Genomic DNA, 132,885 nt, shown 5'->3' on the forward strand with positions numbered 1-132,885 from the left:
GGCAAAACTACATATATGGACGTAAGATGAAGGTTGACCCAGAAGGCTACAGAGCTGATGGGTTCCTGACTTACTTATTGGAATTCATGTTGATACAGTCTCACCTAATAAAAACAAACCTATTGAAATACTCTAATAGTTGTGACAATAATATTCGTACTGTTAGAAATTACTTCCTTCGAGAAAAACATAGAAATGACATTATTGTTATATATAGTGTTGATTATATTTGTTGAATATATAATGGATGATAAAAACACATTATATTTAAATATATATGCAGCAGGTCAGAAAGTAATTTCGTTTCCTTTTTTAACACGCTGCTAACGTTTGAAGACGCTAAGTGCCCTTAATCAAGATTCTTCTTTTCCACAGTCTTCCTCCTCTATTCACACAGCAGAGAGACTCTATCGTGACGTCTATGAAGGCAATCTATTTACAGATCCATTTTTGTTGCTGTTGAAAGTTTGTCCTCCAGGCCCTATACGTCATACTATAAAAAAAAAAAAAAAAAAAAGTAAAAAAAAGTCATAATAATAGAAGCTAAAAGCAACACTAATTAGCAAATAATGATGCTGCAAAGCAATTAGGTTATCTAAGACTCAAACGCTGAAGCGTTGCTTCAAGCGAGAAGCAGTAACATATGGCCTTGCTTTGTGGGAAGGTCCAGAGAGACGTATTAATCACAATCGATCAACCTTAAAGAAATGATCATAATACTTTGTTAGCATATCCATTTAGTTTGATCCGTAGAAGTCGTCACGGGGTGCGGCAAAACTACATATATGGACGTAAGATGAAGGTTGACCCAGAAGGCTACAGAGCTGATGGGTTCCTGACTTACTTATTGGAATTCATGTTGATACAGTCTCACCTAATAAAAACAAACCTATTGAAATACTCTAATAGTTGTGACAATAATATTCGTACTGTTAGAAATTACTTCCTTCGAGAAAAACATAGAAATGACATTATTGTTATATATAGTGTTGATTATATTTGTTGAATATATAATGGATGATAAAAACACATTATATTTAAATATATATGCAGCAGGTCAGAAAGTAATTTCGTTTCCTTTTTTAACACGCTGCTAACGTTTGAAGACGCTAAGTGCCCTTAATCAAGATTCTTCTTTTCCACAGTCTTCCTCCTCTATTCACACAGCAGAGAGACTCTATCGTGACGTCTATGAAGGCAATCTATTTACAGATCCATTTTTGTTGCTGTTGAAAGTTTGTCCTCCAGGCCCTGCTACATAGATCTAGACATCTGTAATCCGACAGAATAAGGTCTAGGGCTATAGTATATGATGAAAGAAATGCTCATGATGAAAGGTCTGTGAGAACTTTCGTGGTGGTCAGGCCCACTGTGAGTGAAATGCCTACAGCTTGGGCGATCTTTTGCCATTTCAAAGCCGCCGTATTGTCACTTTCTCGGCTCAGTTTGATATGTTGAATTAAATCCCAGTCTGTGTTTAGAGTTCCACTTCAGTTCATAAGCTTATAATGAAGCATCTGCTTCAAATTTCATAAAGTCCTCTGAGATGCCCATAAGGAGTGTTCTCTGAAACTTAAATGTAAGTTCCTGTACTAAAAGTTGTGGCAAAGTAAAGATTTTTGTCTGCTTGTGTAGAAATGATTTGGTCTTCTACTTCGAAAGCGATTATACGTACACGGCCAGGTTACTGGTAATAACGCTCCGACAAATCCATATAAAACACATTTTTCTAGATCTTGGAGCTCATCCGGTATCTGAAGATAATCCAGGGCAATGTGAAAACTAAATTTTAACTGTACGCAAAACTTCTGAGATGTCTGGGCCAAATGAAGACGTAACAATATCTGCAGTTCATCATCGTGCGGCCCGTTCCGAAGCATTGTCTCTATCCTAATCCTGATCTCTCATCCGTCTCAGCAAATACTGTCATCCTTTTAAGCCTCTATCCTCTTTCTTGCAGGCAGATGAAGCGGACAGCAGCACTGGATGCGCAGGTTCCCGGTAGCACAATCTAACTGCACAGAAAACTACTCTTAACAAATCTAGATAAGGGTCAAGCAGTGAAGCAAATATCGAATAGTTTATAGATAAAAACTGCACGTGTCTAGGTAACATTACCGATATGAGATTACAAATTCTCAAACAGGGCAGAACACGGTATAGTGATAATTCAGAGTAACTGGCAGCAGGTCGCCCGCTCTTATTTTCCTACACTTCAAAAGGTAAGGATGCATCGCCTTTGTCATCCTTTATAGGTAGCGAATCATCTGATTTGCAAGGACACTTTAGAATTGGCTTGAAACAATGACACGACACTGCAATGGGAACAACGCCAAATAGCTTTTATCTTCACTATTAGTAACTATGTTTTTTTTCTTCAATATACCATCGTAAAAACGATTGACTATTGTCTAAAGCATTTACTTAAGTCGTTAATGTTATTGCAATCTGGTACCAATATTGTTCCCAATTGAATGTCAATGGTTATCTTTTTATTATCAACTGTTTGTCGAAAGCTGTATCTATTCTTAATCTGTTCAGTCTGTACACCCTCCAATAAGAAACTAATTGATATAATATTGCCACTGGAGTAACGTTTCCGAGAATATTTCTAAGCGGCGTAACCAACGTCGTTCGCAAATCGAAATAGTTGTACTGTTCTTGGTGTTATCACGTGCTTTCAGGTAGACTAAAGAAGATCTAACACGGTTCATTTGAGCGTCAAGAGGTGTTTCCATCGGTTTGCCAGGCACACACTATAGGACGCGGCGGGATGCCGTATGCTGTCCAGGCTGGTGCTGGGGAACTAGACGAAGGGAAAGCTAGTAACACGCTAGGGGCACGTATCTAGATCTGAAGGTATGAAGCAGAACGATCTACAACATTCAAACAAGCGAGTTACTGTTACACCATAGAGGATGCATGCGGGCAAAACCCTTCTTTCCAACTTCTCATCCGCTCATTTCATTCACATAATTTGTGTACAGGGTTCAAGAGCCCAAGCCCGAGCGAGTGCAAGAACGTCCGTTGGTAGACATGCATATTCTTTATCTGCTTTTGTCCGCCACGAGTAACGAGTAACTGCCCCGCTTAATGTTTGCTGTTCGTTCATCTTCACGGCACCCGCGCTAAAAGCGTATAGAAGAAAACACATAACGTAGGCTTCTTTCTAACGTGGCATATTCAAATAGACATACAGATGTTCACTGACAAAGAGAGCGAAAATGCTGCTTTCCGATATCTTTCCTTCGTTTACTCGATCAACAGATAGCTTCAGAGTCACCTTCAAATTTCCACAGTGCTGTGACTCTTGGTGCACATGTAATTCCAGGTTTTCTCATTTTTCGTTTCACCCACTACTGCCCTGTTTGTCCAAAGGCCGCGTCTTAGCCAGGGCGCGAAGGCAGGAGGAGCATAGGCCGGAACAGTTGATGGTGCTCGAGTTCCATGGCACAACTAACATTCGATGTGGTCGACATGCTCTGGAAGTTTGTATCTTTGAAACTTCGATTTTTATCTTTTAGAATGAGAACTTACGGAATGCACAGTTAAACTGAATTTTCATTTGGGATAGTATCTTGAGGTAGAGATTGCACCTCACGCCTTTTGAAGACATTATATACATAAAGCAACATGTAGAAATTGTTCTAAACGATCAAACTTTCATTTTTGAAACAAACAAACCTTATTTAAGCGGATCAATGCCCAACAAAAAATATTGGATCTTATATTGTACTAGTATTATACCATTCAGTATACTATAAAGTTGTATTCTAATTAAAAATGATCCACGGCCACTAAGTCTAAGCAATATTATAGCTGGTACAGTGCAATCCAATACCTGTCGAAAATTTGGTGAACTTTTATTTAAAAAAATTATATATACATATATATATATATTCAGAACTTACATAAAACAGAATCCAGGTATATAAAATGGTCTGCACTAAATGTTATATTTGCTCTTGTCACCCTCTTCGTATAATTGTAAGTAAAAACTTTATTTGGAGGTAATAGTAGTTTTTATACAAATATATATGAACGTATACAACTATGGAACTATACTAGCTATGTATTCAGCCTTATTGTTCTTGTGACGAGAAGCGATCAACACTGGTCGCAACGACTGGATGAGACGGAAAATCTCAATTTAACATAGTAGACGATAGAGTGAAAATAATTAGCTTTACCGCTATCCTTTTCAGAAGTAAGGCTATGTTATTTTATGGTACAACTAGCTTAAAAAGTTTTAGTGAAACACATCCAAAAGTGTGTTTGTGTGTAGCTGGGGGGGGGGGGTCGTCTCTGAAACTGGCCGTTTGTACAAGATATCTATATATTGAGTAGGCTACGAGTTGTGCGAATTCCCGATTCTGATTGCCGACTAGTGATACGTACATATAGCGTCCGTCCGACGAAGCAACGCTGCTTGTAGGTACTCACACCCAGCCTCGCAGAGCAGCTTGCACAAAGTATAGGAAAAAGGCTATAGTAAAAATGGTGGTTGTCACTTAGACAGTCGGCCAAACCCGTACCTCGTCGCCTAGGTTTAGAGGGCAGAATTGAGCTCAGGGACTATGAACCCAGTCGAGAGCAAAGACCGACGGCCGTCCAGGGGTCACGAGCTACCCCTTATTTTTCTCATTCTCCTACGCGAACCCTATTTCCCGGTACCTACGTCTCTGCTGCTGTTTCGTCCTTGTGACACTCTATACCTCGTTTTTTCGTGCTCTTGATCCTGCGACGACACGGTCGCACTCATGGTGTAGTGGTTACACTAAAGTTAATGGCTGGCAAATAATTAGAATACAGCCACAAAAGCACAGCGGGGTAGTTATCCTGCGCGGCAAGGCAGCCTTGTTTTCTCGCCTTCGCCGAAGTCTTGTTACAAGAGGCATGTAGAGGCAAAAAAGCAGAAAGAGAGAGCAAACTGAGGGAAAAAAGAGCATTGGAATTGATGGGCGCCGACAGTCGACAATGGGGCCATGACGGCTGGAACAGAAGATCAACAGCCTTCACTATACATGGGAACTGCAAGGCTTTGTGCGGGACCGGAGAGAATGCGAGAAGGTGGGAAACTTCCGCTCGTTGAATGAACAGTCGTCCCAATGGGCTAAACAAAGCCCATCACAGCTTCCAGCTGTTCGTTCCGCCAGCTTCCGCAATTTGAACTGAGGCAGGGAAAAAGTGGGACGAAAGATAGGTGAAAACTGGATGGGAATGAGCGACCATGGCCGATTGGTGAGAAACGGAAAAGTCCTCAAAAGGAAAGAACAGGGGGCTCGCTTCAATAAATAGCACGATCGACCAAAAATAATTCCAGTGACAATGGCGCACGAATGTTGCTTTAATTACATTTACATTTACGCAATATCCATTAGTGATTAATATCGGTTTTCATATAGGCACACCAGCATATTACCAAGATAAGAATGGGCATTTTCACTTCGAAACGAGAAAGCAAACACTGCTGCTTGTTAGTATGGTCACAACCGGAGACGGTCGACCGCTTAATTTTTGGGACCGGGACTCCGACCACAAAATCGCCGCGTTGTAGCCGTTGTCGTCACCGTTGGGGTTTCCAATGAACAAAGTAACCGCTGAAAGCCTAATACTCAAACCGGGCCAACATTTCTTTTACCTTTATCCCGACTTCTTTTTCTTTGCAAGAATTAGACCACCCTTCAGCAAGGCTGTCTCTGCGCTTTCGATACTGTATTACTTGCGATCGATTGTTCTTGTCATAGCGACAACAGTCCTAAAAAAGAAACGTGCAGCTTAGTTACGACCTCTACACTTATAATACGAACTTACTGCTAAAGACATTAGAAATTATTACTAGTTCTGTACCTTTTTTTGCTTTTACTGTGCTTATTTTTCACGGATTCAGAGTAAACCTGCAAAGCTGAGAAGCAGTTATGCTCTATTTGCACAATCTCCAAGGAACGACATTTTGAAAAGCGGTTTTAGGGCATTTTCGCTTGAAGTCCACGTAAAAATAATTAGATTGAGAGCAGATTACACAGGTAATTTTAAGATAAGACAATAATACTTTTTTGTGAACTTGGACTCGAAAAATAAAAGCGCGGCTTGAGACTGTTTTGAGTTTGACGCTTATAATACCGTTTGGCATTGCTTTAGAAGGTTGGCGTGCGGCACGAAAAGGAACTTGTTTTTACCCAATCTCGAACTTAGATAACTTTAAGTATTGCCAAATCTATTAGGCAAACATGCCACCAGTGTACCAATACGAGGGCAGCTTACTACTTAACCAAGCTTGTCTCCTAGCAAGTACAAACTGTCGAACGTTAGCGTGGGCTGGGTGGCTAAGTTCATCTCAACATGCGGCTATCCCTGGTTAAAATACAATATTGGCAAATAGTTGTCATGGCTTACTGTTACCATACTGCTTAATAGGTCTGTTGGAGTTAAGCCCAGCTTAGCTGGGCAAGGTCCATCCCGGCTAGACGTTTTACTGGCAGCAAGTCCTTTATGCTCTATCGAAGAGGTGATTTCGAGGGCTTGTTCGCATAGCAGAAATAACCAAAAACGTTAAAATAAATAATTCAATAATTCTCTCATGAATGTATCAATAATAATATTTATTGCTGCCTTATAAAAAATATTTTCTATATTACTAATGTATTTAAGAAGCACAGGAAAGATAAACTTATATATTTAACCAAAACCAATATAAGGAAAATCGGACGCTTTTTCTAATGATATATACACTCAAGATACAGTTTAATTATTGACTCCTATGCGGAAAGCTAAGGAAATTCACATTATTAATCTTGTCTTCGGTATAAACTTTAAAAGTATAAGGTTTGTGATCAGGAAAGATTTGTGTATAGATTACGTTGAGTTATTTATGTTGGCGTCATTTGGAAGTTGCTCCTAAACAAATGGGCGTATTACCTATATATATATATATATATATATATATATAGGGGGAGAGTGTGAGAGAAGAGAGAGAGAGAGAGCGAGAGCGAGAGCGAGAGACGGAGACAACATTAAACCAAATCTGCCGTATTGAAATCGAGTATTACTTAGCGGACACCGCACGTTTTTCTTAATTATTTCGCGACTAGCATCAGGGAAGAACCCGTCAGGTGTGGGTGTAGAAGCGGATGATGCAGTTCTGTTATCGACCGCTATATGGCAGATGATGAGGGAAAATCGATACCTGCATTCTGTGAGCCTTTGGAAAAGAAACTGATTTTGCAAATACCTTAGTTGCAACACCATATATAAGGTATTTATGCATACTTTCACAGATATGCACAATGTAGCAGTTTACTAATCTAAAGGAACAGATGATTCGAGTTTTTTTGTCTGGTATTGCCGTTAAGGACTACTTCAAACGGCTGGGCTCCAGCATGAAATGTAGTACGTCTACACCTGGTTGTAAAGCGGACCTTCGTCAGAGTTCTGTAAATTTAGTACGCAAATGTGTTGCTAGACTATCATCAGGAGGAATGGAAAGGGACGAGGCAAGTTCACGTATTTTAGGACGTACTAAAGGACTGTTACAGCCGGTAATTTGTATACACCATAATGTAATACTTTGAGTGCTCCGTTTTTGCTTTTTATTACAGTACGTCTAATGAAACCGTACCACCTGTTAGAGTGCGCTACATACCACTAAAAGATAGTGCCTACGTGTTGCTCTAAAAGCTAAGCATGCTAAGGAAGTGTATGCATGTAGGTTTAATTTGTTTTCTGGAGGGTGACACCTTACTTCAAAGGGCTTCATTTTGCCCACATTCTATGAACAAACGTAAGAGTAACTCAACGTTGCCTACCTATTACAGCATATGGCATTGGTAAAGAACTTACAATACACAGGATGGAACGTCTAAATTGAGAATTTTCTAGATTTCTAGATGATACTTGAACAAAAAAATGTTTCAACAGAGTGTCCGCATAAACTAGAAGAGTCATTCCCGGTGGCCATTTCATATAATATAATTACCGCATACCACAATTACAGATTCAGTTTGGGATCTGAACGATTAACTAGCCATTTCCAAGAGGTTCGTTCTTTAATCTGTAAATAACTTCTGAATAGTAGCCATATTTCAAGCAACATGGGTAGGTGTGAACTCGTTAGAGTGTAGCTCAAGTATGCTATATATGAAGAAGCATAAGCGTAGTTAAATTCTAGGCTGATAGTAGGCCAAAAGCAACGAAAATGCGAGGGCTCAGAACGGCGAAAAAAAACTGAAGCGCACACAAAAACCACACAAGACTAACTAAAAGTTGGTAACACATAATTGGTGCTTACCAAAACAGTCGTTAATCTTTGAATCAAAGATCCTGCTGTGTTAAATTTGACTTTTTGAGCCATTTTGAAAAATTTTCAATCTGTTTTAATTTAAACTAGCCCATTGCGAATGTTTCGTTTTGTCTTACGGAAGTTTTATTCGGATTTTTCTTAGCAGCTGATCATTGGTTTCAAGAAGTTTTTAATCTTGACGAAAGTTCACCCACTGGGAAAAGACCAGATAGTTGCTGATCTTGGGTAAGATTCTGAAAATGACATACTACTGTTTATCGTGACAAGTATATCATAAAGTTCTAAAATCACTAGCTCTCGTCTGATGCCAGAACTAGCGGATAAACGTACGTTGTTGACACGACAAACAACGTAGCAAAGTTTCGACAAGTTGAAAGCATCACTTTGTATACCATATAAAAAATCTAGCTTTTGCCAAAGCCCGTGTGACTTAAAGTCAACACAATTTTATTTGATAACGTTACCTGAAAATTTCTTTATGAGATATTTAGATTTAGAAAAAGCATGCATACATTTAAGTGTTCGTCTAAAAGACGAGAGAGTATAAAATAGTGCAGCTATAGCAGCTTCCTTTTAGATGTACGCAGCTATCATTACAAACGTTTCAGATGCTCGCCTTGTTACACGGCGGAAATAGGAAAAATTGTCGCAAATTTTACTTTACTTAAATAAACATTCGCCTGCTAAATAAACATGTTTTTTGTTTATTCATTTGTTATAAGCATTTACTAAATAGATTCTACTAATTTTTAGAAATGTAGCCATGAGCAACTTGGTTTGGTCATACAAATAGGCACACATTTGCAGGTCAATCGATCTCTGCAATCATCGCTCCCTCACGTGTTAGGCCCAGTTAATCAACGAGCCAATCTCGTAGTGTCTGATACTTGTAGTGTTACTACGTTACTTAATTTTTACATTTCTGTTACGAGTGGTCTGTTACTCTAGTTTCATTCAGCTATACCCCGAGGTAACGCATGAAATTTCTTTTGCAGGCAGTTAGCTCATAAATCTTGGCGAAAATTATGTTTCGGCCTATACGTATTGGCAAGGTTATTCCTAAAAGCCCTTATGGGACCTTTGTGAAAGCTGCTTTCCAAAAAACTAGTGTACCAGTGGTCAGACATAGAGATTCCCGCGACACTCGAGTCTTTCTAGAAACATGTGATGTTCTCCTGTACAGCTAGTGAAAGAAAAGTAAGCCAACAGCCGACTGTGTACATAGGTCTACAATCTAAAAGTTTGGCTTTTAGCATGTACCGCTACGATATATGGTCAGATATGCTGTGAATCAATGTGAGTATATTACGCCTAAGTAAGAAAGGGTAGTATTTGGCATGGTAGATATAAAGCGATTAGTGACACAGTTTCAGTCGGAAAACTTCAAACCAGTTCGAAGGTGGATAAGTGCCTCTCGTTTTTCTGGGTATATATATATATATATATATATATATATATATACATGTACATGTATATACATCGTGCGCCAACTAAACTAAGATAGCTTTCGACTGGTTCCTGCATTTCTAAGAAATCAATGCCTTTGATGAAAGCTCGTGCCAGTGGTCATCTGGGGGAAACGCTGCTTCGCTATGGTAAACTTAAGGGAAGCTTAGGCATCGTCGGAGGCCCGCTGGGACAACCTGCTTCTTCGATTACTTCAAATCAACAGCAGGCGGAACAGCAAGCATGTGACTGGCGAAAAACGTACTCCAGCACAGCTCAACGCAAAACGATCTTTATGTAATTATATAATAGCAGTAGTTGTTTATGTTGTTATTTCGCTATGTACCTTCTTGCTTCGTATGCCTCGTCAAGGTTCTGACCAATATCGATGTACTCCGCACATAAGAATTTGTATAAAACACGGGGTAGCTATTCCTACACTTCGGAGAAGCGTATGTTTCTTGTTAAAAACCGATTTTGTTGTTTAGAGTAGATAGACACAATTATATCAAGTATTAGAACGGCAAAGTAAAGCAGTCCACGATAGATCGTTTGTTACAAAGACGAGCACTCTACTCTATCGAGTTCAACGATTTTCACTGATCAATAAAATAAAAATACGTCATAAAAATCATACGTCACTTATTTTTCTGACCCATCACTGACAGATTACATCTGAAAAGTCGTTTATCGGACGTTATCGGCCAGCTAGCGTATTAATATCAATTACGAGCGAGGAACTGTCATAAATCTGGGAACCTGTCTGATTATATTTAGAAGCTCTCCCACATCAGATCCATATAAGAGATGCTAGCAATAGGCAAAATAAGCCCGCAAATGACGGCGGTCTCATGCGATCATATACAATCCGATTCTGCGCAATAAGGCTAAATGAAGTGAGATTCTTTATGCTGATGAAGTACGTTCTATTATATGATGACTAAATTAGCGTTGGTAATAAAATAGGGCACAGGATCGTGCTGGGTTGGGAGTTTGCGTGGAAACATAAATATATTTCACTCGTTATGGCTCTGCTTCTTAAATCTGCGCCGCTGTGAATTGGTGTCCTTATTGAACCGCAATAGACTTCAACATAGATTTGTATATAGGATCAGGTGCGTTCTATACAATACGAACTCATCTTCAATATTAATCTAAGCGAACGTTCGAATCGTGTCACTTCAACGTATATTGTCGAGCTATTCTTCAAATAGAAATTACTATTATTGCATAAAGCTATAAATTGAGTTGACTGGCTTATTTCAGTTTGACCGCGCTTATAACAATTAATTTATGACTCAACGTCGTGTGCGAGCCGTTTCGAAATACTGCTAAGTGCTTCAATGTACTTCTTTGGACAATGAGGACGCTATATTTTCATAGATATAGGCCATTAGAAAGCTCGATGAAGGAGTCGGTTTCTTCGGTACAATGCCTCATTATATCAATAGTTAAACTTGAACAATATCCAAATAACTAAGGAGAACTAATAGAAACGTTAACATCCTAGTTAAACTGGGTTAGCAGGGTACTATTAAAAGTACAAAGCGAATCAATATCATCACAATAAACAATATGCGTTTTGGTATCAGCGTTATTTCACAACCGGATGCAGATTATAGGAGTTCCGTTGTATTACGTCCCAAGTTCCGAACGATTTAAAATCATCACAATATAGTTTGTGACTGATACTCGCAGGGAACACATATTTGGAATCAAGTATAAATACGTCATATAAGTAGTAGGAACCTGTGTCCTAAGGTCTAATTTGTCAGCGAAGTGATCTCTCAGCTGTGAAGTTATGACCTGTCTTCTTAATAGAGTTAAAAATCGTTGAAATGAATCCTCGGCGGGTTTTCAGCAAAATCTAAGTGTACATTAAGTGAGCATTGCCCGGTTCGGTATTACTAGCATTAAAGTGAATGTGTTTTTAGTGGAGCCATCTATGTGCATCACATAACAGCCAAACCGACTAGCAGGCTTCTGCGCATGATTAACTTTTGAATCACAGACTTCTATGTAACAGCACCCGGCCTCGAGTTCTTTCTGTGTACAGGCATCAAAGAAGAAACAACACAGGTTTATAGCTGCTACGAACAAAACATGAAGGAATCCTGGACGAGGCAAGTTTTCAATAACTGATCGGGCAACCCCATCAAGGGTAAGGTTATACGTGAACAGAAAACGGTTTAATTCGTTGTCCTTGAACTAATTGTTTTGAAAAGCCATGGTCTTGATCGAATAATCAGTTACTCTATACGTCAGTATATTTAGAGTCAGCAGCGACCAAGGATTTTCGCAACAAAGATCCATGAAAACATTTAAAGGCTATTTCACACTTATGGCTCTCACTGACAAGTAAGCATTAACGATAGTGCTGTATTTCTACTATTTCAAGTTCCAAACTTCACACGCCGCCTATCTAGACTGGTCTACTGTTGTTGTACTATTTTTCATCAGTGGCAATTCTGTGCGCGATTACATAGGATATGTTAAAAGTTGCTTATCTAAAATTGTCCTCACCTGTGCTACCCGGCTAAGTGTGCCGACTGGAACATGGGGGGTCGTGTGTGAAGGTAAAAGGAGATCAGAAATGCTTGAGAGTATCTGCCAAAACTAACTTACTTTAGTTCCTTAGAATCGATTATCTCGATTTTAACTACGAACCATGCTCCGGACGGCGCTGTGAAGTGAATCACAACACTTGCAAAAAAAACTAACCATCTTAGGTTCTGAGCAGCTGCGAATTGACACTATCCTGAGTTGCTTGCAGGCAAAGTGGAATGTCTAAAAGACAGAAAGGTAAGCGAACCCGGTGGAAGTGCTGTTGCCGACAACTTCATTACCATGTGCATATTGTTATTGACAGGCTCGAGGCGACATAATTTCGTCGGGAAGTGAAGAGACATTTTTACGGCAACTTCCTATAGATACAAAAATTGTTATAGTCCGAGCCACCCTGCACGTAGACAGCTCAGAGAACCTGAAGCTTCTGAAACATAAAAAGTATGAATGGCGACTGTGGTTCGAATCAACGTGCAACGGAAAAAAAAGTTTTGAAAAAGCAAAGAAATAATTTTTTAAAAGTCGAAGGTAGTTTTAGCCGCAAACTCATAGCATTTCAATCCCGCGGAAAAGCTAACCCACTTATTGGATAGCCTAATATTTCATTCAGTTAAAACAAATACAAATTGCAGGCCTTGCGCAGCCGAAATACAGCTCCTGTAGTATCATTCACAAAAATACCAATGAATAGTCCACATAATTATGTCGTATATACAGTGTGATTAAGCCATATTTTCGGTGAATGACAATACTGAGTAAACCTTTACATCTTTCAAGCAATCACTCTATTTATTTTGACTCTTTATTCTGTCCCATTTAATAAGTACACTATGAACGTGCTTGCGGTTTGGGTCTGATGAATCGAGGCGTTATTTAGCCTATGTTGTCTCCATGTCGTTCAAATCGGAATATCGTTGACAGCTTTAAAAAACATACGCAGCCACCTCAATTGTACGTGAAATAAAAGTGAACTCATTAAGCAAACATGGTAGGGCAGATTGCCTTGCTCAGTTCAGCTGCTGACTCTGTTCCACTGTCCTGATGAGGCCTTTGGGTAAAGGGGCATCTGTTGGCCCCGTGATATATGGCAAACGCCAATGACTACGGTGCAAAGACCTTCGATTTGTTTTTTTCTATTAGCTGCATTTGAACCCTATGTATTTGGTAAAAATCTAATTCTACCTCTGCGCGGTGCTTCTTTAAATCAGACCCGACTGTAGCTACACACAATTCCCCCGCTTTGTCTTGCTTGTTATTACTGTTTTGCTTTTGCGCCTGGACTCGTGCCGCACACAATGTGGTGCTGCAGAAGCAGAAGAGGCCTCTAGATAGGAACGTACAGAGCGTCCTACATAGCTCTGTGTGCATAAAACGTAACATTGATTGACAGATCGGTGCTTAGAAGAGGAACATGGCCAGAAATATTTGATCACATTTTCATCACATAAAAAACAAATAGTAAGCTTTAAAAAATAGGGACAAGTCTGAAAAGCGAGCCCAGAGTCTTTCACTATTCGAAGAGCCGTTTAATTAAGTTACATTTTCAGAAATTAAAAATCGGAAGAAAAACCTATTGTTACACTGGTTGTAAAAGAAGAAAACAGCTGAAAACTAAACGGTGATTCGTCACAATGAACAATCCGAAGAAGCTGGAGGAACTTCTATAATTTAGTAGCCGAATGGTCAGCAGAATCCAAGTAAGAAACACTATATTCGATTTCTAGGCTGCTCTTCTGCACTTTTCCGAAACTAACTCAACGTATGGTCAATTATCTCTATACTTACCTTCAAATGCCAGAATATGAAATCGTGTATTATTGTGAAGCGAATAGGTGCCCACGTTGATCTTTAGCATATGCACGGTGAATATAATATTTTTTTTTTGATGAAAATGAGAGCTCTTAGCGGTTCGAAAAAGATCATTATAATATTCACAACAAAATATCCGGGAATCATAATTGCATTACATAAAAAGCACAGTGCTTTACAAGTTCTTAAAACTTGAAGAAACAGTGACTCGTGATCGTGGCTGAGCCTAACTTCTTCTAACTGTTCTTGCAGTCCAGTTGAACATCAGATCCGTAATTAGGGGGTATGGGACTATGAAATACTACTGTCCACTAAGAGAAACCAGCGCAATTGTAGCAGTTAAATCATTTGAAACTAAAGTTCCCCCTCCACGGCAACGTACAGTTTATGAATGGCGCCAGCAGATTCAAGTTCATCAAGGGGACACTTGAGATTTATAGTAAGTACTTCGGCTAAATAACCCAAGTACTATAAATTTGAGTTAACACATTTTCATTCTATCAGTGCTGCACTTGATAATGAAACTTACAGCAGTTGCATCAAATTTGAGGATAATTTCGTAACATTTACGAAAACAACCACGCGTCTCAGGTCGCTTAGTGTGGTATAGTGTATTTCCATATACCTATTAAACAAAAGAGCAGAAAATGCAGATTAAAAATTGGAAGAATATCAATATCCCAACAATAAAAGTATTTGATGAATGTGAAAAAGAATCCCACGATAGAAGTGTTTACTTTACTTACTAAAGAACTTACTTACTTACTAAATGTCTCTATGTTAGTATCCAAACCACCAAGAGAAAAAACATTCTTGCCTATCTTTATGACTTCGCAGAGCTCGACTAAGGATTCGGTTGGGTACCGGGGTACTCTAGAGGTTCGGCTAGAATCAGTCATGTACCGTTCCAATCAATGGAGCACGCTATGGCTGATAGACAGTTTCAAATCCAGCAAATTTCGGAGAAATCAAAATCTCGACTTTGGAGCTGACTGCTACAGACACAAATAGATCACTTACATGCTCATTCATGTTAAATTCATAACAGGATACGAGGAGAGTTTTAGGGAAGGAATAACATTGATAGCATGCTTCCTTAATGATGACTTTCTTAATGACAGTGTTTTGTTTTTAAGTAACACACTCACAGACCATAAAAAAAAAACAATGAAAATGGTTACGAATCTACAGATGACGATAGTGCGATTGGTCACTTAAAATTCGATGCTTTTTGACTAAATGGCTGTTTTTGGCGATGTTTTGTCAATTAACGTTCATATTAATACCCGAAATTATTGGGTCCTCTGGTAAATGAATTGGAATTATTCGTCTCTTAGTCAGATAGTTACGGCGTGTCTGGCGGATAAACAAAGCATTAAACAAAATGTCTGGCTTTCACCTTATACAAATCGAGTGGTTCTTACGCAAAGTAGTTTGCGTGCCACACTTTCAAACACTTGTCCATCTAGAAGAAAAACAAAAAACTAGAGTCCTTTTACTCATCGTTAGTCAGCCCCAAATTAATCAGCGGCTAGAGCTAGCATTGAGAGTATGCAAAAGCCGGTCTCTAAAAAGTGATATATAATTCATCATTAAATGGAAAAAAAACTCACCATTTCAGCTCGTTTACACTAACTATAAAAGCAGCGACAGACATCAAAACAAATGGAATGATCCGCTGCGCAAATTCGATTTGAGCGTCGTTGAAGAATACTACTTTGCCACTATTATCTCTGCTCGTCTTGTTGGAGTCAGTTAGATGCGCCCAAGCTAGTTTAATAACTATACCTCTCTAATAACAACGTATGTGGAGCGGTACGCAGTTTACGAAAAAAAAAAAAGTAAAAAAACGTTTGACTATAGGAAGCGTTTCACTAGACACTTTTACTTTTATTTCTGCCATATTTTGTAGCTAAAGTCGCAATGGCTCGTCCTGTTCGCACTGTCAAATACGCCCTATAGTTCCTATCGTGTTCGCTGCTATCTTTTGCCTAAGAAGAACCGAGTGGAGTATCAGCCGATTGTACAGACCAATGTAAGTATGATGCTTTTACGAAGTCCAGAACGAAAAAGAGAGATAAAAAAGAAAAAAGAGAGGATGACGCGGGAATTGCAATTGCGAGACACGCCACAGCAGCGGTAAGGGACCACAGCCAACAACAGGCTTTGACAGCTCGTTCCATTCAAGGACAAGCTGCGTGCCTGGCCGTTCGTTTTTCGGTCCACGCCCGAAATATGATGTGGTTGAGCGCCGCGTGACATGAATAACATTCCATTGTTCGAAGCGCGCGTGACGGACAATGAGCGCTGGAACAGAAGACAGACCCTGGAGCAGACACTATGAACGTGCTCCCTCCCGGCTGACGGGACGCAGCCTGTCGCGATGCTGATATTTAACTAGTGGCAACAGAGAGCCACCAGTGTCATATGAGGACGATATGTGATGCGAAGGCAGACTTTTATCTACCTTACCCCTTTTCCCCAGGCAGATCGGGCTGCAAGCTAGGTCGATTTTGTCTTGCTAGTCGCAGATCGTTTTTCTAGCTCTTCATCGAAGCTATTGAATTATCCAGTATCGTCAGTATCCTCCAGCTGGGACAGGCTGTGAATTAAACGAACCGCTGATTCGAGCACTGTGGACAACGGGGGTTCGAACTCGCAGATTTGGGATCCTGGTACGTAAAGCAAGAAGCAAATGATAGTGGTTAGTGTTTGTTAGACTTCACGGCTCCGTTGCATTCTCCTACTCTCCTCTGAGAGACGCGCTTCTTATTTTATTTGAATCAGCACTTTGATTCCATTATAAAAGAAAAAGACGCCGAACCTTTAAAGATTTGCGCCGGCTCCTTGGATTCAAGATGTACGTGCGATGGTCTTGTATAAAACTTATGGTTTATATGTCCCAGCTTTTATTGAGTAGACAGAACGGAAACACAATTGGCTCTCATTCAGAGTAATTGTTCTAAATATGTTTATGTTCGTCTTAAAAGTAAACGGTCAGGGACCCCAAGGGCATTGTATGTCGAGTGCTTGTCCGATATCAACATATATTACACATTACGATTTTTATGTACGACGAGCCCCAAGAGTTTAGTTTTGTACTCGAACACTGGCCTGAGGGTAACTCATTCACGTTTAAACCCCAACCCGTTTCCATTCTTCTGGCAGTTCAGCCACGCATTCACAGGTCTCACAAGCGCTGGCAGTCGGTAGTATAAGTACATTTTTAGGACAAATGGACAAGAGTAATTGACGTAGTCTTTCAATACCGCTTGTCTAGCTAGTCCCAGGCAGAATCTTTCTTCCGTCGCCAACCTGCACGTAATCAATAAGCAAAGCCTTAAGGTTGTATCGCGGAAACCTTGCTGTAGGATGGTAAATTTCCCCAGGTAGAATTTCAAAAACCTTGCTAACAGGCCAATATTTCTAAAATCAATTTCATAAGCCATCGATTCTCATTCCGTGCTCGGAAGGTAACCTTCTCAAATTCTGTGGCGAATGTCCTAATTGGAACAGGCTGCGCCAAGGGCATGCAAAAGGTTATTCAGTAGAGGAATACGAGTACCTGCGTTTCGCAAATACTTATGTGCTTACGTTCTCTAAAAGGTTTTTATAGCACATCGGTGTGTTTTTATATAGATGCATACACCAAAAGAGTGCGAAAAACAAACCTACAGCCTTTTCGGATAACCTGTCGACACAGAAGAACTGCTGCGATATGATTAGACCCATTTTTTGTGCACTCAGGTACGACCGTGTAGAATATTCATTGCAGCAATTTGGTAAAAAACGTCGTGAAAGCACACACATGCCTAAAGTTATGGGCCCCAGCTTGAAAAAGCAAGCCCTTTCGTTCGATATACTGGAAGAACATGTGCTTAGGTACTGGTAACTAAATTCTGTACATTTATTCAAGTCAACTAACAGTAGCTCAGTTAGAGCTTGTTAAGTTCGTGTTGAAAAATATCAGCGTGATTAAATTTTTTTCTAAGAGGCGATTTACTATCAATCACACAAGGACTATGTATATAGAAACAGAAACTGATTTACCCAACTCAGTCAGGTGAGCCGGAAACGATCCGAAGGTGGCACAACTTAGGGCACACGCATACAGTGACCTCTGTTGGGGATGGTCATTCACTATTATCCCTATGTTTCGGGTCTTACGTCCGGTATCGCCGTTGGGCATTCAGGCAGACGGTTGGTTGGGTCACAGCATTAAACGAAATAAGTCTATCTCCGGATTAGCACCTAGATCACAACATCGTACTTCTAAAGTTTGGCATGCAAATACGTTACTCACTAAATTACCATAGCAACGTTATTTAGAGTTACCCTCTGAGCGCCTAATAGCAGTTAATTGTTCGGCCTAACAATTTTTAACATCGAAATTGATTATCTACGTGTTCGGAGCCTGTTGGTACACTCGCAGTGGGCCTAAAGTCCACGACACGCCGTGAAGTAATTTGCCTTTAGAAAGTGTGATGACGTTTATATCGGTGACAAATAATTCCATTGTCAGTCAGTACTTAGGACAAAATTACGATCACTCAATTCTTTGTATAGATGGGGCGTAAACTCGAAATAAAATGCCTTCGAGTTCGGCAGTGTCCCAAGCTCGCTACCGTAAACATCAACTGTAAGAAGAACAAAATATCGAAAGTTCAATTGAATAGTCGAAATAAATAAAGATTTCAACAGGACTAGCTTAGTAGAGCAAGGCTGACGGTTTAGCATGTCTAATATGCTTCTACCATTCCTTTGTAAAGCATTTGCGTGCTCTGTAAGGAAAGTAGTTGATCAACTCTGAAAACGCTGGGGCAGTCTATGAAGAATTGCCATATATCTGTTCACATAAAAGCCATGACGAAGCAATATCCTTCCAGCAAATGATTATGTTCTAGAAGCTAAATTCATTAAGCATGTCCTGTAATAGATAATAGGCGCTAATAATACGAGGAAAAAGCGGCTGGCAAACCATTTGACCTTTCCCCCGACAAACAATTCCGTCATTAGATGGGTCGTCATGGTCTGTGAATGGAAAATTTAATATAAATACAAGTCAATTTGCACGATGCAGAATGAAAGGATCACGTAGATGATAACAGCAACTCAAAAACGTCAGGTATTTATCGAAGTGTTTATCTGTATAATTGAATAGCAACCAAGGAAAAATTGGACTATGCACAGATAACGCCCCACTACTTAGCACCAGTCCATCTAGTGAATTTAGGGCTTAAAGCCTCTTCAGAAACAACAAATATTTGCCCCTAGACCCTCTGCTCGCATCTATTGTAATTTGTTCAAGCTTACTGAAAGGGGGATGGACTTGTTTTTCTAACTTTTCATTCAGTGAATCAAGGTGCTCTCATGGGATTTTTTTATATAATGTATATACATTTGCATATAGTATGCGCTCCCTTGCACTCGTTAACGATTTTACTATGAAAACGGAGCGAATATCCGTTCTTATTATTAGGCGTATTTATACGCTTGGCGTACATATATTAAAAAAAGGATATATATCGTCATGGGAGCCCCCGTTGAATCTAAGGAGCCGATTCGATTATCTATCGGTGTAAAAATAGACCTCTACTTCTTGTGAGCATCAGCGCTATAGTAATCTTAGTTTATGGTCGATATACAACAAATATCATCAAAAATATTTTTCGAAGGCTATAAGATCCATTTGTGGATTGGTTTTTGCGCCACATGATGTACCATAAAAATAGTCGAGCGTGTTTGTTACAAACACTAGATTCTGAAAAAATCATACAACCATTATTCATGCATGTAGACATAGTATATTTCTATATATCTACATCTAGATATAGTATATATAGGTACAACTCTTTACATTGAGCCCAGTGTGAAGAGGTCTAGGTTAGCTAAGACCACTGAAGTGAAAAGGTAAATGATCTTTATGTGCGGATGAATCAGTTACTGCGGTATCTATTTACTAAGCAAAAACTACTCGACAATGGAATATTTCCTCATATCATAATATGACTATAGCTAATCATTTGCTATTGGAAATTATATTAAGTACAATTACATAGCAGCCAGTGACCCTCTTCTTGGATTATTTGAGCTGCATCAACTCCTGACCTGTTCAAGATGTTGTAGTATCGAATTGTATATAATCTTACTGGAATCTTTATATACATACGTACAAATGTTTTAGTTATCATGATCTTAATACCTATACTATAGACCTACAGTTTGCAAACTATCTTCTCTCCCTCATTAACCGATCCCAGAAATCAGCCATTAACAACTCTTCGAATGACTGTGATATATCGCAGTCATCTTCGCACTGAGTTTCGTACTGCCGTGCCGCTTCGTTAGGTATACAGAAACTTAAAGTATACCAGGTTCCGTTACAAAGGATTTCACAAGCAAACAGACGATAAGCGATCGACAGAGAAATCAGAGACACATTTCAATCGAGTAATATACGTCGTTGGTAAAATAAATAAAAACTAATACAAATATAACGAATAATAAATTAGAAAATACGTTTTTAACAAAAGGCATTTACAGAAATCGTATAAACCTATTGTAAACCTGTTGAACTCAGAGCTCGATAAGCCGCTCTATTTGTGTAACTATTTCACCATCAGCGAATCCGAAGACTAGCGCTGTTTTCTCGTCGCTTAACCACAACACTCCCCTTCCAAAAGAACTACCCCAATGTATACGTTGTTCACTGCTTGCCTATACCGCCACGATAACTAGGCTCCGTACGTGAATGTCACCTAGCTCTAAAGACAACGTCAGGTAGGATTGCGGACGCCTTCAGTCCGTAAGGGCTGTCTCAGGTCGTCGTAGGTCCACCTCTCTACTCGCGTGCAAACGTGCCTGAGCGACTAGCTTGCCTACGTGTACTTCTTCACGGGGCAAAGGAAGGATAATAAATAGCAACCCTCTGTATCACTGAGAAAACAAAGAAAATTACATCTCTACTAAAAGTGTGGCAATAAACAACAACAACGGGTCTATCTACACATTTTATGGCTGTAAAATATGGATCTATTGTTTAGACAGCTTTGTTGTCAGGGGAAAATATCACATGGATGTAGTGCACACCATTATAGAGGGCGCACATTAATGATGAACGCAACATAGACCAAGCATCATGTCTAGCTAGTAAGGCAAAATAATATTGCTTGTTCCAATTTCCTGCAGCTTATTCCTGTCAGCGAGCTAAAAAAAATTAAGTCCTGAAAAACATCGGGATATAGGGCCTCGCAGGCCATAACAGTCCTGAACGCTCTTGTTAGACGGATCTAACATTGCTAATAGACTTTAATAAGCAGTTGACAACGACCGTGAAACAAAAGTATAAAATCTGTCCTATTGGGATGCTATTGCTAGAATTCGTATAGCTGCCGCTGTAGGGATGATCTCAATGTTAAATGTTTCAAATATGGACAAACTTCTAGGCTATCCTTGATTTTTCTATTTACATATCTGGTACATATTAAACGATTAATTTAATTACTGACTGAGATTAGCTCTGGTGAGTAGGATAGTTAGACTGAGTGGCAGATCGTAGAAAACTATTTTAAAAACTTGATCTAATATATAATTGAAGCGTATGACAATACGTGTAGATGTACACAGTTTACTCTACTTCCCTATAGAAACTAAGTATTCTATGTTGTTAAACACGAACAACTAGCTAAGAGATGTTTGTTTAAGAAGCACTTCATCGAAGATTGATGGCCACACACTTTTCTAGCGTGATAACACCTAATATATCATGCGTAAATATAATAATCTAGCTAAAATTAAGTTGGTACAGTTTAAAGTACCATTTTCCACAACTTAGCGTTAGGTGAATCAGTCAAGATAGTCGGCATACTTTGAAATTTTACAGATCACAAATATGACTGCGTTATTCATCAGAGGGTTAATCATTATCAGTGTGTAAATCATTTAATTAGAATGCAGTCTTACACAGTATATTTTGTCATTGACTTATTGCTTTCGATCGCTTTAACAACTCCACTCGTGGCAAAGTCTTCCTTTGTTGCAACGCCTCGAACAATACAGCCGGAAAATTATGTAATAACTAAAGTTCACTCTTATTATCTCTATTAATCTGTAAGAATAGTTAGAAGACAACAGAAGACTTATTAATATATAAGCTCGACATAGAAATAGAAGACTATTATTATAGTGCCAACCACGGTGGGTCATATTCAGCCAACCTGGTCCATACAAAATGGACTTAGGTCAATCGTACATGAATAATTTCACTGAAATCATCTAAAAATTAAATTATATATATTGATTTTCCATATAGCCATACTATCCTGTCGCTGTTTGAGTCTTTACTTAGTTACTGGAAACTTACCATTGACTATTGATTGTTTCCAATACTTTTACGCGACTGCAATGATCTAACTGATTATTTCTAACGTTTTTTCAACGTCACCGACGTTGAACACATTTGCGTCGTGTATATACTTTGATGAAACTATGATATAATCAATCCAACCTTGACCCTTAGTCGCCCTTTATAAGGCCGTCGATTCGGAGTAATGTGCATCTCTGGGAGTAAAGCTGCTAGCTTTATGTATTATTTATTATTACGATATTGACTAGAAAACCAGCTGGTAACGTTGATAAGGAAATACCGAGTGGAGTAACATTGATACGGTGCTCCAGCTGTTTGAAAATTAAGTCGGTACGAAGCAAGGTTTATTATATCTATGGGAAGAGTCTGGAAGGTGGACTCTCATTGTTGAGCCTATCTACCCTAACATTTGCCTATTACGTACAAGCACATTAAATGGTAATTTGTATACTGTAACCTACATAAATATTTTCAAGCTAGTGACTTTTACATTGGCTTTGTGTATCACACACACAAAGAAATATATTGTATAGCATAGATTCGATACGTTTGCGTTATATTACACCATTTACCTATAGTTGTACGCCAGTCTTCCTAGTCAGACCATGTGATACAGCAGAGATTTGTTGTTACAATGGCGCGGAGACATACTCATGCATTCGAGCAATTGACATAATCATAATTAGGTAGGAGACGTTAAACAATACGTACTGACACATTCTTTGAGATCTGAACGGCTCAACGTTTTCTGCTTGCCACCGGATGATTCAATACAGCTGAGCCCGATACGAACCCTACGGATGCACTGGCTGCTTACGTTGTATTATATATAGTTTTATATATATCCCAGGTATTGCTACAAGGCCGCTATAATACTAGTGTCGTTAGGGGATCGCTTACTGTATTCATAAGGCCGCCGTCCTTCTACAGTTTCTTCTTATCCCCATATCCTCCACGCCACAAGGGCTGCTGATCTACATTAAATTCATATTAGGCTTTGTTGCCTCATCGTTTATACGATACTGCAAAGTCGTCCCGTTTTTTCCTCTTGAAAACCCTATTCGAAACGATACTATGTGATGGCGTTGTTTATCCTGCATACTTTATGTAGAACTTGGGTGGCTAGACTCATTGGCTTGACAGGATATGTTTCTGAAAGTGTATTTCGTAGTAAGGCTCGCGTCCATGAGAACGAAGGACACCATCAAGAAGAGGGGTGCAAGGCTACAGCGGCAGCAGCAGTAGTTGCAATTCTTTATTCGTCGTCAGCTTCCGCTGTAAAAGACGCGAAGGTTCGCGATCTATTAGTGATTTGTTCGCTGAATAAAGTGGCGTTAACACGTATAGATAGTATCAGAAGCAACTAGCCTTAATAATTCATAGTGAAGCAAGACCAGAAGCAGGCAGGAGCGCAGGAGGTTCATAGATAAAAACAAAGAGGTATTGTTTCTGATCGATTTATTTAGCTGCAAACGCATTGTTTATATACCTAACGCACAAATGGCGGAAACCTTGAAATATGGTGAAGAAAATGGCCTTTCTAGCATCACATAACTGTTTCTGTATATCAGCGGACGAGGACGACTTTACCGAGTGAATTGTAGGATGTTGCACTCGAAGGACGCTTGCCGAAATGAGATCAGCAATTTTATAAAACAGATTTGTAGAAAATATGTAAAATCGATTTGGTGATAAAGGAAATAGATTTTATACCTCTATTAGCTTTAACCGTAAACGATGCAAGGTTGTCATTTAGTAAGAGTATAAGACAAAAATCTTGTTGTGAAAAATTGAACGCGCGTCAGTATTTGGCCATGACATCGGTGGCGTTTTCCAACTTTTTACTTTAGAAATAATTTGTTTCTCGGCGGAACGATGCCTTGTTACTTTTGTTAAGCTACTGAACAATCTTTTTCATCAAAATGCAACTATCTTCATTACAAGTCTCAGTTGCAACTATGATAACATTGGCAGGATGCGGGACCGACAATTACGAGATCTCGCGTTCTATCCCTAATTACTCCAAAGTAAATTTATTGAGCAAGTGAATTAATCTAACGCAAAACAGGCAATATTGTTTAACGTTCTGGTGCTGAGAGGTATCAGCCTTTATAAAATGCCGTTTAATGACTTCTACGATGTATTATTCATAGCTTATTATTTAATTTTGTTATTTATTATATATTATTTAATTTTAATTGATAGTTAATTAGAAGGAATAGATAACCGTTGGGACCGGATACGGTGAACTAACTGACTGGCAGCAAAAAAAAATTCGAGCCTACTCTTCATACTAGTTTTTATGGGCGGCTGTATGAATAGACATTGGCCGAAAATAAAAATGCGTAAAGATATTTTTTTTTTAGGAAATCGATGTTATAACGTTTGTAGCTTTTAGTGTTTATAAAGATGGCCCCCTTTAATGAGGTATCGAAGCTCAAGTACGATGTCCTCTGATACTGCTAACAGCATTTTTGCCATAGAGTAGATCCGCTGTGAAAAATCGTAATCGTTGGGTTCTAGTCATCAGGAATATTCTAAATGTACTAATGGCAACTTTATATGTATGAGACACTATAAAGGGCATAAAAATCCGATTCGAGTCGGCCACCGCATGACGCTAATGACTCGAAAGCGTAGGCTTATCGAAGGCGTGCCCTGTACCAAACTCTCTGAGATTATATGCGTAAATACCTTTAGTGTAGTTTAAAGTTTTTATTATTAAAGATATTGCACTTTATGTATAGTACAATAAAAATGAGCTATTTCTATTCGCAGATTTGCCCTACCTCTGGGTAAAAACTAACCTCAGCGCCTCAGGCTAACTGACTGCCCTTGAAATCAACTTCAATAAACATAAAAAAATCCGACATTCTTTAGTGGATACGCCAGTTCAGCGTACAGCATAACTTCAGCTTATTTTTCGAGGATTTTTACGATATCGGTACCAGTGTCTCCTACCCCCTTGTCAAAGTTATCATGTTCATTAGGATTTCTAATAATCTTATTTTGTCAGCTAACAGTGGCTTTATTGATAGCATTTTTATACGTTTATGGAAAAGGCAGAATCGATATCTCACAATTGAATAACGTAATCTGATATCAGAACCAGGCGGGTATTCGGTCTTCATGTATTTCACTTATCAACATCACACCTCAAAACTTGGCGTTCCACGAAGCTCTACGAAAAAACGAGGCTATGTTCGGCATAATCTAAGTGGTTTCGCTGCTTTTAAACAAAACTATATACTACAATGTCTCAAAATCTCAGCAATCATCTAAGAAAGAGAACATTTCTCATTGATTCTTTGACAGATACGTGTTCGGGATAACAATAATTTATTTACACTAATTATAAAATATTGCCTGAAGTCGCTCTATAACTGAACAATGTCATAAACGTACGTATAACAAACACGTTTTTGGATGGAAAAAAATTGATAAATTAAATTCAGTTAATATGTAGTAACTATATTGTCCACGTACTGGTGCTAATGATCGGGAACATATTATTAGAACCATACAATGACTGTTTGAAGTGTGTCTGTGTTACGTATCAAACCAGAAATGTAAATTTCATTTAAAGACTATTTTGCCCTGACAATCTATAACCTGACAATCGACTGATATAGGTGGGTAGAGAACTGTTTTTTTCTATGCCGCAACTGGAAAAGATGAGCAGGGCAAAACAACAGTGTTCGCTATTGTACAGATATCACGGAACTGTGAACAATGACCGCTCCTAATCCATGGCCTATTGGCTGCTGCCATGCCGATTTTCAGCTTCGTCCTCTCGAGCCGCTATCGAAAGCCGGCTATATTGATATACCAAGCATATTTATGCTATGACAGTCACTACTAATAATTTTAATGTCGAAAATACTTCGACCCGCTAAGCTCAGTCTGTGACATTGAAAAAATCATCCCAAAAAAAAAACTTGTGAACTTGCTCCCATTGCGCGTACAATTGAGCAACCGATAAGTTTACTCCTACGACAACGAAAGCCAATGCAAAAATTCACTCTCGACGATCTTCGGTGGAATGAAGTAGGTTTATAGAATTCTACCAGATATGGTACGTTACCGTTATGGTAAAGCGCGTTAACATTGAGGTATCGCCTTGTGCTTGCAAACTCGTTTCAATGGCAGATCATTGTTATTACCGAATTAAGGCAGAAAGTTCATGTGATAAAGCCATATATGAACAAAAATGATTAAGGATATTGAATGAAGCTCCAATCCATCAGTCATTTAGAAGAGGAAATTATCTATTCCTGAACAGGTAGAGGACAGCAGATACAAAATGTGTGTAAGAATAAAGCCATCTGCCGACTGGGACAAATAGCGATTCTCGCGAGCTCCATTATTGCACAATGTTCCATTTCTCCTTTACAGACAAGCACAAATAGAGAACAAAATATTTCTGTTAGTGCATCTAACATTCATTAGCAATTCGTCTTTTGCCAATGGCCGAATGTTTTATATCGTTTAGAAGTCCTTGCCCTACTTTCTGTGCCTAACATTGTTTTCATTGAAGTACAAACTTGCACAAGGGTGAAATTTGAACTGAACAAAATAATACTAATATAGACGTCTCACAAAATCAAAATGATGTCTGAGCATGGAAGAAGCTTGAAAAACCCGCAATAAGCCGAATATTTTTAAAAAACTTCTTCGAAAAACACAGAGCCTAAAATTAAGCCCAAAAGATAAAAAGTATGGCTTCGATGAGTCAAATTAAAAGATGATAACTGAATAATATTCGATCCCTCGTGATTGAACTTTAGCACGCTGAGCGGGCTTTTTTCCTACAATTTTTTTTTTTCTCGAAAACAGCTTTTTATCGGTTCTTCCGCTGTTGTTAAATATTACGATCAGTTTTTATTTGATATCTATCTTATTTACTGAAAATTTTTCTCATCCTCAATGTGATTATTATTGTACGAAGTTAGTAAGCCATGGCTTTTTAGAAAAATTATACATCTTTTGTGTACTTCAAGTATTTGATGGACTTCACAAGCGTCTGAACGTTAGTTCAGCTGTTCGGATGATGTCAGCGATGCTAAGTAGCTGTCTGTTTAAACTCTGTAAATGAGTACACAGCTCTCCTCAGTGCGTCAAATCAAAACCGCACTCCGAGAGGATGGGGTCCATCACTATTTACATAACCCTAGCGTCAACCCAGAATTATGCAGGTTTGTGCTGGAATACTCATTCAAACATAGTTTATGATAAGCACTGGAAGTACCCTCTTGTTCCATCGCGTGTCGAAAAGAATCGACGCTTAGCAGTTATTTTCAGTATCGAGATTCGTAAATTTGAGTTTCGTAATCAGAATGTCTTTGCAAGATAAACGTTTGCTATAATAGATATTGGGTGAGAGCCACCTGAGCAAAGATCCAGCAAGAAAAAGCAAAGATCTGCCTAAACACTTACTAATTTAGATGGGGAAATCTATTAGAACGTAGCAGCTAGTAACAGGAAAGGGATCTGATGAATCCATTGTAGACAATCTGAGATCTAATTATTATAAGATTCAGTTGCCGCTTGGCACTTGGCCAGGTGGGGCAACGAACCATAAGTAGATGTACAAGTTTAGGCACAAAAGTATATGGGGTCATTGCATGTTTGAATTAACTGCACGTGTTATAACCGACGATCATCATTTTGGGCTCCTTTAGTGGTAGCGCATACGTTTAGAGATAACTGTGTATATCCTGAATTTTGGCTGGACACTAAATTTTTCATGGTAGAAAATGGCGATGCAATTACTTACGGTTAAAGTTTTTTTAAACGTTTAGCTAGCCCAACTGGCATTCAGGTACGCTAAAAAAGGCACGAGGGCTTAGCTTGATACGCGTGTTGTTAGAAAGTATTTAACAATTTCCCATTATAGCTGAGCCATAATGAAAAGTTACTAAACACTCTCATTTTAAAGCCGAAAAAAAGAAATACAAAGTGTTCGTTTTTTAGCTAATTTCTACTAGTTATTTTTAAAATTAGTTATCTCTAAATATGTATCAAAAGAAACAATCTCTTTTCCTCAACTTCTCAATTCGAAGCAGCGGCTGTCGCGCGATCAGAAGACGTATCGAGATATAACAGTAAAGCAGCGTTGCGGCGCAGCATCCTACGGTGTTATCGTGAAGGATGTTTCTCTTGTCGAGCTTTATCGCGTCCCAAAGCATTGACCAGTATTTAAAAACAGAACACCCATATCACATAGTATCGCTATATGCAGAATCTGGCCGATTAACTAAAGCAAGTAACAAAAGATGCAATATTACCAGAATATATGCAAAAAGAGATCATGGACAAATCATACTAGTAGTATGAGCCATTTTGCGAAGGGAGTTATTCTTTCTTTGTACGGATGACTATATCGTATTTAAAACGGTATAATCTTTTCGCTGGGGCGACATCGGTTGGAGAAAATTTACTAAATATAAAATAGGTTGGGCTTGCGCAGTGGAGTAATTTCAAGTTACTTTTAAACAGCCTTTATCATGTATCAAGGTAAACAAGACAACTGCTTTTCGGTACGGATAAGCGGATGTAGCGAGCCTCTATTTTTATGGATAAAAGTTAAGCAGGTCGGATTTACCTATTTAATATGAAGTCATCTGTACGTGCCATAGTTTTTATCCTAAGGAAACGGTATCGTATGAGTTTTTCAAAAGACTGCGCAAGCTTCACTTGAAAGATTTATCCCTAGCAATCCAGGTATCGAAAAAGGGTAAAGAAACAATCTTCGTCTGACACTTCTAGATTGTCACTTCCGAGGACGAGCCGCACTGCCATAAGCTTACCATTATTGATTAAGACGTCCTGAAATGCAAGGGTGGCTATATACTTGATGAGGTACTCGAATACGATGTTTCAAAGTTAATGTTCAAACGTAGATTTCAGTAATAGCTTTTGATACCGATGGCACGGTTTGTTTAGTTGCTCTATGACGGTCACACAACTAATGGTTAGATTACCCGTGCATAATATGAAACGATGCCTATGATAATTTTCCAGCGAACACTAACTCTAGCTGTGTAATTTCCATTGCAGCCGATATATGTCCTAGACGGGTAGTGTGTTTTTTATGATTGCACCCGTTACAAGTTTCAATTTTTTTATTTCTCAAATAACTCATGGACCTGATTACGGACATTTTCATTTGAAGTTTGGTGTTGTTAAAACGCAACCCCATCCTACATGTTTGTTCTAGCAAGGCATGTAGATTCTGATGATGGTCTTCAACCGCTTGAACTAATGTTTTGCGTTCTCCCCCACATTCACACAAGCCACATTTATGAGTCTTTAGTAAGCCTGTACCTTTCTTCTCCGGAAACTTTCGGACGCTAATGCTATTCTTTGTGACTTCCTACAGCACTGGAACTTCACAAGACGGTTTTTGACTTACGTATAGTCCGTCGGTCTTAGTCTAGATTCGATACTCTTTCCGTGGGGTAGCCCGCTTTTTGGATGACTTTCGCCTGTCCAGCTCTTGGGCTTGATTAACGACAGCGTTTACAAAAAGGCAACATGTGGTGTATGTCCATGGTATTTTCATGTCAACATACATTCTGTGGCTGCTGGATTGCATTGGCTTCTTTCTGGGCCTGCATTTTGCAAGACTGTGCCAATTGGTCTAGATTTCGAAAGGTGTCCTTTCAATGAGGATTTCCAGGCCATGCTTGCTTTATTGTTGTATTATCAATTTTAGAGTTTCCATTTCTTGCGACACCTGTTCAGCTCAATTCCAATTTGAAGCATGCATTTGCCGATCACACCGTTTCTATATTTTTCTTGTCGAAACTTAGCCGCCTTTTTATTTTGCTTGCTCTGGCCGATACTCTTATAAGTACCATCGTGATTACTCTGAGTAGTCCTACATTTTCAGCACTAACCGATCTCTTTCATTCGACTGAAGGGTTTTTGTTAACGCTACGAAAACTTTACAAAACTCGTAGCTCTATGAAGTTGCATATGTCCTCCGTAAGGAATAGTGCCCGACTTCTAGCCTCCTGTTCATTTCCAGTTAGCGGCATAAAGTGGAGCATCCGGTTTGCCTTTCTACCTGTAGCTTCATCTTGGAAGCTTTCATCGGATTCGAACCCATTTTCTTCTAAATCCTTGTTTTGTCCTTACCTGACCCATGACTGGCATCTTTGTAGAGGGGTTACACGTCTATAATTGCGACGCAGCTTTTTCCTGCGGTTTGATTTCTACTTGCCGGTCTTTCATGCAGTATTGTCCTTCGTCCTGACGTATTACAGCAACGACATCCGCTTGCTCCTTGGCATGGTTTGTTCCTTGTCGGTCGCATTCGATTACCAATAATGAACGTTGTCTTCGTATGCTCTCAGTATGCGCCGAAATCTAATCTATGGCTAGTTTCCCATCGTCCTTTTCTTGAAAGTATATTTTTCTGTCAATCGCTAATAATATTTTAAGGACAAGTTTACCCCCTAAGCATTACTTTCTCGGAGTCCCTTATTGATATCTCTGTGCTCGCTGACCCATACGTTCTATGAACTCTTCGGCCGTTTCTGCATTTCGTGGGCTTGCTTCGTGAAATAAATATCTTTGGCATACGGCGTTTCTATCGCATTTGTATCTGGTTGGAGAATGCTTCTATTAGTAAATTCAAAGGGGCGCGAAGTTCTTCGCCCGCTGGGAGCGTATTGTTATCAGGAACCGCACGACCCCTAAAACTGATGAAAAACATGCGATTAGTTTCAACGAAGGCAGAGCTGAATTGCGCTCGTCGTTTTCTGAGACCATTGTTTGGGTGCGTTACTGATTAGAAACTGATCTGTCTATACATCGAGGATAATCGTCAAATTCTCGTCGCAATCCCCCTCATGGCCCCGCGGAATATTGGTTCCCTGGCTCCTCTTTATTTGCTTTATGGTGTGCAGCCTCTTATGACTGCGCGATGTTAACAAGCTAAAGCCTGTGAGCACAACAGCCGTATCGTGACTGACTCATTTGACAGCTAGACATGTAATAGGGGCCGCGAGGTGGCGCCCCGCGTGTAGTGCGACGATCTGAAGCAGTCACTTTTTATAATAAGCGCCTCTAGGAAGGAACCCAGGGGAGCTGTGCTAATTATTATATTATGAGAAACTCCAGGACACGGGAAAAGATCTGCTAACCTCTTCAGACTAAGGGGATTTATTTTGAGAATTTGAATTTGGCCTGAGCTTACCTTGAAGCTTTGAGAAATTCTCAATTAACAAATTGTTATATTGTAGATTAGAAAGTATTAAGATTTACTGGAGAGTCACCGGTGGTTAATTTTAGAAGTGGGCCGGCTGATAGTGGCTAGCTTTGAGTAAAACTTCAGTGAGTCGGTTTTATAAGCCAAAGCAAGGAGAGGTTGTCGAGACGCCTTCCAGGGCATCAGGCAAACTGATTGATGAGGCGAAGGTTGAGCAAGGATGTATCAGTTCAACTTACATAAAAGACTGGCTTGTATTACATTTAAACAGTTGGTAAATAAAAATAATAAAATTATAATTTTAAATATGTACGTTTTCCTAGGTTCACGGGTTGTGCGCAATCTTCGCCACAGGCTTTTAATTATAGTTAAGCGAGCCTCAATCAGGCGTTTGGATTTTAATTCTTCTTTTGTGATTTACATTGTGAAACGGTATACCGCAAGCAATCTACCGAAATGCATAATATATACAATGCTATATAATGACTTTCATTTTAAAAAAGCAGTATAGTTTTAACAATATTAGTAATAGAGATAATAATAATAGCATACGGAGCATGTATTCATTTCATTAGTACTGATCTTGTGAGTGTCGCATTGATAACGGACCCTTCTTCTCCGTGATATGATTCAGTGGTTCACACCGTTAGAGGGGTAACTGCGTATTAGGGACGGTGAGTCGCAAACCACCGAGATGGATATTTCGGCATAAAGCGGGTATGGTCATGACGTTTCCCAGCTACCTATCAAACAGTTCTGAATGCGTTAGGGAACAAGCTGAACGGTCTGCCCGCTTCTCGCCTACCCACTGGTTGGTTATAACACCTTACGGGTTATATGCGTAATATACAGATTTCAATGCATATGTTTCAAAATCACAACTTATCCTTGAAAGATTGGATGATGTTAAATGGTAGAGTGTTTTACCCCGCATGCGCGTACACGATGTCTTCTATACAGCCTGTATCATGTTGTTGCAAAACGGATAAAAGGAGTACATTGTGGATCCAGAATACTCAAACCCATTATGCAATTGATTGATTTAGTAAGACGTTATTATGCCTGTAGCACTTGTAGAAAATGTTTAGCGTATAGCTAACTAACCAAAAATAATATTAAGCCTGTGGCGTATGGGTAGAACGGGGCCTTCCAACCGAATCCATACGTAGCTATAAGAAAATATATAAAACAATAGCTATAAGAATCTTAGGTCAAAAAAATGCAATACAAATAACCTTGTTCGTTGCATTTCCTATGTAGCAACACCAATCTGTGTAGGGTATGTGAATTCTGCGCGATGAAGGTGAAATCAACATATATATATATATATCTATCTAAAACAGCAAATACACACATGTATATGTGTGTGTGTTTGCTGTTTTTATTGGTTTTTATGCATGGTGCTGCATTACCAGCGTCCAATTTCATACTCACTTCTCTTTAGGTTCTTTTGTCTTTGTTTGTAAAAGTAGTAGGCACAATTTTAATGCGTCCTCTGTAAGGATACGAATTTTTTCTGCTTGAAAGCTAAGTGGTTAATCGTACGGGAGGTGGAAAGTTCGCCTAGTTGAAGAAACTGTGCTTTTCTGTATACTTTTGTTTATGTATTCCAAATGAGCGCTCTTTTTTAACTGGCATAGATGTTCTTATGCTGCTCCATATGGTGAAGGGCGCGCACCAATTACTTAATGGTCAAAAGGACCAAACGTGTACGCGGTCTGTTTATGTATAGTCTTTACTCATTAGTATCGACCGCGACGAACCGACAAAATTAGGATTTAAGATGATCCGTCGAGCATGGCGTGTGTATGAAAATATTCTATCGTGGCTATATCAATAACACATCCATAAAACAATCCCATTATCTTTCGCTGAAGAGCAAAGCTTTATTGCCTACTATTTACTTGACCTTTTAAAATAGATCTTTATTTGCGAATGCACGGGCTAGGTCAGTCCGTCGACGATTGCTCCGCTCCTATGTATTCATACAGTGCCATAAGCATCTCTTTGATACGCATCGTTTCTCGCTCTTCTAGCTGCTATATATATATATATATATATATATATATATATATATATATATATATGTACAACGTACTCGCGCACCTTTGGCCGCGCCGCTAAACCCCACCGCAATAAGGGGCAAATATACATATTAATGTGTGTAGGTGCACTTGCATTTGTAGATTCTCATAGAGCTGACCGTCACAAGGATCACTGCTACCGGTTGTTCTAAGTTAGGACGGCAAGGAATAGCTAGTGTACGAGAGGCTATTACGCGTTGCCATGCGGTACCATTTCTGCCGGTCGCGTTGGCTGTGACGAACATAGTGCACCTGCTTGCCTCGGACGTATGAGGTCGCATACGTGTATATCGGCTAATAGCCAGCACTAGCTAACGCCATAAGCCGGTAAACGGGTTAGCAGCTAGCGTTTCACCGATTACTGCTCGACATGTAAGGAAGCACCAGGTCGTGGTTTCTACGGTCCGACGTTATTGTCCTTGGCGGCTTCGTTGTCTTACATGGAAGAGTGGGATGAACGATCGTAGTCAGTGAGGGCACTAAAATGAAGGACACAACGATGCGGCCAAATCGCATTGCACCACCTGTCACCTCGCTGGGCATTTCCGTCACACTCGATCCAGTGACCGGCCGCCTGTTCTAACAGCGCCGGCAAAAATGGCCGTGGCACTACCCATGCTGGCAATCTAAACACAAACCACAAGTCAGGCCTGGTGTATTCATCTAGCGCATCTCGCTATTCTGTTCTTCCACTATTCCTAAAATGATCATAACAACAATATCAGCAGCAGTAGCGGAACAACCCGCAGACGGCATTTGACGACAAAACGAAGGAGAGTGGTTGAGTCGACGGGACAAGGCTAAGTCATGCTGGGACTAGCAGGGGTGACGGTGGAACAATGGACGATCAGACGGGCAGAAGAAGTATACGACGACAGCAGCGACGGAGGGGAAAACGGAAAGAGCGCCATCAATATAGATTGCAGGAAAGATGCAACATGGCAGAAGTGATACCGTAAACGAAAAAATGCAGAAGGATAAGGTAACAGAGAAAATAATGGTCGGTCGATGAGGGCCAAACCTTCAGGGAAACAGCTGTTTCCATTCAGACAGCCGCGAACCATTTCACCAATGAAAAAATTGCCTCGTTAACACCCGTTCATCGGGTAAAAAAGCGTCAGATGGCTAAAGGAGGGCAAGGCATAGCAGTACAACCCACCCGATTCACCTTTTACCATTTACAGCCGAGTCATTAGTAGCTAACTGCCCACCTATTGGAAGCAAAAGGTAGGGAACGGAGTATCCTTTTACCGTAACAGGCAAAATAAGGTCGACGTAGGTACGGTTAACGTGGCTTTCCCCAGACGTCCCTAGTTTCTATTTAATGTTGCTATATAGTTTTCGTATACGACATTTCGTTTACTTGGTAATTTTACAACTGCTAACTGACGTGTAACGTGAGCAAAGTTAGTGATAGTTTTCAAGCATCATTTAGTTCTTTATCTCGACTTTTACCGAGCTAAGAAAAGCTGAGGTACTGTACATTCAATAGGTTGACATTTTCTGAGGCACCAATTATATTAACAGATCTGAATCAACACGGAATTGCATATATTTATAGAATGGGACAGAAGTACATACTGCGAAGATATACTACGACAAAGAATATCCTATAATTTTCAAGATGTTTATTAAGTGGAGAGTTATTATTACACAACAAATAGCTATCCATGCTGCTAGTTTACTCTCGTCAAGAAAAACCGACAGAAACGGGAACTTGCGTCAGCACCTGACTAATACGAATTTTTCGATACACTTCTTTGAACTTATCATTGCAAGAAGTGCAACCTTTAATCACATAACATATAAGATAAATCTCAAGCTAAGTTTTCCATAGAATATCGTGCCGTCTTGCAACGCCTGACCTGAACAAGGCAAATGATTATACGTTGGAATTGACTTGGCGGTGGCAGAAAAGCCGGTCAATTAAGGCTATTGTCCAGAGCCGAGCTAATTTAATTGAGAACCCCCTGGCCAAGGCAGCAACCATGGCCTAGACAAAATGGCTATCGCGTTTGCACTGTCCTTCAGCACCGCTGTAGCAGTGCACCATTATCTTTGGAATGCAGCAAGATGCCTGGGCCTACCTCGAATTAGGTACGCATAATGGAGGATAAAAAACATATGAAATTTTAGCACCGTGTGCAATTTCAGAATCCACGATCAAGTTTTCACATCGTCGAGCTTTTTCTTGCTGCCTGCTTAGCAATTACCAGCTTGGTTATGTGTTCCAGACGGAACATTTCACCATTCTAAGTATGTCGGCGCACCGCGCAGTTCTCTGCTAGATGAACTTAATTGAACGGTACCACCGTAATTTCTAGACGAGCTGTACATCCCAGCTATGCATAAGGCCTTCCATTCAAACCTGTTTGTATACAACCGTCTGTTCACAAGCGTTATATTGCTTGCGTAAATTGCGGAAACAACGTACACGGGAAGTTGTTGGTGTTCCACTTGTCTTGCAAGTTACAAAACTAGTAGAAAAAAAAACCTAGTAAAGTTGGATTGGCTAAAAGTTAGTAGCTCATAGTTTAGGTCAAATTCCCTTAATACAATTTTTGATAATGAAAATTGTGGTTTTGCATTACTCAGTGATTTTGCTTTCTTGATTCAATTTCTAAACAGATATTTGATAATGAGAATTTCCTTTTTAACGCTAAAGATATAATCCATCTAGTTTCTATAGGTAAGGCGTATCCGTACAGCCATGCGACTATTAATCTGTAAAGAATTTTATAGCTCTTTTCTTATTCGGAACTGCCCGTTTTGTATAATAGTAATAATAATGAGCTACTAATTATTCGGAAATCGCAGATCCTTTGATCTATTGAAAGTGAAGACAGAATGTGCAGTTTCAGCTATCTTACTGATGATGCGGTTCTGGATGTTCCAGTTTTCGCGGCTGCATCGAAGAGTTTGGTCTTTAGTTTGTATGTTTTGATGCCTTCGTTCTCGGGATAGCGACGGTTAATCGGGAAATAGCTCGGTAGGCTCAGAGCCCTTGACACCTTGTGACCCGCTCTATCATGAGTACTTCTATCGATTGCGAACTATGTACGAATCAGTCCAGCGTATCGACCGGTACCTGTACTACTGTTTTTTCTCCACTAGCCGCTGCCGCCACAGAGTATCTTCTGCTTGTGTTTAAAACCAATAGAAAACTATGTAAGTAACAAAACTTACTTGCGCTCTATGTGAAAAACTTCTATGTGAATCCGATAAACATTTAGCTTTAGCATATTGCAGAAACAATATTCGTCGTTTCTGCTCTATGTGGTTTGTATTTGTCGCCCATTTCCATTTCGAATTACTCATTGACGTACAGGAAATCATCTATTTCCGTATTAGTAACAATGGAAAGATTGTAATTTTTACGCCAATATAGCAAACTATTTCGCTGGATAGGCTGGTCGGTCGTCATTGCAATCAGCCTCGAAACGAGCAGCCCGACTCGTTTAAGGCACTATAAATAGTTAACTTTGGCTCTGTTTGACGTACGACGTAACGAAGCATAGTAGTTTTTACACAGTAGATACGTTGATCCGAGAAGAATTGTAGTGTAATAACAATGCATTAGTATTCACTGTCGCATCACGGGTTGATGCCTTTTCTAATCAGAATACCATATGGCCGCACGGTCGTTGCAGTTTATAACAGCTGTGCACCGCTCAGATCTCACAGAAGTACTGAAAATACTTGATATAGAAATACGTCCAACCTTTTCCGTGTACCATATGTTTTAAAGCTAAATATGAATACTTGAGTGGCTAAACGATATCTTTATCTGTCTAGGGGCATATTTTGCCGATCGCAGAATAGGACAGTTGTATAATGGAAAGTTTCTGAAGAATCTCATTTCAATGCCGAAACAAAATCCATAACGGGTTTTATTTAATATAGCACTAGTAATGCTACTACCGATGTGTTTCGACTGTTACGGCCGGTACTGCCATTAACCGTGCCATTGAACGGCTGGCCATAGCGACCTGTGTATGATTGCATTATTACTACCACCTATTTTTACTCTATTTCGTTACTTGGAATAAAAATTAGATAAAACACCACAATTCTCCTCTCCGCCTTTTTCGTGATTTTCTCGTTAGTCGTAAAGTCCCCAATCGACACTTGTTTTGCTGGTAATTTCCTAGCCACCCTGCCGTATTCTCACTAACGATATTATGATGCACCTGATAGACGTAGTACAAGATAGGCTAACAGCAATTTTAGGCCACACTATGTCTCCGACGGAGTTTTCTAAGCCCGCATCTGTAACATCGATAAAAATTCAATAAAAGCTTTTCATACTGTAACATAACGGCGTGTGGCATAATATTATTACGTGTGGTCTTAACGGAATATTTCCTCTCACGTAAAAATACTTTAGATTCTCGTAGGAAGCGCAGGTGAGGTTGTTGTTTAACGACGATGTGCGAATAGGTTGCAAACATTCAGGTTATGTCTGTGACTGTAAAGAACTCGAATAGTAATACCTGGGTAAAAAAATACCAAATAACCCTATGTTTTAATCTACATTTTTTGTGCACAGGTTGCGTTTGTTCGGCTTCCATGCAATTCAAATAGTCCAGCACGAACTGTGTTGCCTGGAGGAGGGTAATAGTGAGAACGATATTAAAAGATGACTGTCTGAATCACACAGTGAATCACAGTACATTGACAGATTCATTTAACAAATCCCCTCATACGCTGTTGCTATTCATACAAAATGTTAAAGTACTCTCTGGGAGGTTCGGCGTAATATGCACACAAAAAACTAATGCTTTTTCTGATAACTGACATTAACCAACTAGGCACAGATCCTGAACCGCTCGATGATAGAATATGAAGAAATCAGTTGGTCCTATCACACGAACCCGATATACATATTGATCACTAGGTGCCGTTCGTCAAACTGTTCCAAATAATATGTTCAACTTATTACATTCTGCCATTTTCTCATATCGTGACGAGTAGAGGTATGCTGTTCATGTACGTACATGAGTAGTTTCCGGAGTAATAATATAATAAAAATGATATACACATAGGTTATAAACACGGTGTAGTTGTTTTTACTTCATCGCAGATGCTCAAACGGCAGCTTCTAAATGGGCCCATGAATATTGCGATGCAGCATTTCTTGTTCGTTTTCAAAACGAAGGAGGTTCGTTCGTGGAACTCTTGAGACCTAGCGATAGCTCGCATGCCTGTGGACAGATCGATCGATGTCTGACTATTTTGCTAACTCCTGAAGCGCAGTTCCTGTACGACGGCGCAACTCGACGAAAAATCTGTAGGATGTTTGTGATGAAACAACTTGCGTATGTCCTACCCCAGCAATCCTTCTGGCTAATCCTCTGTTCGCTCGTTTGCAATGCTCGATTATGAGAGGTATCATCACCTCTGTGCGCAATAGACGTGCAATTGGCTTCAAGTCGAGCCATTTCAATGCAGCTATGAACAAACAGTCGAACAAAATGTTCGCATCATAAGGATCCATTTCTGGTTATTCAGCCCAATCAAACTAGAACTTGTTTTAAAAAGATCTAAACAAATTAGGTTTTTTTTTTTATTATCTGGGTCTTATGAAAAAAAACTCATGTGAAGATCCTCATCGTCCTCTATATTTTACGAAACGGTGTGACCTATGAAGAGTTCTCCTAGAAAACTGTTTAATCACAGTACGACGTTTTTTTGTGCAGCTACATGAGCGAACTAATACTGTCGATGTGTGAAGTTCTACAATACTGACTTGGAACGCCCGTGGGACGTAATGGCAAATGTAAAACAGTGCCATACAACGCGCTCAAATGAGAATATATTGAAGCTAAAGAAAAAAAAGACGGTGGCGTGTCTCAGTGGAGGAATTAAGGGTGCACCATTCGAATCGTTCAAAGGAACGCAAATTACTCTGCAATTACTAAGCAAGCGAACATAGATTTCATCTGAATTCATTGGAGTAAGAGATATCATCAGGAAGTGTCCTGGTTCCATTTACAAATATTCAAGTTGTTAGGTAGACATTTGCATTTTAACATTCTATCAATAGGCCCTTGAAATAATCCAAGCTTGGGGAGGCCTGTATGATCGTATAACGTACGTTGTCGAATCGGATAAGATTATAGATTGCCTTTGTACCAGCTTTGCTGCCATTGTGAGATATAATTTAAGCGAGCATTACCATAATGATATTATATGCGCACGCTACGATGTAAGACATTTTGTATTTCTTCAAAGCGCTCGTACTAAAGAAATACGGTCAAACTTTTCATATTTCTGAAACGCACACGGTCTGCAAGTTTGCTGCAGTGAAAGTTACTGATTTTTTTCTCTTTAGATTTCAAAAAATGAACTTATTCAGGTCAGTTATGTATTTTTCTTAGCGTTCGTTAGACTATAGTGGTCTATGGGTGTTGAGTAAATTTAGTCCAATATATCTCCACTGTCGTTCCATACACGGAAATACGCTGTAATAAGAATAACGTGATCCGTAATGAAAAAAAAAACCAGAAGAAGTTGGCTAAGTACGACGGGTAGAAGTACTATGTGACTAGATAGTATATTTGTCGGAACACACGAAGGTTCTTTAGGCGCATCTACATTTTGGTTCTTTGTAACTTCAGAAAACATTAACATGGAACTGGAGTGATGCTGACGCTCTAATTGGAGTCGGAGATAATAACACAATTTCAGAATTTCGAACGTTAACGAATAGGTCTGAGGTAGACCGTTGAAATAAGTACCTTTTCGCGCTATAACCTTTCCTTCACGATGGCCGCAATTCGGATAGGAGAAAACGTACTGTTCCTGAAAATAGCGTGCTGTCGATCAGTACGAGAATGGCTTTCCTAGCTCGAAATGTCACGGTCGGTAACGTTGATCTAAAGTCTTCTCATGCAAAACCTATGCATAGCGTGTACGATAGTTAGGTAGAAAAAGGGGTGTTTCGGTTCTTTTGCTTTTGAATAATATAGCTAATGATCGTTTCCTCTAATCACATCTGAGTATCATTTCGGTGTGTTACGCACGACAAATACCTATCGGATGAATATCGGGTAACGTACGAGTCATTCTGGGTAGCCAATAGAATTTTCTAATGGATCGTTAGCAACTGTCTGCGTTCACTGTACCAACGGTTATATTATGGATAAAACCATCCCTGTGATCATTAAGAGGGTCGCATACGAATGCCTAAAACCACTCCCAGCCAAAAGTGATTTCACCTAACTCGTTATGAGGAACAAAGCTGACTTGAAACACATCGTCCTTCATCGAACATTATAGTATAACGATGCATTTCTAGTACCGAATACGGGGTATTGTAGTACGAAGGCCCATTGTTAACTTTTAAATTTGGCTCTGTCCCGTAATGCAGACACGAGAAGTGTACCTATGCCCATCTGTGTACTAATAAGCTGGGCAAGCACGTTGCCGTCTCTTATAAAGCAGCTTGAACATGTTCTTTCATTGCAGACATCTCCTCGCGCTGTTGGACAAGCCAACAACAAAAGGTCAAGTAGCGTAGTTCATGTTTTGTTTACATACGCCTCTCGAAGAAACATCTGAGCAGTCGCCATTTGCACATGGTTTCCGCCCACCGCCGTATCCAAGAGCCTTCTGATGAAGCGGCTGCCACTTGTGTAAAACAAGTTCTATTCATCATCGTTAACACGTCCACAATAGACTACCAGAAATAGCAGAGCAGGCATGTATTTTGATTTGTTCAAGAATTTTGACTAGTAGCGTTAGTAATCGCATTATGCTATTTACTACGAAAGGGTCGGCGCTTCCACCACATACGTCCACCATATATATCCGATAGACATAGTTGCTGTTCACATACTGTCTCTAAGCCCTAACCTATGTACTGTTATCTAGGTGAATGTAAAACTTTTACATCTTAGTTACTCAGATTTAAAATGTAAATATCTTTATAAGAATTTATACAGGTTAATAACGCTATTTTTATACATACAATTTGAACTTTTCACAGGTGCACTAACGTGTAAAGCATTCACCAGCATCCACATAGCATCAACGTATGTCACTTGTTCTTAACTTCTACCATGTCCGGTTGCCTGTTTGCCTCAAGTGGGTTTATTGTTTCATACCAGTTACCCATTCCTGTTTTCTACCACCGACTAACAGCTAACAGCGACAGGCGGTCTAAAGGTTGGTCAGTACGCCAAACCAATAAAAAGAAATCGTCAGAGGTAGGCAACTGCTGCCTTCGCCAGGTTATGACTTTGGTGTGCACCAGACGATCATGACCAAGATGGCTAACAGCGGGCGCTACCGACTATCTCTTTGCAAGAGCCCTTTGATGCTGCGTACTTTCATTAGCAATAGCAACATCATTGCCTGCCGCGTCTATGAAACGATCGCCATTTTATAGACGGGGCGGCAGCAGCATGTTTACGACTTCCGTACGCTTTCGGTTTACGCTGGTGCATGTACATGTATATACACAAATATACACACATGAGCGCATGCCTACACAGACAAACGCATATCCAGCCCCCGGTAAGGGCGTCTATATCGTCGTAGGCTAGTTTGATACAGACTGATGCTCTTTGCCCACCAAACTCTCAGCTGTTGCTCCTTTTTTTCCTCGTACGCTCACTGTGCCTTCCTTTTCCCTGGCTGGCCCTATCCTACGCCTCCGGCTGTGACCCCGAATCCAAACGAATCGTACCTTTTTCCCGCGCTACGTCCAGCAGGCCAATCTTTCGTACCACTACTACCACTATTTTGCGGGTTAACGGGCCGTAATGGTGTCGGTCTGATCGTACCCAATGGGCATGGTTGGTGGCCATTTTGATATAGACAGGTTAGCTAGTAGGCCACGTATAGGATGACCGACCCGTCGTCGTCCGCTAGCTACCTCATCCGGGCTTCGCTCGAGACCCAGAAGGCTCCCTTTGCCATCCTTGCGGTGGTTCCAATGTTCTACCATCACCACTATTATTATTATTAATATAAATATACATAAATGTACATAATTGTGTGTACCTATTGTTCTACAAGTGTGATTTTTCGTCTTGAATGACCGAGTGTATATATCGATGGAACGAAAATATTATTGAAGCATCTGCATTTTGCCATTTTTGTTTGCTGCTGCAACAAGAACGAAATCGAATTGGAGGGGCATAGAAGGTAGAAAAAGTCTGGGGAATGAAGACATGACGCTCATATAGAGTTTATCGGCAGTTAACGTCTTCAATATCTAAATGGAACGATCTAGCCTTACTAGGCCACAATTGATAAAACCACTTACAATCAACTACACTGGACACTGAAGACGATCATGTCAGTGGGAAAATATGATAAATTAACGTGTGCCATTCAAGTCAAATTACTTTGCCCAAGGCACCTCGGGCACCAAAACCGGGGTTAGCTAGCAGGTTTTTGGAGACCATTTGTAAAAAATATCATTCAACTGGCCAGGTTTGGCAAGTGTCTAACAAGCCGGACGTAAATGTCGACTTCCCATGTAGTCACGCTATTTTATTAAAACAAGTAATTTCAGTGAAATTAGATGTTTCACACTACCGTAGCAGAGGCCTGTCGTAGACGAGGTGTACACATGAAAAAGATGAACCTAAGAGTTAAATTGCATATGGAAAATTATCTTGTTTATGGAAAGATAGAGTCAGTTAAAAGCTTAAATTATATCGACCCATTCCGTCGTTGAATTTGTGGTTATAATCGTGTGGTTATTTACGTGCGTATAGAAATATTTAATCTCGAAGGTTCTCTCGAGTCCGAAACCGCTGTTTACTAATTAAACCCATCTCAACCCACTATGGATTACTCAAATGTCTTGAATTGCAAAGCTTTCTATATCTGTATGTAACACAACAAAGCAATACTACTAGTACAATCTTTTTATATTTACATTCAAACGTTAAAGTAATACGACAGTACGTATCGTTTCCTAATGGCCGGAAACTCACAAATCATTTTATTGTGCACAACAATCGATCATAGCGAGCCTAAACGTTACTATACACACGTACGAGCATATAGATGGGAATCGTTCGTTGGCTATGTTTATTTAGTTCAATGAACCTCAAATTTACTACTTATTGTTAATCGTGAATCAGGTGGCCAGACAAAATTCTTCGGCAATAGTGGTTCAGTATCAAAGAATTGTCCTGATCCGCCATGTTCGACCGTAAACCTTGCGTTCGCAACGTCAGACTAACAGCGAATGTTTGCTCAGCGCACCGAATTGAAATTTCACACGGAAAACAAACGAAGGCTCGTGCGGCCCGGCAGGGCCATCGAAATATTTGTCCTATCGGAAAAGGGATCTGTAAACATATAGCGACCGGCCCTATCTATAGAATTTCCAGTTTGGATGTAGTTATACGCTTCCTGCCGATTAGCCGATAATACGGTAAACTGTGCTAAGAATATTCCTTTGTGAAGCATGACGACTCAAAAATCTAGATTGTTTTTTTTTCTTTATAACTGAGAGGCTACTGCTCTCGTACACGTCGAAAATAGCACCGACACGCTTGGGGCTTCAAAACTAGTATAGTACGGTATTAACTGGTATCTATAGTAAGTTATCTGGAGAAGATTGACTTGTTTTTTGTCGTCAAATTCTCATGAACATTCGGCCGAGAAATAGTTATTTATGTACAAGTTTTACAAAATTGAATACGTCTGCATTTTGAAGCCTTACTAGACTACGTCAACTAATCCTGTAACAGCATCTAGGGGGTGATAGACTAACTGAGCCTCTTTGACTATGCGTATGGACGCACTTTGAGCTGCGCACAAAGGTAATGGTTTCACAAAATACATATTGTTTTGAAACACTTATTGATTTTATTATATATTCATTGATCCATTATCCATTAGTCGAGCAAACAATGTTTTGTTTGCTCGTTCGTTTTGTTTATGCTCGTTCTAATGGTTATTCCGGTTGAACCTTTTGGCCATCTTTTCCCTCACCTTAGATCCTATAATCATGTTAGAAGAAATTTCTCGCGAAGTACTAGAGAAGTAACTCCTTTCGGGTGGCCGAAAAATACAACAAGACTCAAAAAATCAGAGGAAACATCTGAACCACGAATTCATATGGGGGTCAAAGCTTTCAGTGAAAATCAAGCTCGCCTGGAAGGAAGGGGCAAAGGTTACATGAACGGAATAATCAAGCAGCGACGTTCAAAGAATACGGACCTTCGACCAGGCAGCAGGGTGCGGAGGGCGTTATTAAGTATCAAAGCTGATATTCATGCTTCTTTGAGCAAGGCTTACTGTAAAAAGTTTCTACTTGCTCAGAATAATGGTGGAATTTTAAATAGCACGTCAACGCCTGTGTCAGTACGGAAAACCAACTTTAAGAGAGAAAAATCTTTTAAACCTGCTTGATTTAGAATTTTGAATTCGAGTGACGTAACATTGTTCGATTTTGGAAACCACACATTACTTTCGTCAATAAACGTCGAACTTGCCACGGTGAAGATCAGGAATAAATATAGTAAAATTATTTATGTATAGATTTGTTGGATATAAAGCGCCGACTTCTCTACATCAGTACGTTCATAGATCGCTGATTAAGATCTAATTGTAACTATGTTAATATAAGAGAGTTCGTAGTGTTATCAGAGAAGAAACGCCCGGAGGTGTAACACAGTCAGGGCACTCGGGGATATATAGCTAGAATCCCTGGGAAACCCACAATCTACAACCCCATCATCACTGTCGCTGTTTCCAGTGATTTTTCACTGCCGTGCAAGTGTAGTCTTGTCGAATTACGTCCATAATATATTACCGGACAGGTTTAATATGGCTAATTTACAGAAGCATATAATCGATATCTGATTTGATGCATTCCGCCGGTGTGATTTTATGCCTAAGAAGCCGTTGAAAATTTCGCAGTCACTTAGGGCAGTTACTCTTAGTTTACACTTACAATTAGGTCTTACAATTAGGAGCCGGCAATTACGCCGAACTCTGAGAGGAGAACGTTGGTAAACCTTGTTTATCAAGAGTGAACTTTGATAAGGATTTTCACTGATAGGCAATAAGCTATCTATTTATACCTCTACTTAGCTTGTCTTCTTTGATGCCTGCATTGAGCATAGTTTCGATAGCAGTTCCCGTGTCGTGTCGATTATTCCGGTTGATACTCAAGGTATAACACCGGTTAATGGAACCACCATGGCGTCCACCTCCTATCGCTCGTCACACGGCAGAAGACACCTTTCGTATATTAAGTGGCACTTACCGCTAGATACCACTTTCGTTTGATCCGCATAGTTCTTAAGGCAGATCGTTCATCATGCGCCGAACCCCAGAGAAGAAGTGTGGGTTCACATGAACATGTCCCCTGTCTCGATTGTTCTACATTCGCTAGAAAGAAGCGCGGCTCTAAAAAGATGCCAGCTGGAACCAGTGAGTTTTTCTGTGACATTTCGTAACAAAATGGTTAATTTTTTTTTTTACTAGATATCCCTAACATAGCGCTTGATGACTGGGGAGCAGCAGCAAGAGTTTCGTCACTGTTAAGTTCGTGTGCAAGCGCGAAATATGTAATCACACGTGTACAAGCGTGTGTACATGTAAGAAATAAAGCATATGCTGCTTTTTTGACATTTTTTTAAAATTTTTTTATTTTTTCGTTTTTTTGATATCTAAAATAGAAATTTGCTTTGTACAGATTTTATTGCATACAACACAGGATGCACAACACGTGAGCACATAGCCAACGGAGCGCACGTTGAGTTTTGCGTGCATATTTATACCTGGTATGTTCGGAGTCTCTTTCATAATTTATCGCTAATAACTATCGTTGTATACGTTTAAAAAGCTCGCCTTACAGCTCTTATTTTTATTATTTTGGATAAAAAAAATGATCTCGATTTCGGGCTTTGGCGGCTATAGCATTTTTGAAAATACGATAATTTTATTGAAAAACATGACTAGTTTTTAAAAAAAAGTTGCGTAATGTATATAATAATAATATCCAGTTCAATTAAAATCAAAATATACTTTGGCAAATGATGTTCGTACAGCCGGCGGGTTAGGCTACCGTGTCCGAACTTAATGTGTTTGCTATCGATAAATAATGGAATTGCAGGGTTTTACGGAGTCAGTATACAAAGAAATAGAGCTAAATCAAACAAATTTATAATAGTAACGGTAACGGAAATAATAATAACACTACTCATGGAAGAGAATAACGAGTTAGTAAAAATCCGGTAAAATGTTTAAGGTGGGAAGACTTATAGTGAAGAAATAGGAAAGGGGCGCAAAAAATTACGTGGGGGACCACTAACACGCATAGAAAATAACAGAATTCTTGAACGAAACGATGAGGTGTTTCTGCAAAAGTTATGAAGCAAGTCTCGTGTTATAGAAAGTCGCTAATTTGCGTACTGACGTAATTAGACGAAGATGAGGTGTGAGGATTCGGAATGGGATACGAGATCGTAGAGGGCGAGCTGAATGATTACACTGTGAGGCTTGATAAAGCAAGGGCTTGTTGCCTGATGCTACTGGTAGGCTAAGAGGAAGAGGTGTATCTCATAGAAGTGGAATATTTCAGATAGACTATGGGGTGATAGCACAAAAAAACAAAATAGATATGGGCATTCCGCAGATGATAGTTAGAGCATCATCTCGTAAACTTGAAGTTGCTTTGTTTCACAATGATGACCCACACCACACGAGTAGACAGTCAGAAATAAGAAGGATAAACAGAAATACATGAACTGAGATAAGTATTTTCGTCAGTAGTCTAAGCATGATTCAGGGAAGAGTGGGCAAAAACACTAAGGCATCTGAGGAGAAGGCGATTAATATGAGATAGCTGAAAAAAATTATTGTGTAAGAGGAGGCCGATGAGAGAAGCTGAAGTAGGTGGTTATTAATGGAAAAAGTGGCAGAAATAGAAGAAAGGAGACAACGGTATCTGAGGAGAATTTTCACTGCTTTGGAAATATTCAGTCGAGGTTTTTTGGGAATAGTAGACATTGAGCATAGGGGAAAGATAATGGCTCGCCAGAGCTAGGCCATCGGCGACAGGGTGCTTTCTAATTTTAATCAGTATCGTGGCGTTATCAGCAAAAGCTTTGATAGAAATACAGAGATTTGCTATAAACAGGAAAGACTTGCCAAAGAGGAAAAGTAAGATGGGTACTGTAGCAGATGCCTTTAAAAGCTGCACTAGGGGAGACAAAACTTCAAGATATTGATTAATGTGGATCGGTTAGTTATGTAACTCTAGAACCAGGGGACGTTACCGTCAAACAATCCTAGATGGGTTAATAAAAACGAATCGTAATACATAGATATTAAATCAGAATCAGTTCGTAAATAAAAACAAAAAAAGCTAAAAACCAAAGGCTTAAGGGAGAAGCAATATTAATAAACTATAGCATTAATTAAAAAAATAATCAATCCTTGAACAGTGACTTTAGGACAATGCATATGGGTGTTTCAACAACCGACAGATACCGACAACCGAGTAGATACGACATGATTAAATCACGATATAAAGGTACGAAGTTCTAAGCGCAGTTGTGCACTCTATGCTCATAATATTTTCTGACATGTCTTCTAGGGAGGCAAAGTTCTATGAATATTAGTACTGAAGTTTCCGCGCATCTATAGTCTAAGCTACTTAATAACATTGGTGGCAGTCATGCCGGAGTCTACGCATATCCTGGTAACCTCCTACCCCGCAGTCTAACACCCTTTAAGCCACCGAACGACCGCGCATCCGGTCTCATCTCTTTGGCTTTCTAGAATGGTCTGTTGTTCAGGTGGGAAGTGATGGCTGGATGACAACGGTCAGACTTATTTTCTAACAAAGGTGTCGCAAACTCCATCTGTCTTATAATGAACAATTCGTACTGAAGTCACTTCAGAAAGACCTCATCCTATAGCTGCGTTCCGTGAGGTTCTTGTCTCGGATGAATTGAATTGAGCTCATCTTTAAGTCTCCTAACGATGGACAGAACTAGTTCACGGAGCGTCTACTGCTAAACGAATTTTGCAGGAGCGACAGCTCTTTACGTCAATTTACGTACAACTAAAACATGATAATTAAACCGCAGATATGAGCTTGAATTAGTTTCTGTGATGCTAGATTCCTGTAAAAAGCAAAGGCTATGTATGTGCGACATGTAGTGATTTTCACTCTTAAAACTGGCACAATTTAGGAGATAACTGTTTTGATGTTATTAGAATTCTATGTTCTTGTTAGTCTAGATATCTTTCAGATGGTCTTCACAAACTTTTTAACCTAAATTGTTGTATGGGCTGATTGCGCAAAATAGGAATAATTATTGATCTCTATCAGTCATCGCTCCTTTTTCCACAAAGCTTAATGTATCGATTCAAATATTTTATGGAACTTCATTCACGTATATTTTCTTATGTCCTAAACATACTATAAAAATAACTTCCTTTATTCACATAAATGGTACAGTATTTGTAGGTCGTTGAAATCAAAATTTCCTAGTATTTTAGAAGTAAAGTCGTTTGCGTCCAATCACAAATAATTTCGATGAAAATTGGAAATAGTCTGCCCTGGCGTCCTAAAAGCATGTATAGTTCCATGATTCGAGCTTCAAGCCATAAACAACGTTGGTAATTTTGCAACTATTGATTGTGTAAACTTTTGGAACCGAAGTTCAATTTTCAGTTTTTACGTTTTGAATATTGAATCATCGCTGATCTGAAGCCCACCTAGAAACCACGAAAAAGCAGGTTTATATTGGTAAATGTCAGCCTTCACGTCAGGTACTTACCATGTTCCTTTGCGTCGGTTGCTATTCGTCCGGCGTTGGTCGACTTCGTTGGGTGTTTTTGCCAACAGATGTACAAAACGGCATGGTAGGTATTTTCCAAGGCTGAAATTTGGACCAAGAATAACAGCATTTTGATAGTTACCATAACAACGATGCGCACAAGTCGCTTCGGTCGCGCCGTCTCACTAATCCAGTCTTAACAGTTTTATATCTGTCACGGTCCTCTATAATAGTTTTCATTCTATAACGAGCTTGCTCTAATAAATGTTGCCGAGCTAATAATGCCGGCTCTGAAACATCGACTGCTGACAACACTAGACACAAGCTTACGATCTCATTGCTTCTTCTCTACGGGGCTTCGAGTAAAGATCACTTGTTATGTTCTACGACCGGTTGTGACTACGAACTTCATGTTTTTATTAGTTATTAGAGAAGACAGAATGCAGAAATAAAATCTAAAGCAGCTGCTTGAGCAACAACTGATAATGAAATCAATTAGTCGCTCAACTGTGAAAGCTGGGAGATGTTATACGTTGTTAGCGTCACGTCGACTACGATGGACGTAACCGCTTCTTACCTTTCTGTAATCGTGTTCTTAAAAAAACGGTCAAGATAATGTTAGTAACTTGAGCCAGGGAGAGGAATATACCTGCCATCTCCTAAACCACTCTGGAAGATTCAAGATTCTATAGTCCGATCAGTTTTAATAATGCGTAAATTTCTTCTCTACTAGCCAGGTTTAAAACATTTTAGCTTTCGTAGATGCACTAGGATGTTGGTATTCTATACTGCATGGTTTCGACGTCAGTTGTTAGTACATGAGCTACAGATAAATTTTATTGCTGTCACAATACGGCAGTGCTAAGGCATTTCAATTATAGGTAGGGGCCCCTTTAATTGTAAACCTACCCGTTCTCTAACTAGAAACTCAAGTCTTTCAAGCTATATGAATAATATTGTTATGTTGCTGTGGGTTAAACTATAATAATTGCGTTGGAAGGCTTACTGACGTTGTTCATTTAGATATCTTTTGTTTGTGGTGTCAACATCATACCTCCACAGCAGTGGATGCCTTTAGGAACCCATGTTGCACTATAGACTTAGATTTGGTCTGAACATAATTATTTGTTAGTTCGACGCTTCTTACTAGATATAGCAGTGGCTGTTGTAGAGATCTACACAGGCATATATGTCTCTACCTACAGTTTAAAAAATAAGCTACTGGTGATGACAACGACAAGATTACAATATGCCTTTAAGGCCATAATGTAGTGAAGGCTATATTACAAAGACTATTTCGGCGTCAGGCATAGAAACGTTTCGAATCTTTGGTAAAAAGCTTTCGCCATTCAGGCTCCTACGAATCCTTCAAGTCGAATGGCGAAATTAAAAATAGTACGCTTTGTCGTTTTCGAATAACCGACATTGGCTGTTATTTTTATTTTTCTTTTAATGAGTATTCAGATAGCGGAACAACGTACTAAAAACGCATTAAGGCACAGAATCTGCCGTGTACAATATGTAGATCCTGCGAATCGCCATTGAACAAGTGTCATGCGTCGATAAAGCGTAACATTGTAGGCTAGACCGAAACTGTCATACAGAAATCTTTGCTTTCATCTCTGAAGCCATTAATACCAGGTTGAGCAGTTAGTTGAAAGCATTGCAGAAGCTGTCAGAACGTTGACACCGAAAAATGATCAATGGCAAATCTTCTGACGGCTGTACACGAGGCAGGGCCTGTGTACTGTGACACGTACCATAGACAAGTAAGCGTTGCTGCCTTGCATCTTGTTTTGCGCTGTACCCACCTACTAATTAATATTAAATATAATGCGTCATTTGCTATACATCAGAACAATGGACCGCTAATGGAGCTAGCTCCCTTTTTGATTAAATTCCCTCTGTGTTTAGAGTTTTACGTCCGGTATCGCCGTTAAGCATTCGGCCAGACGGCTGGCTGCCAGCACGAAACAAAGTTTGTCTATACCCAGTTCGAACCTAGACCACAACATGCCCCTAAGATTAGCAGGCAAATACGTTACCTACTAAGCTATCGCAGGGACTTCTGGTTAAACCTAGCTAGCATTAGGGCTACGATACTGACAAAGCGGATAGCCGTTTATTTGGCTGTCTATGTGTCCGCCGCAAATTGCCGCCGTAGAAACCGTTATTTTTTGCTGATTTTTTTACGGGCTCGTTGAATTTTGTTACGGGGCGGGCTATGCATAAGGTTTTGCCTATCGGTTAACTGGAATTTCCACGCTTCGCTGGTCGCTTTCTACCATTGAAGCTAGCAAACGGATGAATTAAGATGGGAACCCAATTAAGCGCTGCAGTGTACTGAGAATAGGACCGACTGGGCTTTGAGTAAAATGAACTATCCGACTCGCCGAGCATGTATGGCTAACTTTAGACAGGTAAAATACGTTGGATTTTACATTGGAAGTCGAGTTTGTCCAAGTAGCAGAATTGATGCAGTACGGTCAATTGCGAATCAGCTGGACTTAAATAGTACGAATCTTAACAAGATTACTGAGACATTTCAATAGGAAAATGTGATGGAAAAATGGTTCAATCATTGGGACAGGGCGATAGGATAACAGCTCCAGGACAACATGGTTGCTCAAAAAATGTAGAAAATTGACTATTATTTAAATGGTTTAGTTGGTTATGGACACTGATATCTTAAACGGGATTCTGTATCAGGGCCTAAGTCTAGCTTGGCAACGCACTTACGTACGTTTACATATTGCCGTGGTCATATTATGTATCGCAATGGACGTGAACTTTCTTCACGGAAAGAACAAAGCCTGCTGTCTTTTAAGTCCGATTTTGTCTCGGCTTTCACAGAGAAATTCTCGAGTAAAAAATGTTTATGAATTCCGACTTAGAATATTTCTCATACGTACTTTTGCAAGAAGTACGCTTTCCTATGTTTTAGTTGTTTTAGCAAATGTTTAAAGTGCTTATGTCCTGTCTTTCTGCTAAATATTTTATCAAATTATCAACAGCAACGGAAAGACCAAAAAATGTATGTTTATAGCTAGCAGAAACAGCCTTAAACTTCTTATCCGGAAATACTCAACTAGGAATAGCCATCGTGCGTCACTGCGTCCAGTTACGAAAGGCGATCATTGACTTGTATCGACTGGAAAAGTATGTAACGTTACGTATTATTGCGCTAGCAGTTTCCTGACTGCCGCTTTTATGTGAGGTCTTATTTTTAAGTACATGACCTATTTCCTCCCGCTTCTCTAATTATCTTACTTATATTATTATATATAACAAGGCTATATCGATATAATAGCAACTGTCGCAATTAACCGTCTTTACCGATTGGGAAATTATCCGTATACTTTACGTGATCGTTCGAGCTGTTTCGACTAAGGCTGCTTTCGAGAAGTGGTCTTCGTCACGTTTACTATTCAGTAGCCCAGGTTTAAACTTGTTAAGCGACAGAACGTCTTCAATTTGTACGAATCTGTTCTATTCTCGATACGAAAATGATCCGCACATTCACAAATCATTGCAAGATTGTCTTTAATCCCGAGGATTTAGGCCTGCTTTAGACAGAACTAAATTTTCGGCGGAAGTTCATGCTCTGAATGAAGGAGGATATCGTGCCACAGCACTTCGTTCAAAGAAACGGACGAATCAGTACATACGTTTATCCGCCTCTTCACAAACTGTTATGCAATGGTGGATAGCTGAAGTGTCTAATGTATTGGTTCATACAAGCCGATTAGCGCACAGACAGCTGCCTGTTTGAAAATATAAGCATGTGTAGAATTGGCAGATATGGCTGCCGTACAAGTCAAATTTGAATTCGTTCGATTATTATGAATGGAGAATTATGAAGAGAGACTCCAGTAAGTCTCGATGTGACAAGGCCGATTCTTTCACTCGGTGATATAGCAAGAAAGTCCCTATCGCAGGACTGCAAAAGGGAAAGTTTGAAATGAGCACTTTAGGACCTAAATTGACCTGCTGTAATCTAGGTGAGTGGGGCTTATACTAAGTAAATGTGACCGCTAGAAATGTTCTCTCTAAAAGGTTCCGTTAAAATTTCTCTTTTCATTTAGGTGCAGTTTCAGAAACAGAGCAAAAAAACGTCTTAATTTAGAAGTTACAACCTGCGCGTCGTAGCAAGAGCAAGTGAAAAGAGTAAATAAATATATGTAAATACAATTGTTTATAGCAATAAAAAATTACTGCCCCAAATGATTGATTGGTCTAACGATTGGAAACAGTTGTACGGTCGAAATTGCTATGGGTATTACATCAAGTGATGGCTCCAAGACCAATTATTTATTTTTACAGTACCTCGCTGGGATGATCTCTTGATGACTTCTTGAAAAGCCATACGCCAAGGTTAGATCAAATCAGCTACCGGCAGATTCGCCACGTGTGCATCTATGTATGAAATACTTAACCTACGGGCAGGGTGAACGAACGACATTCTGCACAATAATAACAAATCAGTATTTTGACTGAAGTGTTAAGTGGTAACAGGCGACCGAGGAAGGTGAAGGGCTATGCAGGGCGTCTATGAGCAAAAGTAAACACCTATCGTTGCTGTCGCTTTATTGTCAGTCAACTTGAATAGAACTATAACGACGCCTTAGCTTACGACTTGAATTAGTGCCTCGGGCGGAGCAAACGTTATCTTTCGAGATTTCATCGACGGAATGGAGAAATCGAGCATTGACGAACTAAGACGCACTCGTAGTAGAAGTTGACGGCGTGATCAGGTAAAAGCTGTCGGAGGGAGGCCCCATCAGCGTTGAATTTAAGCAGAATGCTAACCTGGTAAGGGCGCGGAAGATCACATTAGCATTTGAGGTACTTGTTTAGGCTATCAACCACCCTTTATTGTATTTTCTAACTAGGAGAACAGATCGTGCAGTGGAACCATGTAACCGCCTAAACCACAGTTAGATAATTATACCGGTACGACGGTCTATGACGTAAGCTACAGGAGCAACACGTTCACTCGATTGAGACCCCGATGTTCCAGATACAACCAAAGAGAATACCGTTCTGAATTATATGTTTTGCTTGAACGCAGAAAAAATATGTGGCCCTTCTTAAAAATCGATTTTCATTAGTAATGGTCAGAAAAAGAAACGTACGACGCTTGCTAAAATATTTTTTAAAAGGAACTGACCGACACTCGTTGAAAAGTTTATAATTATTCAAATTATCACGTCGTACAAATTCAGACACATACGACCTTTTCAAATATCGGAGATGATTTTGGAGCCTTAGTGGTAGTCGTGTGTTTGAAACGATATTTCTTAAGCAATGCTCGAAATTATACAGCTGAAATAAAATGTAGGTACTATAGGATGGAGCTTCTTGTTGCGATAGTTTAGAGAAGAAAAGCCTGTGAATTGTTTAGTTAAATAAACATACCCAATGAGATCGATGGGATTCAAGTGTTGTTCGGGCTGTTATGTCTGCAAATCGTCTAGCTACGATAAATTTACCCTTCTTTCAATATACAAACGTGTTTTCTCTCTACCAATACTGCTGGTGGTTTCATATTATAATATAGTAGCATTAAACATGGCCTTCTTTGTCGCTTTCCACTTGAGTGCAGGGTACAGGGCGTGAAGTACCCTTGAGCTATAAGTTGACTGCAGAGCAGGTTAAGTAAATCGCTTCTATGTTCTTCTTTTAACGTACAGCAGTGGCTCGAGTTAATGTTCTTCGTCTTTTTATTGAATTATTATTCATCACATCGAACTTCAAATGCTCGAGGCATCACCCCCGTATGTTATCGAGACCGTACAAGAGCAACCTCGAAGCTCGTTTTGAGTCCAAAAGTTGTATAGGGTATGATTGTGAGTTACCAAGGCGTGGTGGTAACAGTAGGAGCGGCACGAAAAACACTATTTTCTCACGGTGTACTGAAACTGTATGCTGCTTTTCGTGGCGTGGGGGATTTGTCCTTATCAACGTTTGAAGCTCTAGCTCTCGCTGCCGCCGTTGCCGTCACGAATAATGAAATGGCTGGAGCTTGGCTATCTTCCAAGTTGATGGAAAAAGGAGCATAGGTTGGGTGCAGTGGAATCTGACGACTAGTAGGCAATGTTCATCGACAAAAACACTGCTCGACGTGATTCTGTCTGGATAGCGCTCATTCGATAATGTCTAGTTTGAGTAGCACAAACACAGTCCGCGTATGAATTACATCTCGATGAGCCGAATAGACGCTGACTTCCGGAAAGGCTTAGGCAACTAACGCAGTACTAGCCATTCTAGCTACGCCAGCTGCACTGCCATGATGCCACTGGCAGCCATCTTTGGTGTTTGTAGATGGCGCTAGTAAAGAAGTAAGTAAAAGAACGAATAAAAATGATTCTTCTGCTTGATCGCTTACTTGCTTGGAGATGTGAAGATTAAATAAAATGACAGCTTCGCAATCTCCCGTCCCCATCGCCACCACCATGTTTGGCGTAGGGAAACAGTTGGTAGCCATACGCCACCAGGCGGCCTGACCAGCGACTTGGCTGCTTCACCTTCTCTTTTACCCCCTCCCCTCAGACTAGTTTTCTGCTGCCCCTTGCGCCAACACTGTTACCATGTAACACGTGTGCCACTCCGTGTTTTTCTAGTCCAAAGCAATTATTTCATTATCCTTCATGGACGTTCTTTGTAGCCTTTCAAGCCCTGTACTCATCCTCCCCCACATGCACATGAGAAAGAGAGAATTAAGCGTACTCTACACGTGCCTGACTCTGCTGACTGGTGGCTCCCGTAAGACTACGAGACAAGAAGGCCGAAACAGCACTCAGAAGTAAACGCTGCAGCCATTTGTGATCTATCTGCTTGCGAAGAAGTTGGTTGTGATGGTGCATGCATGAAAGTCGATGACAAAATTTATCGTCCGCGATCGCACAAGCATCAAAATTATTGAGGACCCTCACCAACACAGGCCAAAGAGTCTCATTCACGTCTCGTGACGGAGGCATGAAAACACGCCGACAGGCAGCTAAACATACAGAGATACGCGACCTAACGAGTCGGAAAGGCAACGCCGGGGAAGATTATCTATGATACGCATCGTACCTCCGATGTATCGAGGGGAAAGGAAGAAAGCGAATGAACGAGTAACGAGAAAAGTGATGGATATGGTGACAACGGCGAGACGTGCCAAACGTTACAAATGGTAACTGAACGTCGGCCATCGTCTTTGCCAACGAGGGTCATGGACCTTGGTTTACGCCGAAGCACGAACGCCTAGTAGCAATCCATTGGCATCGCATACGATGCAATATTAGCCGACTCTTGGTAAATTAGATTTTGTTAGATTTTTCAACTAGCGGTATTTTTTTTTATCCCCATTTGCGAGCTAACGCATACCAAATGTCCGGTACCAAGTGCCAGTATCGTGTAAAGGTTATGCTTATTGCATGAGATGACTAATAAATCTGCTGTCGAAATGTCCTCGTATAACAAATTGAAATTACAGAGAAGAACTGCAGAAGGGAAACATCTGCCGAACCAAGCCTGAATGCTCTACATACATCGCGAAATTATGTTGCTCTAGCACTCAAAATTGATCTTATCCGTGATCATTGATTAACCAGTAAGCAAGCCGAAACCCCATGTAACGCCATAATTGAGCCAAGAGTCAGTAGCCCCGAAAAAGCTACATTCACTTAATAGTAGTGACAAGTTTATTGATAGATTTTTACGTAGGAGACCTCATCGATTTGCAGTGCCTTACGGAGTTCGAACGGGCGGCCATATGGCCCCAAGCCCGATTTTGCTTCCACAACATCGCCGGTAGTGCGTCGTAATTGTGCATTTATGCATTAGGCAGAAGTGCAGACCATTAGAACTGCACGAGCTAGATAGTAAATATTTGATAGGCGATACACGAGAGTTCCACGAAATACTAGAAATCGATTGAGGGGCATTCATGTTCTTTACGTTTAATAGATCTTAGCAAAAACCTACTCAATAAGCTTTACATAGACTGTAGCTCACTGCAAAATACTCACCTTCGCGGGTCTACAAAGCGGAGTGACTTTAGTAGTGGTAGATGTATATATATATGTATATATATCTACAATTCTATCTAAATCCAAACGGAATTTTAACTGTTTCTTTTTGGCATATGCTAGAAGTGTGATTACTAACAGTTATGCCTCTTCAATGAAAGGACCATTCAGCTTCAATTTAAACGCTTATAGGCTTGTAAAATAATTCTGCGGATGTCTTCGATTCCATCGTGTCGAAATTAGCTGTAGTATTGTCTCAATAACGCTCGACTAACAGTAAATCGACGAGTCGAAATCTGGCCTGTACAGTGACTATGGCCCAGATGCTATACGCTGCCCATGTGCGCTGATCCCGGAACATGTTTACACTAACAAGCAGGCCGTTCTGTACTGACAGACCTATATGTTGGAGGCGTATGGCTCTCCTTAAGAAACCTTAACTGTTTGTGATTGCATAATAGTTCGTGGATCTGCAAATAAATTTCTTTAGTGATACATTTGCCTTTCTGAAATAAGTACGGTAGCAAGGCTGTTTACCACGTCTAGAAGATAAACTAACCAAAAAAAATAATTTAGTATATCATAAACAAGTGAGCGATCGTTTCTATGGTTCATTTTTGTGATAGGGATGAAAATTTCGTCTTCAGAACGATGATCTGCTGTCTCATTCGTCAGAGAATTCAGTAGTCGCGTGCTTTGATTTTGTTGTCCTCGGAGAGCACCTGCCTGACCTTCATGATATATGGCCTTTTCTTGCAGTTTTCATGTGGAATCCGTGACATCGTACACCCATTTACATCAAATTTCAAGACCAACGCCCTAATCAAAGTAGAACCATAATTAAAAATGCGCCTTTGAATCGCAGCAATTAACTTTGAAGTCCGCATCTCTTTTTTTTTTTTTTTCTCTATTTTGAATTTACTGTTGAGTCGTGTTAGAATCTACTTCTGCTTTTTCTATAGTCGCGTACACGTTTGCGATGTGGTGCACCGTCGGTTTTGGGGTAACTTGAAAAGTTTGCAGTCCTGCTAGGAGTTCGTCCACCTGGTAGAAACTCGATACTAGCTAATTTTCGCTCAAACTCCGAAAGCGCCATGGCGAGTTTTATTGTAGAAAAAACTGGGTTTTGCCTTGTACACGACAAAGTTCGTCCAAAGTCTGGTGTCACCCTATACGCATACATATATAATAACATATTGCTTCTATATTTTACTGTCTACTTATCCGAAATCTAAACTTGAAAATTTCAAGGGCACGGGTTGAGCGGCTGCCCAGACATTCGAATTGCCGGAAACTGATTTGAATACATATCTCTATGAACTAAACGATGGATAAAACTTTTAAAATTCGTCGAACTCATAACTTTGCTAACTAAAGCCCACTGTACTAGATTTTATATTTTACTCGTTGCAGTTTAAAGTTGTATCAAAAATTAATTAAAGCTAATATATTAGAATCCCGAAAAGTGCTCTATATCGGTTCTCTTAGTTTTCTATGAAATGCCATATGCAGAAACATTTTATTGGGAAAAGCCTTAATAAACAATATATATAGATATAAAAACTGATAATATGCGTAACGGTTAACTCGTATAGTGATAACTAATATTTTGTAAATGCCGTTCTCTCAAGAAGTTCGATAAAAAAGCAACAACTAATGAGAACATAAACCTAGAGCATAAACGGTAAAAGCAAATAGTTAATGGTATATAAACGTTTGTGTCTAAAAGCTGGTCGATCAAAGACATTGGCCGTCGTGCTCTGGTATTTAGCTATATCCTGTGTTATTCTGCTCTCGACTGAGCCATCACGCAGACAAGCAGATTCCTCTTGAACTCTTGGCTTTGACTGCAGCACACTGGCCCCACACTCGTTTAGATCGTGGGCATAGCTTTTTTTTATCTATGCCCCGTTACTCTATGGCTGCCTAACGCATCACCAATCATATGGTAGATTTTTTGTGCAAACAAACAATGCTCTTGTTGTTGCAATAGTGATGTTTAATACGCTCTCTGTCCCCCATTAAGTTTCTTTGTTCATAGCTTTTGTTCTGGTCGCAGTACGCTGACTCAATAGCCGCCGCTGCGGTAACAGTAATAGAAAAAGTAAACCGAAGCGAAAACACGACCGATCCAGAATAGCGAAAATCTCTGGACGCTCTGGGGACGTCCAACTCCTATTGTCCAACGTTCCCCTCTTCCCACGCACAGAACCTTCGTTAACAACGTGGCAAACGGCAAAGTAGTGAAGGAAAAATTATTAGGCGAGTTACGCAACGGCCTGCATCGTTGGGGGCAGCAGCGGCCCCGACCGCAATATGGTCATAATTTGGTCTAGAAACTTTGTGTTTCCTAGAAGCATGCGGGCGCGGGCTGCACAAAGAGAGGAAAGAAATTCTACGATCGTTGGCAACGACGGTGTCAAGGCAATAGGCGGAATACATTGTCGGAAATTTATGCGATGAAAAATTAAACCAAAAATAAATAAGCCTAACCGCTAGCTTCCGCGACCACTCGCTTCTGATATACGACTCGCGATCGCCGACCCTAGTAGAACTCTTGAGCTGAGCCAAATTATATGAACGGAGATCGCGTCGAAGACCGAAAAAAGAGTAGATAGAATTAGAAGACCATACAAACGAAGATATAATAGAGTCTGGACGCGTTTTGTTCCTCTGAATTGTCGTCGTTATTGTTGTTGCTGCGGTGGCAATCCAGAAGAGATCTTTAGAAGCGGTAACCTCCCTCGAACGATCGTGCTGGTGAAAACAGGTTGAGCGGAGCTGGTAAGAACGGCAAACCTCACGGTCGTTTGTGCTATTGCTAGTTTGTGATGCTGCTATCTATTCTGATTCGGATTATTCAGCCACGACGGTGCACGATGCGTTTGTTTATCCGCTCGGTCTGTTCGCCAGTCTATCTATATATAGGTTACTATACGTTTACCCGTATGCTCTTCTTGAAAGCAACTAAATAGATCTACACACGTAACTTGTGGCTCGACACAAATCGCTGACGTGTGCGTCGTAGAACGTAAAGCTGTGCTTGCTACATGCGACGCTCCCTTCTGCACGTCCATCTGCTTGGTTGCCATGCGCTGTGTAACTTCTGTTCGAAGGAGCGTGATGCCAGAGTGAAATAGCGATTGAGAAGAGTACGAAGCCTCCCATATCCGCGCCGTCGTCTCGGAGTTTGTTGCGATCCCTAAAACTGTCTGTCCCCTGTACGAAAGCGGAAATTGGATGGGGTAAAAGGAAACATCAATTTGTTTTGGAAGAGGAGCGGCGGCAACACTAGGAGTAACGGAAAAAGAAATTGAAGCAGAAACGGTCGCAGTGCCAACAAAAAGGGGGTAAAGCGGATGGACGTGTGAAGGGTTACGGGGAGCCTGCGACGAAAACAAGCCGAAAATCGAAACCGACCCAAACGAAGAGTGATTCGAGGGGCGGGCCGTCATCGAAAAAGCGGACGGCGGTGGCGGCGACTTCTTCAAACAGCTATTTTTAGCGTACGACCATCCGTCCAGTCGCTCAAGTCGACGGACAGCGTGGCTACAACGTAATAGAAGGTTCGAAACGCAAGGCAGAAGACTAACAAGACGCGCGAAGGCTATGCCTCGCGTAGACTGTGACCGCAGAAAGAGGAAGCGAAAGATGGGATGGCGGGAACGGGGATAGGGATATATCAAGGGATCATGACGATCGGAGCGACTAGCGGGAGTGAAAGGATGGAGAGCATTCAGGCCAACCTCTGGGCTGTTTTTTTTTCACTGTGGAAGGCGCTATACGGTCTGCCACTACTACTACCGCTGCAACAACCGTAACCGGCAACGCTCTGTGCTGTGCGGTTATACCCCCAAATTGGAAGCGTCTGCTGCTGCCTTGGCTCGCAACTACAGCGGCCATTCTGCTAATTTTGCTGATACTACCAAGCGACGCATGATGAAGCCCCGTCCAAGCCATCGGATATCGACGACAACGCTTTCAGGTTGAACAAACTTTTGTCTATTTGTTTCTGTTAGCAGTGGCTACAATTGCATTGAATGTTTCAAGGGGACGGTGCTTGACAGTTAGACCAATCCGGTGCACTCTGGTGTAGAAAGTAATTTGACGATCCAAATACAAGAGCGGCTCTTATCAAAATCCTGTAAGAAAGCATCATTACAAAATCAGCAGTTTTGGCTTATTCTTGCTGGATAGATTAGAGAAGATTGCTCCTTTCATTAGAAGAAGATGTTAACCATTAATGACGGTAGATCTGCGGAGTAATTGTAACTTCGGATGAAAATTTCCGGCTTGTTTTAATGGAAAGAGCTCAGTTATGCAAGATAGTTCCAGGAAATTATCACACACTATATATATATATATATATATCGTAAATACATTGCTTTCACGTGGAAAAGCGATTATGCTCTACAATATTTGGGCCACATTTGACATTTGGTAATTCACCTCATTCAGCTACTCAAAACAGGGAACGTTGCTGCAAACTTTCCGCAACGAAAAAACAAAATAAAATTCTATATTGAGTCAACCTCATGATGTTTCCATTACCTGAAACTTTTTAAGCCGAATCGTGGCTAAGTGCCAACTTCTATCGACAAGTTATGAAAGCAATTTCGTTCTATAAACTAGTTGAGATATTTAGCTATGCACTTTTACCAGCTTTGCAAGTGAATCTAAAATCCAACATTACATATCTAAAATCTACTAACAAATCTAACACGGGCATAACCTTTCGGAACTCACACTTGGTGAAATAACTTACTCAGACCCAACCTTAGGTAAGAACTTGCAAGGCGTATTCATTGAATTGAAAATTGTATCACTAGTCCTCTATCAGTTGCAAACGTGTCGCTTTTCTCTGCATGAGCTTCGCGTAACAACTATGTCACCATGTTACTCGGTTCTTCTCGTTCCGTCCGTTTAGTGAACTCGGCTAACATTTCACTCACCGAAGGTCACGTGAATGACAATGAGCGTTATTGATGAGGCAGTCAATCAAAGTACAGCTCGACATAAACTAACGTTTGTTTTAGATGTTTCTTCATCAATCCATGCATCTTCCCAGCATCTATGCTTCGCAGCACACGATACGTTTAGCGATGAGCTATTCCGCGAACAGTATTCGTTTGAATGGCTCGTTTTCGAGTTGCCGCTATCTTATCGGTTTTTGCAGCTTTTTCTGCTCCTTTACTTCTGACCTGCGCTTTGTCTACCAAATGCACCAATCAGCGGCGTCCAGTTTGAATGTCCTCGTAAAACCCCTGCCTCAAAAAATCATGGGCGCACAGTTCATCTGCGCCGTAAACAGTAAGTAACCACAAAGGCCGCAATTAACTCCTGCATTCGCCCAGGTGCTGCGACCCCGACGACAGTGACCAGCCAGAGAGTCGACAATGACAACAACAGCGGTGAATAACCTGCAGAATACGACACATACTATTAAAGGCGATAATGAGTGGCTAGCAGAGAGTACGCGTGTTTATTTGCGTTTTGTTTACCCACGAGCTGAGCAAAGGTTGCCAAGGCCCAAAGTTGGTAAAAACCTGTGTGCTATGTTTATACGAACTTCTAATACACTCCTGGATATTTCCTTTCTATCGTCCTGTCTCTGCACTAGTTCTGCTTGGTTAGCCCTTAGCTTTTGCACGATATCTGCATCCCGTCAGTGTTACGTGCGCGGCGCCATTTCCAACAATGATCAGAATCAATCGATAAAAACTTTACTTGCCATGTCTTTCCTTCTCCGTATAGTTATCCAGTAAACTGTCTGCATCCAGTCTACGTAATGAAACATATACCACAATGGTCTATCGCAGAAAATGGATTGGGAGATTAATTAACGCATGCTTAATGCCACGTGTAAATGAACTAACTAAATTATAGACATTGGAGGTAAGAATAGCAAAAAGTTGTCAATCCTATAGCGTTTATGACCGTAAATTTTTGCTTCATTTGCGGCTATTTCCCCCGTGTGAATAAGTCTTCACGATCACATTTCATATCACAGCCAGGGTCTTCAATAAAACGGATCTAGCCAGAACGGGTCTAGCAGGATCTGCTCGGGGTGTTTTTGACAAACCTATAAAATGGCTTGGTAGCTATACAGGCGGTTTTCTTTGTAGGTATGAGTGTTGATTTTCCTTTCTGTCGTCATAATCCTTCGTAGTAATAACTTTTGTCAACGCTAAGATTTTAACCAGTGGCAGTCGCTTGCTTGTTGTTCCTGATTATTACGGCAACGGATTGAATCAAATGAGCATTAACCACCCAACCTTATAAGCTTCAAATAATACGTACAAATGATTATATGACTTCATGACACCAGGAAGTGAACCTTCCGAACTGCTAAGGTTGGACAGCTGAATCTTTGGCTGAAAAAGCTAGGGGGTAACTGGCTCCGCCACTGATATATATTTATACAATTAACACATGTGATTAAGTGACAGTCGATTCGAGTTATTCGACCACTTACGCAAAATGCTTGTATCAGATTAATGCTAGCGACACCAAGTTATTCTAACACTGTCTCTATAACTTTACAAACGGACGTAAAGAGACAGTTCCACTTGTGGTGTCTATCAAACATATACGCATTACGCAAACTCATAAATTCATAAGAAATGATTTAAGGTTGGCGAACATCGCGGCGAACGAGGCTCGAAGAATGAACGAGTACGTATATATCCGCCAAGCAATATACGGTAGCGTTTATCAATTGTAACAACAAAGGGAAAAGCGTAGGAAAGGGAACGGTTGGATTAAAGACCCAAAATAAGAAAAGGAGTACCGGCCAAGCAGAGATTAAGCCGACCACTCGAAAAAAGACTCAGCCATGAAAGCATAAAATGCGGGATAAAGCAAGGACGTTCTAGCAGTGATAGCATTACGTACGTTGCTTACTTTGGCTCCGCGTAGATTAAACGTTTATTATTATGATGGTTATTTTTATGAGTATGTATTGGTTAGGTTATATCTTTGGTGGCTGAATAACTGAACTGGGAAAACAAAGGTCAAACGGATTTACAAAAACACCCTTTGGAAAATCGTGTACAACACAAAAGGACATAATGTAGGTAAAACAGGAGTAAATATAAAATCACACTGTAGCCGAATTCGGCCGTGCAACTTTGTGCAACGGACACTGCAGAAGTGGTGGGGTGTTTTCGATGTCTTTAATTGTTTACAATGAAGAAGAGCGTTCATAACTCCCTAACTGGTCGAAGGTCTAACCTTATACTATCTACGGCTCGAGATAACTTTAATTCATAATTTTGCTACTGAATGTATAAATGGGAAATTTATCCAAGCTAAATTAGATTCAGTTTTCCATTATCCAGTACGAAGTTGTAAATTTTACATATTAGAAGGTCCTTGAGGCCCGTAGGTAACTTCCGCAACAGTTGAATATTTTACGTATCCCATACACGTTTGCCAAGTTTCCTTTACAAAGAAACCTCCCATGGAGCCCCGTGGGAGTCTTGCATGAGAGACATTCCACGGAGCTTCGTGGAGATACGAGCTGGATATCGTATTTTAGCTTGATATGCCTGAAAATTACAATGACATGGATAACCTTCTATCGCAATTCGTGGTGATGTTGTTGATAGGGCTTCCGGAGGATTGGTCTGATCCTTGAGCGTTTCACACAGTGCTTATCAATGTGAATCTCACCATGTTAAAGCGTAACTTTCGTGTGTTCCATAAAAGGCTGTGGGCGATGGAATCTACCTTCTTTAGGAGGCTGGTAAGTATCATCTGCACTGCTAATTTATTGGCCCCTTGAAAATGGCGAATATTCAAGACTCCATAGAGGGTTTGCTTGACTCTCGACTAAATTCGACCTTCATTTTTTTAGATGTGGGGTAAGGAAAATTGGCTTAATTATGTGTTACCTCTGAAAATGTCCCCTGTTATAAATTAAATACCGGTACTCTGAGGTAATATGGCTGCAAAGGCTTAATATTTATACACGTTATTTCTGTTATGAAAATCAATCATCAGGACTGAATTTTAGTTCCTTTAGAGTAATTATGTGCCTTTTACTGGCGCGAACATTTAAAACAACTACAGAAATAAACATACGTACTGCAAAAAGGTCGATACAAATATCCAACAGCTATAGTTCATTGGGTTCGGATTTCGTATCCTATTGTTGGTTTTGATTTGAACGTTACTACTTTTACCGTCTAGCGAATTCGAATACAAGTAGTTAAATAGCTATATTTATAAAAGATATTCTTTGTTTAGACGGAATTTCCTTTACAAATATCGTTCTATCGTGAAATTTTCCTTTAGCGCATATTTATAGGAGTTTTTCTACCCTTTCCTAATGTTCCGATAAGGTTCGCATACGGAAACTGTCTATTAGTAAATCTGCAATGATATTACAGCGGTTTTAGGCAAAACAGTGGACAACTGGCAGAGACAGGCAGGACAATAAGAAAAAAGTTAGCCACAACGGATATACCTTTCGAGCGCCAAGCTTCGGAGGCGTGCTGTCTCCTACATTAAAAATCACGACAGGAGAAGAAAGCTAGCCAAGAGGAACGCTGAACGGGTCATGGCAATAGGGTAGAGCAGGACCGAATTCCTGTGGTTATGCGATTCTGTCTCAGGCAGAAAAGAAGGCGGAGGGCTGTTGGGACTGTCGTCGATCTGTACTGACCGCAAGTTCTATTCATTGGATATTTACATGGAGATCATACTACATGCCGGCTGTGATCTGCTTTCGATGTGTTTTTTCACAAATGTTTCATTATCTCATAGTAGAATGGGACAGAAGTTTCTGCAAAAAAGACCGCATGTGGTACACTGATCCATACTGGCCATAAATAATGTTTACTCTCTTTGTATATCAAAAATGCAGTGGAACATTTTTGAAGGATCTGAACGCTACTGTTGTGGTAATAATAAAAATAGGGTGAACTCCTATCGTGGTAAATGAAAGCCACAGATAGCTAAACAACATCACTTTAATGTTAACGACGTCTTCTGGTAAAATTCTATCTGACCATGCGTTCTCAAATTTGATCAAGTAAATATATATGATACAAAGAAATCTTATTTTCAACTAACGTACCTATGTGTATGGGCAAGCCATTTGCCACTGCATGTGTCGTTATTTCTGAGAAATGGGAACTAACCTAGTTAGCTTCTGTTTTTCCAAACATGGTCACATACATTGCGATGTACACTTCGTAACATGGGCGGCAGGGAAATTCCACTTCTTCCATTAGCTTTTTGCACCGTGTAGAAAGGGTCAACGCGGCTTCGGTGGGTAAAGGTGCCATACCCCAGAACAAAAATGTTTAGGCACAACAAGGTAACATGAAACTCAACTTCCTTCACGATCAACAACCGGAAAATTATGTCACAGGCAGGGTTTTGCGCGTCGTGATGCGATTTGACGGATTTTAAACAGGACTTGCAACAGTCCCTAAGCCACGCATAGTCTGTTCTGGACTGACTGGGACTGACTAGGTGATATAACTGCAAATATAGGCGCTGACTTTCACGTCTCTATGGCCTCCGTTATTGTGTCAGTTAACCACTGAAGTAATGTTTTCCATCGCGGCTATAATAGGAACCATATAATTTCAGATCATTATTACCCAGTGTATGAATCATGCTTCTTCTAGCAATCACTTTTGTGATGTCAGTAATAAAAACACAGAAGAGGAATAAGTCCACCCCTAAGTTTCTGCCTCTTCTGTTTAGGTTACTCAGTAATTTGTGATGGGCCGCTCAATTTCGACATTTGCCAATTTACCTTGTTTTCTGGTTCAGCTTTTTTTGCCGTCTCACACAAACGAAACGTTAAGCCTAATTGAGAGACAATCACTTCTTTGACGAACACATGTTAGAAATTATATTTAGGTCTGAGGGAGATGTAATCAAGGAGTGATTACATCTCCCTCAGACCCAATTACATCAAATGGGCTTAATAATCGGCCTATCGTAATGAACATTTTTGAGTACGCACGCTAAATATAAATATTATTCTGTACTTGCTCGCCAGCCAGTCAGGTGCTTCGAATTACATTGTGTCATTGTTATGTTACATCTTACTCTAGCGCGGTCGTCCCTGTTTGAATTCGACTTCTCCTACTTGTCAACGATTTATGGCTATTTATCGCTATTTTATATGCTAGATTTCCGTGTCACAAACTGTCTGTATATTATGCGTTATTATATTACATATATATATATATTATATATATTATATATTATATATATATATATTATATATTACATATATATTATATATATATATATATATATATATATATATGTAAACATTATAATATATTATGGGTTTTTTTCGGTGCTCACAGCGAGCTAGCCGCACAATTCGAAGAGGAATAACAGGGGGGCCATTAATCCAAAGAAGACGAATTCAGTTTCGGTTTGTCAGTAAGGAAATAAATACAAAAGCGCTCAAACTGCATCTCCTTTACACGAAATGAAATATGGCTTTCTATCAGATTTTCCTACTCTCCCAGTTGCTCTGAGAGGAGATCCAATTTTTCATTATATTTATATGGCTATTTCATTATTCCGTACAGCGGAATGGTTGTTCGTACTATGTCAAAGACGTTACAAGTTGCCTTAACCAGAGGCGTCATCCTCTTATTTTAATTATGAGGTCTTTATAATCAGTCTTAAATTTCGCTTTCGATTAAGCTTGCGCGGCCACGACTTTCAATTAAGTGAGGACCATAAAACACTTCAGTGGATTTCTTTTTCTTACAGAGGGCGTGGTGTTAAATTATTCGGCTCAAGCCGGTCGACAAAACTTGCCCCTGCAGCACCTTAATATTAGAATGTCTGAGAATGATTTACTAAATTTGCCGAACGATTTATTACATTTTTCAGTAGGGCTTTCTATATAAAATTGGATATGTGGCTATATATATATATACGGTATATCGTAATGAAAAGGCATTTTTATCAATTTGAAAAAAGCACAATGCTAAGCACACTTCGTGTGGCTTAATTCTACATAAAAATATTACACGCGACTCGTGGTCTGCATATAATCATGCGATATAATGGATAAACAAAGTATAATAAACAGTTGTTGATTAGTGTAAGCAAAGTCAGTAAACCCCTAACGTTACCCATATTGTGCTATGGAGGTGTTTCAATGAAAATTTTAGTAAGAACATGATAACAACCAATTTATATAAATTGCATAAAACCAAGTAAAAAAATACCATGAACACACATCTGCCAGTGTATTTAATAGCGCGCTCGTCCTTCGACCTAAATCTGTTCAGTCCTAATTGACTGGATATGACCTGAGACAGTTGCCATCAACGAACGTCAAATAATTTACCCTTCTTCCTTTGTATTTGAAACACTATTTCGTTTCTGTAACCATCCTTCACCTGCTCATCTCTGCTATATCTCTTATATAAAATATGCAAATAAATATTCACGTACACATACCCGCACACATACTAACTCAGGCTGATTTCCCATCGTTTCGTTCCATCGGGAGGGTTCTGGATTTACAATGAGTCATGACCGTGTACGCGACGCATGATGATATTTGCGAAGATTGAGTACAGACCGACAAAAACCGGTCACGAATGAAGAGGACACCGTTGAAGTCGTTATTCTCCGAACAACCCGTTGCGCCGGCGTCGACAATGGATACTTTCTGGTCTGTTTATCTACGTGCCGCGGATACCATCACTGGGCGCGCTTCGTTTCTCAGATTTCTTTACTTGCAGCTCAACCGAGCTTTACGACTGGCGCTACGAGATTGCCAGCGAAGAAGGGGCGAGATCTTACTAAACGGTTTTCTGAGGCAAAGCGAAGGTCTGTATTTGAGCAGACGGTTCGAGCAGTTCTACTGGCTGCGGCAACGTAACATTACTTAGCAAGTGAAGTGTTAGAGTTGGACACGATAGACAAGCCGAAAGGAGCTGAAGGACAGAGAAGGTGCCAACCATCCGCGTGATATTGCACTTTTCATTTTGAAGAAGTGCGTCCTCGAAGGCCAGCGCGCACCATCGCTCACTCTGCTTTTGTTCCAGTTTATCCTTATCTCCTGGAGCAAAACCATTCTTTTTACTGAAAGAAAACAGCGGCCGGTTAACACATCGTATGAACGAGAAAAATAAGGTGTAACTGGTTCTATTTCGAAGGCGAAACCTCTCGTTCTCGCGAAGATACGGTACAGCTATAGCTGCTAATGCAATTTCTGTGGCTATCGTAGAGCGAATGTGCGTAGAAGTCGAAGCGGGCGCACTGAGGTACATAAACTATGGGCGGGAGATAGCAGAGAAGTAAAAAAGGTGCTAGAGAGTTCCGATCCTCTGGATCGTTTGGTCTTACTAATGGCTGGCTGGCTGGCCACAATAGTTTACGAATACAATTGGTGCATTCGTTTCTATGTGCAGATACTAACGTACAACAAGAACACCTTACGCGAAGTTAAGCGGCGAGCAGAAGGGCGGCGCAAAAGGAAGTAATGCAACTCAAGGTTTGTTTGTCGGATAGGCCACTCATCACTGTTTTTCTATGTTACGTCATTACCTTTAACTTTTTGTTACTTCGCGCCCCCTCTATTTGTGTAAGCCAACGGATATTTACAAAGATGTGATTGCTATTATGTGTAGACATACACCACATGCTGCAGCAAGAGCTTGTGATTGAATGAACGCCTTTGGTCGAATATTAAAGCATACGTAAGTACGTTTTTTCTTTCGGAAAATGCAGCTACTTTGGTGTGAAAGATAGACGGACATGTACAAGGCGCCTTGAACTCCTGAAGTCCAAAGGTCCGAATGTTTTTACCGACATCCTTCTAGATAAGGAATTACCTGTATTGTATAGAATCTCTAGAGAGAGCCATTTTTATTCAAGTACCACTTCTTTAGACTAGAAACGGCGTGATTTGTCACATTTTAAAAAAGGCCTCGCATGGATTACTAGTAACTGTTCGGCTGCCAGTTACTGAGTGGGCGTTGTTTACACATACGAGTTGAAACAATATGTATCCTTTTATTATTATTATTCCATTATGTAATACTTTTAAGGGGCTAAGTTGCGATGACTACTAATTGCATTACTTACTTCGCAAGCAGCTAGAATTGTTCTATGCTATTATTGGGATATAGAGCAAACTATTTTTATTACTAGTACATGCTCTATATTTAATTTCGAGATTTGAACACGATTTCATCGGTTCGTAAATCTGTGAAACAAGCTTGGTGTCGATAAGTCATGCACGCTTACATAAGATACTTAGCTCAAGGCCCCTATGTTCTATTTCGGTTGAACGAAGCTTGGGGTGTCGTGCAAACACCTCGCCAATGTGTGCGAATTTACATCAGCTCCCATGAGAACCATTGAACCTGGTGTAAAATACATAAGTTTGTTGACAATAGTGAATTCCAATGCGTCAGCAAAACTACCGATATAAAAAGACCGTCTTCTTCACATCAGAATAGTGGCCGACAGGTTTAAGGCCGACATCGGAGTAGATTATTCTATGCCTCATACCGGCATACCATTGGCTTGGGAAGTGTTCGCTTGAAGGCTTGAAGTAAACCTTTGGTCAATGTTACTAGGATAATAAGAAACGTCGACAGATGTAACGAACCCGTACTGTGCACTAGCTACTGAAAACCAGTTTTAAAATGGCTGTTTCTAAGTTTGCTAACTCCGCCTCTACTGAGGCTGCTTTGACATGATCCCAGAGGATGTGCTTCAGGCACCACGAAAGGAGCTTTAAACATGCTTGAACTGGCGACAACATACCTGTCTAGCAGGTCGAATGAGTTCCTGTAACAAATGATCTATTCACCTCTAATTTAAAAGAAAATATGCTAAAACAGGTATTCCAATCAAGCAGCTTCAATACTAGCTGGTCACATTCAGTGTAGTTCCTGCGGTAACATTGACAGATAAGAGCGACTGTGGCGTCGTATCCTTTTAGCCATGTAAAACGCCCCCTAATTCTTGTTCCGCGCAGTTTTTAATGAAACATAATTCCATAGTGTTGTAGAACGATACAGTTGGTATCAACTAATATTTTGCAAAGAGTAACTAATAATAAGTAATAAATAAATAACAATACTACTAACTAATAAGTAATAAATAAATAACAATCGGATCTGCTGTTGCCACGTAAATTATCTAGTCGGCTTCAACACAAAAGCTAATTTCACAATTCAAATTTTTCTTTTAGCTAGCTAGACCATGTTCTTTTTTAATTCTGCTTCGTCTGGGCTTCTATCCAACTTTGTCCCATAGACTACTGTATGGAGTGTTACTATTTGAGTGCGGCATGGTTACCATTAGTTGAGTTTTAGTTGCCCTGATGGTAAGTTGTTGGCAAAAGAACGCCTCTTACCAAGATTCGACCGATGTCCAATGGGAATACCTACCATTCTAACGCAGCTTGCACAGGTCTGAATAAGTAGATTTCATTTTCGCGAAGACTTCAAAGCCGTCTTGCGAACGTTCTGCCGACCGCGTGTAACATTGCTGCAGGCACTCTTTCGTTTCAGGCTAGCAAATTAAACATCTAAAGGATAAACATCCGAAGTTGATCTCTCTTGCTTGCGCCTATGTAGCCAAGACATGCACCGCGGTCCCTATCCATCAGCAAGCTGCACGCTCAGCTGACTGATTCAGAATGAATATATTCGCGTCATTGAACGTACTTAACAAGAATTTGTAAACTTAAGCAAAATAATTTTAAGTACGCAATCGCTACTTTATAATAATGTCCGCCTTCTTCAATTATTATAATAAGCTTATAATAATAGTAATGGCAGAGCAATCGCATTTATATAAAATCACAATAAAGTTTCTGCGGTTCGTAAGGGACAAGTCAGCTCGGCGGCGAACTTCCGAAACGTCCCGTTTTGCTGACCAATTTTCGAAATTGAATGGTTCTAATATGGCTTACGATAGAGTCTCAAGCGTTTTATAAAACGGTATGAAATTTTTCCTTGAAAGCGTACATAAGCTAGAAATTGCAACCTTTCGACGAGATGGGTCACTCTAGGCCTATGGATTCGTGCGTTGTCAAATATTACATTAGGCGTTCTTTTGAATATCTGTGAGGGAAAATTTCGACGAGCGTTGGCCAGCGCCAGATTCAGTGGAGGGTTAGCTGTTGATGGCAAGTAAGCTGTTCAGTTTCCTCACATCATTCTAGCTAACTAGCTGCTCACTAACTCTTTATGCACTCGCTCAGGGATCTTTGCCAATGGCGAACTTTTGATAGGGATAGGACACTAATAACTTTCATAATTACCCTTCAATTAGCCTCACTAAGACTGGGTAATAATATACACATGCTTGGGTAGTGTCCGGAAAGGTCAACTATAACATAAAACTATGGTTATGTTCAGTCACGCATCCTGTGACTACTATAACATAGACTTATATAATTTGCTTTCTTCATTAATAGATCGACATCTATAAGCTCGTTTCGACGACTCGTCGTCGATTGCCAATCAAGCCGTACTATTCAAATGTAAGCTCGTTCCGATGTCATTGTACATCGAAATTTGTCATGCCTGCAGACGGCGATCGATTTTTGTCTCCCCAGATAGTTGAAATTGTCGGCGTATTAATGATGCATAGAAGTCCTCCATTGCTATTACGCTCTACACTGAAAAGCGAATCAGCGTGAAATAAATTGAATTTTCGCTAACTAACGATTTCAGTGAACCACTGCTATATTCCCGGGCTCTATTCAAACGCGGTCGTTAATTGTCAAACGGTTGCCAAAATAAGCGGTCAAATAATGTACGGCAGTTTCCTTTGCTGTTCGTTAATATCCGAATTACGATACCGCCAGCTTCATCAAACTTCTCCTTTCGTTACCGCTTTTACCCTATCGTTCACTGTTCTGAAGGTCGTTTCTCGGTAGCCTCACTCGGGCCGCTGTTCCTCGTCGCACGAGGCCGCTTCTTCCCTATGAGAACCCCTATTCAACGGACTGTAACGCCCATCGCCGCTGCTCCAAAATTGTGCGATCGCCGTTGCCGTCGTCGATGCCCGTCAAAACTCCAATTTTAAAGCTCATGTTTCATTTGCGGCCAAGATGAGACGCAAATACGAGCAACTTTGAATATATGTCTCGTTAACCTATTTCCTCCACGAGATAGTTACGCTTCCTGCAGGGAAGGAACGAACGGAAGCCGTTTCTGAGGACTTCTGTGCGAGTCCTTTGAGTCCCAATTGCTTCGTCCTCTCATTGTGAACCACTTGTTTGCAGTGCCCGTTGCGAACTCTGTACCGCTTGCTGTCGCTAGCAGCTTACAACATATGCCGAATGAGGTTCTGCCACTTCGCACGTCTACGTAAGAACTTTATTCCGCTAACGGACGCCTCCGCCGACGCAGCCGTGTGACCTCCTGGTCTTTTTGAGGATAGCGATATCAGGGATCATGGATGTTCGATATTACAGAAAAAGGGCAAAACAGATTAGGACGAGCACAGCATCTGCCGTGAATGTAACGATTATGTAGGAAAAATAAATTATGAAGTAGTATGATTGTCGAAGAGATGCCTAATATTATCTTCAGTTTCCGCTACTGATGTGTTATACACGTTTTTTCATTACTATAAACATTTTGCGTAAGGCCTAAATGCTACTTTGCACAAGAATAGGTAGAATAACCTCCTGCGACGAAACGTATTAGTAAAGAAAGATGGAAATAAATAAAATGATGATGGTCAGGTCCTGCCTCGCGTTTCTATCAATATACTAATCAAAGCACCCGGATTCCTTTTGAACTTCTAAGCATTTGAAAAAACAATGCAGTGAAGTGCTTGTAAATATATACACTTCAACCTAATAAGGTGAGTAGCTGAAAATTAATTAGAAAAAAACTTTTCTAATATTCAACTCCGCTATTTTTACTACATCTTTAGACACAAAGATAGCAGAGGCACTTGTTGCTTTCCTTGCAACAGAAGTCTGCAACTAAGTTCCACTTACCACGAAAACTTCGAGCCCACTTGTCTCTAACATCGACAGCACGGGCTTCTTGCTATAAATTTTTACTAGCGCAGCTTTTGAGATTCTACGATGCTCTTGCTTATTGCTGATTACACGAACCCTTTTCAGGTCTGGGACAAAAACGCACCCTCCCGACATACTGTCGTTTTTCTATGCCTTTCAGCGCACGTATTCATTTACACCGCCGAATTCAGTAGTATCCTAGAACATTCAACTTTCAAGGAGACATCAAAGCCGACACCTGCATGAAAAGCAAGAGAAAATATGGACGTGCTTTCGTGACGACTCCGTGGATATATAACCTTGCAGACAACTAAGTGTCTCAAGAAAATCTGCTGTAGCATTTTCTTTTATTTAAATTTCTTTATGAATTTTCATGAAATTATCTCGAACTGATAACAACTGATTTTAAAGGACGGGACCGTTGCTGCCCACACCGACTTCGAAGAGTCATGAACACGTTGAGGGCACCGGGACGGATACATTACGAACTGTAATGTAAACAGATATTTTTTGTTTTATAATATATTTCTAATTTCCTATATTTTAACATAAAGGTATAATGTTCGGCGCGAAATTGATAAGTGACACCATTTCGAAGTTACATCTTATGTGTTGTATTCGCGTGCACAGCGCGTCACAATCGTGCATTTCGAAAAACCTAATTACTGTCGCATAAATATCACTGCAGCAGGCCTTCATTTGTTTCTAGCTCCGCGGCCTAGATTCGTCTGAACAAATAACTTCTTCACAGTGCAGGCTCACTTCTACATTGCGTACCTTATTTGTCGATCAATTCGCAGTTCGATAAAAGGCTCTTTTGCGTCGGTTATTCGCCCTTTTCTTATATGGTTCATCATTCATTGACGGGACTGAATTGAATAAAAAGTTTGCCAAGGTAACATCGAACGAGATGATTAATGTCGAGACCGTAGTACGCATCATAGCCTAGAGCCCATGCATGGCCTGCCAGCTCGTTTTGTTCTACTGCCGTGGCTCGAAATAGCCCTTTCTGGCGTTGAACAGGGTAAACCGTTGCTCGGCGAAAATTTACGACGTTTGATGTATTACTTCGTTCCGTCCTCCGTTTAGCTTTGTGTGTTCAGGCGTCACGACCAGTCTAGCTGAAACGCATCTGATTAAGCGAAACTATCTGACCAGTGCTAGAGCAAGCATTAAAACATCAAGCCCTGCATGTTTAGGAAATAGACGAAACGGGCCAGGGCTGTAGCTCGTGTGATGTACAAAATTTTAAAAAGGCAAAAAAGTACTTGTTTGTGAGAATGCCTGTTTCCGAAAAAAAAACAATACGGAACACGCTGACCGTTACAATACAGCGTAATTGACTTCACAGTTACATATATATATATATATATATCCTACTAGTTACCTTTGTGTCATGATTACCTATGGATTTTAAAAATGTTTTGCTAAAGTAATTAAGTTTTTTCCTTTGCTAAACTAACTAAACTAAAATTTGATGTCAAAGGCGATCGGCTATCATTTCGTTAGTATCATTTCGATAGTTGGCGGACAGACGCTGGAAGAGATAGGTTTGCATGTAAGTTCCGGATCGCTGTAACTTCAAGTTCTAAATATGGTTCATGCGTAAACAGGTGCACATTTCGCCTTGATGTTTTTTACTTGATCCTTACTTATCACTTGAATACAGCAGTATTACGAAATCACTGGAACAGCTTATCTGTCAGCCCTCGTCACGGCTCGTCACATACGATACGTTATAAGCAACAAAATCAATTGTCGATACTCGCATTGTAGCCATTTTAATTAGACATCATGATGATTTTAAGTGTGCTTCCGAACGCTAAGTACCACGGCCTATGAGCCGTCACTTGCAAAAAAAAACTACAGAATTAGCACATATGAACATGTTAAGCAGCTCACGATCCCGTTATTTATATAACTAGCGTTTCGTTACGTACGAAATTTCCTGGTCGTCATATACAATTGACGCATCGTTCTTGCCTTCCTAATTTTCTTACTCTATTAAGATAGGAACAGCTATCGTTCGACCATTTAATCTTAAATATTTTGACACTGGGCACTGTGTTCAGTGCAGACTTCGTGTGCAGCATCAAAACACTCACTCAGCGATTCGTTGAAGACCAGGCCCTTCGTACAGGACAGAATCAGGTAGGTAGCAACAGGTCACCTTTACCTGTGGATACATTATCTGGTGTGCACCTCCTTGCAGACGTTTTTCTTTACCTATGTTTGTTGCATGGCCTGCTCGTTGCCTGCTCGTACACGAGCTCCGTAATATTCTCGGAATCGACGAGATTGGTCTCGACTCGATTTAGAACCGAACCTTCGCATATGGTAATTTTCACAGAGAATTCGACAGTCGTATTGCAAGAGCTCTTACTATAAGTTTTTCTTTTACCCTGACGCTACGTCCTCGTTCTGCTCGACTGCTTGTAGCGCCTGTTATCGTTAGCTATCGGTTTCAATGCAGTGTATAACTTGTCAACAGAACTACGTCCGCCAATACATCCACAACTGTGTTTGCTCTTTGCTTCCAACGAACCAGTCCTTTTCGTGACTGGTAGATACTCGTACATACAAACACGTGGACATGACTAAACTGATCCAAAAGTCGTATTTTTAGTAAATTTTACTTCTACTGCGTTTTTTGAACACTGGTCTTATCGAACACACATACATATGTATATATATATATATATATATCTATCACGACAGCAATCGATATGCGATAAAAACTCCTTTTCAGGGATGAGTCAACGATACTGATAACCAGAGATAGCGGCAATAATCTAAAGAAGAAAATAAATAACTATATATTTGTAGTAGACATGGAGTAGATATATCTACTCAATGTGTACTACAAAACAGGATGCAGTGAGATCTCTCGTTATTTGTCCGCTAACTGTATGGGGGACTATCAAGGCGTTTATCACTGGATCGTAATGGTCGGATAAGTTCTATGCTACTTGCCGAAATCCGGTAATGGCAAAGTGGGGGTTAGCATTAACGGTAGTGGGGACTCTATTTAAATGACAAACAATCCGATACAACTTATTATATATCTGTATTGCTTTAAATCACCTATAAACTAAAAAAAGAAATAAGAATTCGAAGAGTTTTAGCGACGAATTAACATGGACTTCAGGGGCGGTTGGTTCTATTTTCGAATTGTGGAAAGCGGACAAGTTGATAACCCGTAGCCACAGACAGGTTTGCTTTTCATAAGACAAAAAAAAAAAACGAAATAATCCATAAAATAAACTTTGGTTGAAAACAACGGACATTTTGGAAATTAATAACTGTCAATTGTCTAGAAGTTCCTCCGACTTCGAGTCGAAATATTTGCAGTAAGCGATAAACTCGCGAGGGTTGCTTGTCAACTGGTCAAGTAGAGTAAACATTTCTACACAAATTGATGAACTATTCGCTAATGGGGGGCTTTGCTAGTGAAAACTGCAACAAACTTATGTTAAAGCTTTGGAATGATCTCTTGCTTTGCAGTTTCGGAAAGCCTTCACAGTGTCTTTAGCCACGTGAAACAGAAGTTGGAATCAGGTAAATATTGTACTGCCTATTTGTATTACGGTTTGCCGACTGACAAACTACACGTAATACATAAACTGGTAATGTAAACGGTACAATGCATATCTATTTCGAATTCAAATTAGAAAAGCGTAACGGGGTATGCCCACGTCGAAAATTAGACATCCTAATCACTGGCCATTCTTGTTTAGTGTCAAAGAATGAAAAAATGTAAATGTGTTACGACAATTTTGCACAATTCTTACCTCACGGGGCGTATACCATTACGTTCAAACAGAACGTAAGGCCCACCTAATGTGAATTTGGTAAAGATATTTAGTGAGCATACTCGTATCTGCACGTGCTGCAGGTCATCAGGTAAAATCCCCTAATGAAAGATCAGTTTGTCCTGAAAGAAATTATTTTTCGGGCCTGTCCCTTCAATCAATGCCAGGTAGTCGGCTGTGGCTATGAAACGCTCATGATATTTATGCATCATCCAACTTTTGTGATCCTATTTGCATTAAGAATACTAAGCACTTGGATGTGCGACGTCTTCGCTTTGCGTCTACATCGCCAAAGCCGTCCTTGTGTGTTATTATGAAACAAAAACATTATGCATATATGATGCTAAATGGACTTTTGTCCTACAAACTGTGCAGTTTGGTTATTATTTTGAAACTATTTTTGAATATCGAATCTCCTTGGTCAAACTAGCTGAAAATTGTAACATACTTACTCGGGATCATTATTCATTGCATATGTAAACAGAGTTGCGTCCTCTCAAACCTCGCTTGTAGAAATAATTAGCAAGAGTAATTCTTCACAGTAACCCTAACACAAAAACATCCAAAAATTACCTTAATTCAACTACTTTTTGGAGGCGGGGGCGGGGGGAGGGAAGAAAGAAGCTATAAGCAGTTTTCTTTTACCAAAAAAGAGCGCTTGCCCGCGTACTACTATAAATCGTTGATGTATGGTAAAACAGAAAGAACATAAAAATCAGGAGAAGCAAACCGTCTCCTGGCTCAACCGCACGAAAGTCCTTTTCCCTCCCCCTCCTCCTCCCCTTTTCTTCCTCGGTCGTAAAGAGTTTGTTTTTGTCGTAGACAGTTGTCTTGAGGCTTCGCGCCGTACCTCGTCACATTCATGTACGCCACTGTATAATGCGTATACATGGTAGAGTATCTTGTTAATCTTGAACGCTTTCTGTAGCTCCCGGATACTATGACAAGGCATCAATTGACCGAACGAGTGACCGAGATTGGCATCACCGAACGAGTGAACGGGAGAGCTAAGCTAGCATCTAAAGAGAGACGTACTGGCAGTGGAAGTAGCCAAACAGTGACACGAAATTCTACGCAGAGATATGGGTGGTCGTAAGAAGCTATGAGGCCGAAGGGTCGAGACGAATGGAACTACTCACAGAGACAGATATAACCGAGCAAGGTTAAGGAATAGCAGCTTTCGGGTAGAACAGGACTAAGAGTATAGAACAGCCACCTGAGGTTCTATGCTGAAGCTGTTACTACAGCACCATTTTGACCTGGCGACAGCGAACAGCAACAATAAGAAAACAGAATCAAGAGCGGATACACATTAAACAAAATACCCTTTCTTGGTCAAATCCTTCTTTACTCTTTCGTAGCAACAACAGTGGTCATGGCAATGGCAAACCATGTCTGCTTCGTTTTTGTAGCAGAAATTACAGCAGCTCCGGCGGAAGCTCCAACAGCATCGTTTTTGCGGCCACCTGTTTTTTTATCCACTCGCGGCCCTTTTCTCTTTCACTGTTCTCGAATTCGTCGTCTGCACGAGCAGGACCGGGTAGCGAGTTGCGTAACGAGTCGCCGGCACTGGCCTTGTGTGTCTCGGCGGCATCCACTCTATCGTTGGCCCCCCGGCATCCATGGAAGCTTGAAGGCCGCAAAATTGTTAATTCGCCAGCGAGGTCACGTTCTGTGGGCTATATCTCGCAGAAAACGTAACTAGGAATTGAGGTCACACTTTTTGCCTAGTCCGTTCGTTTTCTCTAGCGTGTACCCCACGTTCGGCTAGCTCAGATAAAAGCGATGCCGTGAGCAGATACTGACGGCATTAAGTTCCTTCTAGCAAAACTAGTTTGGGAAATTTGAAAGGCTTGAGGCACTACTTTAGTATCTGACAAGCACACACGCAACGTCCTCTGATGGTCTGCTGTCGCCAGCAATAATACTCAAACGGGAGTACCAGTTAGAGATGAAGGTCTACTTATTATTCTATTTACAAGAAGACGTCGCGTTCGGAACGTAGAAAACGCGTACAAGAGACGCTCACGAATGGAAACGAACGACGTGCAAAACGAAGCAGTACGCATTGAAGGCAGTATACAAGGACATTCTTGAATACATACTTAGTGTGGATACGGCTGCATCGTACTGAGTTATCAATGCGCTAGGTGTGATCACACCGAGAAGAATGTACGCACCGTTTATGGTGCTACTAGTAGTAATGCCGATTGCTGCTCTGGGCAGCCATCAAACAGGGCAATAGTTCTATCGTTGCACTTCTGCTGTCGATGGTAAAATTCGAAGTGAAGCTAGAAGCAACGGACGTAATAATGACTAGGGGCGGAAACGACCAGGCGCTTTTACCACTGGTCAATCGCTATTGCTGGTGATGGTGTTGGAAGTGGCATATGTGGAAGTTGTATGCATTGACATTCGACTACCGACCAATTCCTACCATCTACACAACAAATCATTCACGTGTATACACCTCGCGATGTGCATGATGGGCTATATTTAACGTCTTGAACGTGACTGATGGTCCTTCGATGGCCTCATAGGGAGGACACAGTGTACTACTGTAACCTTTTTTGTTCTTCGAGCCCGACTACCACTGGTCCGTTCCGTTCCTAGGCTCCGTTCACAGCCCCAATTTGCCGCCCTCGTTAAACTCAGGTCCCAGTCCTTTCAACCCAAAGACGTATACGCTGACTATGGTGTGCTAGAAGCCTACCCGATTTATCCCCACCTGGACACACATTTCCTTTTGTTGTAGTCGGCAGAAATCGTCTACCCACCATTACAACCAACACCACTTCCCTGAATGCGACTACTATCATTGTTGTGGATGCGTGCGGTCATTGCTGCTATTTTAATCTATTCCAGTCCGAGTGAGGGCGGAGTAGCCAGTGGCTGGCAGGACATAAGTCCTAGTGAAGCATTAGGGGCCAATCGCCGTTGCTATCAATGCCTGGTCAGAATGGTCTTATGACTGCCATCACGGCGAGTTGAAATTATTTTTAGCAGCGGTACTGCAGATAAAGTATTCAAACAGGAAAAGCGAAGGATTGGCAAAGGAAGTTTGTTATCATGACACACATCTAGAAGTATTTCGGAAGCCTCTGCATACCTTAATTGCTCTTTTATAGAAGTAGCAGAAACGAAGGTACTTAACGCGCCTGTCAACGTAATGATTGAGTATAATGTGTGCATGTCACAGTATATCTGGAACGAGTCTCAAGAATGGGCGTGCGGAAGAGGAAAGGTTGCAGAAGCTGTAAATAGAGATTGTCATTCAAGGCCTGTTGACCATTATCGTTCTTTAGAGACACAACAAAACCTTTCAACCTACAATGTTATTATTGTAAACGGTAAAATAAGTTCTGAAACACAGCGCATATCTGCGTGGTGGCATAGACATGTATTTTTTGCCGACTTACATACACATATATATATATGTATATATGAATTTGCACTGAAGGCAAACGTTTTAGCTTTCCATATTAATTTCTTGATAACATACGTGACGAGGCGCTTGATTTCAACTATTATATTCGGAGTACTTATTTGCCACTTTCTTCATTATATTGTGGACGAGATGTATGGTGGCACATAGCAGCGAGTTTTAACGTAGTGTATATGGTGCATATGGTAATATTAAACTACACATAGCGTTCTATATGACAGGCCTAACGAGGACACCTAAAATAGTCACCTATATGTTGCTTTAGATGGCGTATTCAGAAGGAACACACCTGCAAACAGTAAGGAATGATATCAGTTCATGGCTTGTCGGGAAGCTGCTGTTGCGAATGCAAAACGAGTTGGATATTTTTAATAGTTTTAAAGTGTAATGTCTGCCGGGCATGATCTGCAAGGGTGTACAGACTGGTATTGTGCCTACTTGAATTTGTCTCCCGGAAAAGCGGGATTCAATGAAAATTAAATGTTGTATTACGTTCGAGCTATATTTTTAATGAACATGGTAAACAACTTTGATGTTAAGGACCGACCTTATCTGTTTTATATAAGTTTTTTTTTATTATGAAACATAAAAAACATCAGTTTCATCTTTGAAAATGACACTTTTTTATAATGGTAAGGTTTTGGCAACATTTTTTTGGGTTCGAGGTGCGCTTGTTCATTTTAGCGTCACTAGAGTTTTCAGCCGGAATGTGGTGGTGAGCTACAGCAAGCGAATAGTATGACTAGTTTACGCCTGAAAGTAAAGCCGCGATGACGGTTCGTCCACTGAGCTTTGTATACGGCGAAGGTTATACTACAGGAAACGACTACGGGAAAAAATTTGAAACTCAAGAATGAGCCTTGTGGAAGACCCGTGCGAAAATAACCCATTTATAAACTGAATCGTGACTTAAGATGAAAAATGGATACCCTTCAATAGCGCATACGGTTACATCAGTGGGTTGATACAGCTGAACCGATATGGCGATTTTATCTTCTACAAAATTTGAAAGCAAATGTATAGCTGCGAGAGCTTTCGGAGATCTATTTAGTAGTCCAATGCAAGCGTCGTGTATTAGGTTCTGGTTGGTTGATTACGGCTGAAGCTTACTATCAAAGATGGTGAAGAGACTCCATAGTAATCAGCTAAGATCTGCAAACAAAGGTAAACCATTCCTACTGCGCGAAAACACTTAACCTCGTATCGCAAAAATGGCCGTAGAAATATATAGGAGTCACGATTGCAGGCTGTCTATTGTCCATCATACTCTCCAACAATTGCTTTCATATAACTACGATTTTTCTAAAAATTTCAACGTTATATCAAAATTGCTTTTTGAGACTTCATACACTTTTATGCTCCAGACTTATGTATCAGCACAATAAATATCATTTAAGTGGCCGAAGGTCGTAAGTAATAATGGTAGGTGCTTAGATTGAAAATAGAACAGCGAAGTCTGTGAATGTCTAAAAGGCCACGTCTCATAGCGAACAATTCTTACACATATCTACAATTGAGCAACTCGGATTATATTTGTTTCTATATTTTTCAATACGATTTTTTTCTGAGCTGAACGAAATTGTTGATACTTTAAATTACCTTCTAAGATTTTCACGAGTGAAGGAGCTCGTGCAATTTTTATCATCTGCCATTGCCAAAACCTGTACTGGTAATTGCCGCATGTTCATAGCTACTACGGCACATTGCGAAAAAAATTTAATTCAAGTGTCTCAAAGTTTATTTAAGGGAAATTAGTAGTTTTGAGTCTAATTTTCCATTTTTACAGCATATTTCCTTGCGCTTTATGTCCTCTTAGCCTAATTAGTCGCAATTTAGTCATTTCGTAAACATTGTTAGCGTTACCGTCCTCTATATTTTCTGTTAGAACAGCTGCGTTTAGCTGTTCTAAATTTAGACCTTCCACCGCAGATAGACAGGCTTGATAACATCATATTCAGTTTTTGAAAAGGTATAGACCAGTTTCCCTAGCTAGGTGGCCTTAAAGTCACATATCCCGAATAACATGAGGCACGTTGGTGGCGTTCGAAAGCTGAGACTTGGCAGTAGTAAATGGCCTAAAATTACTGCAGTATCTTTATTCAGACCCTGAAGATAAGTGAAACACCCGCGAAAAGAAGTCCGCTCTATCTTTCGATTTTTTACGATAACGACATACGTGTTGCCCAGGCCTATAAAAATTATGCTATCTGTGGTTAAAAATGTTACCAGAAAAAACATTCCCAAGATGGTCTCATCGGTGTATTTCTGGACGATTCGATGTGAAGGTTGCTTCTCGTAATGGCTGACCAACCGACGAAAAATTGCCGAAATTGAGCAAGACTGGCGCATGAATAGCCATGATATCGCCAAGGGCTTAAATATGCATTGCCAGATAATTTCAAACCATTTGGAGAAAGCTGTCCAGAGAAAGCTGAATATATGGGTGTCATACAATGATACGATCGCACTTCCATCCACGAAACTCAACAACAAAATACAGCAATTTTTAAGCGGTTGATTACGAGTAATAAAAAGTTAATCAACGGTGATAATTTTCTGCAGATTAAAAAAATAAAAACATGTGCTTCACAGTTTGTGGCATAGCCAAGACTGGTCTGTTAGGTGGAAATAAAAGGCAATCCTGGATTATAGGTTACTCCCGCCTGGCAGAACGACTGATTCGGATTTATACTGTCAACAATTCACAAGATTGCAACACGCCATTAAAAAAAACCGATTGGACCTAGTGAACAAAAAACGCGTCATAGTTCAGCGTGTTAAGGCCATACCACGTGTAGCTTCAGCTGCTTGCCCTGGCAGAAAGTAATCGATCAAAATAGTGCTTAATTACATCACTTGAAAATGTAGCACATTTTTATTTCAATTCTGGCCCATTCTTTTTCAACAACCCAAGACACTTCTTTAAATTACCTATTAGGAAATTTCCGTTCGAAATTCTGCGTCGTTTCCTTTTAACTGCGCCGTCTTCGGAGCACGTCCATAAAAATTAAAAGTGTTTTATACGCAACATTGAAATAAAAATTAGCCCGTACGAAGATGTACGGAAAAATCAGTGTCGAGTAGGCTAAGGATGTCACTGTTTTTACCATATCATATGATGCCTCTGTAACGCTTACGGCTTAACATACTAAAATTCACTTGAATTGCCATGATCTATTTCCAGGTTTGTGCTAGTGCTTGCACCTTAAGTGGCCTATACACTCTACGCTCTTGTAGATAGGTCAAACAACTGGAAGTCAATTTGGAAGAAATTTAATTTTTTTCCTTTACATGTGGATCGATCCATTAAAAACGTACATCCCTGATGCAAACAGATGGGGAACTGTGCAGCCGGTCCGAATACCAGACAAAGCTCTTAACGGTTAAAAAAATATTTCACCCTATTAGCTTAGGCATATAGGGGGAAAGAGCACGTAAAAGCGATTTGTTCTAGGTTGCCTTTTGTACCTTGCCTAGAATTGCTTATCGCCAACCAAATCCTTCATTCATATCATTGTTAATCTGTATAAATGTTTTCGTACAATCGCATCTTACTTGAGAGCAAGTGGATACGATCTTTCAAATTCATCAGACCTATAAATACTATAAGTATTTCTTAATATATATGTAGTTTGCGATAGAGAACGTTTCGCTTATGTTATAGCTGGGCTGTGCATGATTAAATGCGACGATGAATACCAGTATTGTCTTGCTGTTCTAGATTGATCTTTTTGCTTTTCATATGCATCCCATTTATTTAATGAAGTTTACAGTGATTCTTAGCTATTTAGTCGAATTGCGCCGACAAGTGCGCAACTTTTTAGGCTTTCATAGGCCTTAGCGTACTTGTTCCTTGAACGAGTCTGTTTCCATCTACGTTTTTCGTCGAATTTATTTCGTTTTCATGGATGCCCATCCTGATTCTAGGGTCTATAGTCTCATCTATCCGTGTCTCGCTGCTGTAGTTCTTCTCTATATTGCCTTTTCCAACGTGCGCCGTTACGAATGATCTTCGGACCTGACTCGGCATAAAGGTCTTCATTTGTCCGCACAGCGCTTCTAATGTTGTTTAATGGGCGTTTTGATGATCCGTTTGGTGCAGTGTAGATGCGGTGTTCTATCGAACTATTGAACCATCGTTGAAACAAACTGTATATCGTTGCAGAGCTAGTCTTCTAAGACCAATTGGGTCTTTTTTTGTCTGTTCTGTCTACATGGTTTGGCCGAAAGGAACTGCTTAGTTTGAGTTAAAGCCTGTGTCAAGTCGAACCTTCTAGGCAAACTTCTTCTGGATTCATTAGAGCTCGATTCCGGAAAATATATAGTGACGACCAAGCTTTGACAATAGTCTACGACACAATACTTATTCGAGAAATTTTTCGGTAAACTTTATTCTGGAAATTTCATTTCGGTTTTTCAGAATGATACATTTTTTCTGGCGGAGGAACATTTCATCTTTAGTTCTTCGGGCGCTTTTACGACTGTCTCTGTTTTTTCGTCGAGTTGTAAAAAAATCTTACTCGTTTATCTGTGGATTACTTCCAAGGAAACCAAAAATGACTTAGATTAACCCTGTGGTACGCAACGAATTCTAGACACGTCATCCGTAGGAAATTCAATCGAAATCTGGCTGTGAGGTATGCTTTGTTCCTTGTATAGCCTATCTCATAGTTTATCAACGTCAATGAGGCGTGGGGGCGCGTCCGTTTCAATGGCGCTGGAAAACGTTTCGAAGGAGTACCTGAAGCTAACATTTTACACTGGGTATGATTAGTAAGGATTTCTTTTATTGCTTATGTCGAACGCAAAGCAGTAATATGTATATCGATTTCCTACAGCTGTGCAAGAAGACCATCTTTTTGTTTGACCTAACTCGAATCTTATTCACTCTCGGGCATCAACCATATTACATTTTTTATGTTCTTAATTTACATTTTTTTCAAGATTTGAGAAGCATACGTTGTTAGCTGACCTTGTGATGTGCTGTGGTTTCTATTCGAAAACTTTAATGAGCTGCTAGAAGTTACTCCAGAAGTGGTCATCTCATACTTTCATTTGTAACACTTGAGATGAAAATTAGTCTGTCATATATAAAAATCTGTGAACCATTAATATTTCACAAAGTTTCGATTTGTTTTCGCTGATATACTTTAGTTGAGATATTGAATTCTTGAGAAGTAATAAATATTCACGTATGCAACATTTGTAACGGCGTTCTATCTAATCAGGCCTCGTACGCTTTGTCCAACATACATTGACATAAGTTGTCGGTAATACCGCCACGGGAACGATTATCTTCGTGTTCGACGCTGTCCTGTCGTGATTGAACAAAGACTTAATAAAAAATGGATTTATCCAACCTTTTATGCATACAGCCTTTTCAATAGCTATATACTTGTTTAACTGTTGATAATTTCTTTTTAGATAGTCATGCGGCGAGAACTGGAGGAGCGTTTTATCGTTTCCTACATAATTTCAATCGTGCCACATAGTTCTTAATAATGCTTCATAATGCCAAACTTCTAATTACTGATGGACGCTTGTGAACAATTTTGACATCGTCATACTTTTCGTATCACATTTACGTATTAAGGCTGGCGAGTTCCAGGGCTGGTGGATGAACTCGCTATTCCCGCTAATCAATTTCAGTTTCAGTTTATACAAAAAAATTCTTCACGGTTCGAAAGTAAGTCCTCATTTTACATCTCTCAAAGCAGCAAGAGATACGCAAATCGACATATTACAACAAGCATATTATTATATGCTATATATAATGTTATTTTTGTGTGTTGAAATTGTAACTAACCACCGTGTTTGTGCGTCTCTCTAAGGTTTATTATCAATTTAAATGTTTTGGTATTAGACAAACTTTTGATATTAGTCAATAAAGTCATTCAAACAACCCCACTAGCCATTGTTATAGCTATTGCATTCTAAGGAATGATACCTTGGGTGTCTCTGTAACAAATGTTGTACAATCCGTCCTTTATTTCAGTAATCTGCATTTATTTTACTACTTTACTAGATGTGAAATAAAGATTTTCCAACTGTGAAGAGATTTTTTTTAAATAGTCAAGAGGTTTATAAGCAGGCTGACTTTTGTTGTTAGTCATTGACTGACAGCCACTCGTCCCGCGCTCACATATTTGTTCATTAAAATTATAAGATTTGGTGTAGGTGTCCTATCTAAATTGGGGTATTTTATGCCCTTTTTCTTTTAGCTTTTTAAATTTATAGCTATATTTATAGCTTAAAAATCGGACAGGTATTCAATGCTGCCTTTTTATCTGGATTAAAGTTTCAATTCGAGATCTAAGCAGCCTTTTAAATCCTCTCATTACGATTGTACGAATCCCTTAACAGCTCGAGTGGGCGAGTCGACCCTGTCGCATCGAGACCTGCTGCACTCTTTCAATAACATCATTCGTACGAAATCAGGCCTGTACAATGATTCAGCTCGAAATGCTGTTTGGCGGCTGATCCCAGAATGCGGTCATATTCACAACCAGTTAATCCTGCATCTATGAGTGGACACATCATCTTGTGAAAGACGTAGAGGTTTTCCTTCAGACGCTATCCAAAGCTGCACAATCGTTTATAGAACATTATACTTATAATAGTTAATAACTACATATATATAATAGTTACAGTTATAATTTATAGAACTCCTTAGATCATTTATTCTTTTTGAAAAAAAATCGTCGCACGACATCTTTTTCACTGCAAACCATACTCAAAGGACAATCACTGGTTGGAAGTTTTTGGTTCTATCTACAACAGGCTCATCCCCTAGGCTGACGATTGTTTTTGCAACAGACTCTTGCGTCTAAGAAAAATAATTTATCGTCAGAAAGAGATAAATGGTGCCTCCGTCTTTGAAAGAAAGTAACAATCCAGGTCAAATCTATTATTGTCCTCAGGGCGTAGCTGTCTGAGTCAAATAACAAACGTACACTTTACCTGTATCTTGCTTACAAAGGCTTCGTGACATGGTTGCCTTACATACACGTACATTCTGCAGGAGCATATTCATTCGCTATGAACTACTGCGTGAGCCTGACGTACCTACAGGAACTTAGTAATTCTATATATATATTTATATAGAATTTAGTGAAAAATTCTCGTACTTTTTAGCCACTAATGTACTATAACTGTCGAATAGATGCATACATATATAGTGAATGATGTCTTTCGCTTACCATGGCTTTCATATATCTTTATGGCAGTCTACGTTTGCCACACATAGAAAGGCCCGACCTCGAAAGCGATCCTTTCATCAGCGCTCTTGCGGATTTCGGCCATTGTCCTGAAATGCTTGCCGCTTTGGCTATACCGTATCGATCTAGTAAAGTGATAATTAGATCGAGCGATATCCGGGCTGTACGTCGAATGCGGCAAAAATTTCCCATTGAAGATATGAGGCACTGGATATCGTTAGCGTTTGCTGACTCATCAAAGCAAATTTGCAGCACAGCGTTACCATGCAGAAACATCACTGTCGCACCGTGTGATAATCCGAAGTCTTTGCCGCCTTTCAATCTCGTAGCTCCGACGAATAAGATGGTTTACCCAACGGTTTCCTATATTCTATCCTGGCCCATGAGTAGCTCATAGCATAAACCTCCTTTTCGTTTCGCCGTATACAGGGCTGTAGTTTTTAACAATGATTAGTTGTTCATGGGGTTGTACTACAGAAGTCTAACCACTTCGGTTTAAGCTTAGGAATGTTGTGAGAGATCGATCTTCCATTGCCGGCAACAATCTCGTATAAAAACAACTTTCTTTTCATACAACCAACAAAAGGCATCTTCTCAGGCGTTCTTTTATCATTATTATACAGAAAATCATTAAGCTCTTTACTAGGCTCACAAAGGTTCACACACCTTCTTTCCTTCTCGATCTTTTGTGGCGCAGCCTGACTGGCAAGGCATTTTTGGTCTCTCGTAGCTGTGCATAGAGCTCTTGGTTACCGAGATATTAGCAATTCGTCGTCATTCGTTTCTATGCCATTTAAGCTAAAATATACGATACTGAAGAAGAAGAATCAAAGCTACAAAGTCCGGGCACGTTCACCTTCGATTTCGCAAACAGTTACTTGCATCTTGACGATACTTTTTTTGAGAAAGGCAATGTCGGATAGGCGTTCTTTCTATAACTGAACGCACCGAACCACATTTCATAAGACGACAGCTCGATGAAAACGACAGGGCAGTCGCCCAACAGTCAAAACAATTATCCTGGGAACTTTTAGTTTGATACAGAGCCATCTGTCGGCTTGTTTGCCGAACCTAACATATACAGAGAGATATCTAGATTTTTTTTAGGCCGAGTTTTTTTGTCGCAGTGAGCCTGTGTACACTTGTCACTCATGGCATCAGAAGAATATCCACCAGTTAGAACAAAACAGCTAACTTCTTCCGACGAAAGCCAATGCGAATTTGAACGGAAATCAGGTGTTATTTAACGTGTTCACGAGTAACCGAGTCTGTGAACTTGTTGGTTGTTCGAAATAGATGAACTACGCCACTTTTCTAAAAAGTTCGAGAAAAGTTTTCAGCAGACCAACTAAAAGGTCCGCAGTTGGGTTAAGAAATAATTGAAGGGCTCTGAAATTCAACAAAACACTGCAAAAGAACGTTCTCAATATACTTCGATCTCCGATATAGAAATGAACGGTTGTTTCGAAGAACAGAATATTGATTTCCAATCAGGTCTTCCAGATCAGCTTCAGCGATTAGCCTATTGTTATTCGTTCTGAAGCCTTGCAGTTCTTGGCCTGCTATCGGTGACAAGTTAAATTTGAGTGAGTTTTTTTTTCTGTCTAGCTTATTGGAAGGACGATTTAATGTGTTTGTACCTACGAACACCTCTTGACACAGTTGTTATGAGAAGTTAACAACTTCCTGAAAAATATTTTGGAAACGACTAGTGGACAATTCAGATCCTTAATTAAGGATGTAATCGCAGTGAATAATGGTTATATTGAATAAACATGACTACCTGAAATATCTTCTAGATCATGCAGAGAATCGTTTATTTTTTTAGAGGTACAACTTTAGAAAGAAGTTCTGATTTAAATTTTCCACTCTATCTATATATATATGCTCTGTTTCTATGGTAGTTGCAAACTTAATCTTAGTTCTTTTATTTTATATAATACCTTAAATTATTAATTTGGTCGAATAGCTGCAGGCTTGCATGGGGGAAGAGGATTGTTACTTACTAGGAAATAGAAGTAACACGTGCGTGACTTTCAAAGCTTAGCGACAAAACCAAAGTCAAATCATGATCCAGCGCGATAGTGAGCTCTAAAGTGCTTAGCCTGTCACTGGACATTTTGGAAGGACGCACCCAGCTCATCAGATCGACGGGCAATGAGATGGCCATGCGGACGAACAACGAAGTAAGATTATAATCACAAAAAATTTACCATGGAAGAGACAACCGCGAACGTTTTAGACGACCCAAAACGAAAGTGTATGACGATTCGCTGGACAAAATTTTGTGTGTTACGTAGCCAGTTGGGTATCCAGAAACCAATCAAGAAATTTGCTTGATCAATCAGTAACTTTAGAAGGGCGGTATGCTGTTGTCCGCATATGTGATAACCTAGGGCGTCGGGAAACATTCAAGCTTGCAGACATAGTTTACTGCTGGTTTCTCTTAGTCTGTGTATCGCTTCGTTTCATTGGGACAGAATATCGAGTTCATTCATTATGGCACCGTAAAGTTATGTCGGAAATGAGGCGACAAACCTTCATGCGTATTTAAAGCTTCGCAATATTAAGGTTACATATATTTTCATATAGCATTTATTAGAATGCTACCAGAAGTACCAAAGAGGTACTTGAAAAATTCCAACACACAAGGCGAATTAGGTTTTCAAAACATTTCCTCGTTCCATCACAGCAAAATTTCCAGACGGTGAACTGTAGTAGAGCACGTTCAACGAAAAACAAAAACCCTAAGTATAATTTGATTTGTAATTAGAGAAAAAAACTAAATAGAATGACCGCGCTTAAAACTATTGAAAGCTGGGCAGGCCGGACAACATAAGGAAAAAGAATCCTTTCAAGGTACAAAAACAACAGTATAGACTAGAAAATCAAAGAACTTGCGAACGATAAGGGACACTCACCGCAACCATGTGCAAGGATGCTATATACTAAACTTTACTAAAAAATACTTTGAATCAATAAGCTCTACTGAGTTAGGGCAAAATCTATAGGGCAAAATTAGAGGTTACGCACCTTGTAGTACTACGTAGGCTAATTGGATTAGCTAAGACTTGTGGCGGATAGGGCTATCAAATAGAATAGATCCTACTGCCGTTTGGAAGACGGCGGGCCTAGGACACTGGTACCTAAACCGTCCGCTGAGCTAATAGCTTCGGTAACTACGGAAACGCGTAACATGATTGTCAAACAAAAGAACCCTCATATAAAGGCGGCTGATACGCTAGAAGTACTGGTGGAATTAAGCTCGTCGATCGGTAGGTCGCAAGCGAATCCTTGATAAGGAAAGGAAGATATATGAAAAAAAAAGTAATACGGTGAGGTAACGCTACTCCAAATTCTTTCGTTTGCAATAAAGACATAGTGTTCACTGGGAACACCGCGCAGCAGCTTCTGTTATTTATTTTCCTTTTGTTTCGTCGGCTGCTTTTACGGCAAGCGGGCGCATTGTTGATGCTCGCCGCAACAGTTGGTAGTTAAATACGCACAAATATCCGACAATACTCCTTACCCATATCACAGCAGGCTTGATATAGCGGTAGCGGTGCCATCACTATATATTACTGGGTACAATTGTCAATATAACCAAAACTTGTCATTATTGCGAGCATCCTCTGGCGTTTGCTACGAAGATGATTTTCTGCTTGCTCGAGAGTCTTAGCTACTGATCGTTTCTCTTTCTATTTCAACATGTTCACGGTACGATGCTCGAGAAGGTTAGGTAGAATTATACTAAGGCAGATACCAGATCTGTACACGAACGAGTCAGTCTGCTTAGCGAAAAGATCATAAGAATGTAATAGTTATCCTCAAACATATACGATAGAGACACTTTTGGGTTTCGATTAGCTAATGACTTGGCAAACATGGCTTACTTTCGATTTGGAGACAAACTGCCTATAGCAAAGTTGTCTGCTGGGGGGATACTATTCATCGCTAGCTATAAGAAACGTTCTGGTGAGCCCTTTCCTGTGTAATTCCTAGTAACAAACAATGAATCTTCCACACACTGCGGAGATTGTGTGCGCGTATATATACATATAGATATTGTACAAGAGCTATGTGTACTAAATATATTTTCATTGCTTCTATCTTATGAGTGTTCTCATAGAACCCTTTTTTTTAAACCTAGTTGCCTTCTAAATACGACTGAGTCACAGGGAAAACGATACAGTATCACTGATCCGATTGGGATGGGTATGTTATGGATTAATGCCATAAAATAACTGCAACATAAATTACTAATTTATGCAAGATGGGCAAGATTACCCACTTGCAGCCCATTCGACCTTTTCTGCAGCAGTACTTGCAGTGAGAACTTTGTGATATGCAGAGTTTTTGATATCCTGCAGAGCGGGCTCAATGAGCGCATTTATGTATTTGCTTCAACATATGACTGATGCTTTCTACAGAACTCCCTTAATGATCTCCCCATGGATCCCATCTTATCTTGATCATGGTTCACATCAAAGAGGACATACGCGTCGCAATGGCCTTGAAACAAGTGTTAAAGCCCGGTTTAAACATGCGCGCGCCCTCTTAAGCCATATCACTGCTGTGATTGAGCTGCTGTGATTAGTATTTGAATTGTTTAAATCCATTGAAAATCTTACTTGAATTTTTCAAAACCCGTATGAAAACCTGCAAAAACATAGATCTTCGAATGCCGTTCGAATCCGAGCTTAGACACAGGGGTCGTATCGTGCTAAATACATAATTACTAAACATAAAGTGCTAAACAACAAATTAACTAATAGTTCATTGTCGCGCGATGTTCCCAAACGCCGATTCAGGTCATATTGCTTAGGTCATCTTTAGTCCTACCTAACTGTCTATCTTCCAGCAAGGCAGTATATGCACCAATCAACAGTAATACCAATTGAAAAAGCCCAACTATACGTTGATAACAACGGTGCATTTCTATCGGACTTTGCAAAACATCTTCTTCACTCTTCCGCGCTGCTCTAATGGTGCAGAAGGAAGATAAGTGGCTAAAGTTAACAATCTCTAATGCCAGTGTTATGCGAAAAGTATCAGCTAAGCCGCATACGTGCATAAATGTAAAGGCTTAGAGACCGCTCGTGAAATTCACTAGGGAGGTCTTGCACGTTACACCCTTTGGGAACTCAATATAATCGATGTCTTAATACAATCTGTTACTTTGTTAAAAATCTCATTGCGCTTCTGAGTCACTTGCTAACGAAAAATGAATTAAGATTCGTATAATGCACGAAGTGGAATCTAACTTGGTTGGTGGGTCTGCCGGTTTCCGACTGAACAAACGTCTGTAGTCAGAGTCCATCACTCATTTCCAAGCTAGCGATTGCAGCGTATGGATGCCTATAAGATACGATAAAGGGATCGCATCTACATCTACTTACTGGATACACCTAGAGCTACTCGATGAGGACCCTATAGGAATTCTTGAAGAGGTGTACCACTTGCGAACGTAAATATAAACATATAGGCACAAAACCTGAAGCAATACGGAGTCAACGGAATAACGTACAGGACAGCCGGAATCAGGGCTTATCCGGGCTGTAATTCGGGCGTATACACATTTGTTTTGTGCTGGCAGGAGCCCATGGAATCAAGTGTCAAACGAGTTAAATAGCTAACGTAAAACACGAAAAAACATGTAGGCCCAAAGCAGAAGCTCCTTTAGTCAATTTTTAAGACTTCCCCAAGGTAGGTGGCCTTTTTATATCTCTAACATTTATCAAAAGCACTCTGCATCTCAAACGTAGCAGCATGAAACCTGGATATTGCAAAGCTTCTCTACGGACTATTGCCATCCTAGGTTTTGATATAATTACTACAATATGCAAACAACGGGCTTTCATAGACCTATTATACTGACGCAGACGAAAATAGATATTAACTTACTAAGTATTTACATAGCGCTTAGATATGAGTGTTCTTGTTTACAAAAGATTTGAATGAGATCATTACAACTAGAAGATTATAGATATCGAAAAAGATCTTCAAATAAAGCGTGATTTTGATTGACACACGTTATCATCTGTAACACAAAAAATTTATCAACTGCAATTGTTCAGACAATACCTTAATTCTATTAGGACAAGCATTTGATTCTTAGAAAATGTACAAAAGCATGCCAAAGAGGCATTTCTACAAAGTACGTTTAAATGGCGCACTCAGCTTTCAAAGACCTAATGACATTAATATGCCGGAGTGAATGCTCTCGTCGCACGACGAAGGCCTTTTACCTCAGTGCGCTATAAATGAGCTACTTTGGTCCTTGTAAACTCATGAAGCTCGGTCCATTGCGTGTTGTTGACTGCGCTACACATATGTGTCCACTTACCTAGTATATTCATTCTGTAACTTTAATAATGAATTAGGCAGGTCCTCTTACGATGCACGGAACAGTGCAGCTTCTTACTGGGCTATTTCTACGATACGAGCTTCAAAGGCAAACGACAATTTAAGAGTTGCTAGACTTCTCTTAAATGCTGTATTCGTCTTTGATTTTCTAAGGGCGCAAGCGTAGTAGGTATATGTTTTAGCCCTATTTGACTTTGTATTCCACCTTAGCTCGACTCTTGTATGACGATCCTTTCATTTTACTGGTATGTACGTACACGTAAGATGCACCGACTGTGTGCGCATGATTAAGTATTCATATGATCTTAATAGCAGACGTAAGGTATCATCACACGAGTGGTGTCCTATTCGAGCCTCGACATAGTTCGTACTAACATAACTGTAATTATTTTGCCTTTTCCAGATAATGTGCCAAGTAAGTGGTTTGTGGATCGTAAAATGAACAGGTGAATAGTAAAAATATATTTTTTGAGTAGATAAACGGTCGTCTGGCGGTCCGCTGGATAAACATTGGTTCCTTTTGAAGCCATCAAACATTTTGCGGCGCCTAGAGCAGCTGGCCAGTAGTAGGCAATGAAACATGCTTAACATGAACGTATTTGACAATGGCACCTATACACAATAGATGCCAAATGACTAATACCAGGGTGTTATAAGATCAGTTGAGAAATTTAAGGAACATATTGTCAGAAACGGTCTTCATTGCAGCACTTCACGGGAAGCATGTTGGTCTACGATCGTTCGAAATTCATTATGAACATGAACATGCTTCGCAGAGCTATTCCGTTATCCCTTGTGATAGCTGGCACGTGACAACTGTGCAAATTTTTCGAGTTCGATATCTGATGATGTCTTTGTCAAAATACAAGTCATCTTTAGCTAGCCAGCAATTTATAGAAACCTAAAAAATATCTCATTGGGCAAATATTCGCGTATTCGTTGTAAAAGCAAAGAATACTTCAGTTTCTCTCGCCACAAATCCTTTTCGCCGATACTGGGTCGCCACGCTAACATAATGGGTATGATGACGCACATAGCCATTTGTCTTTATGGCTCTAAGGTTTCGTCACAGAAAAGTTTTCAGTCGAAGTGCGCAGCGCCACTTCATCGTCATATGTTACTCTCCTTCCGCTGTGCCCTGGTTTTCGGCATACAGAAGACAGAAGTAAAATATAACTGCGTGTGAGGGTAATAAATTTCATTCTATGTAAGTTTTTGCTAACGATCCCAGTGTCGACATCAAGGACGCTTGGCTGTTAGCAGGCCTATTATTTGCGTAAATAGCCGAGCTATCGAAGATAGTTTTTCGGGTCGACGATGTCATTTCGAGTCCACCACTCGTGTGGACGCCAACACTCAAAAATCGGTGCCACTTGTTTTGATTCAACGATTAGGGTTTGCCTCGTAGCCTGCAGGCTATACGGTCACGTTTGTGAAACCAAATTAAACAGATATAGTCAGCAACACACCACACCGTTTGAGATAGTCATTCTATTGGACACGATAAATAGAACGATATACTTGCAGTTTGTTTTTTAGCCCATTGCACAGCTCGGCGGTAGTAGCTTACGCCAGCATTGTACAATGCCCGACATTTTTAACGGGAACACTCACATGTAGCGCTATAATATAAAACAAATGGACAAATTCACCTTGTCTTGTTGCTTAATTTTTTGATTAATCTCAAAGCAAACAGGACAGCAATAAGAATATTATAGAACTTTTTAATTTCCGCTGGTCGCGTTGACGGATTAGCTAAGATGTCACGAAACCACGGAAAATAGGATGGTCTGTCATAGCTAAATTCATACCTATAATTTGAATGCGTATATTAATTCGTGAAATATTTCAAACTTTTCATTTCTGTTGCTAATGTTTGCCTTATTGACAAAAAATCGGAGGTGATTAGATTAAATGGGGCCAAAATGAACTTATTGGGGCATGGCCAGTTTGTATTATGATACCGCCAACCCGACACCGTTTCAGTCATTAAGTTGAACGATTGGTTTCAACATCTACACCTCGTGCGTATCTATCCTATCTGTATTTCAGCGCTGTAACCTCAACGTGCTCTAACGTTTGTTTCGCTAAAGCTTGTTCACGCTTTTACCCCCCATATTCATAGTTTCTAGCGGATAATTTATTGTATACCTGAATGTTTCGGGTTTGGCGCCACCGCCGCTAGGTATTCCCTCAGACGACTGGCTGGTTCCCAGCACGTAGTCCCAGTTATGAATGTTCACTGTTTGTTCCAGGCGCACTACTCCTGAACAAAATATTATTAGATGCACTGAGAACGTCCGAAGCACAGCAAACTTGCATCGTATTCAAGCTGATCACACCTTTAACTTACCTAATGATTACCTATCTAGCTGAATAACCGCAAACGGGGATACGTTGGGAAGTAGTACCAGTTTCGTACGAAATAGACTACTCTGCGTACAGCTCATCGGCATCTAAAGAACATGTAGCTAGATGAAAAGATACAGCCAACTTCGATTGGTCAATGGTGATCGCGTGCTGTCGCTGTGACGAAATTTCAAAGTTCAGCTTTTGATAACACTTTGTATTGACGGGCTATGGGAGTGTCGACTGTATGATGTACTTTCTTCATTACGAAGTTTTTACTTTCCACAATCAAAAGTACGATTGAATGTAAACTTTGCCAAATTACTGTGTAATCACATCCCTTGGATACGAAATATGAGTTCAGGGACTAATATAATAGTTCTTCAGTCTAGGTTCTTTTCATTTCAATACCCAGCAGCGGAGTGACTGGCAGAGATATGTACGACTAACTCAAGGTTTCTACTCCAATATTGATCCAGGCTGATGTCAACCAATATTCGAAAAAATACATAGCAGGAGAAAGCATAGTTTAATTTTAATACGATACGATCTTACGCCCTTTCCCAGGAAATGTTTACACAGTGATCAGCAAAAGCACCAATGCAAGTTCAGGCCTGAGGCAGGCCAACAAGGTACAGCAGCCACAGCTCGGGCAGGTACCACCTAGGTGATGGGATCAGATGACTTTTGACAATTATGGAAAGAGGTGTTTTAATGCTGCGACATCCTAAGCGCATCCAAGGCGGCCCAGTTTAATTGTTTAACACAATTCCCAGTGCGAAATTACCACCAGTAGCACGTTTTCGTTTATGGAATATAGTTCAACAGCTACAGCGTTGGAGACGCGATAGTGGTTCAAGCAGCAGCAACAGCAGCGACCCGATATTCTGACAAGTGCATTCCGTGCACAGTACTGCAGAAAGTCAAATATATGCGATGGCCTGGATTCAGGCAATCTCATCAGGTCGTCCACGTGGCCCTATGTAGCCTAAGGAAAGCATCCATGGTGTCTGCAAAGTTTTGCATTCGCACTTGGAGTAGCCGAAATCTGTCGGGGTAATGTACATCTTATCCATGAATACTGTGAGCTGCCTATCTATCAAAAGGCACGTTCGTACCGCGAAGCTATTTTCGTCAAACAACATAACCTTGATAGGATGCACTTACTCAGTCGATAGAACACAATTTGATTTTTTTTTGCAGCACGGGAAGCAGGATAGCGAAAAAAAAAACACGTTCAACATAAAATGTTCAAGATGAAATAAATGCACCCAGGACGATTGTTTTTGCGTACGACTTTCATAGGCAACGTGAGTCGCGTTTCCTAGCCACGGATGAAAACGCGGGTAACGATCCGGAGTCTTAAATCATCTTATTATATGCGTTGTTTACTTATGTACGTCAAGGATTAGCATGTAAGCATCTCTCACTTCAAAAACCACCGTAATATTTGTAAACATAAATGGAATTTGGTAGGTAAGCGCATGATGATTAAATAGCTTTTGCCACAATGACAGGCGTCTATTACTACTATTCCAATATCCTATTGAACGCTATACTGAAACCGAGAACGCTAAAAAATCAATGCTAAGTTAATCAAGGACTGTAATTTCGTCATTTTATACTTAGGCCGCAATATACAGACGCTTAATAAGCTTAGATAAATTATGACTAGCGCCTGCTTAACACATTTAGTGACCTGTATCATCCAGGGTCCATAAAGGCGTCATCATGAAATGGTTCGTTAATTTTATATTGGCTATAAAATAACGTTATGCTGCATCCTGTAACGGGCATTCCGATCATGTATGCCAATTATTCCTGAACAGGGCTTCTACGGAATAACATTGGCCCATAAGCTAAATGTATATTAATAGGAAAGTCCGTTCGCGAAGACGTCTTCTTCTTGCAACAGCAACTCTTAACGTCACTAACGAGCCAATAGCAGATTAACGTCAGAGAAGATTACGTAACGCATTCAAAGAGAAGTAATATAAACTCGTATCCGTTTACTGTATTTCTGTTCAGCCTTTGTAAGCTTCTGCAGAGTTCATGCACACCTGTGCCAAGTCCTTAATTTAGATTCGTCAAATATATCGAATACTTGACTTCTTATCCTGGAGGGTTTTCACTAAAGTGAAAATGCAGTCGTTACCGATATTTTCCCCTGAGGGACGCTCTGACCTGATGCACTGTTCAACACTATTTAATACGACAGCTTCGGCTGCTCCTTTGCTTAAGCACCACCATTCGTGTAACTAGTTCAATTAAGCATATGCATCACAAACAACGACAGCACCATAAGCAACCACGTAATGAGAAAGGTCACTTTTTTAGCTGATTGTGTTTGTCTTGATCAGAGATAGAAGCACTAATGCGGCGCATTGCTTATCTTGGCATGCAAGCACAACTACATAGAGACCATGTACAATAAACTGCATAAAGCGATGTCAGGGGGTGTTTCCTGGGGGGTGATGGCGCTTTCGCGGACGTTTGGTATAATTTATTGAACCTTAACTTTTGGTCGACTTTGCAATTCGGGAGAACTATCTAGCAAAACACCATTGTAAATTTGGTCCATGTCATAAAGAACACTTCTAAATATAGGAAAACTGTTATTTTTAGGCATAACAATTATCTTAGATCTGTCAGTGGAATTTCATGTCAAGACTTATGTACCTTTGGAAAGTTCGTTCTCCTACAATATGGCAATCATGATTTTTGTCTGCATCACAGGATTTCAGCTCGAGTTCGGACTTAAAAGTCAGGTGGGTCAGGTAATACATAAACGACATTCGCTAATGAAAGCTCTGTTGTTAGGGGTGCTTTGCTTAGTACACCGATGGCATCTTCAACTTAAAAAACATGCCTAACTTCATCTCTCGGATTCTGTGCAGATTCTCTTGAACCACCTGGAGAGAAGGATAATTGTTAATTTATTGCCTCATCGAATCGAGTGAAAGAGAAAACCAATTGGCATCGGAGTCCAAGAAATCAATTTGACATGACCAAATCGATGACAACGGCTTTGTATAGCGAAAAAAAAAAAAGATTTCCCAAAGATATATAACACTTTCCCGGCAAAAACGAAAAGCTAAAAATGGCAAGTAATTAATAAAACAGGCTATCACTTCTTCAACAATTTACTACAGTGAAACTGCTAACTGTTTATCCTATTCTTCGATACGTACATTTATTCAACAGCCTCTACCGTTTTGAGCGTACCAGTTACATCTTTCGATTCATTTAGCCCCGAAACTACCAGCTGAATTCGTCGACGTCCGCCTCTCGAAAAAACAGTAGCCTCACATCGTTCTGCGGGTCAGAACGGCGGAATTAGCGAGAAAGAGACTACACTACAACACCTCCAAGCTGTGCGCTTCATCAAAAAATCGCTCATATTTTAGTTTTCAACACAGGAATATACATACGCGTGCACACACGCGTGTGTGTATTCCTGTGTTGAGAACTATCAAATGCTTCGACTGAAGAGCGATAACGCTCCCTCCGTCTTGCGTTTTCTTTCTCCCTTTCCTAGGTGCGGCTCGACACCAAGAAAAGGACTTCGTGTTTTTTACGCGGACGATATTTAACACTTCAAAGTATATTTACACATAAAACAGGGTTTAAACACCTAAATGGTTCAACTTTCTCCCCCTCTATTTAGCTGGAAGAAAGATGAAGACGAAGCAGAAGCATAGAAATGAAGATTTTCCGTAAAGCGCTACGCTTGCTGGCTCCGGTCGTCCTGACAAAGCTTGAGTTTCAGGACAGATATAATGAACTCGTTGTAGTCACACCACGCCAAGGGCAGCTATTGTTCTAAATGTTTGTAAAGCTTCACGATACTCCTGCAACAACAACAACAACAACAACAAAAACGATACTAATTACTCTACGGGCAAGCTAAACCACGAGATAGGTAGCGCGTAAGCATAGCGAGAATACACAGAAATATCTTATTTGTTCTACCAGCCAGCTCTAATTAAGATAACTGCAAGCTTTAGTTAGTACAGCATGAAAACAACACAAACAACTATGGAAATAGGGTCTAGATTTTGATTATATGTTTGAAATTTTCCTTATTAAAACCTATTGGAGTATTAGTGTATTGAATCCATTTATTTTAACCGTCGGTGGGTACCTAAAGAACTAGGTTAGTATCTTTTGTATGCATATGAGTAAGCCACATAATACTGCCTGCATAAGCATGACGTATGAGAATGGTTTATCGCTGGCTAGTTTCAATTCGAGGATATATGTACTATCTAACAGGTATACTAGCTTCTTTTCGTTTACTGCACAGGACGAACTTATCGATACGGATCGATTTTCTTTTATTGATTAAGAAAACAACTATTGACAGACGCATGAGTATAAGACAATATTGCTCGATGCGAGCCCTAGACGTTTTTGCGGTGCTTAAATATTGTCCGATCTGAAACATTTGGATGCTCAGGTTCCCTGATCAGACAATTCGTCAGTTTAAATTTATCTTGTTCGGTATCTAGAGGCGTTTGAGTCGCTGATAAAATACTAAGCCTTGATTTAGAGCGAGCATAATATCATTAAATATTCTTGTTGTAAAATAAATTGACAAAAATCACCAAAATTATCTAGAACAGAAGCTTTTTCAGGTACGTTTCGTTAAGTATATATCTATTTTGCGAAATGCTTTTAGCTTAAATCTAAACGCCTCGGGCAACCTAAGTAAAGGCAGTATACTACTTTAGCAGGAGTTTTTTATTAACTTCGAAACTTGCCGACTGCGTCAGTATCCCCGTGAGCGCCTTTTAAACTTTCCTTCAAAAGCTTCCAGATCATCGATTATTTCGAATACGTATTACAGGTATACATCACGCCAAATATCAGTTACCACTATATGGATGCACGCCATAGATACAATTGTCCTTTATTAATGGTCCGTGGTTTTCCAGTCAGTAGTTTTATTCAACCAGGAGAAGAGCGGATTAGCAATAGAGCCGATCTTACATCTCTACCCATATATCTGCAAAGGGAAATTGCTTTAAACCCTCTTAAGGCCGTTTCATTTCTAAGTTTCATTATATATACTATTTTGATATAAGTTATGATCGTTTAACAATCGACAGCCGCATCAAAATTCCTATTAATTACAACATTATTTTTTTGTTTGTTAAACCAAACTCCCCACAATATGCTAGCAGATAGAATAAGTTTAACTTACCTTCAACCTGTCTTCCTACCTCCAATGGCTGCACATCTGGTCCTAAAGCTATTTATACCTGAAACTTAGTCTAGGTCGTATTAACGTATAATCATATTTCAGATGGTTAAATGACCAGATTTAAATAGAAGGAACACAGTAGTTTTAAATCATTTAGTGGCCATTAAGTAGACTGGATTACTCATTCAGATATTTAATGCAATGGCACAATACCAGCAGAACTCTATGATACCAACTAAAATGTTCTGTATGCCCGTAACAGACCCCGTACATTTGTTCTCCTTTTTCCCTGGATGTACTTACCCAATACGATAATACAAGGCGCAATTTGTGCGTAAAAACTATAGCACATTGTTGATGTCTTCGAATGTATTCGAATGTACCTAGGATCTTGTCGACATCAAAAATTTGCTATACCCATTACTCGTTGTGCACAAGCGTTTCCACTTGAATGTATGGGGCGGTGGAAGAGTCCTAGGAACTGAGATGAATGTGCGAAAATACTTGCTATGGTCAAGCCTTAATTAATAATATGTCCTTGCGAAGGCAAGCGGTCCTGTAAGGTGTTCTCCAGCGATGCACCTACACCTTCGTTGCTGTTGTTGGAAACGAAAACGTTGACAGGGAAGTAAAAAAAAATGAGCGGATTATTTTATTAGCATAGAGTCCCGTTGTCTTTCTTACCCCGCTTGGCGCGACGAAAGCTGTGCTGGTTACGGCCTTGCGTCACCTTGCGGCTGTCTTCGCTCTGTTCCTTCTAGATAATAAAGCTAGCAACGGGCGGACTTGCGGGCACTTAATCAGTCTTTGAGATGGTAGACCACGCGCCAGCGCACGCGGTAAGGATACGTCTACGAACCAACTAACCTGATTGCTTGCTTGTTTTTTCATGTACTACGCTATTGGCAGTAGCAGTAATAGTGGTGCTTGTGTGGCACCTCCATTTGCCCAGTTCAGCCTGCAGCCTTCACCTTCATGTCGTAGTAGGCCAGTGCTCCGATTCTCTTGTACAGAGCAGGACCTCGTATGCCGCGTTTACTGTATTCTTCCTTTTTTTCTTAGTGGTGTTCCTTCTACGCCACCGGACTTCCTTTCCGCCTCGTGCGTAAGACAGGCCCGTGCCTTTGTTTCGGTTCCTCCGTCTCCACACACTGGCAAGCTTCTCTTTGGCACTTCAACATTTCAACAGCCTCTAGCGTTTTTCGGTGCCATCGTCTGCCATTACTGCCACCACCAGTCCCATCATTGCTTCACAGCTCGAAGCGGCCCAGCCATTCTTTGCATCGCGCTGCGGTACATTTCTCTCTAACCAGTCCAAACCACTTGTAATGCTCTATCTCTTTATGGAAATAAAGCGGCCTCGTTAGATTCCCCGGGGACAGACAAGTGGCCCAGAGTGGTGTGCAAGGAAGGACACCGAGAGGAGAAACTACTAACAGACCGACAGACTAACCACGTGCAAAACCTACCGGCGGAATGGTTTTAGTAGGAGAGCAAACGATAAGGAACAAACTGGACGCGAGAAATGTTAGAGAAGCGTGCGTCGCTGTTTCGCGGCTTCTTCCGTTGCGGAGAGAGTGGCGCCTTCAGTGCTGCTAACTGCAGAATAAGCGAAATGTAAATTACCAGCGAGGAAAGAAAGGGTTGCGGATTAGTAGTGAGGTGGATTACTCTACGTTCCCTTCTACGGTTACTACAATGGCGAAGATGATGATAAAGCGATGACTTCGTCTCTTCTACTCTCAGACGATAAGGGAGTAATCTAGGATTCAACGTGCAGGTGATGCCGGCAAAAGGACACCTTAGCTTCCGGCTCGGGTCAGCTGACACATACTGTAACGTAGAACGAAGAGATTGAATGATAAAGGTAGCAAGAGAACGTATGTTCGCGTGTGTGTGCCCATGCGTGCGTGAGTTGCTGGGGTGCGTGCCCATAGACAAAACCTTTATATACGTATTTGATCTAGCAGATGAAGTTGGTGGCAAGTGCCTACAAAGGGAAGGAAACGACACGCCAACGCAGAACTCTATGTAGTAAAGGTAGTGGTGATGTTAAAAGTAGATTATGCTGCTGAAGGCTAATGGTTTACGATGCGCCCGAAATACGCAGACTAGGTTTAGTATAACCTGAGTCTGGTAAGGCGAAGCCTGAATCTAAATACCGACAGACACACCACTACTACTAGAGCTATTACTGCTGCCCCTAGCTTAATACGGCCAGCTTAAGTCTAGCAGAGCAATGATGGATGTGGGCATTTAGAACAATACTTCGAGTGATGCGATTGGGGTGTCGGGAATAGAGGTACGGCTGACCGCAGGAGTTTGGAAAGGAACCCTTGCGCCGCTACATAGGGCACCTAGTACTAACCTCCCGCACGCACGAACACGCCTTGTTTATTGTTGTCTTATTCGTATCATCTTTATTCTCACCGTTTTCTGGCGACATGCATTCCGACACCACTCGTTCGCGTTGTGGTTTATAAGCCGAAGCGTCAGAACCCATTGGAATAGCCGGAGTGCAAGCCGGTCGGCAAAGCTTTATGGTCTTTGGAAGCCGAACAACTCCAAACAACACTGGACAAAGAAGTGGTGAGAGTCTACACGCTCTTTGGGGCGTTCCTGTGCTTATCAGGATTGCACAATAGGCTTGTTTAGGACGAAAATGAAAGTAGTCGATTTTTGGTATACTGATCGTCAACAGACGACAAAGGTGCCAGCAAAAACGTTGACAAAAACCAAGTAGTATCGTTGAAGAAGGATTAAATAGCACTAGATACGAATCACAGTTGATAAATGATTCGGTATAATAGGCAAATTGCGTTACAGACGAAATAGGAGTAGATACATTGTTAGCTGAAACATACACCTTTTGAACTTTGCATCCGGTATACCCGCTAGATTTTGTCTCGAATGGCTAGCTTTCAAGATAAGGTCAGATATGCGTAGACCTTATACCCTCTTAATCTTCGTAGGCAGTTCGTCATTACTGAAACATCATAAGGGCTGTTGGTGGCAACCTGTTAATGTGTAAGCTCAAAGAGCATGAAAATCAATTTTACGACAACTGAACGCTGATGCTATTCTGTTGTCATAAAAAGTAAGTAGTAAGACGCTTAAAAATCTGTGTAAGAACTTGTCCCTCCCTCCCTCCTGTGCTGGTAGGGAGGCACTTTGATAATAGACTGTTAACAAATAAATAAATTAACGCAGCAGCGTTTACGGATTGTAATGACGGAAAACTACAGTTCAGAAGAGCGTTTGCTTACCTAGAAACTTATATGGAAAAAAGAAGCGATTACGGTGACACTCCGCAAGGGTGGCACGAATGCGGGTGACACTTCTCGTTGAAGGAATTGTCTGCAGCGTATTTGAAAACAAAAATAACAGTGTTGCCTTTACAGGGCACAGCTGAGATAACAATTAAAGGCCCAAGATTATTACAAGTTCCGTTTAATTGCTGATTAGAGGTTAGAATAGAAGGCCCGCACTAGGGACCTCTTTGATCACATCATCTTCTCTGATAATTCTGACTGTACGAATAACCAACATTGTTATATTTGGACCTCACAGAGCTCAGGTGTGAGTAGTGACCACTTTACCTAAAAAGGTTATTGTGTGAAGCAATTTATGCAGCAAGGGTATTACTGGTCCCATGTTCTTCGAATATAACGATAAGACCGCAGCGCCAGTCAACAGATCGTTCTGTCGATTGAAATAAAGGTATTAAATGCAGACAATCTTTAGTTCTAATAGAACGGGGCCTCTTACTACATTGAATGCGATGAAAATTGTTCGAGAATATGCTCGCAGGCTGGCTAGCTTCATTGTACCGATTGGGTGCTTCGGCCCTGTAATTAAGCCCCTCTTGCTGTTCATTTCACGAGTTCTATGGAGGGCAGCAGGCCTGAAACACTGTATTCTTATATAGTGATTAGTAAAATTCACGCTACGCGATAGAAACGTAATTACGCGAATCATGGCTTCTCTGGTAGGATATTTGGCTATATAGTGCAAATGAAATTGCCTCAACTAAGCTAAAGTAAAAATAAAAAAAACACGCACAGAAACTTATTATCGGTTTTTCATTTTGGAGTATATTGAAATCCGATACAGCCTTTTGGGCCACCTTTTTCGTACTTACTTACTTAAGTTACTCACAGATTGCTATTTTATTGGCTCTACTAGTTAAATATCAATTTCCAAAAAAGCTGTTTCAAGATTTTTAGCTCAAGAGAAAGTAGAGACAAAACAGGTGAACGACTGGAGTGAGCACCCATATTGCTACGTGCCTTCTATCATTCCCACAAAGAGTCTTCAGGCTGGGTGGGGGCTTTATTTGAAAATTATTTTTATGCATTTGTCATTTTAGTTTGGTAGAAATTTCCTTCTGGGTCACACAGAGACTTTCACCTCATGGAACCCGTCCTTCCTACAATGTTCAAGTGTGTTACTTAAAATATTGCTACATATATTTCAAAATGTTTGTTAGTATGAACGTCATTACAGATAACCTGATGATTATTTCTATTTACATTCAACTATACGCGTTTTTTTTTTTTGAAAATCACCGTATTACCGTTATTACTGCTACCCGCTTCCTGTAAAAATTAACACTTTCCGATTTTATTATTGGACTGTCGGATCAAGTGCAGGCATGATTGAACGCCACGTTTTTCTGGAAGGCTTTTTAAGTAAAAAGTTATCATGAAACGGGCGGCCCTAAGAACTTAGCTATCTTACTTATTCCGTTCATGAATACTCTTTCTCTTCTGTTGCTTGCCATTCCATATTTCATCGCAGAGTCACATACGTCTCAGCGTACCTCAGCTGGGCCTTGTTGAGCTAGCAAAAAGAATCTTCAGAAAGCATTTGGGTTAGTTTTCTCCGAACTAATTTGCTGTTCTTCTCCGCCAAGTTCGCTTCCGATGGCGCTGCTATCACACTACTATTCAAAACACATGTTCCATTTGTGCGCACATATGGATGTATATTGCATGCAATGCCATATTTAAACGAGATCACATGCAAAAGGTACGTTACGTCTGTAATAGCTAAGGCTGGCTGGCTGCCAAGCTAGGTAAATTTTTAAAAAGTAGGAACGAAATAGCCTGCGTATGTAGTCCAAGTTATTCTATCGGCCGATTATAGTGAGCAGTGTAAAAGGAACTATATTTTGATCACCTAATGATGCTGATGCATTGCCTGCTTTGAAGTTGTATTTACGAAAGAAGCGAACAAACGAAAAAATTAATTATTCTTGTGTACGATTCAATACGTCGTGGCAGATGGATGCATAACAACTTATACCTTCGTATACAAAAAATTTCCTAAGATTACAATAATTTAACTTAATTAGTAAAGGTAGGATGTTCGTGGACCAAAGCGGTATGTTGAGAGATACAATGTGAATGATTTCATCAAACGGCGCATATTTTTTTACTCAGTTACAGATACCTTCAGTATACCTGCCAACTTTTTAACTAAGTGGCTAAGCAATGATGGTGTAACGCTTTCTTGTCAGAAAATTACTGCATCACAAACACTGGGAATAACCGTGACATTTGTTACGGTCGTGTGGGACGTCAGTCGGCGTTTTTATTGGCTACATTACCCACTAGATTTACATTGTCTCCTATCCATAGCCTATAATAGGTACTTATTTTATTCCTTTATATTTAGACTTCTACGAAGACCCTTTGTATTTAGTGCCAGACGGGGGCGCTGCAAGCTTGTTTATCGCCTGGTACTTTTTCCCTCCTTTTTTTGCTCAGAATTACACTCATGTAGTCGAGAACCGTTTTACAGCTCTACTCACCGTATAATGTCGAATTTATAATTGTATAAGCCCTAAACGGAGACTCTTGTTTTCCTTTAAGTTTTGCCCTTTCCGCCTCGCAAAGTGCTAGATTCTTCACTTTCTAAGTTACGTTAACACGTACATAGAATAAAATTACTTGATTCCTTTCGTATTTCGCGAAGATACCCCTTCTGTACAGAGCTGGTTAGGATCACGCGAAGCGGCGGATCACTGCTGCAGCGTCCTGTTTGATTACATTTCCTGTTTTTGGTCCTTAATATTCTATGGTACTCATTTAGTTAGAACCATACCGGCAAATGTCGAGCTTGTTCTAAATACCTTACTCATCTGGAGAGTGAGCACCTTTTTAGGAACTGCCTGTTTCTCTTCGATTCAACTTTTTTCAAGCCCGAATTCACGTAAGAATTTGTGTGAAATCCACACCTAAAGCCAGTAGCTTCTCATTTTTTCATTCGGCATCCCTCATTATCACCAGTGCCCTGAAGGCTAACTACGTCGCTGCCTCCTCCACTTGTATGGCCCGGATCAGCCGCTCGTCAAACTTCATTTCCAAAGATCTAACCACTTCAACTGATTCTTACTTGGTATCCTACTAGATCAATTACGCTAATTATCCCACATTTCTTCCTTCCAGTAGTTGGTATGGGCCCAGTAGTTCCAGTTGACGAGTGTTCATTCAGCCCGCCGCACTCTCCAGGGCTGTGATTGTCTTAGGTTGCAGTTTTTCTCGCTCCTAACGCTCAGTAATGACATATCAGTGGCCTGAGCACTTCGTTATAAACAAGGTACCGCCAAACTGATTCAAGGATGGCCGCTGTAACACGTCTGTCATGACCTCTTACTTAAGACCACCTGTCATTCAGATTAAGTAGGTAGTTATAAATTATACGTTAGAGATATAGAAATTTTTTTCATTCGTTGCGTGTCCAAGCTGACGCCCCAATTATCCAATTCAAAAAACTTTTTTACGTCTACAAGTAGAGCCAAGCAAACCCACCTGGACTTCTGCCTTTTCTGTTGCTTTTTTTTTCTTTTTTTAATGTGATTTATAACATATTTTATTGCTAAAAGGGTTGGTCGTCTTTTTTTTTGAACATAAATTGACTTTCTGACAGTGCTACCTTTCCTCCATTTCGCTAGCCAGTGTACTCGCGGTGAAGGCCTCGAATGTACTCTTAACTGCGCTGAAGCAGCAGGGACTCTTGTACGAATTTACTCTTCGTCATATTTCATATTTTAATCAATATTAGGATTAACCCAGTCTTTTTACATTTTGTTGAGAAGTAATCTTTTTTCAGGAATTTAAATGCTATTTGTCAGGTGGTCTCCTGAAGATTGGTTAGCAGACGTCCTACAGTTTTAGGTGGTAGTCCAATCGGCCCTTTGCTTTTTATTTAGTAGTATCAAGAAAATCAATCGGACCTCGTTTTTTTCTGTATTTGGCGCCGCAAACAGTTTTTCAACTGTCTCCATAATTTGCTGATTTAGAAGCTTGAGCTTAATTCGTTACGAACTAGTAGTAACCTTCTTCACATAGATCGCTTTCTGCTTCTTCAGTGAGTTCTTCCCACTCCTTCTCGCTTCACTTGACCACCTTGTACAAGTTGGCTGTAACTTCTGAAATTCCACTGAGCTGTTCCGCTAAAAGCGTTCTTTCAGCTTTTGAACATGTCCCTCTCGTTATATTGCAGACTTTTCTAGTTTCTGTAGTCCTTTTTGTGTCCCAACTTCTAAACCTCTACCTATTGGTCGTGGCATGTTTTCGAATCTTTACTGTCTTATAGGCCGCAGGGATTGTGCAGTGCATCATAACCTTTGCTAATCGCCTTCCTCAGTAACTCTTTCAGCTTCCTAGGACCTCATCGAGACTTATTTGGTTTTCTGTTTTTCTATGATTACCTCTTTCTTCTTCCTCTGCTATAAGGACTAAGCCTTTAAAACCACGGAGACTCTTCAGCTCGTCTACGACACTATCCGCTTATTTCTTCTATTTTCCGTATATTCGAACAGATCTTCAGATCTAGAGATTTACATTGTTGCCCTTTTCTGTATAAAGCTGACTTATTTCGGCCGTTGATTATCTAGAAGTTTTCTCAACACACGAAAGGAGGCATTCCCCTGAACAAAATGCTTTTTCTCCTTTAGCCAATAGCAGTTGGGTTAAAACCACAGCGATCGTTCTTTTGATAGTTTCATCCAGACTGGGATGATTTCATCCCTGGAATGACTAGGGATTTAAGACGTTTTCACGTATATACCAGTCATGCGAGCATATTTTTGCCATTTTAATTTAAACATAACCGTTACCTTTTTTTAAGCGGCCTCTTCATAACCACACTAGAAGATTCCGTAACTCTGACCTTGATTCGCACGTATTCACTCTTTTTTTTCTACGTTAATTCTCTCTAAGGGGGTCAAACGCATGAGGACATCTATGAGATTAACCTGAATCATCGTGACGACTAATTTTAGCATTGATGGTCGGACCCTTACTTATATTCTACTGTCGAACACCTGCAGCAGTGACCGAATCAAAACAGCTGTCTGCCCACTCACCTACCATTAAATTTTGCCAACGATTAAACTATACAATTAATTAGCTTAAAAATATAATAAATGGAAACTTGCCCACGGACACCACAACAGGAGGCTTAGATAATATCGGGATACACGGGACGAACAAGAATGCTTTCTATTTCGACAAATTTCGTCGTGATTAAATACGTCGAATTTGTGGAAAAGCTGCTGACCATTCGTAAGAAATTCAAATATCAAACATTTTTTCCTATCGCTATAAAATTTCCGAACCAAAAATCGTGATAACGAATTTTTAAATTTCTCTGTTGAAGCTAAATTCGCACCATCAGAGGAACTCTGAAGAGACCGAAGCACATGATAGATAATGGTACAAGATCCGGGCTATAGAGCGGATACGTTGAATTTTCTTATTTAAATTTTTTCGAGTTAGCTATATGTAGTTTAGCATTATGATAGTGGAAAACAATATCATCTTCTTCACCGTCCGCTAGTTCCGGTTTATTGTGATTTTGTTGAGTTATAGAGCAATAGAGATCCGAATCAGTTGTTTCGCAAGGCAAAGTGCACGACTCGTTTGCAATTGCACCCAATGCAAACCATCATCATTAATCTAAAGTTTGGCCCAAATTGTAGAACAGACTTCGCCCACTTTTTTCCGACCCGCTCCTCATCGTTAAATTACGTTTTTAGAAATGAAAGTACGATCAATGTCAATTTACGTAGCACACGTACGTCGAGCTTTTTTTTTTGTAAAAACTCATATGTCTTAACACAGTTTGACTAGTTCCTTCGCGATATCATGGCTACTCACTTATCGGAACTTTAGCGGTAATTTCATCAACTTTTTTTCACAACTGGAAAATTTCCAAAACAAAAGCGATAGAGCTATCTTTGGCTCCTTAAACATATGCAGCTCCTTGGTAGCATTTATCGTAATAACTTCGTAAAATATAGAGAAATTTCACTCATCCTCAGCGTTAGCACGTTACTTCTGTCAAATCTGACTTTTTTATAACGTCAACAGCCATTTCGTTCAGACGACTCATACAATCTGAGCTATATGGCTTTAAAGTAATTTAACAAAAAACACAGCGAATACTTTTTTGACAACTTAATATACAGCTGAATTTTGTTAGTTTGTTTAACCTATAGACAGGCGTCACAGATAACATGAGCTACGATCGGAACTTTCCTGTTGGGATATAATTGGATTCCTCCTAATGCGTACACTCCCATACAGACTAAACCTCATGTAATATCATTTAGGGCTGATTCTATCTAACACTAACAGCATTGCAGCTTTCGTTGTAGTAGCCTCTATAACGTGATAATGCGAAAATTTTCAATGCAGAGAAGCAATTTGGTCGTATGATTTTACTGTCTTATCTACTTTTATCAGCATCCTGATATAATTCATAGAAGTTTCTTTATCGGAAATAGATAAAAATACGTTGACAAAATTCTAAGCCGAGTTCACTGTTATGTACATTAGCACGACTTGTCAAATGAAAGTAGATATGTTTCAGATAGAATCTAGTGACTGAATCTAGTGAATCTAGAATGATCAGAGTAGATCAGGGGATGTGAATACGAATGTTTGTGTCAGTCCAGATTGGTAGCAAACAGTAGGAATAATTTGACAAGTGTTGTCAACCTTTTATTAAACGCTCATATATATCGTTCGCATGTCCTACCGAGTCCTCTGTTGTTGTTAACTTTATTAATTTCGGCGTTTCGTTTTTTGTGGCCGTGAGGTACTATCGCTTCCGCGTCGGTGCGGATATCATTTTAGTACCATTGGCTGCGTTCGCTAGTGGCCAATCGTTATTGTCAACGGCCGCTCGTCTGCTTTGTATGCTATCCACCATTGGCGAAATAATATTCTTTATTATTTTTCCCGTCATGAGCTGGTGGGTACCTGAGCTTGACAAAATGTGATTGATACGGCACCTTCTAATGTAACCTCAAGAATGTGGTCGGATTACAGAATCTGTACTGTGCCAGAACTGAAAATAGGCACTCCATGTATGGCGTGTACACGTATGGATGAATAAACTATTTCAGGGTCAAGCTTTTCCTTGTAATTATTTTGTGTTAATGATCCTTCTTAATGTTTACAAAATTTCAGTTAAACATGGCTTAACTAGGAACGCTCTGGCATCGCAAATGTGTCGCTAGTGCAATGATCTCCTACGAATGCAGAAGCCTTGACTTCAGTTATTGTATAACCTTCCTTTTTGTCAGTACGCTCAGCGGCAAAAATTGAATTCGTATTCGAAATAGTCACAGTCCCTGCTTTTAATTCGCTCTGCTGTAGACAGGTGTATGAAATCACAATTATCGATGTGTTTGCTGCAATAGTGACTTCTTCAGCTGATAAAAATCACGCAGTCCGACAAGGCATTATCCCAACAATGGTTTAGTTATCTAATATGTGTTGACTCCAAGGCTGGTCGGTACTTCGCATAATTTCGAACAGAAATTCTAAGTTGCAGGTTAACATGTATTCTTCCTCTCCGGTGCTGTCAAATAGGTTGTTTTAATGCTCACCTGTTCTAGCTGGAGATGATAAGTTGTTAAAATAGCCAAACGAAACCTCATATTTAGATATAGCAGCAAAGGCACCTAAATAGAACTCACCGGCTTTTCGAGTAAAACCGCGAGCAACTAGCCTTGGAATATATCGATTGACGACTTCATACTGTGGCCTCTTCCATTTAAAGATTCACTTTATCTTAATTACCTTTTATCTGGTGGAAATTTTGGCAAGCACCATACTGATTTTTGCTCTATTAATTTTATTTCGTGAGCTATGACCACCGTGTCGCTTACGGGCTTCTGGGCAACTTGCGGCCTGTTGTAGCGTTGCCGGTCCCACAACATATTCCGCGTATTTTATAAATCTTGCCACACTATCGCGTCTTCCACAACTTTTGCCTGCCACGTAAGTGTATTTGGCTGCTCCCATCAACCTGTGGTTCATCTCATGCTGTTTCAGCGTCCTGATAATCCGCATTTGCTTCAGCTATAGCCTTGCTAATCTGTCGTGCTTGGTAATCTGGGCCATTTGCCTTCACGTTCGATACCTGCTCGTGCTGTCCACTTGCTCTGGTTTAATTAACCTTATTAAGCATATGTTGAGCTAATATTTTTCGATGATCCCGCTTCATATCAGGTCAACATTTGAGCTTTTCTCAAAAGGTTAGCGCTAAGGAAATTGGTTTTTTTTTAATCATATTTTCTGGTTTGCTACAGGGTTATCGGACCTGATGGCAATCAACTAAAAGACCTACACCAGTGAATTTAACGGAAATACCATGGCGATTTAACACTCGTCTTTTTGGGTCAAACTTTTAGGGAGAACATTTTACTAAATGATTGTAAGTGGTTAAGGCGAGGTTTCTTACCGCCAAATATCTAAGGTATAACAGTGATACCAACATCCATCTCATTTAGCATGTCCCGTATTTTCCTGGAACGAACTGACGTTCTGACCTTTTTGTACATGGAACCATCGAAGATAGTCACAGAATTTATGTTTCAAGTAGTAAGCACGAAAAAACTTGGAATGTTCTTCATTGGCACACATATACCGGTATCTGCTGATGAATGCTTCGTTTAGAGTGTAAAGTTGCTGGAGGTTTGCTATGATCTTTTACCGCAGGTTTGAGGCCCGAAGTTTTCATCCTTGTCTGGTGTGAGCTGGGCCTGTAGTTCAGTTAGCACTTCTTGAATGCGCCATTTCCCAAGGTGACCGAATATCTCGTCGAACTCCTGCAAGGTCGCGGGTTGTTCGGCGATCTGCGCTTCAGGCTCCGCGCAGTATAACTTGCCGCTCCTACCGGCTCGAATCTTCTTTATTAATGTAATTGCTTCTTCTGCTGCTACTTCGCACCACACCTCCCAATGGTCATTTATAACGTGAAAAATCTATATGAGATTCAGTCTTATTCGTAACATGTAGTATACGTATACAATTTCCGTTTTCAATGCGTAGGATAACCTTTTCGACGCTATGCGCTGACACTCATATTTACCGCTGATTTTAACTTACCGACGTTCAGATACCTGGGATAATCTCTTTAAATGAAACTTATTGAGATATGGTTTGCGCATTCTGAACCTATTATTTAAGTTTCAGCGCTTATCTTCTGCTCTGTCAGCCAGAAGTGCTTCTAAGATCTCAGAACTGTGAGCGTCTGCTGTGAATTTATTCTTGATTTGTGACTCGTTACCATAATAAGCAAATTGGCAGTGGCCAATTTTTCCACAATTTTCAATTTTCCACAACGAAAACACCGAATACTTTTCGGCATCTAGTTAGGTTCTCCTTTTCAAGTTTTAGGTGATAATTATTGTTCGTAACTTAGGAGATTTTCGTTTCTGTTGATTCTTCTTTTTTCAATTGGCATATTGGAAGAAAAAGCTGTCATCTGGTCTGTCCACTTGTTGTTACGTTGCCAAATCGTCTTAATACCTCTCTGATGATTGAATTTGAGAACGATTTCCAGCCTATAAAACCGAATGCAGATATCGATCGCTCGAATAGGTTCCAGCTGTTAAGGAACCTTTTCAGCACCATTCGCGTGGTCAGATAATTTAGCACTTCCGTGTTCGGGAAAGCGATGCTGTCCCGAATGCCATATTCGCTCAGACCGAAATATCAGAACTATAGGTTTACTAGGTTGTTGTACGCAATGTATGTTTATGTACCACTGTTAATTATGCTGTACAGTCCAATGTCTTAGTTTCAGATCTCCTCGGTAAATGTTTCATTCTGCATCAGGACTCTTATATACCGCTTGGATCATTGACGGCTCGTAGTGATAAATAGATAAGCCTATTTTTTTTTTCGGCAAAGTCTCCAGTCTATATCTTCTGCTCTGCAGTTGCTACTTGGTCTGTCGGAGTTTAGGATTTCGGGTTTTAAGAATTCACGTGTAAGTACTTTATGAGTTTACGTCTTTTGAGCAGAGCAAAATGGACATTGTAGTGTTCCATGAAATATAATTACTTTGAATATAGCAGTACAGTTCCTGTTCGCTGAGGGACAGCCACAGTGGGCCATTTTTGTTACGCTGGGTTCTTTCGATTAACCTGAATTTATGGGCAACCTTGTCGTGCTAATAACGGACGGGCTGCGCTGCTCGGCGATCAGGTGCCCTGTTTACAGTTATAGTTGTGGCCTTCGCGCGTTGTCCACCAACGAAAAAACGATGTTCGCTATCACCGTGGGCTCTGTATATTTGTAATTTTATGCATAAATTCCATTGTAAATGAAAATTTTATGTCGCTGATTATGCAATCATTAGAAGTTCCCTTTTATTAGCGTATAGAAGTTGTGCTTTTGTTTTACAATTAGCTATACCATGTGAGAAATGCTATTGTAAAACAGCAAGCATCAGTGGTCTCTGTCTTGCTGTCGACAACAGGATCGCTTGATTACCAAGCCTATTTAAACTAGTATTTCAACAGGTAGCAGACAATTTGTCGGAATTCTATTGGCGATATGTTTTTTTACTTTATATAAGAACTAATAACACGTTTTTAACGTACCCCTTACATTATGAATAGTGTTATTTCACTCGGGGTTAGAGTGACGTTGGACTTGGGTGATTGATCTTTTCTCTAAACAGATAATCACATGCATTTTTTGCTGAATAAGTCAATAATACAGTCGAGTTTTATGGCCGTACATGAATCCTGCTATTGTCCTCAATAGCTTTCGTGCTATATAAGCTTGTCTATTTTTCGATTATTAGGAAAGGGGTAATTTTTAACATTCAACGCCTACCTCCTTGCTTTCTTCTGTTCAAGCTAAAGCATAAACATTTTCATTTGACCTATGCTGACACATAAAAGATCTCACACTTAATTAAAAATTAAAAACAAAAAGCTATTGTTTTGCGATGACTGCCGATGTCTCTGCGGATACCTTCCATACCGGCACTTCATATGTAAATTCTACGTATTTCGTAATACTCGTTAGCCATCGACTAGGCTCATATGGCTTGAGATAGGTACGTCTGTAAGACGCGTCACCAATGTATATTTACGCTATCCAAGTTAAAATGGTAGACAGCATCGAATGGAGAGCCATTTGTTTTTAAAGTTATCTTCCCTCAACATCTTTCTATCTGCCTTGCTCGCTTTCTTTGTTGTAGTGTTGACGTACATTTTTGACTGACAAGCCGAGTGTAAAGACCATCTACTTATGTGAATATCCGCTTCGTGGCTCAGGAGTTGGCCTAACTCGTTCGAGCGATAAAGGGCATAAGGACCCAGACGAGCCCTATATTAGTATCATTTATAGTTTTATGGCCGGTGTGAAAATCCACACAAAGCAGAACTATGGATACTTTGGAATCGCAAATCCGCGATAATTATAGCACTCATCTCGGATACCACGACCGAAAAGCTTGGTTAAACGTAAATATGGCGAACCTCATATTCATGTGTATCAGTTTATCGTTTGGCGTTTTGTTTGCTGAGCAAGATTATAGCATCGATGGCATATCCTCTTCGATTCGTTTGGGTTGGCTATCACTTTATTGTTATCATTATAAGTAGGCAAATCCGTTCAGCGTTCGTATCTAGATCCGAATCTAGCTCTATTCGGCATGTCTAAACTAAGCCCACCCGACTAATTTCATGGATATCCATGGATTGACCAAGTGCGACGCGGTCTTTACCAGCAATATAGACTTCAATATCTGTTCTAAAGTTGGCCTGGCAATATCTCCCGAACGAGATATGCCCAAAAAAAAAAATTGTGTGTGAAAAATAGGTAACTAACTTGGATCTGGTTCAAAATACGATTGAACGCCGACGCAGCAGACTGAAAAGGGTCTTTCGAATTTTAAAATATAACCCTGTTAGTAGCACATAGGCGCTCAGAAGTGAAATATTAAATTCGGAAATGTTTGGCCCGGATGTATCAAGTGTTTATGATACCGTACGAGAAACGTGTTGCAAGCGGAAATAATGGACATTATTTAAAGTTATATATTAAACTTAAATAACAGTGAACGATCGTAATAATAAGTACGACATCGGTAGTGATGCTTAGGAAGAGGTACGATTTGATAAACACCTATTTTGATTAATTTGGCATGCGTCATATTGCAATTCACTATGCTCTGGTAAGGTCTCGCTTTTGAAATTTTGAAGACTTCAATGGAATTTTGAAGATTTTCAAAAGCGACTTCACCCTTATAGAGATAGAACGGAAATGAACACTTTCAAGTGGGGCATGGAGGAATTACGATATGTTCAGGAAATTTAGGAATTACCATTATCAATATTTATACAGAAAAACAGTCTAAGTGTTGCATGCCGTTGAACAATTTCTGGAATTTCGAGCCGATATTACTTCACTTTTTAGTGCGGTAATATTTCTGGGTGCTGCCTCCAGGGCTGTGACAGGCAAAAGGAAACTCGAATAAGGCCCAACCGCCACCTTAAGATTATTGTCTGAAATGTCATTGAGTGTACTTTTTGATATACTAAGTACATGCCAAATTTAGTTCACTCAAATTGTAATTTACTGCTTATTTAACAATTGTTTCCGTCCATTATTTAATTAGACTGTCAAGTCGTTGTCGGCAATTTTTACTCTGCCTCTTACTTTCACGGATAGCCGCAGTTAATATTATAATAATTTTATACGATTATGACGTAATTGAATCTTTTATGTGGCCAGTAAATGGGTTGATTAATATCATAAATCAGTTATCTAACCTGAAATGCTCCTGTTGCATGCGTAAAACAGACGAAATCATTTCATTTAAAATGTGTTTTGCGTCAAATATATAAATTTTCCCCATTATACAGAAAGGAGGTATATATATGTATACATATATAATTTGAGGGTTATTCCATTTGACTCGCATAAAAAACGAAAAAGGTGTTCCTTGAAGTCGACAGAAAGAACTTGTGTGTCTCGCGACCCAGATGTCAATATCAGAGAAGCTTTACCATTTTATCTACTTTACCTGTTCGTCACTTGCTGTCGGCTGTCTCCCCGGACTCGCAAGACTGATTTGAGCTTTACAGACATCTAGAGCTGGCGAGCTAATGCGTTCTGGGGCACCTTCGAAGCTACCCACGGTTCACTGTTACAAAACATGTAAACAATTCATTTTATATGGCACAAATTCGAATTGCAGACTCAGAATATATACATGCATATAGTGTTTGTATTAGCTAATATGCACACACAAAAACAGCATCAGAGTTTTGCCTCACATTTCTATATGGCGCATATAACCATATATGTTCGACCCATGAAGACATGGACGTTTCAAAAGGGTTCGTTGCACGGACTTTCTGAAATTTGACAGAATCGGCCAAAAAGCGCATAAGACGGAATATAGCATTTATCGAAAGCTTTAGATACGCCTGAATTTCCGGCCGAAAAGTCGGCTTTTCCACGGGCCAACGAAGGCAGGAAATGGGAGCATAAAATAAATGCATCTTGGAGCGGCGAGGGCAATTCATCAAAATAGTTAAAATGGATCGGTCAAAGTCGTTTAGTCCCTTTTGTCACAGCTCCGGGATGATCAAAAATCATAGTAGATTGTTCTACCACAATGCAGTAAAATCAAAAGCTACTTTAGGGTCTCTGAACCGTTGCTCCATCCTTCCCTTATTCTTCTTAAGGCGTTCCACAACAAAGTACGGACAATGCACAATCATAGAGTTTTACAAACTCGGCTAGATGAAACGTTATTAAGACCTCATCTATGCATAAAGATGAACGTAAATTCAAATATATGGCAAATAAGTTTACTGTACTTATAAACAATAACATTTCTATTGACATACTATGCTAAAGGAACGAAATTGATTAGACAGAACATATACTTACGTGGTCTTTATTTAAATTTAGGCTGTGCATGTGCACAGATTACCATTGGCTCGGGGCAAACGAATTATCGAGACCACTATCTATTATTAAAGTCCAATATGCTTATGCTCTTATACGGTTGATCGAATGTCAAAATATTTCTGTTTATGTGATTCCCTGTTACCGTAGCGGACAGCGTTGTACGGTCCACACGTGCCACTTGCACAGCCAGCTTTGACTGTGGCCATATAACTGACTGTGATAATGTCTTTGTGTCTCATTGGTATCTTCATATAGACATGTCTTTACGTATGCGGTTTAATCCCACGATATTGCACACTCCGATCATTAAAAGAACAACATTTGCTATCCCTGTTTTACGTAGTCACGAATCTATAGCTCGTGTGAATTCTAAATAACGACCAAAACGAAAGTACATTTAGCAATCAAAGCTGCTTTTAGCAGGTTAGACCCATTTTGTTAGTGTAGGTATATGTACCATTGTCACTGTGAACTACCCACTGTAGTTCACTGCAAAGTATCACATAAGCCAGTAACATAAAATCAGCTATAAATCACACAAGTGCTAACGATAACTTTTTACATCCGCGGCCTCCTTCGACGAATTACATTGCACACTTTTATAATGAAGATAGTTACAGATAATGACAATACACGATTAAACGATACTTGCACATGGTCGCTCACCAGTGTGCCTGTCTATCCTACACACATAGCGAGACTTATACGGACCTGCACTAGACATCAAGGAGCTATTGCTGCTACTTATCGCCTTTTTTCCAGCCGTTCCCCACCCGTTTACATATACAGGTTGGATTGAAAGTCATTAGCGGCTGCATATAAATTCGCGTACTTTTCTGACGATGGGATTTTCCTCTCAACGATGACAGGGAGGGGGAAGGGGGTCATCGTCGTCATCACCTCTACGCTGGCGAAGAATGAAACTCCGACATCTTGTGCGAACGGAACACGGGGTTAGAGGTGGGGGATCGAGCTGGCGGCGTACCATTATAGTGAGAAGCCGAAAGTTAAACTCTGCATAGTTGAATCTCTCACTTAGTGATCCAGTCATTTGCCTCTCTCTTCTTTATTTTCTGTCGCTAATAACGATGCGAGCGACGATGACGCCACACAGAAACAGAGGAAGAGACTCATTTCTTTCGAAGCACGTGCGCACACATACATACTTTACGCCCACCCACATTTACAAGCACATAGATGCCAAACGCAGTAGCAAAGTCCGCGTAAGGGCTTCGACGCAAGAGGGCTATACGCTAGCTTGCGTTCCTTTTGTTGGGAGCCTTCTTTTCGCTGACTCACTAAGACAGAAGGATTCTAATAGCAGCTGGCGGTACAGCGTAAGCGGACACATCAGTTAGAAGCGCAAGGGGAAAAGATCGCAAGAAAAAAAATGACGTAAAAGATATCAATCGAGGCAGAAGCAGCTGTCGCAGCAGTTTAATTGAGTGTTTGTCTGCCGTCTTGTCTAGCTGGCATCCTTCCTTTGTTTCGATCCAACTTTTATCATTGACATCTCGTTAGAAACGCGTAAAGGCCAATGAACGCAAAGATGAGCGGATGATGCAGGAAACTAGCCGAACGAAGAAGAGAAAATAGCGGTACAAAACGAAAGAAAAATGTAGACAGCAATAAATCGACTGAAGGTGTGGATAGATAAGTTAGAGAAACACGTACCGAATCGTATGCACGATAGTCTACGAGGAACTGTTTCAAATGACGGGTTAGCTATAATATAGTAAATTGGACATTGACAGAATCATGTAATTGTTCGCTAACATTGGAAGTTCAAATTAAACACAGAGTATGATTGGGCATAAGTCTGCCTATATATATATATATATATATATATATGAGCTCATAACAACTCAAGACATGGTATTTATTTGTTCTTTTAAAGAACATTTTTGCACAAATCAATAGATGGATTCTGCGACTCCTAGTTAATGGATAGTGCAAAAGTTCTCATAAACTACAGTTTGTTAACTAATTTACCAAGGATCTCAAGACAGTCTGTTAACTCACAATAGCATTGGTGCACAATAATATATCCTGCCTGTATTAAATATTTTTACCATTCTCATCTTATGATAACTTTTTGAATCGAAGTATGGAAAATAACCTGTTACTTATATTCCATTAAAAACTCGTGCGAATTTTTCATACGTTGCCCCTTTGGATATTCATTTTATAAACAAAATGTACGAATGCATTTTTGTCAATATTTCATGACAAGTTTCTATTTTTTTGACGGGAGGTTTTTCTAGATAAAGGCTTTACACAGGTGCACCTAACACATTTATTTTTCGGCTGCTATGAAATGAACAAGAGGCGTATTTTACATTATTTTTTTATAACATTAACACAAATATTAAAATATGATAGGTGGACAAATGTGATTTTTTTCATTGCGTATTATAGAACAGTCTATTTATTGATTTAGTGATTTGTGCAAAAACGCTGTTCTTCATAAGAATAAATAGATATAATGTCTTGAGATTTCATATACCATTGAAAATAACGGTCACAAGCGAGCCGCACACACCTCGCGGTAATTTTTGGAACAGGTAATGATTGAAGAGCTTTAACTGGCAACGGTAATAGCGAGGTTTTGGAAGCCAAAGATCTATGACAATTTGTATATTCTACAAAATTTAGAGTAGCATATGTTGTATTTTGGCATAAATAAGAGGAACACTATTTCTCGAGATGTACCGATATATTCATACCATTGACTATAAGTACTACTGGTATTACGGTTGCAGGATAAAATATAGGATAAATGAAGAATTAAAACCTAGTGTTGAATGCGATGACGCGGGAATGGAATACATTTATGCAATCATAGTCCTAACATACTCCTTACAAGTTAACGCTTTTATAAGCTTTTATAGTACTTCTTTGCCATTCAATATCGTCTTATTCGTCAAATAACGACGAAAGCCTGTGCTTACCCCTTGTAGGTAGAAGAATGATCATTCTGAGAACCCCATAGCCGTATAACCCTATAGCCACTGCAAATTTGATGGCCACCGTATAGTTGGTGTTGTTGCCAAAATGCTGATGCTTGCAGTGTCACATGGACCGCTTGGATTTGTTCGTTCATGGGCTTAAATCTGATGCTTGCAATAGCTGCAGCCGCTGTGGCGGTACACGAAAATGGAACTTGCGTACGAGGAGCGTTTACCTACGTGTTCTCGAGAAACTTCTCTTTTTTCATGCAAGGCGTCGGCAAAGTCTATTAGCTGGATACAGTATGTGGCTGGTTTGGCAACTGCAATTGAGATGACTGCGACGTAGTGAGCGGGTCAAGCTGAGGCTACTGGATCATATTCCCTCACTTCAATATCGAGGACGCATCTACATTTCACGTTTAGCGCCCTATGCTTAGGAACAGGAGGGCCCAGCTGTTGGCGGTATCAGAAGCTGCTGTTCTACAGGTCTTCTTCCCAGCCAAGCCTTTAGTGGGAAAGAGGGATTTCGATGACGGTAGCTGAGGCGCTAGACCCAACTTTTCGTTCGATTATCGGTCCCATAATGTATCTGATAGTATATCGTCTACAAGCTATAAAGATGCCTTCTGGAAATGACCATACGTATGCATACACGTAGAAACAATGACATGTCCAGTTGTGTATATACATGCGCATATATATACGCACATATACGTACTTATGGTCTTTTCCGAGAAGCATCCTCTTACGTTGTTGACGATCCGTTATCAGATGCATCGTAAGATATGATGCATCTGACGACAAATCATCTACAATTTATAGAGATATACATTTGGTTGCTCGGAATTTTTTCAACATTTCCAATCGCTTTTGCACTATGCACCTTTAACAGACAGAACTTGTAAATATTTACATCAAGTATTGCCCATCCTCAGCTATAAGCCCACCAAGTGTCATTCGAGAATAATATGTTTGGAGGAGAATATATCTATAGTTCTTAAAATGAACGCTCAATAATAAGGTTTCTCATTAATAAAACAGTGTGAGGACACCAGTGGAACCTATTAGACAAGTGAGAAAACTGGGTCCCTTTGCCCGGTTTTTTGTTATAGCATTGTATCGTAAAAATATATACATGGTATGAAGTGCCCCTATGGTAGATGTACTCTGGCATAGACACCTAACAAACACGTATAAGATGAAGACGTTGAACGTAACGGTTTGTGGGTGAGGCTGGGAGCCCGCTTTTTATTCTTTACTGGAAATCATCGAGGAAACGAATTCGTCGGATCCTCGTGCAATGTGTAAAAAAAATAGGCCGTGCTAATGACGACGCTTCGTATTACAAATGTATTTCCCTCTAATGCGAATGTTGCTCATCCTTAGGACTAAACACGAATATAGATACATTAAAGATGCTAACAGTGACCGGATCATTTACGAAACCCTAGTAACTTATCTTTATCTGTAGCTATGTTGTCATGGGCATGTCTATGAAACTGGTCTCTATATATTTTTGCAGAAATTCCCATTTCTCTTCATGTGTTACGCCATCATGTTCTTCGACGATTGGGTTTTTTTTGTTTTACTTGCGACAGCTTTCACGTTGTGTACACAATGAGCAACCGCAGTCTCTCCTGATAGTGCGTATTATATAGATAAGATTTCACAGTCCTGGTTGACCATTACGTGAGCTTAGATACGGACGCCGAATACTGTGGAAAGGCTTACGGTTCGCTATTTGAAAATGGATAGGCTTTGTTAACTGCCTACTCTTTTTCAGCTATGTGCAGTTCCGATGAAGCTGGACCTTCTCTCGAAAGGGCTATCGTTTGCGGTTCTGCAAAGTTCCATAAAAAGCGTTTCCGTAATGTCCCGAAAGACGTGCGCGTGCTGCGTGGAAATCATATTTCGTTACGGGCTATCGAATTGTTGACGTACTTCTACCGAAATCATGTACACATCGAATTAAAAACATAAGTTCCTCGACTATTTCTAGATTTCACATTATGCTTCTGAGATTCTATAAACAGTTACTGCCACCAATTATTTTTACTGAAGTTACATATATATACACTAAAAACTGCCTGTTCTTTTGCCGCAATCGACAAAATAAGGTATGGCTCCAAACATAAGGTTAACGTAGTCTGAGTCCGAACGGCATGGCATAACAATCTGTAGAATTACATAGAGGTTTCCTATAGCATACAATCGAAAGGAGCCGGCTGATGAAATCTATTATTATTGCTTTTTTTTTTAAACTGCATGAGGTTGAAGGTGAGCGTCTCTGTCCCAGCCGATTCAGTATATCCATTCATTGTGGTAAGAACCAGGCTCGCGCTAGGTTAGTGGAGCAGTTGCAGCAAGCTCATGATTCACGGCGCTTACCGAAGGCTTCCAAAGAGGTTATAGGTCGTGCAGACAAGCCGCATCAGATCGTCTAGGTGTTAGGACGGAGCAAACTATGGCTAGCTTCTCCAGAAGTATAATGAGGAAAGAAGTGCTGCATATGTGATGCACAAAGCATCGTATCATACTATGCCCTTTCTTTGCCCCCGATTCCCCTCAGCGGCAACTCCGAGAATAGCAGAAATTACCGAAACATTCAACCTTCAAGGGTCCGTCTGTATGTACATAGTATAGCATTCGAGTTGCGTAACTACCTTTCTCTCACTTTTGGCTACCATGTATATACATGTACATATATACGTATGTACATATATGCATTGACTTACCCCACGATTACAAACATTAGGGCCTGACACAGAAGTGGAAGTTTATACAGGGCGGTACAGGGAGTATGTGGGCAGGTGTTAGTTACGTCAGTTTTCCCGTACGATTATTCGTCACTGTGTAACACAATAGAATGGTGGAACTTTGACTTAACGCGAACGCTATAATTAACATGAAAATGTATGTAGACGATTACTGTGAAAAGGTACGACAAAAGAAAAACAAGCTCGATTTGAGTTTTGAACCTGCTTTGAGAGCGGTTAAACACAGTAGGATCATTTACACCAAGCATAAGTTCAAGAAGTGGGAAGTTACTTTCTGCAGTGATAAAAAGCAAAGGCAATCTGTTTATTAATGTCCAATAGTCATTATTGCTGCGGTATGATTTAATGAATCTATAAAGATATTCGATGCCAGCCATTGAATCGTTGCATGATCCAGCAGCGTTTGTCACCAGAACGCCGATTAGTGCGATACATGCGCATGCAGTCATTGTAATGATAATTAGGTCGCTGGCAACCAAGAGCAAATAAAAACGGCTTATAGTTAATATACTTATAGGTCAAGTTCGGTATTTTCGTCTTGAAGAAGACTTCCCATGAAATTATAGTTTGGTCAGTTTCCGACTTCTCAGACTAGACCTATTATCAAAGCTGGCACAATGACGGTTTTCCTACTCGAGTAAGTTCTGGTTTGTTGCCAACGGCTCAATGACAACCGAAGCGCCCGATTCTATATTAACGATAGTAAAGTTTGCCGACTTCTATATTCGCACTCTTTCTTATAAAGCTGCGCTGATTGCGTCTCGTCGGTTCTGTTGCCCCGATTGGTCGTGACCTCAACTTCAAGAACCTCGCACCTCCATTACTTAGGCTGCTCGGTACTCTCAAACGTTCGCTGGAGACGTCAACTCGGTTGCTCTCGTTAGACTCAATGCAATTTAATGGGACGAGACAGTGGCTCTCACTTTAAGCGATGAATTGCAGTTCTTGATGCATTCATAGCTAATCAAGTAAGGTTCTAAAGATCGTAGTAAAATAGAATGTTTGTCAAACCATGCCTCATTGAGTATAATAGCATTTTAATAGAACAAGTGTTTTTAAATACAGCAAATTAACAGTTTCAGTTGATCATTTACCTGGGAGTAACCAGTGACCAAGCGCTAATAAACATGGACCCTTTTACTGCTCTCCATTGGAGGAAATCGGTCCTTGAACAACAGCTACGCCGTAGGCTTTCAGATTGAAGGCTGTATTCAAGGCACTTGGCAGTGCCTGTAGTGCTGCGTAAGTACATGAATCGAAAATGAGTGATGGTTAATAAACTGTTGACAAACTTCTGGCGAACTTACAGTAGATACGAAATCATAGTTTAGTGATTATGTTCGATTCGTTCGTAACTAGGAAACACTAACAGGTCATTCCTGAGAGGCGAGGTATGAGCGCCTACACTCTAAACAAGTCCCGACATATTCCGTTGAATAACCGTTTGCGGTTAGCTTCAAGATAAGTTACGATCGTTATTATGAGAGGATATTCCGGTAAGGTATGTCTATATAATAGTACAGTTGAAACATTGAGACAACAGTTGAGACTTTCTAGGTTCCAAGCTAGACTTAGTTAAGATCCAGATTCTAGAATTCTATGCTAGAAGCTGGATTGTTACTGGGATGAATGTACGATTGGGTGTAACATTGAAAATATTATTTATGCACGGTCTTTCTAAAATACGTGTTTGTTGATTTATGACGCCAGTCTATGGTCGTTGCCTGAATGGACATAAATAGCAGAACTGACTTCAATTTCGTAGAGGTAATGCATCCGTAATGTTCCGGTGACATTAGTATTCACGCGCACCAAAGTGACTTTTTTTGCGGGTTAAAACATTGTACATTTCGTTAACCAAAATTGCGGTGATATTAACTGACAATGATAAATAAAAACAAAACAAATTACTAACTTACTCATTAGCTATTCTTTCTTCGAATTGATGTTTTCAATGTTAATTACAGTATAATGACAAAGGATTTCTAAAATTTTCTACTTAGTTGTTGATTTCCGCAGCGATACATTCTACGTGTACCACCAGTAGGCAGCAGGCCGTTATTAATCTGTTGTCCCATTAAGAGTCAATTGTATATGGACGAAATTAAACCAGCAGCTCCTTTGACACGGAGGGCGCAGGGTACTCGCAAAAGTTCTGGCCTCGCATTGATTTTTATACGTTAATGTAACTGACTTTAAGCTTAGAGCTGTACGTTTTTCGGCATCTTTAAAATGACACGGCGCAGCTTCATAGATATTGCGGATAAATAAAAACATCTTAAGAACAATTGAGAATTTCTAAAAATAATATAGACTAGAATATAATTGTGTTTCGCAGGTCGACCAAACGATGCAATCATCATTACATTTTCACTGCGTTCTTGCAATATCCAATATATTTTCAGGTTGAAGCCAGGTGATCCCGTCTCCAAATGTAAATGTCAACCTAACATTACATCTCTCTGCCGACAATCGTACGATACAACAGCTGCAACGAGGTATAGGGTGTTTATAAAGGGGTAAAAGTGAGGGAATAACAGTAATGCTATATTAGTATACCTGTAACAAAACACAGGAATAATTAACGATATAGTAAGCTAACTGTAGGAACGCAATCAACCAGAAGCCAGAAAAAAATGATAATGGTGCAGAATCAAAAATATCTATTGTGAAGTTTTAATGTGGCTTATTCAAGATTGGGTTAAACATAATTGTAACTAGGCAGGCCAATGATATTCTGGGTTATATAAGTGAAATTGCGAAGGAGAGTAAAACACAGTTCACTTCTTTGAAGGCTTCAACCGCTGTCAGAAGTATCGTATTCTATGCAAGGTCTATTTAAAGAACAATGCGTCAAGTACGAAAAGTTGTTCCCAAGGTTTAGGTCTTTCAACGAGAAAACTCGAAACGGTATCAGGCAGGATATATTTTATAACTTAAACCAGGTTCCTGAAAAGAGTCTGGTTAGGTCTCGACCGTGTGACGACTAGAATAGCGGAGTAGTTAAAGGCATCTCGGGTGTTAGAAAGAAGGCGGGGCACCGGCACAGTGACCTTACATTCAACTCAACCATCGGATCTTATTTAACCGAGTTGCTTTAACGTGTTTTCGAAATGCAGGCTCGTTAAGGTGATAGCGATGCTCCTGAAAGTTTTTTGCGTGGTTTGAGTATTCTTCAAATCGAATGGCTTGTTACCTAGACGACCTAAAAACTCCGCTCTTTTCTCCGGCGGCAATGCCCAACTGCCTGCCGTTCTACTTTAGGTAATGCCTTTGCGGCCTTGCATTTCAAAATCGTTGCAAATTGAAACAATGACCAATATCCGTAATTAAAATGCTTTTTGGGCAACGTCCAGCGCCCACATTTATACCTACGAAAGCGCACCCTCGCAATTTACTTTTTAATCGCCGTAGTTTCTCTACAAGTTAAACGAATCCGCTAAATTTCCCGCTAATACGACCTGCTATTGAGTTCTGTGCTGGAATAAAGTTTCTGTCTAGTTTATTATACTATGCGCCTTATTTCCGGGCGATACACGCATCAAAAAAAAGGATACCCCGAAGAGGCCGGTTTATTCGAATATCCCCTACGCAATGTATGTCTATGTAATTTAGTCTTGCACCTACAACAGTCAATTAATTGAAATGCGAAACGACATTTAAGAGTAGCGCCTATCGATCAGAAGCCCAGTAGCCTTATACAATGCCCAATTACCGAGAGACCAATACCCAACTTTACACACCCCCAAAGGCATAATACAATGAACTTTTTATACCGGCAAAGCAAGGCTTACTTTTATAACCAACACCGTTCGATAGATATTAGTTAGGGCCTTACAAGTACAGATACGTGCCTGCGCTCCTATCAAGAAAAAAAGCTAATGTGATTGACTTCAGCAGAACTTAGCTGTGGAACTTCGTCTATGTCAGTGGAACCTCTTCATAAAGGAAATTTTTTTTTAAACAGCTTCAGCGGCGAAGATTTGTCAACGCAGAAAACACATCATTCCTTTAGAGAAAGAGCACTGTGTAGGTATTGCATACGAAGCGGTTTGCATTACGAGGTAAGGCCTTGAAAAAGTAACATAGTACCGCTAGTGTTTATTCCACTTGGATAATAACGATAATAACCTGTGCGTGCGAGAAAGGTTAGAAAACTATGACCCTGTTTTTTCGGTAGCCGTTCGTACTTGTTTTCAATCGCTAGTTTACAAATTATTGCCATGATGAATATCACCATTTTAGTTTACATATATATATTATATATATAAATCGATACCAAGGTTAAGTTTCGTTTCTACTGTTTCCACAACACATTTCAATTTAAGGTTCTGCCTTCCTGTTGTCCAGGATGTGGTCAATGCGCTTTTTAATGCTTTTGTTTTCGTTTTTTGTTATCGGTCATTCCTCGGGGGCTGCTACGCAAATGATTTTTCGTGTGACATGGCGCTATCTCGCACCCTCCCAAAAGCATTAGCAAATGTTATTGTCAACCTGTAATTCAGTTATATCCACATCACGCTAATAAAGCTTTCGTTTATATCGTTCGTCGGAGCGCACAACAATGGCACAATCAGACCCAGTCAGTCCTACGCGTTCTTTGAAATTTTGCTTCAGCCAGCAGCTTACCGCCGTCTTTCTGCCTCAGCTGCTGCTCCTATCGGATGAGTCGCCGCTCAAACGCTGTTAAGCGAAACGGCCCGATGCAACGCACAGTGCAGACTTATGATTGTGTCAGCTTTTTTTGCTTCCGATAGCCTTATCCAAGCGCTGGACCTAAGGCTGCGCATTTTACTGCTGCATTTATAGACCTGTTGAAAGGTCATTGGGAGGCCTCAAACGACAGCTGCTTGTGGGGTGTACCATTTCCGAAAAACAACTAAAGGTTAAAAAGGCCCTGGTGACGTTAGTTTAGATTGAGAGACGTACTAGCCACTCAGACATCTCTTGTAGATTTTGTAGGCCTGATGCTATGTGAATACTTCTAATTCAATATTGCAAGCTTATTAAACTTTAGGACTATTAGACAAGCGAGAATATGACTGGGCAAACAAGTCAGCTTTGTTTTATCTAGATTTATCCAGCCAGGTTTATCTAGATTATGACTTAGCTTTGAATAAATCTAAGAAGTTGTCTAATGAGTATATATTCATGCTTTCCCTGATATCTTCTGTAAAAGCAGATGAGCAGTCATATACTATCATTTTATCAGTAATTTCAGCCTAGCTGGCATTTTTTTGCTAGGTCATTTGTCCTTCTGGTAAAAGGTTAGCTTCATCGTGTGTTCAGCTCAGTTTGTGCCAATTGGTTATGTAGGCGTCTTTATTACGACCCCCACCATATAATGATTTCCTTATTCACGAAAATTATGTCGTGCGTACCATAAGCAGGACTTCAGGTAGCTATTTCTGCATTCTTGCATAATATTAATAATAATACATTAATAGCAAATCATGCGTTGCAAAAACTGTTCGTAAGTGAAGAGTTATAAAAATAGCTGGTTTTTGTAAAACACTTCAGTTAACAAAAACGAAGGTGGCTCTCGAAAGCTCCAAAAACGTTCGTTTCTTTCATTCATATTCCAGTCAGTTATTGAAAGAATAGCCAAAAATGTATGACCTTCTGTTTTTCCCAAAAAAAATAATGACCCGTTTCATTTAAAATTTGGTTAGGCTTGTTGACAATCTATATTAAAACCAATACTAATTTAAGTGTTTGGTTAAAACGAAATTGAAACTTAACCAAAAGCCAGGATGAACGGTACGCTCTGGGGCTAGTAAACAAATAAGACTTTCTTATGAATAGTAAAATTGTCACGCTTGTTGTTGAAAGAAACATTTTTCAAGACGAAGTAGCCTCTATTCTGCAGGAAATCGATTTACTGATATCAGCAATCAGTTGTCTTAATAAGAGACTTCAAATTTGTACTATGCTATTCACGTAAAACAGTGGTATGTTAACTATAGTCCAACTGTTATTTCGTAAATAAAAAAAGATGCAGCAGCCAAAGCTGAGAATTTTTTTACAGTCATAATTTAGGGTTAAAAATACGAGTTTTACTTCTAAGGAAAACCTAGAAAATTTCATTTAGCCTGTCTTCCATTCCAGAGTTTTCATAGCATTTTATCAAATCCCTCCGTGCAAAACAACAGAAATTTTCAAATTTGACAATATATATATACAGACCTACATATTCCAACAATCAGTATTCGTCTACAATTTGCAAGATGCATATAATACACTAAGTACGCGTCGGTCTTCAGCAGATTTAGATTTTCTTTAGAAGTCCTTTTTAATACGTTTTTTTTTTTTGTAGACATAATGCAACTAAGCACCAACCCGATGTCTCACATCTGAATTTCTTCTCAGATAGACGTTTCCGTATTCAATGTGCCAGCCTCACTGATTTCGCCTTTTCCTTACCGAAGCCACGCATTTACTTTGCAAATGAGCGATCAACCGCACAAACGGGGTTTCTCCAGAGTCGACTTTTGTCGAGTGGTAGTTGAATATATAATACGTTTCGTTGCATTGTTGGGTTGAGTGCGGTCTCTTGCCATATTGTACTTGGATAGTTTTGCATGGACACCCCATCGTTATATCTGTTATAACACTGAGAGGATTAGAAATAATGATCTGTTAGTTTCCGCATGGTCGATTTACCCCTCTGCTATATAGTCGTTCAGCCAAGTCAGTCAGTATCGACCACATTTATAACACCTGTGCGACAGTGGTACGATGCCGACCGAGTACGATATGATTGGAGCAACAGGTCGATTCGCGTACCAGCGTATAGCATGATTAATAGCTCAGTACGTCTAAAGATCTGTCATTTTCGAAAGTAATAATCGACACTATTAACAATAAATTAACGAATTTGCTGAACAATTAATTTAGCGGCCCATTTATTAATAAAAGAAGACAAGTGTTTTCCCTGATATATA

The 132,885-nt window shown here is 40.1% G+C and overlaps 3 long non-coding RNA genes across 5 annotated transcripts in view; all 3 read left to right on the plus strand.

Moving 5' to 3' along the window:
- Nucleotides 1-11,391: 11,391 nt before the first annotated feature.
- LOC111251167 (uncharacterized) lies at nt 11,392-67,683 on the plus strand. 3 transcript variants are annotated; one of them, XR_015328843.1, is made up of 5 exons: nt 11,392-11,906; nt 41,256-41,487; nt 41,776-41,954; nt 65,181-65,317; nt 65,964-67,683. It is a non-coding gene; the product is annotated as an uncharacterized LOC111251167 (long non-coding RNA). The 3 variants fall into 3 exon arrangements; XR_002673652.2 differs by lacking the exons at nt 41,256-41,487; nt 41,776-41,954; nt 65,181-65,317; nt 65,964-67,683 and adding exons at nt 13,858-14,007; nt 14,372-14,558; nt 14,957-15,174; XR_002673653.2 differs by lacking the exons at nt 11,392-11,906; nt 41,256-41,487; nt 41,776-41,954; nt 65,181-65,317; nt 65,964-67,683 and adding exons at nt 11,928-12,547; nt 13,858-14,007; nt 14,372-14,558; nt 14,957-15,174.
- A 1,906-nt stretch (nt 67,684-69,589) lies between these two features.
- LOC147755692 (uncharacterized) lies at nt 69,590-76,008 on the plus strand. Its single transcript, XR_015328844.1, has 2 exons — nt 69,590-70,066; nt 74,678-76,008. It is a non-coding gene; the product is annotated as an uncharacterized LOC147755692 (long non-coding RNA).
- A 51,019-nt stretch (nt 76,009-127,027) lies between these two features.
- LOC111251374 (uncharacterized) overlaps nt 127,028-132,885 on the plus strand; it is a 30,630-nt gene continuing 24,772 nt past the window's right edge. Inside the window, exons 1-2 of the long non-coding RNA XR_015328385.1 lie at nt 127,028-127,183; nt 128,347-128,439. This is a non-coding gene — a long non-coding RNA (uncharacterized LOC111251374). The remainder of the gene's footprint in view (nt 127,184-128,346; nt 128,440-132,885) is intronic.

The sequence above is a fragment of the Varroa destructor genome, unplaced genomic scaffold (assembly GCF_002443255.2).
Source record: "Varroa destructor unplaced genomic scaffold, Vdes_3.0 BEIS01000005.1, whole genome shotgun sequence".
In the NCBI taxonomy this organism is placed as follows: domain Eukaryota; kingdom Metazoa; phylum Arthropoda; class Arachnida; order Mesostigmata; family Varroidae; genus Varroa; species Varroa destructor.